Consider the following 130,769-nt stretch of genomic DNA (forward strand, 5'->3'; position numbering starts at 1 on the left):
GGCAATGGCGGCCGGCAGTGCTCTCTACTGGTGCTACCCCTCAAGCCGACCGATTCCCTGCTGCAGTGCGGAACGCGTCCGCTCCGTGCCGAGTACGTCGGCAAAACGAATGGCAGAATGATATGGCTTGGAAGTTCTCTCTGAAGACCATCTAGCCCACACCCCTGCTAAAGCAGGTTCCCAGGTGGTGGGCTACCCAGGAAAGCGTCCAGCCTGGTCCCCTCCTCTGATACCCTCAAGAAAGATTTCCTGATGTTCGTGTGGCATTTCCTGTGTTCCCGTGTGTACCCGATGCCCCTTAATTCTGTCACTGGGCACCAGCAAAAAGAGCCTGGCCCCACCCACTCGACTACTGCCCATTAGATATTTATAAGCATTGATAAGATCCCCTCTCAGCCTTCTCTTCTCCAGGCTGAACAGTCCCAGCTCTCTCAGCCTTTCCCCATAAGGAAGATGCTCCACAGGACACAGTACTCCAGATGTGGCCTCATTAGGGCAGCGGAGAGGGGGAGGATCACCTCCCTTGACCTGCTGGCCACGCTCTTTGGAAGGCAACCCAGGATCCCGTTTTCCTTCTTGGCCACAAGGGCGCATTGCATTGCTGGCTCACGGCCAACCTGTTGCCCACCGGGACAGCAAGCTCCTTCTATGCAGAGCTTCTCTCCAGCAGGTCAGCCCCTCACCTGTACTGATGCATGCAGTTATTCTTCTCCAGGTGTAGGACTCTACATTTGCCCTTATTGAACCTCATCAGGCGCCTCTCTGCCCCACTCTCCAGCCTGTTCAGATCTCTCTGTGCTGAATGGCAGCACAGCCTTCCGCTGTGTCAGCTACTTGTTCCATCTTTTCTCCCTCTTTAGCTCTTCTGAGCTCCCCTTTTCTCAAGGGTTATACTACTGCCTGCATCTTTGCTCAGCGTTGGAGTCGATAAACCCAGGGTGCACCTTGACTCAGAGCTGCCTGCTCTGTTTATACTTTTGCCTTCCTGTTAGGTACTTGAGGCACCTGAACCCTGCAGCCAGCATGTGGCAAACACCTGATTAAAGCAAAACATTCAACCTGACCAACCAAGAAGTGTTGTAGGACCCTGTTAGGCGCAGCTTAGCATCTTGTGATAAACCTGTATTTCTTGTAAAAACATCTGCTTTCATCTGCTTGAAAGGACGAGCAATTAGAGCAGAATGTCTTCAGGCTGTGAGTTTGCAAGATTAGTGTTGTACAAACTAATTTCTTTTGAGGTCTCAGATGTGACTACCCACAATATCTAATGAAAATCATATGGCTCTCGGACACAGTTGTGGTTATATTAGGTTTTCAAAACTTAATTAAAGGAACAAAGGCATAATATTTGAGATTACTGAGATTAATCCCAAATTATTAGGATATTCAAAGGACTATCTCTTTTCTCCAGCTGCTGTGAAGTTTCCAAGATGTCAGACAATCAATGACTGAGTCACCAAGCAATACACAAGCTGGTCACTGACAAACCAGATTAAAGAGTAACTAAATTAGCAGCGACTTAAGTCTGAAGTTGTCTATAGTTCAACTTACTTGGTGGGAAATGGCTCCTCTGGTGGTGGTCTTCTTTGTAGAAGAAAGGTACAAGGCTGAAGCAGCCATTTGGTTTTAAACACAATTTTATGCTTCTTTATGTGCATCAGGATGAAAGCGCTGCAGTTAAGGGCTGCCAAACACTGTTCTGATTTCAATTTACTCATAGGTTCAAATGCATTTGCAGTATTTTGCAAGGTGAACTTCATGCTAAAAGGTTTCATGTGGGTTCAGACATTGCCTGATCATGTCAGATACTGTCCGTTTCCTGTAACTAATGTAACACCAGCACAAACCTCCTATCAGGCACAACAATTATTTCAACTCCTAGCTGTTCCCATTTCTGACTCAGATGAATGTTATACTTGGGAGTGTTCTGATAGCACAGGTACCTGCTGAGGAAAACACCTCAGGCCAGATCTGCAGGCAGCATTTTGCACGTGCCACAGTTGTGGGTGGGTTGCACAAACATGCAGATGACAATACTGCTCTGCCATGGGGCAGACTTAGGAACACCTGTTTGCCATGATTCTATTTTTTTTATGCCATCCTCTTGTCTGTTCCAAACCTAATACATACTGAAATAACTTTCTTCAAACAAAAGGTTGTGAACAGCTTCTTTAGATACAGGACAAACCGAACACAGATATTTCCACAGAACATTGGAAACAGGCATCTTATTCTGTTTTTCTTTCAACTCCTCTTAGGAGATGTTTAATGATAACCCACCCCAAATAACCCAGAATTAAGACGAGATAAGTTGTGAACTCAGACACACCCAAGAGAAGACATTCATTCCAATATAAAATGAATAGCATTGTATTAACGTTTATTTCTAATTACAAGAAACAGAATATCAGTCCCTTATTTGTACAAAAATACCTGAAAGATTACAATTAGGTTCACAAGCCAAAAAGCTATTTACAGTATGAAGCAAAGCATATTGAATAAAGGTTTTGTCTCTTAAGTTAATACCTTTTGCATTCCCTGAAACTTTAAACTTTATTCCATTTTACAGTCACTAAATCTTGCATTGTGACAATATAATTTACGATAAGCAAGTCTTGCCACTGGAAAGGTGCATTGATTGGTCAAACTGTCAGGTATTTAGTGCAGAAAAGATAAGACAAAACATCTAAACTGAGGCACGTGTTTCTTCAAGATTAATTAACAAATAAAAAGTTTTTTTTGTACTTTTAACACCTATCGTAACATAACTTAACTAGTAACCTCATTACCAAAATGGTTTGGCATTTTCCTTCTCAACATATTCAAGATTGCTACATGAAGTATTTATTTAGAAAATAAAATCACAGGCAAAAAGATAAAAATTCAACAGGCTCCAAAACAACCCTGAGCATCCCCTTTACATTCATGTCATTTAAATACAAAAATAAGAGTCAAATGTCCTTCAGTCCTTGGTATTCTGAGCTGGCAGCCAGCTGAATCTGTTGGAAAACTAAGGTGGTATCGATTATTTTCCAGCAGAAAGAAGACAAAGCAGTGATCTGCTTAAGTAAGATTGTTGCCACTTTGAAGGTGGTCACTTTCTCAAAACAGCTCGCTTTAGCTGGGAAAAGTACAAAATACTAAGTCAACCATCTACATACAAAAATCATGATTCATAGTCAAACTTTTATTCTCAATTTAAATAAGATGCAAGTTTTTATTTTATTTTTTATAAATATGAAACACTGCAAGTACTATCTGCCTACTGGGGAAAATGCATGGCTGTCACTAAGCTATGTAAACAGAAAAACTTAAAACTACAGCATAAATGGTCTTATTAAACTGGTAATGTAGTCAATACAAGTATTGTTTTTCTCCTAATAGGGGCCAAATAGAAGCATGCAAAGTGAAGTCAGACTGAAGTTAGCTTAATTTCAAGGTTTTAAAATACATTGTCTAGAAAGCAGGAACACTCGTTTCACTATGTACAATTAAAAAAAAAAAAGGTTTCTACTAAAAACAAAATCAAGTTTCTTCATTTTTATATCTAGACATTAAATGGAAAAAAAAAATACTAAATGTGTTCTGTAAACTAAAATACAGTGTTTCTATACCATTGACATAAGCTGATATGGATGACTCAGGCAGGTTATGGTTTGTCTTAAGCTATTCTCAACACTACATGAAGACCTAAAGGTGTGGAATTTTCTTCCTTGTCTACCCTTTCCGATGGCTAGGATTTCAAACCCAGTGGCAAACATTAATAAGGATGAACGAGTCTGCATAAATCGTTCACCATCTCAAGAATGCTCCATTCTGCACTACGTTCTGAAAGTTCCTAGGGTGAAATATTTCACACTACGGATAACCGCATGAAGTGTTGGAAAGCTAATTCAGTAACAGTTCCTGCACGGACTGTGTTGTTCAAAGAATGCTACTTGCAATTAAGGGAGTAAAAGGGGAGTAAAAGGGAGTTGAATTTTAGTACTGATTTATCATCAGAAAGGATCATTGTGTAAACATTAAATAATTGATTTAAGCATTAACAATAAAGTAATTCTGATGACAAACCAGCATCAGAGCAGGATATATGCTTGTCTGCAGTAGGTACCGGTGTGCATTAGTGTGTACAACACAGGAATCACCAGTTAGCTCCGTGGATGGTATTGCCAGCAGCTGGCTTACAATTGCAAATCCCAATGGAATGAGTTTCCATTCTCAGTATGTTCTTTCTCACCATGCAAACTTCCATGGCTATACCAAAAAACAGAAGGGAGATACTTCTTCTATGCCCTATTCCCCAAGAGAGCTTTGTGTCACTGTATCTTTACAATACGGAAACAGCTCTTTGAAACAGTCCAAAAATTCAAGGAGCTATAAAGCTAAAAACACTGTTGTTTTTTTGTTTGTTTGTTTTTGTTTTCCCAAACTAAGACTACCTGCAGAAGAATCTTCTCACAAAAAAAATGGTAGTTTCAGATACAATTGTCATTCAGTCCTATTCTATTTAATAACAGTAGGTTTCCTCAGGAGAACAGTCAAAAGGCTGTAAAAAACAAATCACCACTTCAATAATAAAAGTTTGTGCATAGAATCTAATACAGTCTTCGCATGACTGGGTGCCACTAATATGCCACCAACATACTACAGCCATAATGCTACAAGTCAACAGTTTTGAGAGTACACGCATGGTGGTATGTTCTTTTAGAATTGTATCCTCATTGCTTCTTCAAAGACATCTGCAGATCATGGAACCTCAGGTCTCCAGAGAAGTTTTGAGATGCACACACGCACACACACACACAGACACACAACACGCACACTTCTTGATTTTCTTCTAGATCCGTTTAGGCTGAAGCATTCCATACATTTTAGGGTGCAGATTAATACCCAACTCCTGCATGAATTTTAAAAGCCACATCAGCTCCTAATATAGGCTGCATACAATATCCAAAACAAAGAAGGAGTGCAAAAAAAGTGATCAATACAAAAAGTAAACACACTAGTCTTAATTGTCAAGATTATTCCAGGGCAAGAGTTCTTTTCAAAGATTTCTCTTCACACTTGTTCCTGTTAAGTGGCCCAGCCAAGATAGCTTCCAGTTTTGTTTCAAATTTACTAATGGTTTTACATACCCTCCCCCCCCCATTTTTGGGATGCTGGGACACTCAGCAGCAATCACTCTTAGGTGTTAGACAAACCAGTAATGTCGGTCTGTTGGCACCTGTCGAATCCATCCCTTTCAGAGTCCCAAGGTGCATAATATTTTTATTTATTTTTACCAACTTACAAATCTGCCAATTCCCCAGTATCAACGTTCTCTTACAATTACTCTTCTAGCAAATCCAGTCTTCAACGAGAGTCAAATTTGAGGTCATAAGGCCACTCGGATGCAGTGGTGTTTGAGTTTGCAGGGCAAGACTCCTTTGTTTAGTTGATAGAATTCAACAAGCTGGATTAGATCACTGAATTTGGTGTTCCCATCATCCAGGCTGAAAAATATCTGTCCATCATCCTCACACTGGGGAAATAAAACATCCTTTTCAAGTTAGCACATGAGAAGATGCAAGCGTTGCAAAAACAGGACAAGTAAAAATGTGTGACGTGACATAAATGATAGGCACTGCACAGAAAACCTAGCATCTAGAGTTCTGCATGAAACCAGGCACAATGCTAGAAAAGAATTTATGCTAAGCCAACTGGAAATCTTTTCTGCACAAAAATGAAAGCTGGTGAGCAGAGTAATTCTAAGTTGTAGAGACAGCACTGGTTTCTTTTACGTAAAACAAAAATACCACAAAAATAACTGATGGCTGTTTCCAAAATTAGCAAGCAAGACAAGATAGGAGGGTTTGGACCAATAAGCAGGTCTACATTATCTTAAACTTTTGCTGCTCTTTCTGGCCGAGACTAAATCAACTAGTTCTCACTATCTCAATGTAACATTTTTAAAGCTCAACATTATGGGATAAAATTCCAAACAAAATTTTTTAAACTTCCTGTAACTTACTCTAAGTTTGCCTAAGTGATATGGAGACAGGTGCGGCTGTTGCTGCCAGTCACAGAGTACAAGTTATATTGCATTACTTCTATACCTTGGTGACTTAAATTAGTTTTCCAAGTAATGTTAAGATGGAATTTTATTCAGACATTTGACAATTCTAGAGAATTATATTTCTTAATGGAAATATGCCTGTTCATGCCATTAGTAAGTAAAAAGAGGCCTCTCTGCACAATGACAATACTGTCTGTTAAAATTCTATTTTTTTATGATCAGTTTCGAAAAAAAAAAGTTACTTACCGGCAAGATTTGAAAATGCTTTATTTTTTGATGATGGCAAAGTGTAAGTACAAATGCCTTTGGATTGCTTTGGCTGTCCCGGAGAAGAAATAGCCTAGGAGAGAATATTTTTAAGCACACAGTGAATACAATAATCCATTTCTACATTAATAATCAGAAGTAATAAGTAGTTTCGTACTACTGCCTAACTCTTTTTCAGTTGCTTTAACAGGCAATTTACTTCTCATTTTTATACCAGGCTTACGCAAGACCAACTGAAGAAGTGAAAAATGGATGTCATTATTTCTTCTCCTATGTATGAGGGCTGCTTCGAAAGTAATGCCTCCTATTTTATGATGTTGGCCCACGATGTCAGAGGCAGATGGTGGTGGTATGGCAGTAGAAGTTGAATGTTCCCAGCAATATTTCATTACATTTTGTTGCCGTGCGACAGATGGCGGCAGAGGGGCAGCCTGACAGAATGGCATCTGACGTGGAAGTGTGGATAAAGCCAAGCGATGAAGTCACTGAATTCCTCCATGCAAAAGAAACTGTACCTACTGACATTCACTGACGCTTGCTGAATGTTTATGGAGACAAAACAGTGGATGTGAGCACAGTGAGGTGGTAACTGGTGCATTTCAGCAGTGGCAGCAGTCATGTGAAAGATAATCTGAAATGAATCTCCAGAACATAACCACAGAACTGTGTATGGAGCTGAATATAAGCTTCACTACTTTGGAAACTATGGTGGGAAACCGGAATATTGTAAAGTTTACACCCCAAAGTGGGCCCCAAAAAACTCAAATACAGAGGCAGAGAGAACACGGTGTACAAGGCTATCAGGACACTGAAGCAATAAAAGGCTGAAGGTGTCAGCTTCCTGGATCGCATTGTTACCAGTGACAAGATGTAGTGTCACCACTACAAGCCAGAGTCAAAATGGCAGTTCATGGAGTGGCAACATGTGAATTCCTCATCAGAGAAAAAGTTCAAGGACACAGCCCTCAGTGGGTAAAGTGATGCGTATACTGTCTTTTGGAATAGGAAAGGGGCGATCCTTCTGGATTTCCTGGAATCCAAACAAACCATCAACTCTTGACTGCTGCATCATAATGCTGACTAAACTGAAGGCTCAAACTTTCAGACTCAGGCAAGAGAAGAAGATAACATTTCCCTTGCAAAGTGATTACACCAGGCCACATACCAGTTCGAAGATGGTGGAGCACATTTCCCATCTTGGCTGGACTGTCCTATCACATCCACCACAAAGTCCCAATTTGGCACACTCTGATTTCCATTTGTTTAGGCATAAGAAAGATGCCCTGTGTGGGCAACAACACTATCATAGCAGCTGTGAAGCTGTGGGTCGCTTCCACTGGCAGAGATTTTTATGAGTGCAGCATGCATGCTCTTGTTCATCACTGGTGAAAATGCTTAGCTAATAGCGGTATTTTGTAGCTGAGAATTTTCTCTATCAAATAGTTTTTATTGTGCTCTTTGTATCTGTGTTTTTGTTCCACAGAAATAAATAGAAACCATTACTTCTGGAGCAACCGATGTAGGAGGCATTACTTTCGGAGTGAACTATATATGCACGAAGCTTTTGTATTTTAATATACAAGAATTTGTTCCACTTCTCCAATATCTTGTATTAGTTTACAGAACTTCAGTGTTAGTAAATTACATTTAAGCTAAGTGGCTGCAATTCCACAGAAACAGATCATTACTTTCTTAAAATGATTTCTCAGTTAAGTAAGGTCCAGGATGGGGAAAACACACACTGATTTTCCTCCAAGAGACTATTTTTCTCTCAGCATCCTCAGAAAAGAATTTACTTTATGAAGTATAACTAGCAACAACACAAACCATGGGACTGTCACTTCTGAGTTGACCCACAAAGTCCTAATTCAAATAGTTAAATCTATACTTTAGCAAGGAAAAGTATACAGACATTTTAAGTCCTCAAAAACGTCTCCTTTCCTTAACATTTATGAGCTGAGGTAGGAGAACCTCTCCATGCTACAGGAAACAAGTATATCCCTTTGGCATAAGGCCCAGAATGCTAATCACAAGTGGACTTGTGAGATGGCCAAGTGTTGTAGTTGAGCAGGCCTCAAGCCCTCTTACTGGCTAACCACTAAGGCAGGAACATGCTCTTTCAAGGCTGAGTTGCAAGAACTGCTTGTACTTTACGGACCTGAAAGAACTTACCCTAGCTCCTCAGAGCCAATTGAGAAATGTCAATACCACAAAAATGCATCATCGTAACCAGGATCACTCCAATACCAAGAGATGGCATGTCTTGCCACTACTGGAAAACATGCTTCACTTTCCTTTTTCTTCCTAGTAAGACAAGATGTGTGGAAAAGGAACCTAAGACTTTACAAATTGGGATTCATCTCAGCAAGAAAGATCTTACCTGCCCTTGCCCTACAGTCACTTCAGATGGTCCTGCAGATATTTCTAAATTACCTTTCATCTATCTATTTCAGCTAATGCAAAGTATTATAAACTGGGTGTACAATGCAAAGCTCACCACAACTGACCCTGCAGGTGTTTATGCAACTTCTTTGGCAAAAAAACAGCCTGTCTGCAGTAACAATGACTGCATATACCCTCAACAATAGCTTCAAGAAACAAACAAAGCATAGAACCATCACCTGCATATTTACATCACTGGACATGTTAACGAGAGCCACTAGAAGCCTTCCCTATTCTTCCCCAGTGTTAACTTTCTAGCTTCCTAGAAAACACAAACAAGACTTTTTTTTGTTCTGAAAAGTGTCACCTACAGATCCCAGAACACACAGGTAATACAATTCCTTTGCTGTAATTGAATGATCTCACTACAACTGAATGCTAACCAATCTCAGCCTTCCATAGTGACTAAGTTGTCTGGAGTACAAACTGAACAGTCTCAAAGATGTCAATGATTGTATGAATACTCAAAAAAGCATGGGCTACTAGATTCTTAATGCATCATGTCAAATGGACCCAAGATAGCCAAGCAGTTCTGTTATGAGAGAGACCCAGAAACTCAACAAATCAGCTGTGCCCGTCTTCAAATCAGCAGTGCTCTTTTGCTTTCATTGGTCTGCTAGCTAAAATCTTTTTCATACAAATCTCAATAGCTTTTGGCCACCAACACTGATTAAAATAAAATAAAATAAAATAAAATAAAAACACTGTTTGATGAATGTGATGAATGTGCACGTGCACTATTGCCTCTAATGCGTTTCATCCTCTACAAGCTATGAATCAAAAAAATTTGTTATGCTCCCAAGTCAGAAAATGCTGTTGCAAGGTTTGACTCCTGAAAAGACAATATGGAAACTTCTACCTAAACCCTGTCAGCAGTGAAATCAATGAAATGAAGACAACTGTATCTTCTCATCCAACAAATAATTCATTGTTGAACTCCAATTTAAAGAATTTCCCTAGAATTACCATAGCTACATGCAACTAAGTGAAACAAAGATGCTGAGAAAATACTTAAATCTCAGCTATAGACAATCTACAGAAATGGAACAGAAATAACAGAAATAAGTAGTAAGAAATAATCATTAACCGCTCTAATACATGCAAAAAAGCACAAATAGCTGATTACAAATTTGTGTGCAAATGGATAATTACAGCTTTGCCTGAAAAAATACTTCCTCAATGCAGGTTAAAGTAATTAATTATTTTCAAATTCTAACATTCTCTAAAATTTGATTACCTGTATTGAAAAAAAAAACACCCAACAGAACAACAGGTTGTGTATTCTTAATGTTTTCCAGACTAAGTGTTAGAACCCACTCCTACAAATATATACTCAGGCTTTTGGAATTCCAGGCAAATTACAATGAGACTGCTTAGAGTCAGGTTACTCATTATGCTCACAAACCTGTAAGCCCTTACAGCAGAAGTTATGTTCTTGTCCATAGTACTTACCATGAAATCGTAAATAGCAAACAACAGGAATACCTACCCATCTACTAGCCCTTGCTGCTTAATAATCCTGTGAGATTCTTCTCTGGAGATTCTGCCATGAAACCAATGCTGTGTCCTATGAATAACTGGAGGTGAGAGGGAAAAGAGACAATGGTTAAAAAACAGTAAGGTGTACCAGTTACTTCCACATATATTCAAACATTTTAAAAGTGGGTATAGTTTTGTTGCAGAACATGGAATGTTTTTAATTGATTAGTATAAAAATGAATCAATATGAAGAAGATGCACCAGCTGTTGCATAACCGTGATAAACCAAGTGCACAGGCAGTATTTCCATGGACTGCAGGATTTGCAGAGATACAATCAGGTTAGTGACACATTGCCCTTTCACCATTTCTTGAAAATGCTGTGCCTGAACAATTCCTGGAATACAATATATGAGCTAACAAGGTAGAACCAAGTCCCTTTACCTCTAGAAGAATGAAAAGCACTTCAGATTGTGCTTTTGAGGGCGCAGTTATCCTCAGATATTTTTATTATTGCTTCATTGTTTTTCAAATGATATGTTTAAGTTCTATTCAGCAGAATAAAAACTCAGAATACCTATGTTCCCTCTTAAGGAATCCAGGACACTAATATTCAATTTCCTATTATTTTAATAAACTTACAATGTCAAAGAGACGTTCAGGGCTTACATTACAAGTATCTGTACTTTACATTATGTAATCATTACAGAATAAATGCTATTTTGAAGACTCTTACTTCAAAAATTATCAAATCACTTGTTGACCTTCCTTGTTTAAAATGAAGAACTGACTTTTGGATTTTTTTGTTTTTTTACTGGAAACATTATATAGTCTCAATTTTTGTAAAATCTGGGTTTCAAAAGATTAAAATTGAAGCAAATCTTAAGCGTGCCTTAAAAGAAAGCTAAATTTCTTCTATTGTGTCTTTACAGGTAGGCATACTAATGACAGAACTTACTCATAAACATAAAATGTAGTATTTCATATAAAGGCATTAACAGTATATGATTGCACTCAATCTTTGTAGGAAATGATCTTTTTTTTACTCATCAAAGCCTCTTACACTATGCTTACAAACAGCAGAATTTACCTGTACTCAGTGTGGAAGGGTGGAGTGGACTTTGGCTACCCAAGATGTTCATTCTTGTGCTACGTTTCTATAGAGAAAATGAATTACCATTAAATCCACACTAAAACCTCAACAGAAGAGAATTAGTGCACATGCAATTCAGATTTAATTTACAGGAAACTTGGGGCTCGGCAAGTTTAATGCAAGGATGAGAAAAAGAAATGCAACTTTGAAGGGGACTAATCTACAAGCAGCAGCTCAGTTCCGTTGGCTTAAAACGCAAGCCAGATGTTAATGGTGAAAGCTCAGTATCTTTAAAATAAAAAAAGGAAAAGAAAAAATATGACAGAAAAAAAGAAAAATCTGGTATGTTTCTGCTCAGGCAAAATACTGGGCACTCAGTAAATCAAGCAGTATTTCCCTCCCGTACATAAAGCACTAGCTAGTGCTTCAGTGATGACTCCTATTCCCTAAGGGACGAGCATGGGGGAAAACTTGTACTGCAGCTGTCTGTCCACAAGACACTATAAACAAATTACATCAGTTTTCATTGCAAGAGGTTCTGCCTCTTGTATATTCTGCAATTAAACTTACTGGGAGCAAGCCATTAGTCAGAGCCCCAGACTCTTCCATGTGGGGAAGCATTTAATTTGACATATTCCTCCTCAGAGACTGGTTTTGCAAACTGGCAGTAAAGTTCTGGTGAGTCTGCTTTCCCCCTCAACTTTCCTCTGGACACTAGGGGGACAGAGAAGCAGTGGTAGAAGGTTGTTGTGAATGTGACAGTTTTGCTAAAGATGGATATTGACTTTCAGATCTGCATGCTTGCAGTGTGATTGTTTCAGGTCGGATCTAAGCTATACTGTGACCAGCACTGCACTAGTATCATAGCACACTCTGTGTCTTGGCTCTCAACAGACACTGATGAAAAAAAAAAAATAGAAAAGAAGAGAAAATAGCTACCCTCCAAGCATGTCCTTCTTCCATGGCAGCACTCTGTGCTTCAACAGGATTTTCAATAACTCTTCCTATTTGCCCCGAAAAATCCATTGCTACTAGTGAGTTTTCAGATACACTTCTCTGAAAAGGAATTTTCACTTGTTTCAAAAAACAGGGAAAGAAAAAACCAACTTGAGAGAGTTTCATTTCAAAATGTTTTGCTTTCCAAAGCTATCCTTCAACAACATGGGAAACATAGCTATTTTTCTTTTCCTTGAAAAGCATTAACAGACACAAAAATACATGGTTTTTCTTTATAGGCCATATGGAAGGGAGAAGCTCCAAAGTCTCTGTTGTTCAGGTTGCCCACTTGCCCTATTACCATACCCCACTCATTTCCAGGGCCAGCTGGGATCCGTATATAGCATCTTCAATTTTAGATAGCTAACAGTCAGCTTTTGGCCCAACACTTTTTATGAGATTTAAGAGTGTGTTTTGCCAGACCTAAGCTGGCTTCTGCAGGGACAGCCAGATGTCTCTGTGCTGTACATCTCTTAAGTGCCTGGCATATCCAAGATTTTTCAATCACGTGGATAATGTAAACCTAAGATAAGTGGAGAGCCAGCTACATAAATTGTACTCATAGAAAATGTGAGCTTTGCACTGATTTGCTACATAATGCTGAATTTACATTTCTGAGTGTAAAATTTTCCACTTTTAAAATGCAAAAGTAAATACATCTTTTTAAGCACGATACGTTAGCGAAACAAAGTTCATTACTTACTACTGGAGTGGAAAAGTGTGGAAGCATGGCTTTTCTCTGCTGGGGAATTCTGTAATTCTGATACAACAGCATTCCATACTGTTAACAGAAAAGCAAATAAATTGTTATTCAAAGGTATGCCCTAGAAAAAAAAAATTGTAGTGATTCCACTTACACTAGAACAAGGTGCTGTCAGTTTATTTCCATGATCAGAAATTGTCCTAGAGCAATTTGCATTGAGGAATAGTGATTGGCAGGTGGGAACAGAGCAATAAGTATGCTCAATAACTTTATTTAAAAGATAGCACTTCTACAAGATTGAGCAAAATACACAGCTCATCTCTGCCACTCTCAGCTATTAACATATATTCCTTATGGAATACGAACTTTCACTCAAGGTCCAGATATCACCTCCTCCTCTTTTTACCTTCTAATAATTTGAGATTAAACATATATATATATATATATGCATAAGAAGTTTAGTAAAAGATAACACAAAGATGAACTCAGCTTTCATAATGTTATAATGCTTTCTAATTCACTCGATGTTTTAATAAATTTTGACAGAAAGTAACACTTCCAATATTTTTCTCATCCTTAAAAAGTGAGTGAACTACTCATGTCCCTCCTTCACTGAGATCAATTTTAGAAACACTAGTAGCTAGGACAGTAGGGAAACACCTACTCAGTGCCTTCCCAAGAGGGGCATAACTGAAGTATATCAACATTGCTTACAGAATGTTCTAATTGAAGTTGTATATGTAATTTTGTTAACAGGCAAAACTGTACGATTTCCAAAAGCTGAATCTGTATGTAAATAAAAAGGAGAGCCACAGCCATAGCCACGAGGCATAGCCTTAATTTTCCCTGACTACATGCCTTTAATCATTTTTCATTGTTTTGTCTTAATAACAAAATCTTTTTTTTCCTGGCATTAAGTGCTTAAGGGTCAATGTTAGATGCCAGTGCACAGAAACTGAATGCCATACTGCTTTTGCCACAGGTCGCACTGCAAAGAAAGACGCCTCTGAACACATAAGATGCATGTCTACACATTTGGTATGAATAGCTAACTCTACATTGGGAAGGTTCTTCCTTGCCATTCCAGGATTGTAGTGTGTTGACCAGTGTACCTAAACTCTTCATTCTTTTGAAGATACCATAAATGATAACCTCAAGGCACAATTCACTACAATTAACTGATCTACTCTTTCTGCAGTTCGCTCACAATGAAAAATTATGTATAAATCAGAAATAACAGTAAAAACAACCTCAAAGAAGCATCTGTATGTGACAAGGAAATAAAATACTGTATTAAATTTGAGCCAAGTCAACACAGTGAAGGTTAGATTATGAGGGCCAACAGTTACCAAGTTGTTAGAAAACAAATATGCAAATCGTACCTAGGATTGTTTCTTCAATCCTGGCCCATAACCAAAACACCTATAACCAGCACACCTTCTTTTTTTGTAAGAAGTTAAAATAGGGATGGGATTTCTGTACTGCAATTTCTAAAGAATTTCTTACAATTAACAAACTAGGTAATATTTGGAGATCATTCAGAGATGTGCTGGTTTGGAAGATGACTCAATGTAAATGGAGAACTGGCAGCAGACCAAAACTTTGTGGTTTCATACCTGCAGGCCTAGATGTCTAATTTGCTTTCCCTGCTTTTACAGGGTTTTGCATGATACACAGTCTACCCAAAGAAAGGCAGAGATAACTGTAGTAAACATTTGTCACATCTTAAGAACAGTCTAATAAGACAAAGTTTTGAAAGGTGCAAGGGGGGGAAATAAAAGACATTCATGCCAACACACTCCCATCCCAGGAAGCATTCAAGGCCAGACTGAATGGGGGGCCCTGGGCAGCCTGATAATTGGCAATCCTGACCATGGCAGGAGGGTTGGAACTAGATGATCTTTAATATCATTTCCAACCTACACAATTCTATGATTTAACGATTCCATGATCTCTGGAGCTCTTCTTCCACCAGGAAGCCACAAAACCACATATTCATTGACACACCTGCTCCCCATCAGCACCCTAGTCACAGTGTGGAAATGCACCTTCAGCAGGTGGTCCTGCAACACTGGTGGAGAAAAGGACATCTTGCTGGAGAATCTGGAGTGGAGCGGAAGACACAGGTTTTGCTGATGTGGCCTGCTGCTTACGCAGGAAAAGCAACTGTAGTCATTTGGGTGAGAGACCAAACAGATGGAGCCCACAGCGGCCTCGAGGAACATCCTGGCATAGCCTGGAAGCTGTGTCCCCATCCTAGCGGCTTCCTTGCAGCACTAATGATGACAAAACATCTTGGGCACAGCTTGGCAGACAGCAGTCACAGACAGCACACAGTGTCCAAGAAGGACCACGTCCTGGCCTCATTCCCACTGCAGTGTCTGGGGCCAGCCCTGCTCCCTGACATAAAGAAGAGGGATTTTGTGGTTGGCCCTTTCCAAGTATCTGGAATTATACTGTAGAGAGAGCCAAAGTTGACTGAGTTCAGTGTTTCCATTCCTGTTTTGGTGGATGTGTATCTAGTATGGGGTACCATACTACCAGTTTCTACATGCCCTTACTTTTTTAAATTACATTTCGTTGTTAGATTTTGAAACAGAATACTAGAGATAGGATAAATGCATGGAAGAGAAGTGGGATTTTCATGGGCAACCCATTAGGGAGAACTGGTACATATTTTCTATATATATATTTTTTTTTATAGGTGTATATTCCCTTTAACATGATGTAGGACTTAGGCAGAAAGAAGAAAGTAATAGTTGTTTTTGAGGCAGCATCTTCAGGAATAGATTTAAAAAGAAAAGAAAATAATTTCTGCTTCAAACAGCACAAAACAACCAACTTTTTCCTCAGTAGTTCCTACAGTGATTTTGTTTAAAAAGTACTGGGAAGCCTCTTTCCATATTATCAAAAAAATTAATTATTTAGTCTCAGATATGAATAACTTTAATATTGAGACAGAGTGGCTTATTTTTGTTATTTAACTTGTTTCTGAACCTTCAAAAAATTGAAAAAATAAGAAGAGTGTAGAAAGCACTCTGTTCTACGTGAGATATTCACTTACCATAATCAAAATGTTTTCTTTATGGTACTTGCAAATAAGTGTTACACAATTTTGTTGGTTCATTCACATACCTTTGCCTCAAACTCTGAAATTATACTGGATTCATATGCACAGAGTGCATATCTCAGATGCACAGAATGCACATCTCAGTGCAGTGCTTAAAAGTTCAGGAGGGACAGTTCTATCAGGCATGCTGTTCTTAGCCGTTATTTTGGAGGTAGATGATACTCAAGAACATGTAGGTATTTTTTAATGAGCAAAAAAATGGCAACTGCAACTTGACAACAGGTGTAGCTCTATTTACAGAAGAAATCTGATACCTTGAGGAGTCGAAAAGCAGTCATCCAGCATGTCCTACTTTGCTCATCTTCAGCACACAACAACCTCAGTTCCTTCGTTTCATTTCTTACTCTGTTGGGCTATAGAGGATTAGAAAGAATTCAGCTCCATTCAGTAAAAATCCAACACTGTAAATTTACTGTAAAGTAAAGGCAGATATAGTGTATGTCTACAAACTGGTCAGAGAAGGCTTACATTGCCCTGAATTCAACTTCATCAGAAGCTGAACAAGTTTTGAATGAAATTCCTTTCTATGCTTGATCCAGCAAGATAAACTTCAGAGCTCTGTAATACTCTGCAATTCTTGCAGTTTATAGGAACAAGGTACTCAAGTCATTTCAGAATGAGAAACAAAGAGCATACCTGTTTTTTGTTTGTTTGGAGACCCAAAGTTTCGGTAACTGATCCTAAGCCACTCAGAAGCCTTCAAGAATCAGATATGGAGACCAGATCCTTCCCTACTACACCCTTTTTGCTGTACCACCATCATTCCAATACAGTCATCATTCACTCTGGAAGTTCTCCTGCAGTTTAAAGCTTTTCCTGCTGTTTATGTTCAGATTTTTATGCATCTCCATCAGCAGTATTCTCGTCATCTCCACATGTGGGCCTCCATGTTGCAAGCATCACAGATCAGCCCCTCACAACTTTCCAACCTAATGCACTCAGTTCCTGATAGTGGCAACTTCTGAAGCTGACCATAAATTAAGTGCCCAGTATCTGTAGGGAATGACAGGCTTTGTCCTGAATGGACCAGAAATGCCTACATTGCCATGATGCTGTCCTGCAGAGAGCGCCTGGGCTCTTCCCGCTGAGTACCTTCCAAATGTCTGCTTCCATCAGTTCAGTACATATCCTTAGCCAGCCTCTACTAAATCAAACCAATACAGTCTAGCTCCAGAACAGTTGCTAGGAAGGAGATGACTTCATTTCTGTCAATAAAACCAGCTCCCATCCATATTTTCTTGACAGAAAATGAGATGGAGCTTTGAAGTACTTTTTACTGACATTTCAGTGGCAGTACATAAAAGGGACAACTCTGGATGCAATCTGATCAGGAAAAAGATAGCTTATGCTGCTATGCCTTACTCTTCTTCCTCTGTAAGTTGTACAAGTATATGCATGTGCTAGAGAATGAGTATCTCTAAAGAAAGCAATATTAATAATAATTCTAAATGTTAAGAACTCTTCTGAACTGCTTTAGTTATTCTTGCAAAAAATGCAATCCTATCCATCAGCACAACAGTTTTAAAATCCTTATGGGCTTATTTGTATTTCTATGTTCCATGACAATCTTTCACTTTAAATAAATGCAAACCTCTGGCCCATAGTTATGGTACAGTTACACAAGATCACAGTTTGATCTTTGCTGCTACACAACTTTGGTGCTCACTATCCAAAGAATCTTTCCTGTTTCATCAGAATACTAGAAAAAAATGATTTCATGTGTAAGGTGAACCAAGGCCACCTCACAGGCACACCATGCTTCAACACTGAGCTGATCCTGCACCGAAATTTCCTAATCCAAAGAAGCAACAGACAAAGTGTTAAAAATGTCACATAAAACGATGGCAAGATTCATAGGATGTCTGCCAAACAAAAGACTTTCAAGATCAGGTTTTCCTGACAGGAATACTTGCAGACTTTTACATACAAATTCCATTTAGCTGGCAGGGCTCTGAGCTACTGTCACCATCTTGTATTCCGAAAGAACTTTGTGAGATTTACCTTTATACAAAATCCATACTCTGCAGGCGCATTGTACAACTTCTTTCCTGCTATCAATGAGAAGATATTGCTGTCTTCTAGGTCAGCCAACAATTGCAAATGTCTTGGCTCCTGCAGAAGTAATGTGTTTTAGAACATGCAAGAATAAGCTTCTGGAACACTTTGCTGCAGGCTCTGCAATCTCGAAAGACCAACATCCAACAGAGGGCAGTATGTGAACGCTCTGCTCCTCTCAAGACAGCCTGAAGTGGACATTGCAAGCTGCAATTATCAGCCTACTAGCCTAAGGTGCTTTATAGAAAAAGTTGACAAAATACTTATTCAAATGCACTGAATTGAAAATGGCATAGCCTATCTCATTGCTTCTGGAAACTCTGAAAATTAGATAATGCAAAATGTTTTTTGAAGTATCATTTAAAATAAATTAATCAACAACATGTTTGAAGAGTAGGATTTTTCTTGCTAACCTTGTTAAGGTGACTTCAGCAACCACAATTCTGTTGTCTGGCTAGGTTGGTTTTGTTATATAACAAAGTTACAAAGCCACTGTCATAAACTGAGAGCCCAATACTTGTTTTCATTTGATCATGGTTTGCTTATCCTTTTCTATGCAATAAAAAGGGAAACACTTTGTGCAAATATTTTTTAAAAAGCAGCAAAAAAAAAAAAAATCCACTGTAAAAGAAGAAAATCCTTTCACATGCTAGTAGTGTGCAACTTTTTTAATCTTACCTTTGAAGTTCCTTTTGTAGAACAATAAAGTCCTGATCTCCTCAAACACACATACAATTTCTTCCATGATTTCCTACCCAGCTCTTTCACGTGCAAGAAACCTTGTATTTCAGGACAGCTACTGGAGTTCAGAAAGTTCTGTTGGAGAGGAAAATGTAAGTGATAACTGTCCTACACATTTATCATAAAATTGACATTTTTCTTTGCAGAAAAGACAGGCAAATTGCAAGTCACTTCACCAACTTTGGGCATAATTTCACTATATGCTTAAACTGACCTGCAGTTTAAACTGATTTACAGCCAAAATGGACATTCCTTCTCCCCCTATCACATCTACTTTGCTAACTTTCTGCCATTTCCTTTGTGCCATGTCTAGCAGCTTTAGTAATGCAAAGGCCAGTGAACTACTGTTCAAACCCTCCCCAGCCTAGAATAGTTAATGTCCTGACAGATAAATGAAACATGCCGAGACACCCAGTCTCCACACAATTTCAACTGGAAGTAATTTGGCTGCCCAGCTAGGGGCACAGAACAGCAACGACCATTGGCAGCTACAGTTGGACCGGTTTGAATGCAGATGTGAAGCAGGAGCCTTAATTAGGGTGTTTCTGAAGCAGAATCTCAGTGTTTATTATACAGCAGGTTTCTCTATAGTATGGTAAAAACAAGCAGATCAAGTTCATTACATTTTCCTGTTTTCTGTGTGAATACTTAAATCTCCAAAAAACTAAATCCTTCTCTGTATCCTCATTCTACTTGTGCTTGACCTGAGAGGACCCAAAGTAAGCATATTCATTATTTAAAGAAAGTAATACCTCGTTCCATACAATTCAGCCAACTAATCTAACTTGGAAACATTGGCCAAAATCTGCAATTTTATCCAAAGTTTTAGAGTGGGAACAGCCTATTGCAGAATTTCCCATGCCAAAGTCCTGTACAGCATACATGCACCTGTCCCAGGGCAAAAGGTATGACAGGCCTCAGGGGTTGGACACCATCACTTCCCGAGGCCCCTCCCAACCCCTGCAATTCTGTGATTCTGTGACAACAGAGTACATAACTCAAATAGAAACTCAGAGCTGTAAAATAAATGTCAGCAATGATACTACACCTCCAGATCCAGAAGTATTTAAGTTAAGTTCTTGGCATAATTAGAGGGACCACATATGGAATCATTTCATTTGCCGTATGTCAAAGGAAGGAAGTATTAACTATGGTTAGCCAGTTGATGGATTGTTCCTTTACTACAGTGGGCTAGATTTTTAAATGACAGAGAGCTTGATAAGTAATTTAAATGCCAAACTCTTAATAAATTCACGTAATAGGAAGAAAAATTCATAAAACCTGTGGTCTAGATTCCTCTGAAATGTTGTATTTTGGTGTTATTTGGTAGGCAATGCTCACAGAAACAAATCAAAAACCAGTGCCCTTTGTTAGAATTTTTAGTTGCATTAAAACGTACTTGTTTTTCATTTCCCTCCCCAACATCTTATCTAACAGACTAGAAAAGCATAGTCAAATTTCTTGCTATTTATACTATAAATCTATTTCTCAGCTCTGGAAATTAGAGACCAAAGGAATGTAATATTCTCTCCAAAGGCAGCTAAGCTATGGTCCAGATAGATAAAACCAAAAGTAAACTAAGATGCAAGATTTTTGTATATCTGAGCAAGCCTAACCAGAGAAAACAGATCCCACCATTATTAATGCTATTGTTAAGACTAGAAACAATAGCTCTTAAAGCTGCACATGATATTCTGACATGATACTTCATTTCTTTGCCATATTCTGTGTAACTAAAAAACCAGCACACACACTCGATGTTTGAGGTAGTCTTGGATGCAGCACATTTAATGACTACTAGATTGCAGGAAGTTTACCTTCAACAAATTACAACAGTCACTGAAATTATGAAAAACAGTTGCATGTTTATGTTTTTTTTTAACAAAGGGATATTTAATATAAATGGTTTAAGTAAGATTGATTTTTACAGTTATACAACAAACTAAGGAGAATGTATCCATGCTCTCTGCCCAACTCTCCTGCACTGTTAATCCCCATGAGTCAACGCTTTTCCGGGACTGCACCTAACTGAACCTTCACAGAATCAACTCTCCTATTTCACAATGTTGTACAGTTTTCCCATGAAATTGCATTAGGTTCCAAACTTTCCAACATTTCTTTCTCTTTTAGTCAGTCCTTCTTCTCACCATACCACGCAAACTTGATTCCACACTTAACACTGCTGAAAAGTCCAAGGTGTATTCACTTCTATTCCTACCAGTTTGGGTTCTTGATTACAACTGGAAAGAGTGCTTGCCCATTCAGAGTGCTTTCTCTCTGTCTGGCCCACATCCCTGCAGATTACCCAGACTGAGTAAGTAGGCCATGAAGTACTTGCGTGGTGACATGAAGGAGAAGTTCCTGCTCTAGAAGTATTTAGCGCGCCATGAAAAGCGGGGTCCTAATTAGAGAAGTACGAGTGCAAAGTTGACCCAAGGACATTTGACTTTGTTGCATGTGACTTTCATTTTTAATTACAGGAACTGTCCTTTTGTTTCCTTCCAAAAATGCATGCTAGTGCATTAAGCTCTTTTTGGTGAAAATGGAACCAGTATTTAATAGATTTTAAAGTGGTTAGAAGTCAAAACGAGCAAACTAGTTCAAAAGTGACTGGAAAATTCAATTTTACCAAGTGGTCAATGTGAATTTGCACATGTGCAAAATGACAGAAATCAGTACAGTTATTTGTACTTTCTTCATATACTTCAGCCTTCTGCTTTATAATTCTCCTATGTTATTCATGGTACATGTTATTCACGTCTTCCAGGCACCACTGCCTTACACACTGAATATGGTATTATTTAACAGTGTATTTTAATTTGGCCTCAATGCACCTGTGAGTTAAATGTCTCCTGTTTGAGAAAATGACTTAAGATGAAGAAGATTTGACTAGAGGTTTAGAATGGCGTGCTTAAATGTAAGGTTTAAGTGAACAAGCTACAGGTCAGAGTGGTAGCCCTTCTGCATTGTTCTCAAAGATTAACTGACTGCACCACAGCTCCTTCATGAGCAAGCAAGAAACTATACAGTGACATCAAAACTTCAGTAAAAACTCAGGGCACATACAAGTCACTGCCACCCAGATTACAGCACTCTAACAACACACATGCACAGGGTACACACACCTGTAATTTGGGCTGGAAAGCTTTATGTGGTTTAACTCTGCAAATAATACACCTTGTTTTCTGTAACTATCTGCATGCATTTACTTTGGTTACTTTAAAAAATACTTGGTGTGTTAGGATTAGGAACCCAAAGCATAATCTAGAACTTCTATCTGAACTACTGACAGAAGTCAGCAAGGGGGGTAGCAGCTACTAGCACAAAAACGCTAGAGGAGAGAAAGTAAGTCCTTTTGTGACAGTAATACACACAGGTGGCTGTCTCTGGGTACCCACAGAGCACTTACCTGAGAAAGCTCAATAACCATGGAACAAATACATATGAATACAGCTACGAATACTTTATGTTTGTACCTTACATTTCAAAGCCAATGAGTTAGCTCTTTGTCAGGTTCAACATTAATAATACATGCTAACTAACCAGTCTTTCCCCAACCAGCCATTTCTAGACCTTTGAATTCCTCCTCCCCTTTCCCCTAACCTCTCCCCTACAGTTCCAAAACCTTGTGCACACAGATAACTTACAGTACCTGCAAAAGTTGTGACTGTGGAATACTGCCATTTGTTTGTTGGCACCAGGCAACCATTTGCTCTGGAAAGAAATTCTAAACACAAGAAAACAAATGTAAGTCATACTATATTTGAACACTTTTATATAGAATCAGTGAAATTTTGTTGCAGTCATAATTTTATCAAACTATCATTCTTAAATCAACTTGGAGATCTGTTTTCAGACAAAGTAATACTAGGGCTTTTAAGTGCCATTCTTTCCTCCCTTCTGGTCACCAAAGCTGTAAGCCATGAGGCCATGCAGCCAGAATCTGGATTTTTAAACATCTTGTACACAGTACTTCCTAAGTTCATTTTCCCAATGCTTCCTCTTCTACTGAGGGCTTTCTGGGTCTTTAAAGGCCTCTGCTTTCTAGGGAGGGACAGGAAAAGTGGTCCTGCTCTTATTTATTGCACATTTTGCCACTGAATTTCAGTGTTTACCAATGTTATCCAGGAAGGCTATCACAAACTCTCTGTAACTCCACTTGCCTGCAGAACAGGAGAAATAAAAGGATATCTCTAACTTGCAGAGCCAAACAGGATGAAAATGCATTAAAAGAAATGTCATGTGGAAATGCTGCAGAATCTCCATTAAGTACTTTTACCTTCGATTGTACTCTTCTTTTATTCAAAATATAGATCTTCGGTGTTGCATCTGTTGAACCTAAAATTTGCTCAGTTCCATCAGAACACTCCACATGAATTACCATTCACAGATTTTAAGCATGAGAAAAGGCTTATGTGTGACTGTTGGTGCTTTCAGTTGTTGTTCAGTGAGTTTACACTCAGGACTTCAAACTTTTCAATCCATCTTTTGTAAAATCTACCCCTATATCTATTTGCAGTTCAGGATGATATAACACAGTCCAATATTTTTTCTTGTAATGACCAGTCAGCTGTGTGTTCTAGGAAATGAAATACTAAAAACTTAAAAAGGACAAGTGCAACGATTCTGACTGATGTCACATTCCCTGCTTCACATGCTACATTTGAATAATGTCAAAGTAAGCATCTATTCTCTTCTCCCCCATCCTGTCATCACAAAGCAAATATTGCCTACCACAAAACAAGGTGCTTCTGCAGACATTTTAATTTTCAGCCCTTCTTCACAATATCTCATTCATGCTGAATCTTTACATCACAAAAGTCAAACAGCTCCTTGCTAAACAGATTACTTGATTTACATTTTTTTCCTTCAGTTCTCCTTTTACCACGTTTAAAAATGCTCATGTAATTCAGTACAATTCCATTAAATCAGTCTTGAAATATTTCAACATTATTTCAAGCATGTGAAGACATGCAGAAATGACTGAAATAAAACAATGGCTACAACACGATGAATAACAACAAAAAATGTTCTAGCTGAAAACATTACCACTCTTCAGGCAATATAGATTTCAGTCCTTAAGGCATAAAGAGAAGCACTGAAGAGAAATCACTCTTCTGCCAGGTAGGTTGCACAATGAATTACGAAAGCTAACATTTACCAGCTTCTTTGAGAAGAAACAGTGCCATATGGCAATAGCTAATGCAATGGATAGGAAGCGTTTGCATTCTTAAACGAAAAGAATGATTTATTCTCAGACTGCAAGAGTCTGGGACTGAATGCCAAGCATTCTGCGTCTTACTCCCCTACTCTGTTATTAATTAATGCATACCACATTAATCTATGTGCTAGCTCTTATGATACCAAACACTCTGTAAAACACTCAGGTGTTCATTGGTTATCAGATGGGAAGTTCAACAGAAGCGCAAAATTACATTTTGTGTGCAAGAAGGTTTCAAGCAGTAAATCAAGGCATGAATTCCAAAGCAAGCACTAAGAAATGACAAACGTGTGTGGAGGAACATATGTGAGGATGCAACAGTTGTGCCTGACTGTCCATGAGGAAGGAAATTAATTTCTCACCTGCAATAACTTCTGAAATGACTTTTCATGTGACCTCAGGTATCTTTTTGCTTCTGGCATCAGGAATGCCAGACTGACACAAAATCTGTTCTAATCTAAACCTTCTTTAGATTGTCCTCCCTTCAACTCTTTAGATGGGTTGCACCAACTGACATAGGTTCATGTCACTTGCCTGCTCCCACTTAACTGTTCAGATAAAATCTGAGAAGTAATTCCCAAATAAGCAACTACACTGCAGACAGTTGAAAATTACATCATTCTAAGGGCATGATAAGAGTAGTGTTACACACAGTTATGATATATCACTTACTTTTCTAACATGGATAAGCATGAGGGCATGGAGAGGGTCAGTTTCAATGAGTAGCAAAGGCAGAGCACACTTGTAAAGCACAGCCATATGGGAGACAACGTTCAACATATATATATAATGAAGAACTGTAAATTCCTTGTACATAACAAGGGGTTACAAGGAAATTTTTTTAGTACTACTCTCAGAAATTAACAATTTGATACTGTATACTATTTGATCAACTTGCATCAAATCAAGGAACTTTGGGAAAGAATGAGAAAATTTCACTTTTGCTTGTTTTTCTTGAATCAATAAAGATTTTTCTGTGTTGGTCACACTCCAACGCAGCAATGGTGATTTTTGAACGAGTATATAAACAAGTATGTAAAGCCTCAACATAGAAAAACAGTTGAGGCTTTCAGTTTGGGAATAGAGTACAAGGAATATAAACATGACTTACAATTTCTTTGGAAAGATTTCTGTTTGGTTTTGTTGTGCTTTTTTCTTTTTTTAATAGATCTTCTAAGACCTAGCAGTGCCCATCACTGTTACTGCAACCCATCCTCCTCTGTGGTACAAACAATGAAGTAGAAAGACTCACCATGGGATTTTTGAAAAATTCATATTTTGCGTAGTTCTTCCTGAACAAAAATTTACTTTCACTTCCCATTGTGGACTCAACTTGAACTATGAGCTCATGATCTTCCAAGCATCTCTCTGTGGAAAAAGAACATAATGTTAGCACACAACCAACTAGAAGAAGCAGCAAAACCAACTTCCAGAGAATATTAGTGAAAGCAACCTAGTATAATTCCATTATCTTTATTGAAGTTAACAAAGCATTTTGTAGCTCTCAAATCATAGTGTCATGAGGTTTTAAAGGAACTAGGGCTTAGCATTACAAAGTTTAATGTTACATGGCAGAGTTTGTTAAAAATATCCTATGCTGGAGATACACAAGAATGGACTTCTGAGAAAAGAAGAAACAAGATTTTTTAGCGTGCCTCACTGTCTGTCAGTAGCTTAAATAATACACACTAATCTTTGCCTTGGATTTTTTCTATTTCCTGTGGAACTGGAAACGTTGAAAGATTTAAGGGGGAAAAATTGTGAAAAGGCCACTGTTAGGTCTTGAACTACAGTGGAAATACAGTGTCTTATTTCACTACGCTCTATTAAAATAGTTCATTTCAAGGTGAACTTCAGGCCTTTATTGTAGATGCTAGACAATGGGGTTTATTATGAAAAAGGTCACAGGATCTACTTTACAAGAATACTGACAGAGACAAATGTTTTGTACACATGACAGGGCAATTTTCTGCTCTACATTTGGTTACAAGGTAACTCCCTATAACCACTACTTCTTTGGTCAAAAGAATGACACATCAAAGCATGATCAGATAGCTTAACAAATCCAATTCACTGAAAGCAGTAACTTAAAAGAGGGCAACTGGCCTAAGTGTACACTACTAAATGAAATCATTATCTTGGCAAATCTTCAAAAGTTTCTAAGAAAATATGTAATGTTCTTCAAAAGTCTTGTAGCCAGTACTTTCCTCTTATATATAATAGGGAATAAAAAGTGAGGTCAAACAAAAAATGACTTTCATGTAGCTCTATCCAAATCATGTGACTGGCTGACCAAAAAAGTTTGGATAGCCCCTTCCCCACTTCATATTCCTGCATCCCTGCATTCTCACAATTAGAAATGCCAGGCAGCTACTCAGGTTCTCTTGGGGAATATTCTGGATATAAAGCAACTGGTATCTCAAAAAGCAGCACGTTCTTGAATGTTACTTGAATTATCCGAGTTGGCATAATGACATTAAGTTCTTTGAAAATTTAACTCCTCTCTGAATGATCCCACTGTCTTTCATCTGCACTTAGACTGTCAGTCATCACCATCTCAATGATGAACTCAGAATTTGCCATGCTTTTGCGATGTCCAGCTTTGCTACAGATTGCATTCCAACAAGTTAATGCTGAGAATTTTCCACATTTGGTGGCTTTTACATTAAGAGCTGCTTCCTAATGCATTAGCCATAACACCACTTTTAGGGATAGTTTTTTGACTAATGTACACTGGAACACTACCACTGATATAACTTAACGACATTTCATACTACCAGAGTCCTCATCACCTGAATCCCTCTACATTATCTAGAGGCTTCACAGGTGAAGTTTCAAATATTGCCACTGATTTATTGCTACTGTCATGGTTTGAGGAAACTGCTTAGGTCAAATCTCCTCTTTTCACACCATGAGGAAAATGGTAGGACTTTGAGGGTGGATGGTCTTTCTGTTTTTTGTTTTTTCTTTTTTTCTTTTTTTGCTACAAAAAAATTCACTAAGTTATATTGATAGTAATCTTCATCACAGTATGAACCCTGAAAGAAATGTTCTACTGCTGGATGCTTCTGTTACCTCACAAAGTTGTGATCTTTGCTTTCCTAACACACTGTAGACTTGCCTAAAGGCAAGGACAAACCATGTCTCCTTTCTTCTGCAGTACAGAAGAACAGTTGTCAGTTTGGCATTCACAGGTCAAGTGTGTAAAAGGAAGTTAGTCTTGGTTGGCTTGCCACTATTCCATTATGGCTGAACGCTTGGAAAGGCCTGGGCAATTTGGTTAGTACAAGTGGTCTGGACTAAACTTCAGCCCTGCTTTGAGCTTTCTTCTACAAAACCAGAAGCACAGATGTCAGCCTGTTAAGTTCAATTGAAGCCTGAAAAGGTCAGTTTGTCTTCAAGCAGCAAAAGTGACCAGAAATATCTCTTTCCTTATCAGATAGGATTGACTCAGTCTCCTCTAAGCAGGTGCTGGAGGGACAGAACATACTTCTTTTTTCCTCCAAACTGCCCTCCATTACCAACTAGACATATACAGAAGTGTGGAACTGACACAAGGTGGGAAAATTAGTCAGATTCCATACTGAACAACACACAGGCATGTCCCATAATTAGTGTGAAAAAAAAAGCCCACCCTGTTTTTGTATTTTAGCAAGCAGTGTGGGTTACACTTTTAATTTGTTCATATTAAAGCAAATCAAATTCAATACACGTGTAAACAAAAAATATATGCATGAAACTCTGCGTTATTATTTCTATTAATTTCTAATACAGATATCTCATTCCCTTCCTAAATTAATGATAGTTAAGATTGGCGTAGCACGAGGAGAACAGCACGTTTTAAGAAGAGCTTAGGTGTATTTCCAAATACAAATGAAATAACATGATAAAGTTTCACACTGCTTACATCTTGACCACAAAGCATTTTAGATAGATACTAGTTGCAAAGTGCAGCAGCAATCATTTACACACGTCAAACCTAAACAAGTCTCATGATAGATTGCCACCATTGCCTCCAGTGAAAGCAAAAATAATCTGTGCAATCTAATAGCTATTATTTGCAAACATGCATGTTGTTTGGAAGACAACTGAGTATGTGTGGAAGGTAACCAGTTAGAGGAAGGCTTCTTAAAAACTGGGACCTAGATGATCACCATAGTGATAACTACACAGTAGCGTTGAAGATTTACTCTTGTCCTCAGTCTGCCCAGTACTAAAAGATGAACTGGTTCTGCAAACAGAAATCTTCTGAAACCAACGTTAGGCAAGCCCAAGAAAAAGATGTTAAATGAAAGCAATTTGCTTCTTTTGGTGGGTTTCTGGATTACCACCTACAGCATCAAGTCAGCAAAGATATCTCAATATGTCTTCTATAGAAACACAGGATCACAGGATTCTCGCTGCTCTGAAAACATTTTTCTTTCCACACGGCTAAGTTTCTATCCATCATTGCTTCATACTTCTGCTACATCAGATGTGCTATCTTAATTTTAGAGGGAAAAATATGGAACTTCGGTCAGCTACTGGTATCTTCACCTGAGCTGAGGAGATTCGAACCTAAATCTAACGGTATTTCACATACATAGGGAGGCACTTAGGTCACCAAGAACCTGAAAGTATGCAGCCACATAGCAGAACTCAAACTGCAACCACAAGAGGGTGAACGCCTAGAAGCTGGTGTTTGAAATTCATTGCGTATGTCGCAATGAATGCTTTGGTCCCCAAAAGATGAATTTTTATCCCCTTCTCTGCCCACATCCCTTCAAACACTAAACATGTAAATTCTGTATCGTGTCTTTTCGACACTTGAAACGTTTGCCTTACGCCCTCAAACAATGTGCTGCTTTGCGCGGCCTTCAGCTATGGAGCCTGGGGACAAAGTCTGGTGGCTGCTGGCGTCATCGCCTACACCCCTACTTCTGTGGGACAGCCTTTGTGCTCCGCTGAGAGCGAGAGCCCCGAGACAGGCAGGCTCTAATGTATATAAAAGCAGCTGATAAGTATCTTGCTCTTTTCCCATCATTGTTAATTACCAAGTTATTTGTGTGTAAACAGAAGCTTTTGATTTCCTAATCAGCCTCCTGCCCGTTTCATTCAGAGATGTCACACACCAGAGTTTGACAGCACAATTAGTCACCATGGAAGCTATTGTGATGTCACAAACACTGAATTGTGGCATCATTGAATGAATCTGGCAGGAGAAGGATGTTGGTTACAAAGGAGAAGGCTTCTGTTTACACAATACCTTGGTAATCAGCAATGATGGGAAAGGGAATACAGCAAAAGGGAGCCTGGTAGTTTAATGAGCATTGATAAAACTCAACATTTGTAAAGGCTGCTACAAGTGTGCATATGGCACAAGAAGCAAAGGACATAAAGATTCTGTAATTTATACCTTAATTCTTCACCTCATCCTATGTCCTCAAAACTGAAAGTATACCGCAGCTATATATAAATGCTTCCTGTTAATTTTTTCATAAATTTGTATATTAGGAGAGATACTCAATTAAAATCCCTGAATAATTAGAATATCCAATGATTCCTCTTTTCTTTTTTTCTTTTTTTTTTTCTTTCTTTTTTTGAGTGCTATTCTGTGGAGCAGTGAATCTGTGTTAACCAGTGTCAATGTGGGGCACTACATTTCCAGCAAATTCTTTTTTATTCATAAGGATTCTGAATTGCGTTTTTAGAACTAAAGAACTCTATTAGCTACAGACAGAAGTCACAGTCCTAGTGCTGTTGACCGCAGCTTACAGTTTGTCTTCCTTTATTTTCTAGAAAAGATTCACCTTTAAGCATATCGACTAATACTCCAAATGCTACACTTTCTAAAGCGTTATTCTATGGCAGAATTTTAGACAGCACATCTGAGCAATATGTAGTTGCATGCTGTGCATCAGAGCCTCACAACTCATCAGAGCCACAAAATAACAGGAAAAGCAAGACTGAATAACACAAGATTCTTTCGAGTAGTGCAATTAAACCGATTTGCGGTGTTATTTAACTCTCCACAGTTTTTCTTCTTGCTGCCTTCTTGGAACTGTAACCATGACACCTTAATTCCAATCAGGTGAAGAATGCTGCCTGGGGAGCAGATGCCACCACTGGTCCGGGGTCTCCCCGTGTACCCGGTGATGCCACTGGTTTTCCTTCCCCAGGTCAAGTTTGGCCTCCTCCTGCTCCCCCCAACCCGCGCTCCAGCTTTCATAAGCACTGCTGAGGGCATGCGAAACCGAGTGTGCTCGTCCAGGGCTCCGACTGGTGATGAGCTGAGCTGTTCACAGGACCAGCTCCATGGATCAGGCTTAATTTGCCTAAGCTGTTTATGTGCAATAGCTTCAGACGCAGCAAGGTAGCAACAGAGCTCTAGCATGAGGATTAGACAGTTACTGTTATTTTTTAAAATAAAAATAGAAGATGGGAAACAAGAGAAAGGCTTAACACAACAAATTGCAATACACAAAGGCACGTATGTAGCTTCAGCTAATGTCACAAATAAAAGCAGCATAAAGGAAACGATCCAGCTGAAAGCACATTCACATGAACCACCCGTCACGTCCCCAGGTAACCACACCACCCCTTTAACCATTCCCTACCTAATCCTAGGTGAGGGTGATGCTCCACTAGAGTCCAGCTGTTATCATCCACACAATGACTTTTGTAAACCAGCAGCTGGCAGAGGTCCCTGGCTGTCATGTCTGCTAGAATCTCGACCACTTTGCTCGTTCCATCTTCACTAAAGACTTTTACATCCTGCAACATAAAGGGTACACTTACAGATCAGCAGCTCTGGAAAGAGGCAAACCGCACAGCCGCTGCCGGACAGAGCGAGTCCTCGTCGTGCCTGGGCTCGGGGAGCGGCAGCAGGGGCACGTCAGGCGGGCGTGTGGCACTGGGTGGCACTGGGCAGCACTGGTGGTGAGGCCTTGGCCTCCTGCCCCTCCCCCAGTGCCTCCCTGCACCAGACAAAGATGAAGCAGCGTTAACAGGACCACATAGACAGGAACAAGCCGGCAGTAGGTTCTTTATCAGGCTGTGCAAGGAAAGCAAATGTGAAACAGAATGAAGGGAGTGAGCGCTCCTGCAGGGTACTGGGGTGCAGGAAGGCAGATGTGGTGGGCACCCGCTGTTCTCCCATCGGTGCGGTTGGAGGCCTCTGGATGTTGGCAGAGCGGCAGGCCAGGACCCTGGGGAGAAAATGGCTCGTGGAGCCCCGCTAACTTTGGGCTGCCGTGCTGGGGAAGTGCCACGCGCAGCTCAGCACATGCAGTGTTCTCCCTGCCGACTTCTCCATCCCGGATTCCGAGTGCTTCAGAACCAAACCTGACTGACCCACACATCCCAGATAATAAAAGAGAGAAAGAGCAAGTCAGGAACCTTCTCCCCACCTCCTGGATGACACAGATGCTCTCCTCTTGGCATTGTTCTGCTCAGACACGACACAGACACACTTGCTGGGGAATTATGTCCCCCACCAGCCCACAGCTTGACGCTGGAGAGGAACTCCCCGCTTCCAACGCCGCATTCTGGCCGGAGAAGACAAACCTAACAAAAACCCGGAGGGTAATCCGAGACGGAAAATCTTACCTCAGCAGCACGTAAGAGGCAGCAGTCGGAAGAACAAGATGGCATTTTAAACACCGATCGCCTCTTGGCAGAGAGTTTGCTCTGCTGCCAGCCTCGGGGCTGGGCCGGGCCCTGCCCGCTCCGCACCTGTCGCCTCCCTGCCCGGGCTGCGGAGCAAAGCGGCCCCGCCGAGCTCCGCTCAAAGGGTTACACGCAACCTTTGCGGTAGTGAATCAAACCACACCGCGCAGACCAATCCTAGCCCTCCCTCCGACTGATGTAATCGTTTCCCACACACTATCAGACTTCCAAATTATTCCGCCCCCCACCCCCCACCCCTCCCATACAACAACAACAAAAAACTTACAAAGGAAACCCGCTTTCGCGCTCGCCGGCCTGTGGGCACCCCTCCGGCAGCCCGAAGGGGAAGCCCCGTGGGCCGCTGCAGCCCGGAGGGAGGAGTCAGCCCGGACAGCAAAAAGTTGTCTTTAAAAAAAGAGCGCTCTGATCAGGCCGGCAAACTGCAAACCCAACAGCGAGTGAGACGGAAAGTTGTTGCTCCAGTTTGCGGGGAAAGAGGAGGCGATAATACCCATTTAATTCAATTTCTTTATTGACTGCTTTCCCATTACAATCGACTGAAAAGGAATGGTATGAGTGAAAAGAATTCCCTGCTACTTTCTGCTGGACACCAGCGAGTGCTGTCCCTCACAAGCAGCCCAAACAGCTCCCCACTAGGCCTTGCTGAGCCTGGGGGGCTGAGGCTGCACCCAGTGCCTGCTGCTGACCGGTTCCAGGCAGGAGGAAAGCTCTTCTATCAAGGGTGCCTCTCTCATACCAGAGTAAGCTGTACAACCACCCTGCTCCTACGAATGGCAAGACTTGGTGGGGTACGGCCATTGGAAGAAACCTGCACTGCCTTTTAGACCCACTCAGGTCATGCTTCCTCATGCTCCTAGCCATCCCTCCTCGCCCTGCATGTGGCCTGACACCAGCTCTGGGGAAGCACGCTGGCATCTCACTGCACAGACATGAGCAGAGCTGTGTCAAAAACCCTACCACGCTTATGGCCACGGCTGGTCGCAGCGGTGCTCCGTCATGGTGCCTTTAAAGCCAAGGGACAGGCTGCACGCAGGAATTAAGAAGTTAACATCACTGACTATTAATAGTGCTGTGTTTGCCATCAAGGACAGCGCAAGGCCGCGTATCGCCACTGACATCAGGGATATAAAAGACTCCATCAGCAGCAGACGGAACGGCCTGAGCTGAACCTCACAACAGAGGACGGGAGAGAGGAGCGAGGTGAAACCCCATCCCTCTGCAGAGGCGAGACCGCCAAGGTCCCAGAGAAGCTGATGCAAAGTGTAAGAGGATGCCTTGCTCTGCAGAGTGCTGCGGAGCACGACCTATAGCCACAGCAGAGCCACTGACTCACAGTAAGGATTCGGCTCAAAACTTTCAGACACTTCCAGCAACAAAAGAGGCAGATAACAATATTTCACTAGCAGAGGGGTCTTGAAGTGAGTTGGTTCAACCCAATCCTCACACACTCCTTATCATATCTCCCTCCCTCCCCCCTCCCTTTTTTTTAACCACTTAAAGACGTGAAGGGGTCCCCAATCAAACTTCTTCCCTCAGAAATATTATTTCACTTGCAAAATTTATTTGGAAATTAATATTCGCAAAAGAAAATGAAGCAGAAATCATTCTGAAGAAAGCACTGCAATAATGAAATCGTTTAGCTTGCAGTGGGGTTCAGAAAGTTAGCCTGACACTTTTGCCCTGCGTCCCTCAGAGAAATGCAGTGAGATACAACAGCACTGCCTGCAACAGTGATTTACAAAAGGCCCCAATTACGTCAGCAGCACAAGGCACCTTCTATTCAAAATTAAGGTTAAGAATGCTAAGCCAACCAGAGCATTATATTGGCTGAACATTCAGTGCTTTACAGCGCAGAGGAGCAGATAACAGACTGTGCCATTGTTCTGCGAGGAATTCTTCCCTCCAGCTTTCTTCTCTTTTTTCTTTTTTTTTTTTTTAAAGTGACAAAGGCTTAAAAATTAAAAATTTAAAAGAAGATTAATATTCACCACTTCACTAGTTACATATAATGGGTTGTGTATCAGGAGTGCCCTCATGGCTATTTCATCTCCCAGCCTCAGCTCCTCAACCTCATAGTACCAAGCGGAGCATTTTGCGTGCATCAAGTAATGCAAACAGCATGCACTACAAGAGAGGATAAAAAAAAGTAAGCCCAGTTGTGTCACGATCACATTACTTTCCTCCTCCTTCTCCACTTAAATATTTGTGCTATTTTCTTTCCTTTCGGTGCAAAAGAAAACTTAAAAGCGTATATAATCATCACAAAAAACAAACAAACAAAAAAAACCCCTCAGGCTTTGAAGAGAAGTTATGCTGACATCTTCGGAGCAAATGGATCAGCTTTTGCATTGTACAATCTGAAACAGATTACAATGTAATTGATGCCAGTGCCAACCAACCTCTGCTGTCCTGGGCTCTGACTCCCAGCTGAGTCTAAGGAGAGAGCACTTACGACGAGAGACCATCTGATGGCAACCTAGCTGAGGAAAGGCTTCTGTATGTTAGTTCTTCACACGTTTTCCTTTGTAACAGCCAAACATCACAGGAAGCCATTAAAATACACCAAAGAATCATTTCAGCTTTCTGTTGTACCAAAAGCCACACAAACTCAATATCAATCCAGCAAGTTTCGATATTCATCCTCAAATGTCACTTGTTTGTTCAGACTTGAGAAGCATACCATCAATGATGTTAACAAAAAAGAAAAGTGAACTGAAATACATGTACCTTGTACAAGCAGAAAGAGTGACTTATTCCTTATGGCACTTATGTCACAGGCAAGTACACCAAGATTGTACTGTTTTGATGTGATCATTTTTCTGAAAGCTCTCCGTGTTCATGGGCTTATAGGAGTAGAATCAAAGTTGCTGGAAGTGCAGGAGGTGTTTGGTCAATCCAAAGCTTCTGAAGACTGTAGCTTTGCATGCACGTTACCCTTGAACTGCTAATTGCCTAGCTGAATTGTAACAGAAAGCTAGTTGGGGCATGCTTCCTGGAGCTGTAACCTTTGGTGAAGAAAAGCCCCTTAAGCACACTCTGTGCACATCTGCAAAGCAAGCAGCAGCTCAACCAACCCCAGCCCTGGAGTACCACCCAGTTCCCCCACTCAGTGCCCAGCAGCACTGAGACAGCTTTGTGAAGTGAGGGAATTTCAAGCGCTGCAATGAAATAAATATATAGGTCAACGTTGTGGCTCTTTTTGCCTCCTTTGTTGCACAGCTCATGCAGGAAAGAAAGCACTTCAAACAAACTGCAGCAGTAATAGCAATAATTTGTGGATAGCACCACTTGTACACAAGTCATTAGACAGCACTTATTAAAAAAAAAAGTGAGTTATTTGATCACTGCTTTTTTGCTCTCCACATACAAACATAAAACCCTAGGAAATGCTGAGGTTAAGGTTCTCATAGCAACATTAACTCTCTCATCTGGCATATACTATATTTAGGTACACATTTAGCAGCCTATGAACAACAAAGGAGAACAATTGTTGTAAGATCAAGATCTTACTCTTTGACTTTCATATTCAGAGTAGCAATGAAAAGCAAAGGAAAAAAAAAAAAAAAGACTTGTCAATGTTATAAAATCCCTGTTCTGTCCCTCTTTGCTGGGGTATCAAATTTTATATCCATTTCCAAGAGCTAAAAGAACAACTTGACATGAAGGTGATTGTCACATGATCAACAGTCATCAAACACTGATATTAAAGCCATCAAATTTCTGACGGTCATGGCAGCAAGACTGGTTTTGGGAACCACAGCAAGATGGGCAGAGAAGGACATGGCGGGATTAACACTCCATTCGAGTAAGAATCTATATTTGTATGCCAGCGCTTCAGAACTGCTCATGTACAAACACTCCGGCCCAGATTCACCCCAGGTAATTTTAGAGAGTTAAATTCTTCTTCAAGCTCGGGGACAGAGACAGGGTAACTTAAGAGCTAAAGCACATGATAAAGGCATTTGTCTCTGCTCACCGCAGAGAGAAACCAGGCTCCTATCTTGGGACCTCAGTTGGATGCCTTAAGCTATACTGGCTGGATTCAGGCCTTGGTGACTAATCAAGCAAACACGTCTCCCTACACGACTGGCATCACTATAGACTGCAATTGTTGACATTTGAGCTTAAAAAAATTATCCGGTGTGTGATGTTGCATATACAGAAAGCACATTTAAAAGAACTCACAGGATGAGAACATTTGGTGTCCGATTAAAGTTTAAAACTAGAACACTGTGAAAACAAACCAAAGCTTTCTCTCTTCTCATTCAAAACCACGTGTAAAAATGGCCATTTGTTATAGATACACCTGACAAAACCTATTCTTACAGTTTCCATCTTCTCAAAACTTCAGGTTCTAATACCCTCTGTATAAGCTTAGCCTTGCACCATAATTGTGCCAAGGCTTCAAAAACCTCAGCTGTTTACATGGAAAGGTGTGAACTTCACCATGTGCTTTAAAGAAAAAAAATGCACCGTGCACATTTTCATGACACAGGCACTGCCTGTGCAACAAAAGATTTATTCCAGCATGTACTCAACATATTTGAAGGCTGAAGGTTTGAAAACTGCAAGTTGCTACCCTGTAATTTCCATATTTTACAAATAAATAGCAGAATGCAGATTTAAGTGCTACATGCCTACATACAGACAACACACTGATTTTCTGTCAGTATCTTCTAAAGCTATTTCTCTCTTTCCCACTTTGGTTTAATGCTCACATGCTCAGTTAAGTCATTTGACCTATTTGACATTTTTCTGTCTTCCCACTCGATTCCTCCTTTGCCAGTGGTAATTTACAGGTAAAAGAAAAGAGAAAGGCTGATTTTCAATCCCTGCAACAGAATAACAATAGGCCTTTATGAATTTTGCTGAAGCTTCTGGGTATCTGCAGTATACTAGTGGTGAAAAAAACTGAGGAAGGAATTCAGACAGGCCTTGAAAAAGTTATCAGCTGTAGAGGGGGGAAGGCACCCCATCCGCCAACTCACCAGTCCTGATTTGAGGCCCAGACTGGTGGTCACAGCACCAACACATTGCGTTTTCCTCTTTGCCTGCACCCTCCCCCACCCAGCACTTACCATTACTTTTGATCATCAGCCTGCAAATGAGTTCTCTTCGCTCTACACAGCTCCTCCCAACTGCAATTGCTTTTCATGCAAAAATGCTTTCTAGTTTCTAGATCCTTTATGTAAGTAAAAAAAATAGTTACACTGTTACTCTCCTTTGATTATGTAATGAAGACATTAAGTGGCGGTGATGGCATTAACCTTTATCTGCCATATTACTTTTCTGTGCAATTTATCCCTAGATAGTTTGCAATCTTCCTCAGCTGTGCTTACAGAATGCATTATTTATTGCCTGAGTTTGCTCCAAGAGAAAGGTTTAGTAAAAAAGTTCTTGCAAACACAATTTAAGTTCCTAACAATTCTAGAAAGGGTAATATAAAAAAAAACTAATAATTTCTTGATTAAAATTCTTAAGTAACCAAGCTAGTTACCGAGTATTTAAAATTGTTTTGTCAATATAAATTACTCTTTAGAAAAACAATTATTACCACATCTTCCTTGCTATACAGGCTTTCAACCACAAGAACCACATTAATTTGAAGCTTGGCAGGCAGCGTAACAAGGCTCCAGGGAGCAGCCTTCCGTAGGATTCAGAAAAATGGTGCAGGCCCTGTCGGCTTGGACCGCTGCTTCCTTCCCAGTTGGACACTGCAGCAACAGCAGCTGCAGCACTTGCCAACTGAGAGCCCTGGCCATGCTCTGAGCCAAAGAGCCACCTCAGTATAGGGTCTGGCAACGAACATTTAGCTTCTCACTATGACCTACTGCAGTCCAAGAACAACTTCCACATGGGCAGCCTGCAAAATCCCCTTTCCCTTTCAGGCTTGTCTGAGGAAAAAGGAGCAGGGAGCTTACACAGCAGAGCACAGGAACATCATGAAGAGCAGTACATACAATCAGACACAGCACCAGCCCTCAATCACCAGTCTCATGAGGTTGGTAAGGAAACCAGAAGCCACTTTTTAAGATGCCTTTGGAAACTTAAGATGAGTATTAGAAAACAGATTCATTTTTAGTGCATAGGAAAATCTTTAGGGTAGTTCCCTGTTACGTAGTATAGTAAGAACCCAGGTTTATGACTGTGGTAGGCACAGTAGCAGAAATAAAACCCAATCCAACATCCATGGACGATGCCAAATAATCTATAATGGGAACGTCCAGACATGACAAAACAAATACATTATTTTAAGAACTGGTAGTTATGAAACTGGCTTTGAACTACTGTGATTCAATTTATACAGACTGGTAACAAACAAATGTAAGCAAGTACCATGTTTTGAGACCCAGAAGATGTAGAGATGGTCAGAAACTACAAATGCAATACAAAGACGACAAAGGCAGACCCTTTTTCCTGTCCTGTATATCTCTGGGCAGCCTGGTCTAGTGGTTGGCAACCCTGCACATAGCAGGGGGGTTGAAACTAGATGATCACTGTGGTCCTTTTCAACCCAGACCATTCTATGATTCTGTCATTCCTCCCCTCCACTCCCACCCTCTCCGCTCTGTCCTTCCAAGAAAAAAAAGAAAAAGCGGAGAAACAAAGGGCATCTGAGCCTGCTTCCTGGTACAGGCAGCTGTAGAGTTCCTAAGTTTTTTCCTGCAGCTCTGGGGAGTAAAAGAAACTAAAAAAAATAATTAAGCCAAGTCCTCAGCTGAAGCCCCAGATCCTGAATCCAACATTTCCTGCCAGTATTAACAGTACCAGGATAAAGAAGAGTGTTCACAACAAGTACAGAGGTGTACTGAATTACAAGAAGCAATTATCTGTCTTTCCAAGAGTCACTTTACTACTCTCCACATCCAAATGAAATGATGCTGATGTCTCAGTTCAGGAAGCTACAAGTCAGCTGCAAGGAGAGAGGGAGAAGCTGGAAACTAAAACAAAAAATGAAACTTTTTAAGAAGTCCATGAGCTTGAAAACATGAAGATGAAAGCAACTTAGGGCAATGAAAAAGGTAACACCAGCTAAAGGAAGAAAAGGCGAAAACTGTAGAAAGACCTCTAGCGAAGGCTGGACAAGATCTCTGAGCACACAAGTAGCAACGACTGTTTAACAGTGTTGATCTGAAGAGTACTGGAAATACTGAAAGTCACAAGCTAATGGCCTCTGTGTGCTCTGCGTTCCAGTGTACCTTGGAAACACAAGTTTCCTGAACATTGATAGCCTCAGCTGAAATTCACAACAGATTTTCCCAACAGGGCTGAGTTTGCACTGCTAAACAAAATTGGGGTGCTTTGCAGTCAGCTTAGCTGGGGCAGCAGGCAAAGCATCACTGATGCCTGGCCACCAATTCCTTCCTCACTGTCTTCCACACTATTGGTAACTTTGAGCCATGAGCATTGGCTGATTGTTGCTACCTCAACATTCAGGATGTTTTATAGGTTGGTTCGTCGCACACAATAATGCCTCTTCCAAAGCTGCTCACATTTGGATGATGTTTTTGTGCAATTACGTATGCATCAATTGTGTGGGTAGAATGAACCCCTTACAGATAAGAGCCTGAGAAAGCTTGTGTCAATGGGAGAAGAGGACTTGTATCATCCTCTCCCCAGTACACGTACAATTCTCATTTTCAACAACTGCTTTCATCATACACTGCTCCATAAAACTGTTCGCTCCACTGTTTAATTTGTAGTAAATTTAGACACTGGAGCAAAATAATAGTTTTCCACAAATTCAAGAATGAAATATTGAAAATTTCCAGGACTGATGCAAAATCTGGGGATATGTCATCATGACTAAACTCGAAATTTTCTCTTGAATGCAGCAAGCCCCATGCAAATCTCATTCCCTTCCAACCCAACTGGAGAAAAAAACAAAAACAACTATTTGAGAGATTGATTAATTTCGTCAAAGCACCCAGTGCAGGGAGAGACATCAGCAAGACACTCTGACATCTCCCCTTAGGCTGTCCCACTGCTGTACTGGCGGGACTGACTCATGGATAGTTCTGGGAGGCTTCACACCACTCATCTCTGTGCACCTGTCCCAAGGGCCCTCTAAAGGGCTCACTCCAGGCCCATCTGTAACCCTCTTCCTCCTAGCGGGAGCACTGCAAACAAAAAAACAACAACAACAACAAAAAAACCCACACAAGCCAACCCTTTGCCGAGCTCCCAGGGACAAATTCCCTGCTGCCATGGTTACCACTCCAACTTGTCTGGTGGAACTAGAAATAAAAAACTTCCTTGAGAACAGAAGGCTATATAATGTTAGCTCTTCCTCCCTCCCCTTGCTCATCATTGTTAGCCACTAAATCAGCTACATCTGGCATATTTAATTTGGGCTAAATAAAATGTCACTAATTAAAAAGATGCCGAACAAGCAATACATGACATTATAGAAATGAAGAGCTCAGTATCTGAACACAGCCTTTTAGGAACTGGAAAGATTCAGCTAGTTTTTACCAAAAGCTGTAAAGCAAAGGCAACTAAATGGCCCTCTGTGCAATCATACTCATGGCAGCATCCCCCAGCAACTCTCCCTTATCACCTAGGTGTACTGAGGTTTCCAAACTTTTCTTGCTGGAGCAATGGCAAAGCAGCTAGCTCATCACATACCGTAACAATAGGCTACAAGTCTGCAGCTTTAATTCTAACTTTTGAAAAGAAGATTACTTTGCTAAAGCTACAAAGACTAAGCCGTTTGGCAGACCTGCATGTGAGCTGCATGAAAGCACCTATGGCCATGGAACAGATTCTGAGCAGCAGCCTCCCCCCTCCTCTGAGAACAGATCTGCTAAGTGCTTTGGACCAGATTCCCAGCATTTATACATTAGACCACTGGTTTCTCTCTGGTTTTGCTGGTCTTTGGTTATACTTTCAATACCATTGCTTAGTTTCACTCCTATTGATAGTCAAGTGAGATTCAAATATACAGCACAGAAATCCCTCACCAATAAAGTAAATTTTAACAGAATTCTCCCAAGATGATTAAGTGAATCGCATTGATAATGCATCCATACATAAGGCTGTTGATGTGTGCTAAGTAAAAGGATTATTCTTTTCAGAGTAATCAGTATTCATAACTTGGTATTCATAAATAACTTAACAGTGGCCTTTATCGTCACCATTCCAAACCTTAATGTTAGGCATAACAGGAAAGTGATACATTTCAAAACCATCATATCTTCCCCTGCTTTCTGTTATAAAAGCCTAAGAACAATCACAGAATGGCTCCACCAGAGAAACTCAGAACAAAGTGCCCAGACCCGTGCCCAGGTGGCTTTTGGAGATTTCCAAGGAGGAGACAGCACAGCCTCTCTGGGTGAGCCTGTGCTGGTGCTCAGTCATCTGCACAAAACAGAAGTGCAGCGTGATGTTCAGAAGGAATCGCGTGTTTCTCTTTGTGCTGAGTCATGCTATAGTGGCTCAGAGTGGTACAGAAATACTTAAAAGTCCATTCATCCAAGGCCAATGAATATCTCTTTAAGTTAAAATACAAGGCAGCATGCTGAAACCAACGTCACAATTTAAAAAAAAATGCTTCCTGATAAAAAACTAGATAACATAACGCTAAGAGATTTGATGCCAGATCTTGCATGAAACAAAATGCCACTTCTTCATTCAACATCTGCCTCAGATTATTTTACATGGAAACTGCTGCTGCTCTGAAGCTGTTAAGACACTCAGCTTGCAATTAAGCCATCTCATCTTTGAAGCTGATGGAAGTAAAGCTTTCTACTCCCTATAGACATTTCCCTAAAATAAGATAATCTGAGACAAATTCCAAATGCATTTATTCTGTGTTGTCCACTCAATTAAACATCTTGCTCAAATGCAATCAATGAGTCTTCTCTCTAATTGAAAAGCTTATCCAACAATTTTCATGAGACTTCCATTAAACATTTAAAATAATTAGCTGCATTAGAAAGACATTTATATTCAAATAGCTCACACGCCTAGTTTCTTTGTTTAGCATAGGCAAATGAATATGAAAAAGATCCCTAGAGAAAAAGAACAAATATTGGGTGAATCTTTTCTTTAAGACAATAGACACTCCCTAGAAACCAATTCTGCATGGTATTAAATGGGAAATCTGTGAACAAGGGCTTTATTACTGTAATTGATGGCAGAGAAACCAACCATTCGCAAAACTGAGACAATGACAAGAGATTTTACTCTGTATTTTTGTATTTTACAGATAATATAAGTCAATATGTTCAAGCATGCTTTGTTCTTACCCCTCCCCCTCCACTATTATTAAGAAGTGGAAGAAATTCACAATGCAAAGCCATCAGTAACTTTACTTCCATCCTGACACAAACAACTGGCTTCACATTTACATCATAGATCTTCTTTACAAATTATGCTGAGAAAAATCTAGGTCATTGAAACCTTCTTGAAATGAACTGTGTAGAAACTAAGAGCACTGATGTCAAATTTATTTTGCCTTTCACAAGCTCATTTTCTTTTTTTTCCAGATTGGCAGAAGGTAGATCAACCTTTGGACATCTTTCTGATTCTGAAGTTTCTATGAGTGAATTAATTTCATTTCCATCCAACAAAAACCATTCTGAGCACGTAGCATATATAAGAACAACTTTAAGGCAGCTAGACTTAAATTGCCAAAGTACACCTTACATCAACATAGAAGATAAGCAAATATCCCAGTTTAGAATTCTTGACAACATACTACATTTAATATTCTTTTTCACTCAAAACTTTATTATCTAAATAAATAAACATATATGAATGAAAATAGCGTTTTGCTTCTTTCCGTTTTTTTTTTTTTAACAATAGGCTGTTTTTGGCATGAATTTGAATTATTAACCAAATTCTATTTCTTTAGAATATATTGTTACTGTTGATTTCCATTTACATAAACTAGTAATTTCATTCTACAGATTTCAACTTAAAACATCTATCACTTAGGCTCCATCATCATGTTTAATTTTTTTGCTTAATTACATAGCTGTACACATTTCAAAACTATTTTATTTCAAAGTGTCCATTAAAACAGCTACTGTGTTAATCACTAACTGTCAAACACAAATCTACCTGACTTTAGCCAATATATCAAATTCTGACTTATCACTCTTTGTTCACTCATTTGGAGACAATGTCATTTGTGGGAAAAACATCATTGCTTCTTCCAGCTTTAGAAAACTGTGCCTTTGAATGGTGGTTTAGCATAACAATATATCTTACTACTTGTACAGGTAGAAAAATGAGATAGCATTTGCTTCTTCCACAATTTTCCCATCCTACTACACAAGATTACACACTGAAGAAAAAAAAAAAAAAGGCTAGCTGCAGAGTATTAACAAAAAATACTCTGTACTGAAGCTAATTTCTGTTCAACTGTTTCTTGTACTCCTATGAACAAAACAGACATTGGTCAGACACAAAGTGTAACTTATAAGTGTTTTTATAGGTTTCTTGCTAGATTTCTGCACTATTTCTTTCATCCCCACAGAAAACAACCCAAGTTTCACTGCTTTACTTCCATCAGCTGAGGCTCTGTCAACATACATAGTAAGAATTTCTAAGGTTGCCAGCATCTCTCCTGATACACAAATGGTGCTGTTTCTGCCATGTGGAGTAACTGATGAGGGGGCCAGTCAATAAGGTGAACGAGCAACATAAATCTCCCACTTACAAACACAGCAAGACTTGCTCCTTATAAAAAAGTTCGGTAACTTAAGGGAAGGAAAGAAGGTCTTACATCACAGATCACTGTCTAGTTGAAGATCTTTTTTTTGCACTCCATCCAAACCGCAAAGGTGGTATCCATTTAAGTTGTCACTATCTACCTCAATCTAAGCACATAGTCTTCACTTATCATTAAGGTTCTAAAGTCAATGGACAGAGAAAAAGGCCCTTCAATACAGTTTATCTTTTACAGTTTTGCTACCATAAAATGTCATGAATATTCTTGAAAGATACTCTTCTATATCAACTAGTAGGAGAAAACCAGACAAGCAACTCAAATTACCTATTTAATCACAGAAATAAATCCCACCAAAAGACTATTCTATTTCTTGACACTGTGAAAAACTACAATAAATGGTTTAATAATATTACATTTCTTTATCTTTCTATTCTTAAGAGTAAAGAAATATTACTTAAGATTAGCTCTGTAGAGGTATTTGTTAGAAAGTTATATTTTACATTTTGTACAGAATAAATTCAAAGGGAAAGATAAAATTTTGTAAATAAGTTTTTGTTCCCACACGGAACAACAGAATTTTGAGCGGAGCATACACAAGGGACCTTTGGCCAAACGTGAGGCTATGAGTGAAAACATGGAAAGCAATACCTTCTTGAAATAGCATTTAAGTGTTGTTTTTAAAATGAATGGGTGTTTGAGCAGAAGGACAGTAAAAGACTGGGGCTATCATACCTACCCTGAAGGAATCTGACAGCAGGAGTCTGATAACTGAAGGGTGAATAAACCCAACTCTTGTTAGAATTTATGTGCCACTTTGTACACTGAGTCCCAGTCAAACACTGACACAAGCTTTCACAATATGAGGTCAGATACAGAAAGGTGAAGATCACCCACAGCAAGAAACTCCAGTGTCTTTCTCCAGATATAGAGCAAGTCTTGCAAGCAGAGATTCAAGAAAGGACTGTCCACAGTTGGAATAACCAGATATGTTCATTCACCTACATACCACTTTCCAGCAACAACAAAAAAATGCCAGCACACAATATGAAAAACAAGACATTCCTACTGCTCGCTCAATGTACATAACGACTCTGAGTAAGTCTTGCATTAATGTACACCTTTTATAATTCAGTATCTAAGCAAAGTACTAATTCCAGATACTAGTACTTTAGCTGCAGCATAGAAACCTAATTTGTAGTCACATTATGAGAAGTCAAATATGTCCTTTCCAAGTACTGCTAGTGCTCAGAATAACCCAAAATATGGTTATAGTGAAAAAAGAGAATCTCTCAGCCTCCCAAAGGACCTATTAAGTCAGTAAAACTGACCTTGTGAAAGTTTGCACCAACAGATTTTTTTTTACTCAAAAATAATGGACAAAGCCCTTTTATATCAGGAACCAAGTTTGCCACTGAAACGTACAGCTGTGCTATGTAAGTAAGTTGCACTCAACTCAGAATTTAAATACTTACTTCTCAAATTTTTCCACTGATATATTTATTGAACTCAGTGAGACTTTACTGGTTTGAAATTCCTTTTAAATACTGTCACATTTTGAGGGAAAAAAAATTAGTTTCTACTTCCCTACAATCATAGACTTTAAAGGGGAGTAACAAAGCACCTCATGGAGAGAAGTAAGCATTTCCCCCACACTCTCCTTCAATGCCCTTACCCAGATATTGTTTTTAAGCAGTATCTCCTGATATAAATGTACATTCAGAAGACACATGATTGGTAGAAGAGATTAAATAAATGACATAGAAAGCAGAGGTTACTGCAAGCTCATAAAGGAATGCAGTCACTGTGAACGATGTCTGGTACTGCAAACATTTTTTATATTATTTTTGCTAGAATTTTATTAGTCTCCCTTTCCTTAGTGGCTGCTGAATGTAGGAGATTGGCACTTGTAAGGTTCTGGCTTAGAGGAAAAACAAGTCCTTTGCATCTACAGCATCCTCAACCATCTTGCTAGACAGGAATCAGTTAACAATCATAGTTTTTACAGCTGTGTGTTAGAGAAGGCTCGAGAAAGAGGTAAAGAAGAAAAATTGATGTGAGCATATTTACAGTGCCATAAAATGTATTTAATCATCTGCAGAACTACTAGATTGTTTATTTATTTAAGGGATGCAAGTAATACATAGAAAGCTTTCTACAGAAACTTCATAAAGTTCATTCAGCTCTTTCATTTTAATGGTTATTCCCCAACATAGCAAAGTCTTTCAGCTTAGACCCGTTTGGGCATGTGTTCGATGGATGAACTGCTAGAGATATTCAAAGCCAGCAGCTACCATGCAAGAAATTTCCTGACCCACTCACAGAGCCCATCGTGCCCATATCACCTCTTGCAGAATTTCCTGCTTCAGTTAAAAATCCTAAAATTTCTCCTAGACCAAGTGTGTGATTGCTCAAGTGCTATTCCAAGCAAATAAGAGAGAGCAATCAGAATGAAGCCTACACACAGGGCAACTAGAGCAACCTTACGAAGTTCTCTAAGTTAATTTCTCATTAGCTAGATTGACTTTAAGTTCCTCTGTATTGCTTTAAGTGTTGCAATTAAGTACTGCTCTAAGCTATGCTTAATTAGCTTGTAAGCAAATGCTCTTTTGTAACTTGCAGTGTAACGGAGAACTAAATGTTCACTGAGAGTAAAGGGAAATCACACTGAAGGTACATTTGCAAAAATATAGCTGGTTGCCTCCTGACAGACTTTGCTGTCTTATTAATATCTTAGAAAATATTAAGAAATGTGTCACACTGTACAAATAGTTTGAAATATACATTCCCCAGTCTTGGAACTGAAAGCAGTGCTTTAGCTCAAAAGCACTCAACTCCTCTCAGAAGATGAAAGATTACGTTTTTCATCTGTTTAGTTAAAAAAAAAGGGTGGGGGGGAGGAGAGACAAGGATGCAAATTATGAAATGTACAGATACTCAAAATAAACAAGAAGTATAAATTATCTTCACTAAAGCACAATTAGCCCATTAGTCAGAGTAAAACCCAACATTCAGGAATAAAGCTGAACTTCAGCACCTCCTGTGAAATGCACAGAAAATGAAATTAGTATTAGGTTCCTAAGTACATTTAGTATCTTTCTAATATCACAAGCAAAATGACATTAGCTTTGAGCATACCTCGAAGTCTGAAATTGAGTCTGCCTATCAGAGGATTTGACAAGGCTGTAACACAAGAGCCAAGGCTCAGTCTCACTTGAACAAGCTTTACGGTGCTTTGCCAAACTACTTAGCATGTAAGAAAAAGGTGCAGAGGTCATCTATGAAAATCATTCATAGAATAAAACTGTATTTAACACAGAGAAATATTTTGAGTAAAGCAAATACAAGGTTTTATTGTATGATTAATTGTTGCTATTCCCGTAATGTCAGCTTTCAAGTCTGTCTAATGAAGAGGAGGGTAATCTGTATGCTTGTTTCTTTTCAAATTGTTCCACAGATCATTTAGAAGGTGTGAGACAGTACTGCAAGCCATCTATCCTCCTGTACATATATATAGGTGTATGTTTTTAAATGTTAAGTGTATACATGTGTATATGAGGATGTGTACACTTAACATCTAAAAACACTTCAAAATAACTAATCAGGAGTTTGGGACTACTTAGTGAAGAACATTCTTAAGTTAAAGCACGATAGGCATCCTTCTGTACTAAAATTGTGTACCCGATAGTTGTCACTTACTATAGACTACGTGTCCAGTTTGTAACACTTAACTGAGTGTTTGGGAATGAGAGTGGTTGCAAATATGTGTAGAGGTATTTAAAAGGTCTGGAAATACTGTGGTTTGCTTGTTTTCAGTGGATTTTAGAAAGCAATAGGGAGAAGTGTGACCTCCAGCAGTATGGCAGATTACTTAGGAGTAATCAGCTGTTTGTAACAGCTTGCAGGCAAGGACAAGCTCAAAAATGACTGAAAAATTAAAACTTGCTGTTCTACTACTAGAATGTTGTTTTTTAGCTTAGAATATTATTTTCTGTAATCTTTTTGCACCTCGTGTTATTTTATTTTTACTTTCTCAAGTAATATTTTTTCTTTAGGGATGGATGGCTTCTATTCCTATTATCTACTCTGTCAGGAATGGTGGGAAACATGTTTTGGAAAGGTGAATGACAAGGTGAGTAGAGGAACACATGCAAGACTACACACAATAACTTAAGCTTCCCTTGCAACTGCAGAACACAGACACTGAAGGCACCTGAAACCATTTCTTCATGCCCAGCCCCTGCGTGACAGCTGAGCATTCTTCAGTATGCCTGACAATACCTTCCGAAACATTCTAAGCCTGCTCCTGAGGCATGAAGCAAGCAAAAGGTGCAGGAGTTGATGATAATAAACTTAGATTTCTGGAAACACAGCACACACTGAGGAAATTGCATGTGCAGTAGAAAGTAGTGTTGAAACCATTCCTTGAGAATGGGCAAGTATCATACCTACGTATCCCCAAAAAGCAGAGCAGTTTCTCAGTCTGGCCTGCTGGTGTATCTAGGCTGATAAAGGGGGTGGCTGGAAAGATGAGGATGCTTTGGCATCTGTTTGGTAAGAAACTAACAAAGCTCTAAAAGCTCTTGCCAGCCTTCATCTTCCTCCCATCACACAAACTCATGGAAGATTTTTTTTGTTTTGCTGTTAATGAAATTTGACTTATTATAAGCCTGCTGGGATAAAATTACTTTTTCCACCCTACCCAGAAACACTCTGTGCTCAGCACAGGCTCACATCCCAACTCCCAGCTGATGGTTAATTCACTTTACTTCCAAATGCTAATCATTTCCCCCTCAACAACAGAGAAGAAATGAACACTTGTTCTTCATGTCATCATGAAGACATTTTCAACTCTTGCTTCCTGAAATACAGCAGGAGAAACAGGCTCCAGTAACCCTTGCAGCAGCAGGATCTATCCCTGGATGGAATAAGCAATCCTAATGCCAATGGAGAAATATGACGCGTAGCTTTTATGAACTGGTGATGGCTTGCCTTTTAACAAGTTCAGATTGAACTTACTTTTATGTACACTTTGTGAATGATGTTCAGATTAAAGTCAGTCAGGCTAAAGCAAAAACTGAAGGTACTTACATAAATTAAACAAAATCACTTTTTAGAACAGTAATTCTGCACCGTAAGGAGAAAGAATAATAAAATAAGAATTTGATTATAATAAGGAGACTATATATCAAGAGAACAAAGAACTGAAACTTGTCCCATGATGATTTAATCAACTCAGCTGTACTCTTCCAATGCAAAAACGTTATTAAATTCCATCTAACATTCCTTCCATTTTAGGAAATGGAACAAAAACATACATGTAAGTTTTAGAGGAACGCATAAACATCCAATTACCACACCAATGAACTTGGAAGTTCATTCTTCCTCTCTGCAACCACACACAATCATCGCCTAAGCAAAGACAGAAATTTCAAACAGATTTCCTTTTTTTAAGTGTGGGCACACTTCACTGCTACGGGTAATTATTGCACGTCTAAAAAAACTTTCTTCCTGCTGAGAATGAAAAGCATTAATCCCAACACTTGTGCAGCCACTATTCTGAGAGTTTGGAAGTGAACACTGGACACCGGCTCTGCCCATTGTCCCTAGAAGTGGATGCCAACCATTAAGCTAAAAGTTGGGCACCTTCCCAGTCCCACACTGTGCACATCCACAGCACCCACCAGGAGATTGCATGCAGCTCAGCAGCAGGTGCCAGCCCTGTTCTCTAAAGGGCTGCCTTGGATCACCTCAGGTTTCGAAGCAGCCTCATGACCAACTCACCTGCTGGTCACTGGAAACAGCATGGTGCTGCATGATCACATAGGATACATAGGGGCAAAGTTCCCTGTTTCAAGCTGGTGCTTTCTTGCATCTGTACTACTTGGGTAGCAGAAGTCCAAAAGGTTTTTATTCAGAATGCTTAAGTAAGATCAGAATCTGCACCTTGAGCCCAGACAGCACGAAGGGCAAGGGGAGCTTAGACTTAATGTAGCAATGCTCATGATGTTGGGTGGCTCCTTAAAGGCTATCAGTATAAAGTTATGACATCTCTAATTCATCTCAGACATTCACTTACAGTGTAATTAGAATCACTCAATAAAGTTGTGGGCTTTTTTAATTCCCTACTGCATTGATATTTATATTAAAACCCACTTCTGTCTGCCTCATTAAGAATTACAGTTTCTCACATCTTCTCATTTTTCCCGACACCTTCAGCCTGGTAGCTTCTCAATTCTATCAACTCCTGATCAAAGTAGAGGATAGCTAAATTTTATTTTCACTGTACTATTATCAAAAGAAACCAAGAACACTGTTACACACGACAAAAAATATGCAAGACCACTCCTAAGCTGTGCAGACAAAAGCACAGTGTGAACACACCAGTGCACAGCTACTACAGCTTATGCTACAGCCCGCTCACTATTTACACAAGGCAGTCCTAAAGGCTAATTGCAACAGTGCTGCTACTGCACAGGGGCTGTTAAGGCAGCTGCAGGCCATGCTGCACGGCAGCAGTCCCGTGGGGCTGCCAGTGCAGGCGGTAGGCCAGGCCTAGCGGAGCATCCCCCCACAGCGCAGCCACACTCCTCAGCACACAGCCCGCCTGCAGCGTGCTCGCCTCTGGGTAGAGAGCCAGAAGCGACTGGGAGCAAGGCCAGGTTTGCGTCATTAAAAACAAAACCAGAAAAACCTCCAGCAAAAAACATACTTTTTGGTTTGAAAGCGAGACACTCTTCATATTTCCAGTAATCAATGTTGGGACTACAGCTACTGTTCTGGCACTTCCCAAGATCAAGTATGTGAAGAGACTTGACTCTTCCTACCAAGCCTCATGATGTAACAAGCACGAGGAAGAAGAAATAGTGGCTTTGAATACATCCTGGCCCTGGGCCCCAACAGCCTCCAATGCTCTATCCAAAAAGCCTCCAAACACCCATGGACCGTGCATGCACCATCAGCACTTAAGGCTGGCTGCAGGGTCCAGTGAACTCATTACTACTTCCTTCATTAGTCTCATCTCCAGTAATGAGCTACTGAGATTTTCAAAACCACATGAGCTCACTCCCTAATTTCTTCAAGAGTAATTGGACAACACATCCGCGTGATACAGGTCACAAGATGACAAGAAATGAGATGCCTTTCCAACATGTCATCTTAGTATTTGTCGACTGCATTTAGTTCATCTGGTTTGGGAAAGTGTTGCTTCTCCAAGTAAGAGGTACCCAGGGCAAATACAAGATCCAGTTTTACACAGATAGATTACAGCCCCACCACAGAGGTGTGATCTTTCCCAATCACAACTTTCTTAAAAAAATAAAAATAAAAATAAAAATAAAAATAAAAATAAAGAAGTTGAATATGCTACAGACTGATCTATGTATCATTTAATTATATAGCTTAAGAGTCTTCATTCAAAGGAAGATTTGAGGAAGACAAGATGATGCATCACGGCTATGGAAACACATTGGAAAGCCAAAGGGAGAGCCCTTGAGCTGGACCTAAGGAATAGCCTCAGTTAATCTAGGTGCAGGACTTGGCCTGTTTAGAGAAAGTAAAGACTTGTTCTCAACAAGTCTTGTTAGTAAATGTTATTCCATTTAAATATTAAATACAAAATTTGCTATCTTTCACACATGTAAAATTTAACTTGGTACATGGAGTTTTCATTATTAAAAAGTTCATACTTTTATACAGCTTCTCTTTTCAAAATCAACATCCTTGTCTTCGAAAGAGTCAATATAAAAGCTCTGCACAAAGAAAAAACAAACTACAACAACAACAAAATTATTGTAACATGGAATTAAAACAAAACTAAAAAGTCTGTTCATATGAATTCCCTTGAAGGGTTACTAAATCTGGAAAAAAGAATAACATAAATTCATACCCATTTGTGAATTTAATTTGCTAGAAAAGAGTAAGCAATTTTGGTGCATCAAACTGCTATTTGGAAGTTTGCCTGGGCTGTATAGAGGGGGGATGTGAGAAATTTGCCCTATTTTTACAGTTGAAAGCTTCATTGACTCACACAAGATACTTTAGACTAATATCCTGTGGCATCACAGTGACCTACATGTAATTATTGCATACTTTTTCCAAAATATTTGTACGCAACCAAAAATTATAACCTAAGTTACCAACCAGTTCTTAGTTTATACCAGCAACACAAAGATAGACTTCAATTAGTGGTAACCTTGCTGTCTGATGCTTTTAGCAATTTTTTAGATGAATGTTTGGTCTTGATTTGGTGTAATTTTCTGGTCACTGTTTTTCCTACACAAACATATTTATCCGGTTAAGTAGATGATGTTTAAAAACTTGCAGCTGTCCTTCCTCCATACCCGCAATCAGTGCCCCCTCAGATGTGCAGTGATTTCATGTTTGTAGGTGTGCATACTTCTCACAAAGACAGACGTGGGAAAAAGGGTCCTGCAGTGCCCCTCGAGCAGGACTTCCTTCCTGCTCCTGCCTTCACCTGTCCTTCCCAGGGCAGAACGCAGGGGCACTGAGGCAGTTGAGAGATCTGCTGGAGTTTTGCTTGGCTGGTGGCCAGGCGTTGTGGGGAAGGCGGATGGGTGGTGCTTGAAGGACATGATAGGAACACTTAGTCCTGCAGTCTCTCCAGTCAGAGCTCGCCTGCCAAAGCTCATGGACAAAACTTACTCAGTTCAGACGTTTAGTTCGTACTTTATGTTTAGGAAAAAAACATAAAAGCTTTCGGGCAGTTATTGCTTGAAGGGTCATCATTTTTCCAAACGTGAGACATCTGAAGTATCTTGCTCACCATATCAGTAGCTGATGAAATTACAACCATTTGCAGTGGTGTTTTTTCTTAAGTAGCTATTGATTCAGCAGCCCAGGTAGTCAGTTTTTCCCACCCCTGTGCTCACAACTTTGTTGACTTCAGTGGTGCTAATTTATACAGAACTGCCTGGGTTGACATCTAAAACTTCTCAGAATAAAACTTAACATAAAATGGGCTTTTTCTACCTGCAGAATTGTAAGAAAGGATAATAACATTAATCCTCCTAGGAGCACTTGTCTGTTTAACTACAACACTTTTTTTAACCTCTCATGCTAGGAAGCGTTTGGTCACACAGTTGTATTAGCTCAGACCTGCCCCAGACTATGGATGATGGTCAGTGCAGCCAGCAAACAATATATCCACTTCATTCTGCAGCCCAAGATGACTTGGGGACCTCTAGAGTGACCTCTATCTATTTCGCTAGATAGAAGCTGACCAAAGGCAACATTTTGCCCATGCCACCCACATGCTTTGACATAACTTATGATTAGAGCTTCTGGGGCTCAGCAGTACAGGCTGCAACTGCTCTTTGCCTATTTGTCCCCAAAGGCTCAGCAGGCTGCAGGGAATCCCTTTTCATTAACACATCACATAACCCATATAAGCAGAACAGCTCATTCCAATCTCCAATTTTAATCCTTGTTTATAACGTGCAAGCAGAGAACCTTACATAAAGCATCATTATGTTTGACTGTGGTTTGCATTCAGCATTCTAAATCTATAGCTTTAGTGTGTATATATATATATATATGTATATATATATATAGTATTTAGTATTCAAGTTTTTTGTCGTTGGTGGGTTTTTTGTTTGTTTGTTTTTTTGATATGGCTCATTTTCACGAAATGCTGGCCATTAAAATGTGCTTTTACAATCCTCCTTTAACTTAACTTGTCATTTTCTCTGTTAACCAGTAGCTTGTAACCCACTTATCTAAACAAAAGTGTATCCTAAAATATATCTAAATTCCCAAAGTTTACTACCTTCTTTTTTTTTTTTAATTGGATGAAGGTACAAAAATTTGTAACATTTCTCAATAATTTTTTTTAAACCAATTATGTTTCCAGATTCTGATGAAGGGCACTACAACTAGATTAAATATACTTACGGTATAAGCTCTGGGGAGGCTGAATAGGCAGGTTTTTTTGTTATCCTGCAATACTTCACATTTATCTGAGATATCTGAGATATTAAATAAAATGTTTCTCTTCATGAAGAAACAATTCACCAATTCACTTTTTTTTAATTATATCAATATTCTAAAGCTAGAGGATTTTTTCAGTTCTGTTTCTACTATTTCATAGAAGAAAATGATGACTTCCTGCCCTTCCTTTGGTCTAAGCGAGAGCTTCTTATTTGCCTCCAATCAGCTGATAAACTGAAATGAGCAGTACCATCTATAATTATAGAAGTCATTACTACCTAAATGTTTCGGCTCCTCCTCTTACAGCCTACAACTTTCACAATTACAATGCTTTGTCTTTGATTAAAAATTTGAGCAGCATGCACAGCTACACAATGTAAGTATGTATTTTATTTTAGGCCTTGGAATGGCTTGTCACAATTTATCATTCTAAGATTAAGTATATTTTTAACAGAAAATTATGAAGTAGAATTTAGAAAAAATGCTATTATTCAGTCTTTATAGCCACTTTCTTACACATGCCTAGGGTATGTTTACTTTTATTCTTAGACACCGTTAAACCTCTAGTCTCTAAATATCACCAAAAAATGACACACAGATATTTAGGATTCTTAGGGTTTTGTAGAGCAGTTTTTTTGGTGGCATGATAAGATCTAGTGAAACAAAAATAAAAAGCAAAGAATCCCTGAAACTGAGAAATATTTAGAAAGATAAATGCAGGTTCATCTTTAACTTTAGCTTGCCTCCAAAAGCTGCCATGCTGTTGGCAGCAGCCAGCACACACAAGAGAATTGCCCATTATTTTCTCTCCCCAGAGTCAGATTACCACTCCCTTGGCAGAACAGCCTCTCTGCTTAGCAGTTACTGAGGACTCACACAAGACCACATTAAATTTATAACTGCATGACTCAGTTTTCTCTTCAGGCATTATTTGGTTACCTATCTCAATTTTTATATGTGTAAGAAATACTGCAAAACCAAAGAAGATGCACTGTATCTATCAAGAAAGCTGACAGCTGTTTATGGAGATATAAAATAATGCAGAATATACAGGACTATATGTTATGGTCTACTGCTTGTAGCTGAACCACCTCCCCAAACCCTTTTATCAGCCATACCAATCATAGGAGCTACTTACAAACTAAACCAGCAGCAATACAGAACAACATCACGTTTGTGGGTACTCAAGCGCAAACCCATTCTAAGACAGTATTCAGTATAAGCAACACTTGTTGTTTTTGTGTTGTTGCTTTTTGTTTGTTTCTTTTTTAAATCCCTGTGCAAGACAGCATAGTTTACAAAATTGTAAAGAACTTCACTGTAATCGACTTGCGAGGCTACTCAACCATGGGACAGTTCTGCTCATCAGTCCCATTAGAAGGAGCTGTGCCTAGTTACATGCTCTAAGAAGTGTATTTTGCTTCCTGAAGAACAGCAAAACAATGAGGCACCATGTCCTTAAAGAAACAGACAGCTACTTATAGAGGCAATGAATTTTAAATGGAAACAGGCTGTTAAATGGCTTTGAGGCAACTAGACTATGTTGTGTAACATTCACAGATGCTGCTCCAATCCTAACCTGACATCTCAATTAATAAGTCATTACCTTGGATAATGAAATTCCAAAGATATTAGGCATTACTGCTTCATTGACAACATGCATATGCTTGAAAAAAACTTGCTTTACTCTTACGAACCTTTAACAAAAAACAAAAACTTTGAAGCCTCTCTGAAGATGTTCTCTTGCCCTACTCACAGACAAAGCCTACAGACATCTCTAGGTATCTGGAAACCTAGTTTCTGCCTTCAAAATGAAACTGTTCACTGTGGGTTTGAACGCTAACATATGACACAAAGTTTTGTTCCATACTCACATGCTTATTAGCAGGTTGACTCTGAGGTAAAGATCCAGGGGCCAGCACGGGTGAACTTGCGGGACTACAGAGCTCTGGAAATGGATTGGGTATGGCTGGCAACGACGATGTTCTGAATTGCTGTTCTTCTTCTTGAAGACGCCTGCAGAAAGAGAAGCATTAAGAGGAGCAAACTGGCATGACAGGCCTGTATCTCCTGCTCCACCATTCAGTGTACTAACATTAAAAAAAGAGAAAAAAAATGACACCTCTATAGCTACAACAACAGCAAGCCCAATTTAGGTAACCGTATGTGAAAAAACAACACATCTAGTTTGTTTTGTTGTTTATAACTCGATCACTTGGGTGAATAAATAAGGTAATCGTGCACAGAAAGTAAACAGAAATATCAGTCTGTACCCTCTGTTGTAAGCACTAACTTACAGGCTTAAGCTCCGTGTGTCAGAAAGTCAGTTAAGATCTTCAAACTGACCTAAAACAGGAGGAGGACATAACTGCAGTAATTTGGAGCCATATTCCACATGGATCTGCAAACAAACATGTCTCCCAGTACAGCAGGTAGGCTGAGGCTGAAGTCAATACTGTCACTTCATTACAATATGGCATTCTATTTCTAAGCAATTCAGCTTGAGCAATAAACTGCAATTACACTATCCTAGCTTACGCTACTTGTAAGATTACTGTTCATACAAGTTTTATATGCATCTCAGGAGAGATGCATATAAAGTCATTAAGTCTAACTAGACCAATTTCAAGTTCCAGTTTGCAGTACACCTGTACTGTTCACACTAACTGAAGGTCTACTAGTTAGCACAATAATGGTAAAAAAGATGTAACACCTGTTCATAGCCATGACTGCTTTAAGTTTCCTACTGGTCCTGATACTAGGTGACTGCATCAGGTTTGCCTCTAACTCCTTTGCAGAATGCACCACCTAGTGGCAACTGTAAAAGTTTTCAAAGGCAATCAACTAACTCTTGTATTTGAAATGCAAATCACTCAAAACTTAATTTGGCTACTTTTTTTTTCCTATACGTTCTTCAGCCTACTACCTTCAGAATGTTCTTATCAGAGCCCTCTTGGACACAACTGTTGGTTTTGCCTCTAATAACATGTCCCATTTTGAGTACACGTTTTCCATGCCTACACCAGAACTGCAGTGCTGATAAAATCACTAACATGGAATCTGTTCCACAGGTAATTGTATCCGCTAATTAAGTTGCCTTGGTGTTCCATGAATGACCCAATAGTTTTGTTTCTTGCTGCCAATAGCAGGTTCCAATTGTAACTATAGGCTACGGAAATGACTGCTTCCTTTTTTGTGCTACCTGTGTGCACGCTTCTGTAAAGCATGAAGTAATAATTGTGTAAGATCTCTTCAGCACAGTGGACTTAACATTTCAACAACTGCGTAATAGTTCTTTGTATCACAAATTTTGGACTACATGTTTGCAATGATCCCCATTGTAAGGACTGGAATTACAGATTACAGAAATTAGACGATGCTGCACACTCTGCTCTGCCTAGAATGCTGCCATGCATCATTTATTTTATAACTGAGCTAAACATAAAGCAGTACTTTCAAGAGTAATAACCATTCTGTTGTGGCTGAGGAGAAGACACAGCCACTGCCTGGTACTAGAAAGATGTCTATTAAATCTGAATAAAAGTTTTGCCATTATTTTCTTCCATGTTAAACACGTGATGCTCTGTAAGACTTACAGAAGTGCAGAGTTCAGAAAGCTGGAGTGTCTTTCAAAGAAAGCATCAAAGTTTAGAAACCAAAAACAATTAAAAGGAGTGTTTTCACTAAGATACTTAGAACAAAACATGGATTATACTATTTGTATATGAATTTGTATTTGAATTTGTTAATACAGCACTATTCAAGGTTAAATCTGAAACTTGTAAAAACAACTGCATCATTAACTGACTTGGCTGTAGTATACAGTAGCTGCATATTACATTTTCATATAGCAAATCTGCCTCCATCTTAAGAATATAATTCCTATAGGAAATACATCAGTGTAAAGGAGCAATCCGTATTAGGTCTTGGATTTTTCGTCTATTATTATTGCTCCCCACTTGTCTCAGAGAAGCTTTTGTCGGCTAGAAGGAAAAGAAAACTCCAAATATACCTGATTCAAGAAATGTACCCGCACATACCAACCTTTCTTAGAAAGATTTTAAGAATCTCAATGTTATCTACAGACTCTCCAGTTATCACCAGTCTGTGTTGTAGAGTATTCCACTTTAAGCTTGAATTAAAGTCCCCATTCTGACAACAGAGAGACAACCTAAACACTTCTTTTTCTGTAACGTCTACTGTAACACACTCGAGTGAAATAGAGTGCTTTAGGAAGAATGGTTAAAGAAGTACAATATGTTCATGTTGATTGTCTTGGACCTAACAGGAAGCCTCCACTAAGAGAGGTATTTTTATATATCAAAACCAGCTGAATGCAATCTCATCTAACTACTCATCATGATAATATAAAGTCAAAAAACCATTAATTGTTATTTTTCAAACATTTGGATTTGTTTCCAAACATGGACATTGCTTCTGAAAATTGATATCAATACTACGCTTCTATGCATGTCTGCTATCAAAGGCACAGCAGACGCTGATGAAAGTAGAAGCGTGGCACGTTTGCATTTTACAAAATACAAAATCTACATGTAAAATCTATATCCCCAACCTACCCAGTGAATCTGTTCTCCTACGCAGAAGACCACTGTGAACCTACAAGACCCCTACTGGAGTTTATCTCCTAATTCAAAACTTAGTTCCTTAAAAGCTACTTCAGGATGACTTGAAGCAAACAGGGTGCAGTCCTCTGGTCCTACCTGACTGCCATAATGCGCACAGGCTGAGACCTCTGCACTTTCTGCCTGGGAGATGTGGGCTGCAGGGCACTGGATCCTGAGGTGGGCAGCGGGCTGCGGTTAAGCTGGCCATTCTGAAGGAGTGGAGTGGTTTCTGACTGCATACTGCACGTCGAGTACAAACTTTCAAATGATGAATTCATGTCATTTACCAAAGCTTCTAGGTCCACGTCGTCATCTGAAAGACAAAGTAAAAGCAGCATAACATACGTGAAAGTCGCAGTTAAAATAAATTTGGGAAGATGATTAAATTTCAGCCAAGTTGTTACATACTTTATAGCTATACCTATACAATGCAAATTTTTATTTCTTTTACAGAAAAAAAATGCAGCTAGTAACTTACAAAAAAACCACTGGGGATCACGTCTGTCTTCTTCAGCAAAAAGCTGAATGAAATATTTCTACTATAATATTTACTGATCTTTTTAGTATACGTATGGTGTTTACTGAGAATTGGTGTGATTTTTAATACCAGTGCTGATGTGAAGCACCACTTAAACTGACCGACATCCATCTCCAAGAGCGTATCACAAATATCTCAGTTCAGCGTATCAAGCTCAGACCGTTAAACAGCATGATAAATAACATTTGGAAGATCCAGTACCCTAAAGACAAAAAAAGGATAACATTGCACAAGTCAAAAGGTGAAAGATGAACACCTCCATTGTATTAAGTGGGAAAATCTATTGTTATAGTTTCCTGAAAACCTCTCATCTGCACACCTGCCTATTTTTGAGATACAGTACTTTGAAGGGTGATGATGAGTTTTTAACTGTCATTCCATTTATAAGAAGTTTTGTAAGCTTATTCCTGTAATGCACTGAAGAGACTACTGCCCTAAGGAGCTTAAAGTAAATCAACCAGGGATGTAGTATGCATGGTTGGAGGAACATCATTAGTCCCTAAGAAGTGCACCAACCCTTCTGTACATGCCGATTTACCTTCAAGGAAGTAACTCATGTTCATTTGTTCCTCTTTAACAATAATTACTCTGCCAGACAACAAAACCGGGAGCCTTTTGAACTAACCACTCTCTGAACTTCAATCTTAGTCTAATTACTCCCTAGCCACAAGTTACTCTGTATCAGAAGTTCAACACACCGAGGAACACACACATAGATACCTGCTTTTGTTCAGACGCTCACTGTGAAGTAATCAATCACTTCAGACCAAAATCAACTTGGTTTCCAAGAATTTGCCCTTTCTTCCAACTATATTAGCTGGCCTAGTAAAACATACCGCAGCTGCCTCTAGTTTCTCAAAACTGTTCATGACAGAGATCGCAGAGACAACCAAAAGAGCTAGCTAACATTTACAAAGCACTAGGAGCTAAAATACGATTCTTGCCTGAATTAAGTACTTACATTGATACTCTGGCCATGTTTTCTAGAAACTGTAGAATATCCTGAGCTGGAAGGGACCCGTAAGGATCACCGAGTCCAACTTGAACCAACAGGAATTATTTTTCACCTTATGACCCACTACCAGATTTTTTTATTTTTATTTTTTTTGAGATTACATAAGTTATCTTGCATCAATGTCAACTTTCTGTAGGCATCATTAGAAACAGTATCACTGCACTGACACTTCGTTTGTTTTGAACACTGACGACCATAGTTCTTGGCACTGGATGAACTGAAAATCTGCTCCACATACTGAAAATCTCATGTACATACATCTGAGCTCCATTTCATTACTAGAAATATTACATTCCTCAGTGAAAGTTAGGAGAACCAGTAGTAAAGTAAGAACCACTTGGCCTTCACTGAAAATGTACTCATAGCATTTCTAAATTTGAACATCTATTTAAAAAACAAAACAAAACAAACAAACAAACAAAAAACCCACAAAACAAACAAACAAAAGAACAGTCCCAAAACCCACCACCACCCACTAAGGTTTCTTCTTTTTTATTTCTTCATGGCTATTTCCCTCATACTCTGTACTTAATAGGTACTATCCAACTATTTAGATACCTTTGCTAGGTTGCACCATCTTCTGTGTTTGCCAGTTCACACATTTTTTAACAGTCTAGTCCTTGCTTTGCTTGGATAAAGTCAACAATAATTTTCAGGCTATTTTGAGGGATCTTGAGACTGAGTTGCAATTTAAATGTCATTCCATCCTCCACATTCTTATCCTGTTTAGAGAACACATATCTAAAACACTTCTTGAGCAATCAGAAGGGAACCACAAGAGTAGGAGTATAGAAAGGGAGAGGCTGGATTACGGGGCTTTTGAATTTTATCATTCATCTTTAGTACCAGAGGACTAAGCTATAGGGTTTCAGATGTCTGTCAAGTAAAAGCTTAGAGATTGGTGAAGGAGGTGCAGAATAAAGACCCTGACCACAGAGTCAATGAGTGAATTACAGCTGCTAACAACTGTTTAGCAGGAAGGGAAGAAAGTCTAGGCATACATTCTGAGAAGTCTTTACAGCTCTGTCCCTGAGGGTGCTAGTTTATTAATAACCTAGAGAAGGCTATGAGTGTGCAAGATCATTAAGTTTTCATTCAGATGATTGTAACTCTTGAGGAACAATTAAGACTGAGCTCAAGCCACCTAACTACCCAAACAGACACAAAGGTGTAAGAGGTGTAAGTTTTAATAAAGCACAAAATGATGCACTTCATGCAAAACAGTAAGCAAACAGTAAGCACACCTCTTAAAGCACTGAATAGCCATTAACAGGCTTTTAAGCATATCAATTACACACCTAAATTCAATTTCCAACAAGACAGGTGAATATAGAGCTTTCTTAATAATATGTTGCAGTGAAGTCCAGAATCTGGTTCCAATCCTCTAGTCAGTTCCTTTTCTTGAGGGATGAAGCACTGCTAATTAAAGCCTTCAACTATACTACAAAACTTTTGCAGGAGTGCAGATCCTAAAGCTTTGTGAGATAAAGCCTTCAATCCTGAATTTCATGCAGTTTCATCTTCATACAATGGCATTTACTATTAAGTACCATTATGTTCTGGAGAGATTTCAGCACATTGCAATAGGGAAACCTCACTGCTGCAGCCTGCCTCAGAAGTGCCAGCAGATGTCTCAGCTGCCAAGCAATACAGTGCTATTTGTGATACTTCTCTACAGAGTCCAGTTAAATAAAAATAAAACTGGCGATCCACAAGATTTCTGAGATAAGCTTTAATCATTTGCAGGTATAGTATCCAAAAGGAAATTTCAGATACAGTGCAATCCTTCAGAGTATTCTTCCCTACCAACCAGCGAGATTCAATCTCTATCAAGATCACACGTGGAATAAAATGCTGACTGAGCTGGATTTTGAGGAGACTTACTAGCTAATAACAAAATTTAAAAATCATAAGCCTCTGAGTCAGTGTGTTATCATGCTGGGCCTCCAAGTACACGCACACACAAATACTGCAACTGACCTGGAAGGATTATCTTTGTTGGTTATAGCAGGCAGAACTGCAGGTAGCCAAGGAAGCTCTTTCTTTCTCCAGCTATCTCTCAGAGGTACGCTTCCAGGGATGCTAATGACTATTTTCCTTAATCCGCATTACATTCTGCACTGAAAGGGGAAATTCAACGTCTGCTTTTTTTCTCTGAATTGAACTGCATAGAGGCTAGCTTATCTCTTCCATGCACAAGCATTTTTTGTGAGTTGTTTTTCAAGGAAAACATTGGCAAAATCTAGCTCTGACAAACTCCCACAATTTTTTATTTTTATTTTTTTAAATAAAAGAACTTTCAATGTTTATTTTATTTTTTCAGTGTAAGTTTTTGGTGGGGGAGAAGATACTGGTAGTTCTGGAGACTTCCCATACCCTAAGAAAATATACTTGGCATGGCAGTGAGCAATACTGGCATGCTTTTCCTCTCCCCAAGTAGAACTAAAGTGCGCTCTTTGGCAGCAGTATGAACGTAATTTTGCTTTTTTGCCTAGAGTTTGTTAAACTTTGGCTTTGTTCACAAACCAGCTCCACTGGATGTTGCAAGTAATATTTTTGATAAATTAGATCATGATTTCAATTACAAGAAAGAATAAAAAAAAAATCAGTCCAAGGCAAGAAACAACTCTGTTATAAAAATAAAACCACTATTGAGTTAGTAAGCTACGCTCTCATGCTCCATAAAAATTAAAGCACTTTGAATACCATTTGATTGTTTTTGAGCACACCATAGTGGGATGACAGCCACTCAATTAGGTCTGAGTAAACTTCAGTCCATGCCTAACCAAAGGACTTCCAAATCCCATTTATCTTTCTGCTTTCTAGCCCTCCCCTGTCTCCTAGATCCTAATTTATTTACTTATTTTGGTCCTTGTTGGCCTTGATGTGTCAGCTCAGTAATGGGAACAAGCAGGATCCCACTTACTCTGAAGCAGGATAATGCTGAAGTGAGTTCTGCTCAGCTTCATCTGTGGCAGCCTCCTGAATTAAGCAGGTATTTCCACGGCTGTCAAGGGGCTCGTTACACTGCAGAGCTTCTGTTTACTGAAAAAGAGCTGAACATGGAAAGAATCCTGGCTCTGGACTGGAGACCAGGTTACATTTTATTTCTCTAAATGGCAGCCCAGCAAACACCCTTCCTTTTCACATACAATCTGGGCAGCTCATAGGGAATACTCTGAAAAACACTGCAGGAATTAAGTGAGCTGTGATAAAACACTGTATACTTATATACATAATTTCCTTCTTCTTTGCTCATTTCAGAATTTATTTCTTCAGCCTTACTCCTCATATCATTTCACAGAAAAGACCAATGTGAGTGCTACTAGGAATTCAGCAGAAGATTTACGAGAAGGCTATACTACCTCTCCATCTCCATGGAAGTGTATTTGATACTATAGGTAACGTAACAGTGTGTATAAACAAGTGCTTGATATTACAGTAGGACAGCTGCTGATTTTGATCCTCTGTCCCCATCTGACAGGCTGTGGTAAATCAGTTTGCCCAAACCAGTTTCAGTGCTGAATATTCAGTGCTCAGGTTAGATACTAAAAACAATTTATTCTCAGAAAGGGTGGCAGTGCATCGAACAGACTGCTCAGGGCAGTGGTGGCATCACTGTACCTGGAGGTTTGCAAGAAATGTATCTAGGTGGCACTTAAGAACATGGTTTAATGGGCATGGTGATGATGGATCAATAGCTGGACTAGATTATCTTAGCAGCCTTTTCCAATGTTAATGATTCTATGATATTCAAGAACCTACTTGGCAAAGCTAACGTGGAACTAAAGCAAGATTTAACCCAAGTTAAGCTGAAGGATGATGTTTCCAATGCACTTTGAACACACATTAATTGATCCTCAAGGAGTCAGAAGGAAACACTGAAAGAAGAGGAACACACACAGTTGCTTTGATTATGCAGTGAAATGCTATATAAATTGTAGGTAATACAGAAAAATATTCTTATTTTAAAATGAACAGAAGGTCTCAAACAGAAGTTAACAGGGAAAAAGACATCTAAAATATCTGCAGTATCTACCTCAACAGAAAGGGTGGGTGACGGAAAGCAATTTCCTACATTTTTCTTTGACTCTTCCTCCATGACCTCGACAGAGATGCCACAGCTTAGTGACACATCTCAGCTTCCAGTACCAACTCCACTTTCACACAACCACTCCTTCCAACATTAAGAATCACAGATAGGCAGATTTACACAAGAAACAAAAAGACCAGTAATTTAAAACATCTGCAAATTGCAAATCCTATGCATTCATTCTGTTTTCCAGGTCCACTGCTGTACCCAACTATAACAGTATCCAAAGACTAAATTTGTTCAACATTAGAACCCTGGAGGTTAGTATGTTTGTGTGAAGACATGAGCTCAGGTTTGTCTCCCACAGTCATCGTCAAATTCAAAGCGATCTAAGCTGATTTAAAAAATGCCAATCCTGCACCTCTGAACTCCCCATCTCTGTGTACCCTTTGAGTGCCCTCATGGGACTCCGCACTGAAGAACTCTCTACTTTCTAAGTAACATCCACCACCTTAAATGAAATCCTCTACTTCACACTGTAACTATGGTTGCTGGCTTACAGAATGTCACATCAGTGTATGTGCAGCTTCCCAAAAGCTAAACAGATCATGCCATGGAGAGAAAGAAGCGGAAATGATGGTCTGTAAATGAGCATGACAGTGAGACGGGCATCTGCAACCCTTGAACTCACAGAAGTGCCACACAGAGAAATCATCAGGGAATTCATAGCCACTCCGTATTTTCCAGGTAATTTTTTAAATTCCATGTGCATCTAATTCAATTCCTGTCAAAAAGGCTGGAAATGTTAATGCAAAAGGCAGGCACGTTAATTAGCAATGGTGGGGAGAATTCACTTTATAAACATCTTACTAAAGGTTTATGGTTAGACTCCAGTAATGTTCTTACAACATGCTTTAAAAACTTCTTGACACAGAAGACAAACTAAATTGAACAAAATTAATGTTGCTAGGTAACAACTACAGGAATTATGTATGTATGAAGGGTATTTGTCAAAATCAGAGCAGTAGTGATAACAGGAGCAACTAGTTACAGGTGTACTATGGAAGAAAATAATCATAGAATCACCAAGGTTGAAAACGATCTCCAAGATCACCCAGCCCAACCATCCACCTACCACCAATATTTCCTCACTAAACCACATCCCTCAGTACAACATCTGAACATTTCTTGAACACCTCCAGGGACGATGACTCCACCGTCACCCTGTGCAGCCTGTTCCAATGCCTCACCACACCTCTGAAGAAATTTTTCCTAACATTCAACCTGAACCTTTCCTGGAACAACTTGAGGGCCATTCCCTCTAATCCTAGTGCAACTTACATGAGAGAAGGGGCTGATTACCACCTCACCACGACCTCCTTTCATGTCGTTGTAGAGACCAACAAGGTCTCCCTTGAGCCTCTTCTTCTTCACATTAAACAACCCCAGTTTCCTCATCTGCTCCACATAAAATTTCTGCTCCAGTTTTAATTCAGTTGCATCCTCTCAGACTAGTCTTGCTTGCATAAAACTACTTCTGGGAATTCTGATGGAGAAAAAATGCAGGGTTTAATGATGAAAAATTCAGCTCTTGCCTAATTCTCACACCTAACAAGTAGTTGTCATAAAGAGTGAAGATGACAAAAGATGACAACCTAAGGGATAGAGGGCATGGATAAGGAGGCTCTGTTTAATTTCAGAGACAAATGAAGGTAAAGTATATCTCTAATAAAGGTTTTTAATGGTTTTGTCCTGCTGTTATTCACAGACAACTTTGAGAAGCATTTCCCAGTGTGCACCTTCCCATTTGTAACCTAGGAACTGTCAAATCATGCTGGCCCTTTATTGCAAAGCACTTATGTTTGTCATCTCAACTGAAGGCTGTTTGCAGTGGATTCCAACATCACCTCTGAGACGTCACTTGGTTCTAAGACACAGCTGCTGAAGCACTAATGACTTTGCTATAAGACAGAGTAACTTAGAAAAAACTAAGAAAACATCTGGAACACCTAGAACAGTGATCATACACACACCTATGAGCTTTATTACAATTACAAGAGAGAAGATAAAAGAGCTCTATCATGGCCAGTTCCTTTTATGTACCCAAACACTCCAGTTAGGGAACGCAAAGCTGGGATTCAGCCTTTCCAGCATGCATTTTCTAGGAAGACACAGCTTAAAAAGAAAAAAAAACGAGGGGAAAAAAACACATTCTTAAAAAAAGCATCAGGTCAACATTTGAACCAAATCCCAAATACATACACCAGTGGATTTAGTGTTACTGTGCAGGCAGTAGGAATGACCAACTGCTGGTCAGCAAAGTACCACACCCTGGTTCCAGCAGCCACTGATGGCAGAGCTCCTGTCAGCAGCAACCGCTAGCCTTTCAAAAGGCTTTTTGCACAGCCCATGTTTGCAGAGGCAATGCTGTATAGTAAATAGTGAGTAAACAGATCACTTAAGGCAGTCTGAAGTTAAGTAGACCTCTGGGAGATTATCATTCCTGGGACAGTTACAAAATCCAGTCACGATTAATTTTCAAGAGACTGGTAACATCTGCAATTTTCTTCTATGAATGTTAGTTTCAGTGGTTTCCCTGACCCATTTTATCGTGTCACCTGAATTTAACATACTAGTTAAAGAAAAAGTCTGAGAAAGCCCTTAAACAGAAAGTATGTGTTTGGTTGAGCTTGTAAAGACGGGAAAAAATAACCTAAAACCCAAAATGCTTCAGTTACACATGGGATAGAAAATAACACTGATGAGAGAAGTGACCCCTGTGAGAACCACACAGGACACTGGGGTACTATTTCCAAGGCCAAACCTGGAGCTGGAAGAGAGCAGTCCTCAGGAAGCCCTACAGAAGAATATAGTGGTTCCATCAGAGAAAACCTTCATATGCCATGAGGTGTGCAGACCTCAGAGGAGACACTTCAAAGAGGCAACTGTGAAGTTTAAGTCATGATCACGTTGTAGCCCTTTACGTACACAGGTGGAAAAAAATTAGAAAGCAAGTGAATGAGTGCATGAGGCAATTAGACCTATCAAACAAATAGCTCAGGGATCCTCAGCTCATATCCCATCTTACTGGTAAGGTGAATTGGATACCTCAGCCTTGGTGCATCATCTCTACAGCAAAATCAGGAAAGAGAGCTGTGCTGTTGCATTTCGAAGTCACAACTGTAAGAAGGCTGTCATTCATCCTTCCAAAGAACACAGCTGGGTAATGCTTGGCATGCCTAACATAGCAGCAGAACTGCTGCTAGGCTGTGTAGGCCACACAAAAATTAACAGAAAATCCAGTTCGGCTTTTCAGAGAAAGGGGAAAACAGCATTAACCTACTGACCTGTTACAAGGTACTTCCAGTCCAAACTCAGGAAGCACAACACCGGATAGCAACAGATTGATGAATTGAAATACTGTCTGCTGGCCACACAGTAAACGCTTGGCAGACTGCATCTTACATTAGAAAGTCATATTTATGGGTGAGCAAGTTTAAGAGGATATCCTGTATCGGCAAGAGCTGCAATTTGACACAGCAAAGGCCAGATTTACTTGAATGTTTATTAATACTGCATATTTTTACACTGAGGAAACCAAAGAAATGTTTTAAAAATAGTGTGTTCTCCTTATGCTTGCATGAATGAAAATGATTGTCTTTTCAAGTTTATTCTATCATTTCCTCATGTACGTATTTATATTTGTGACACTAGTTTAAGATATCTTTTTCTTATTACTCATCCCAGAAAAAAAAAATAGAGCACAAATCAAATATACTCAAATAAATAACACTCTGAAAGACAAGTTAGAGTTCAAAAAGTAGTTAAAAATTGAGACAGATGAAGAAGCAACCACATGTCTTGCAAGTCCTAAACCCTTAAAGGAAAGTAAAAAATGCAGTCAAAGCATCTATCGCTTTCCTTCAGGGAATCTCTGCTCTCTCCCTGATTAATGTCGTAATGCCTAGCCACATAATCCCAGCTGAACACTACTTACGACCTGATATAAATACTCCTGCCAGGATTAGTCACTCCCACTCCGCCAAGAAAGCCCAAGCTTCACCCCAACTCCAGGGTGCAACAACACATAGCCCTGTACAGAGCTGCTTCTCACCCACAGCCAGAGCCCCAAATACCTCACTCAGAGCTGCAGGGCAGGCTGGGGATGGGGGCTGTGTGCCTGGAGCAGCAGCATCATTTTGCTTCAACAGTGCCATGCTGCAAGCTGAGTAAAGCTTCCATGTGATATAAGCTGGGGGTTCCACTAATGCATCCCTTCATGCAGGGGCAAAGCCTGAGAGCCAGCACTGGAATATCATCATCATTAAATAAGGCAGCTACCTCCTCACGCCAGATGATCAAACTTTTGGTCTTTGGCTCATTAAACCAAAAGCTTTTAGGATTTCCTTGGAACAATTTTATTGTTGGCTTAGGGAGCACTTTGAAGAGGATGTAACGCAAATTCCAGAAGTTGCACGTGGCAATTAATGAATCAGCTAGGGTAATTAAAGATTGCCATTTCAGAGCATAATAGTTACCTAGCTGTGATCCACATATCAGCAATACAGACAACAGGAACACATCATATTTTAAGGTACTTCTAGTCAAAGTTTAGCTAACAGAACCGAAGTCATGTAAAAATACAGTTCTTTAATACTGGGGTAATTTGGGGTTCTTTTACCAGCTGCTTTAATAGTTTACTATTAACTCCAGCTGTAACTTCAGTAAATCATCTACAAGAAACTGAGCTGCAGGAGTGTCGTTTGTAATTTCAACATCAAAAAAGTCTCCCAAGAGCCTCTAATTGGTGACTCTCTAAATTCGCAAATGAAGTAACAGCGAGTGAGCTGTCACTTTATTATAGAAAAAGGCGGCTGCTGTCAGATATTCTCTTGTTTCCTCAGCATAACCTGCTATCAGCTTTCCTTCCATTTCTGTGTCCTCTATGGACAAAGAGAATTTGGGGGTATTCATCTAATTCCATATGCACATGGATACCTTGCCCTTGGGTCAGAAGCCTATTTCAACTTTCTTTCTTCCCATCAGTCTAGCTCAGGAGTCAGCAAACCAAACAGTTCTTTCAGGTGCAAAACTGGCTCTGCCAGTAGAGGAAGCCAAGCAACAGGGGTGGATAATTTCAGAATTACAACTGTAATAAAGTACGAACCTCTCTGCTGCTTTAGAAGGGAACACCACAGCCCTCTCGCACAGATTCACAGATGGCACAGCATATTGCTGTGTTCGCATCCCAAATGGCTGCCTGGAGACACTGCCGCATGCACCCCAAGCCAGGACGTGGGAGCTGGGCTTGGAAAGAGGAATGGCCATTGCCAAATGGCACCTTTCCCCCTGGTCTCAAGAGCTCCTATTGGAGAACTTACTAGTTTTATTTTAAGTATAAATGGAGGCTAAAAACAGGTCAATGAAAATGAAGAACACACAAAAACAGCACTGATAAGGAAAAACCAGAGATGCTGAGATGACACAGAACAGTAAAGAAGTTTCCTCCACCGTCCAAAAATCTCCCTACTCCTGTGTCACACTACATAACCTCACATTACCATTCTAACTGATATTAACTCTTTGCAGTCAGTCTTCTGAGACTTTTTTTGAGCCACGCTGCAAAAGAAAAAACAATCAATTTACTAATATATCTAGGCCCAAGAAAAACATGCTATTTGCTTCTTCTAGAATCAGAGAATTCTAGATACACCAAATCAAGTTTTCTTTTTAGATCAGCTACTCAAAAACTTGGTCCTTCATTGTTTCCCAGCCTGCAGGCAAGCTGCACCACTTAAAGTAAGTTAGGATCAGGTTAACCCAAAAGCGAAAGCCACAGACATGCTACAAAGAAAACCCACCATAACTCTATATGACTCAGATCCTAGTGGCCAGTTATGCTCCTTATCCTTAGGAGACCCATACATTCAATTTTACAAGGTGCACACATTCTCAGTTTGGTACTCAGGACGTCATGTGAATCCTAAGGACCAGTTTGATGCTCTTCTCCACCCCATCCTGTTTCTCAGAGTTGTGGGCAGAGACCTGGGGCTACCTCCATGCATATCCACAAAACAATACTGCTAACTGGACAGAGAACGTGTATTTTCTCTTGCCAGTATTCTGCTAATAAATGAGCCCTTTTGCAAGGCATCCTCCATTTTCTTCACTCCAACAGCAACCAAGCTCTGTAAGCTAGAGGCAGCAGCATCCATGACAAAGGACACTCAGGGCCCCAGGGGCATCAGCACTGGCCATAGGAGAGACAGCCTGCTCACCCCACTGTGTTTCATATGTGAAACAAAGCCCAGAAAGTCAGTAAAAACTGGTTCTTCCACCAAATACATGCCCACAAACCACAGACCAAGGCCTAAAAAGAGGCCACGCATGAACAGGACACAGTTTAAGGTAGGCAAAATGTGTAATCATAGAGCTGTAAAGCACTGGTGTTCAGATGAACTTCCACTGATGGCTTTTTAACAGCAGCAGCAAGCTCAGATTAACTGCTACAGTAGCAGTACCCATCATCATCCAAGCAGCAAGCTACTCCTTCAGTCACCTGAATGGAGATACCTGCAGACAAACAGTGCTGCCACAGCACCTTGGAGAGAGACCTGCATTTGCACCTTGTTATAGATCCTAGATTGACTCTCTGATGTGCGTTTTTCTTCTACCCAGTCTATAATACTCATCATTATCTGCTGAGGAATATTTTAACGGTTATTCATGAGGGTAGAAGCTATCCACCTGCACATCTTGCTGTGTTCACTGGGCACATCATTCACTTGCCATTCATCTGCAAACTTCCTGGGTTAAAAACTCTTCACCTTGAGAACTATTTAAGTAGGCCTGAGCTCTCCAGGATTTTCCAACCATGTAAACACAAACCACGAAAACCCATGCAAAAAGAACAACTTGGGTGTTTTGTTGTTGTTGTTGTTTTATATAAATAAGAGCAAGCTCATAACTGAATTGCAAAGACAAACTCAAAAAAATTAGCAGTCCCATGATGCCTTTTTAATATACAAGCTTACAAACATGCAAGCTTATCAATGTATGTGTGCATGTAAGCTTGCGAGCAATAGAGGCGCTAACAAGATGCAGTCAGTGTAGAACGTCCTTGCGCAGTAACAGATCCACTCAGACAGTGGTGCTATAGCATACCATAACCGTGCGTGGCTTCCAGCCTCACTCTGTGCATGTCACAAACTGCCCACAGTCTTGATTTGGACAGAAAGACTCAAATGTTGTTACTGCAATTCTAGCTTCATTAATGAAATTACATACTAATTGCTTTGGTCAATAGCACCTTAAACACTTTAATTACTTAAGAACTGCTTGCTGTCAAAAACAACAAATGTAGCTGTACCTTCCATCCTATATTTTGGTTTCTTATGGTTTTTTTTGCCCCACTTTAAATTTGCTGTGTTTTTATTTATTTATTTATTTAGCTAAAAGCATTATTAGTTTAACAGAAGCTTATCCATTTTAACAGGTAAAAAGAGATTTAAGTCAATTAATGAACTCAGATTGATCTTCCCTTGAAATCTCCTGGCTTTAGGAAAAGTGCTGCAATCTTCTGCATCCCGAATGCAAGAATGTCAGCTGCTTGGGAATTATGCATTTCTCAAGTATCCTCACGTGACACAGCTCACCATCCCACTTGCAGCACTGTGTTTACATAAAGGCAGAAATAAATACTCTCCAGTGCTTTATCACAGTCAGGTAAGTTCGAAGACGGTGATGAGTGAGGTTTATTGCTAGAATGCTACACTCTGGGGATAAATATCACTGCACAACTGATATCAAATTACAGCAGTTCTTCTACACATTTCCTCTAGTTTATCAAACTAGGAAATTTGTCAATTTTCCTCTTTTATCATGTGAGCTTAAAAGAAATGCTGGCTTGTTATGTTTGCTTTATAAACGATAAAGAAATCGCAGAAGGATACTGCCCTAGTTCATTTTGGAACAGATTTTATACCACAAGAAGGCACCATAAATAATGCAAAACACTGCAATATCTTCAGAACGATTTTCTTTGGAGCAATAATGTGTTTCTACTGATGATACACAATTTTTTGTTAGATCCTTAATGAACCTGTAGACCATCTACATTCAAAACAGAGCAAAACAAAAAAGCAAGGAGGTTGTCTTCTTATTTGGCAAAAACACAGCGGAAAGCATAAACCACAGCACTGGCAGTGTTACATCAAAACATACAGTTATCTACAAGTATTATAAAGTTTTAGGAGAAAAAAGTAAATGAAGTTTGTTTCTGTTTTCTCATGTGCTTATACAACCATGAATTCTTAACTAAGATCATAAAATTGATGAAACTCCAACACAGTTTGAAAAAAGACATGTATGAGAATTTCTACACTACAGAAAGTGCTAGAACTAGCTTCATAGTTTTATCCATCTGCAACAACCCTCCAGTGTGGATTCTCCATTCTTCCTCCACAATCTCTGGGAACTGATTTTGCAATTTACCTTGCATGAACTGAAGGGCAGCACTTCCTTTTGTACCTGACTTAAGTAAAATTCAGATTCTTATCATCTTACTATTCCATCATGGAGGCACTTTGTCAATTACAGCCAATTACTTGCTTGCTCTTTGCTATCACATTAACTTCTATAGTGTCCCCTCTACCAACAATCCTAATTTTGTCCCTCCTAGCTAACTCTTCTCCTGATACTCCTGCCACAAACTGAGGTTGTGCTAGACCACTCTGCCTTCCCACAAGCCCTCAATAAAGAGCATACTGAAGTAACCTAGACAAGGCACATCACGTGTTTTGACTGATGCTTTTTGGGCAGATGTTCAACATACACAAGAAGTACTCAATGGCAGTTGTATCGGGTCAGTGAATAAAACACAGTCTGCTACATAGTAGTATCGTTCCAGGTCAACTTAATCCATATACAAGGACCTACCACAAGTATAAAATACTGTAAATGGACTGCAAACCTATAATGATAATATTATACACATAGAAGTTTGAGATTAGGTTCCTTCCAAGCCTATTTAAAATCTATTTAACTCATGCCACTAAAAATCTCTTTCACCTCATATACTTCAAGACACCAAGGTAGTATTTAGATAACAGCACAAAAACATTTTTCCTCTGCCCCTTCTGTGACAGATTTGTGCTCACAATGAATATAGATCTAACACCGCCTTTTAGGGATGAGCCGCCTTTTGCATTTGTACAGTAACAACATCAGAAGGACTGATTTCAGGCTGGACCTGGGACACATGCAATAGTCAAAGTTAACCTCTTGAATTTACTCAGTATAGGGCTCTACATTTGCCTGAAATACACAAACAAGTACTCATTTCCACATTCATTGAAAACAAACGTACACAAACTATTCTTCTTGCTAAATTATCTGTATTTCTAGCCCAATATGAATGTCTACAAATGCTTCTACTGCAGCATTTCATCTCACTTGTTAAATCAGCATAAACTTTCCTTCAGAAAAAGTGTTGGTTTTTTTGCCATTACCAGCTGTACCACCAAACCTCTGGGAGACACAAGACCCTGTGGAATGCAAACGGTCTGAGAACAGCTTTTTTCAGGGAAAAGTCATCAGCGCTGTGATCACGAAGTGCTCCTGCTCAAACAGTCACTGTAAGAAAGAAGGCTTTCACCCAAGCAGTGTCTTTAACAAATTTCTCCACAACAGTCTCAATTTGCCTCAGAGCCAACAATCTGCCAAATTCATCTCTGAACTTGTTCTTCAGTGAGAGATCTCTCTGTTCTATGTTTCACCAGCCTAGCGCAGCAGGAGACATGTAGCCTGGCCCCAACTGCTATGCACTATTGCCATACAGAGAGAGGGTTGAGAGGCTTTTTGTTTTGCTTTGTTTGGCTGTTTTTTTAAACAGAAGGTTTACAAAGATACACAATGGTGGAAAGATATTACTACAAACATAAATACTGTATTAGTAGACATCTTGGCTCCTGCGGTAATGAAAATGAATTATATCTCATTCAATAGTTACACTCCAGCTAAATGCTAAAATCATCTTAAGGAAACTCTATGGCTTTTCACCATGCTTTATGCCTCAAGTGGTTTTCCCTTATCTCATCCCACATTTATTCCAGTTTTTTTTCTTTTAATAAACATTCCAAGGTCAGTTTGCAAGGCTGCTCATGACTCCCAATTTCAACTTCATACCCCCACACACATACACATGAAGAGAAAGCTTCAACTATCCTTCAGCTTAATTCACATCCCTACTGTGAGTTCAGAAATATATACCTTCAATCCCTCTTAAAAAAGGACATTTAAAGCACTTAAATCTGCATTATCTTTCACCACTTCCAAGTCATATGCCGCATACAAACAAGTCACTCTATAGAATGGCTGCGCATCACATCAAATTAACAGTCTACACTTTCCCTTATATAAGAAGAAATAATCTCAAGTATGTTAATGTGTTTTGCGTTCTTTCCAAGCCTTTAATAATTACAGAAAGAATATATCACAATGGGAATGAAACAGTTTGCTTCCCTCCCTATCTATGAGTGAAGCCCCATCCACTACTGAAAATATACTATTTAGGACAGGACAAAACTGTTTTATATTTCTGCATAGACTTCTACATGACACTTCGTGTATGAAGGCTGCCTCAGAAGTAATGCCTCCTGTTTTATTATATTGATCCATGACATCAGAGGTGGATGTTGGTGGTATGACAATAGAAGATGAACCTTCCCACCAACATTCCATCGCATTTTGTTGCTAAGTGACAGATGGCATCAGAGGGGCAGTCTGACAAACAGAGTCTGACATGGAAGTACGTATGAAGCAGAAGTATGTCTCTGAATTCCTGCATGCAGAAGAAGTGGCACCCACTGACATTCATTGATGCTTCCTGCATGTTTCTGGAGATCAAATAGTTAAGGCGGTGGCTGATGCAATTCGGCAGTGGCCACACTCATATGAAAGAAAGACAAACTATGTTCTGGACAGTCATGCAGGCTTGGGTTTTCTTTCTTTTTTCTTTCTTTCTTTTTTTTTTTTTTTTTGTGTGCGTGTGTGTGTTTGGGGGGGAGGGTATTTATTTACTTTACATGAACATGGCATGCAGACTCTCGTTCACTGCTGGTGCAAATGCATAGCTAACGGTGATGATAATGTTGAAAAATAGTGTTTTGTAGCTGAGAATTTGCTCTATCAAATACTGTTACTGTACTTTTTGTATATGCTGTAGTTTCCATGGAAATAAATAGGAGACACTACTTTCAGAGCGATCTACATAATATCCAAGCCTCAAAACTGAATCGTTGATCTTCAAAATAGATGTTGAGGCCAGGAGGTTTTCCATGGAAAGGCACACATGACTCAGAAGAGTTGCAGTGGAAACACTTCAGTTTTGATTATGTCTCTCCAGGATTGCTTCCTAACTTAATGCCATAAACAAAACAAGAATTCATCTGTGAAAACAGCACGCACCCTATGAAGCACATCTTAACCACATACTTGACAGAAACTTTGCAACAACAATATCCTCATTTTGCTAATGGGAAAAACTTAGGTAGACAACCAAGAGTGATTTGTTTCATCCCACGTAAGAGGTAGTTTGTTGAACAAATACTTTTAGCTCCTTGCCCAGCTGTCAACACCAGCAAGTACTGCTCTCATCCAATGAGGATGTAAGGACATAGGTCTTACCAGCACGTTCCTGTCATCAGAACTTGTGTCATTTTACACAGTTCTTGCTATCTTAAGTCTGACTTCAGTCATGAAGTTAGAAACATTTTTTTAAACACAGAAAATCATTTGGTACTTATATAAATACAACTTTGCCAGCATGAAAGACTGCTTTCATGTTCACCCAACAACAACAAAAAAAATTAGCCAGGCATTTTAGTGATATCCATTTTCTTGAATAGACCATGGTATATACTCATCTTGACATAACTGAGTAGAGTTATAATTGCTGATACAGACCATGAACACATTCCAATGCAACTTGGCTGAATCAGCTAGAGGAAATACATTTCCATGCTGGAAAAACCTGGAAATCTGCAGTTCTGAGCTTCGCAGTCATCTAGCAGAACCATTGTTTTTTATGGTTTAAATGGATTAGAAAATTCATTTTTAAGAAAGATGTTGCTTAAAGCTTTATCTTGTATTGGGCATTTTCCTCTCAGCTACAAGATGTGTTCTGTGTTGATTTGATGATTCCCATTTTCTAGTACATAAGTTCCTGCAATTTATCATACCATACAGAAAATGATACTAAAATCTTAAACTAGTTCTATGCTTGTTCAGACTGCTTAACCTAAATTTGATGTAATTGTGCCTGCTAAGTCTTAAAACCTTTTTTATTTTCAAGTACCATGCAAACTTTTGTTTAATACTCGTAATTCCTCCTCTATCTTAGACCTGCAAACAAGTAAAAAGGAAGCCCAGTAAGCTGCTGACTCCTAAGGAATTCTGAAGCCTTTGCTGAGAGAACTGCCATGTCTCAAATATGGGTCCATTTCCCTCTTGCACACAAATCTTACCTTCCCCCCGTTCTGTTTCTTAACTCTGAAAATGTTTGTGATTTAAACATTGCTTGATTTTATGTATTGACTTGTTTTTTTAAGGGGATCAAAGTGAATTTCTGTATTCATTCATTAGATAAAAGCCTTGCTTAGAAGATGAAGCTCATAGAAAGAGAAAATAATATATATTTTGCTTCACCTGAGGCAGTGGAAATAAGAGACAGAAACCAAATGTTAAGACACTTTATCATCAGGACAAACAATGGAAGGAAATAAAGAGCTGCACTGTCTCTTCCCCATCCTCTCAGCACTCTGATAGAGATCAAAAATACAACCTCAAAGGTCAGGGAAAATAAAATCCTAAAAACTGAATACACGTCTCACAGCACTGTTTGCAGACAAGAGGGCTGCATTGTGTCAGCTATTAGAAATTATCTGCCATCACTAGAGAGATCAAAAGTACATGGCTGATCAGAGGCAGAACACAAATCAGTTCAGTGTTCTTTAAATGGGGGTGGGAGTAACTCCGGTCTTTATCTGAAGAAGTTAAATGGATTTTATTCTGGGAAAAAATGATATCTAGTCCCAGAATTGCTAAATTGTACTAGTGTTCTAAGGCTGTTAAAAGGACTCTTGCCAAGCTTAAGTCTAGCTGGTTTCAAGAATTCAGGGAGAAAGTAGTTTCTGGCATAACAACTTCCTCCACTTTGCCACACCACTGTTACGACGTTCTTAGAAATAAGTTTTGCAGGAAAGTGGGAGAGGAGCTGTACGACAGCACAGAGGCACTGTGCTCTGCATATTGATTTCTCTAAAGTAGGCAGAGATTTAAAAAAGAAAACAGTTCTCTTTTTGGTCATAGTAATTTCAAGGTTTGCGTGTATTGTGAATTTGATTGCAATTTATCTGCATTTATTCATATGAATAGAATATCTTTATTTTAGACTCAAAACTGAGGAGTGATGAAACGAGATTAACACCTTCAAGTTTTCCATGCAATGAAATACTGAACGGCAGTGAAAATGATTGTTTCCATCTTCAAATATAACCCTCTCCTTTACGTGTCAAATCAGCTTTGAAACTTCAGATTTGATTTTGGGTACAGTGCTAGAATTTGAAGTTATTATGATACCAGAGAGACACTGTTTTTACTGAACAACTGCTTTTGTTATGGTGTGATGAAAAACTAGGCTACCTAATAAATCAACTTTTCTAGCTGGAAAGTTCATTATGCTGAGACAATTTAAGTGCTCACAGACATGTTTTGACATTTGGCTATGACAACTTCACTGAAAGGTTCAAAAAGTTCTTATATAAAGCAAAATACACTTGAAGACACCTCCTAAGAGGGAAAAAATAAGCAGAACCCATGGACATACAGGAAGATGGTAGAGTAGCACTGGCAAGAACCCAGCTCAGCCATGTTAAAAACATCGTTCCTAAGGTACCAGAAGAGCTTTTCCTGCTAGTATTACTTCCTAACCTTCTTCTCTCAACATCTTGGCAGTACAAATTTAGTCAGATTACAAAAGAAAACATAAGCATAAATAAAGGCAATAAAATTATTCCAGAAAACATATGAGCTCATCTCAAGGTTTTACAGTCAGCTTACATTGATTAAATTAGAAGAGGGCATTTCAAATCACTCAGCTCAATTATGGACCATTAACTTAAATGGAAGAAATAAGCCACCTAGGAAGCAGAGGACAACTTGAGACTGCAAGTCTCCCCATACCTGTTGGACAGTAAATACATCAGCACATAAAACAATAAAAAATATTGAAATCTATTACACTTGGCTGCTTTAGTAATCTGCTTACAGAAAGGATGACGTAAGTAGTTAAGAACATGGATTTACACAGGAGAGAGCACACTAAAAGTAGGATTTGGGGCTCGTTTACTCAAAAAAAAAACAACAACCCAAAAAACAAAACACAAAAACAAACAAACAAAAACAACAACAGCAACAACAACAAAAAAGGCAACCATGAGGTGAGAGCTTAAGAAATGAGCTCAGCCTAAATACATGGGAGAAGTGCCTCATCAGAACCAGATCTTGAGACCTTGTTTTCTATCTAGTATCTAAGATTCCTCAAGCATATCATTTCCAACTGGACACATGAGTTCGAGCTCCACATGACCAGCTGAACAGCAGCACTGTTCCACAAAGATACTGGCTGTCGTGGTTTCCTGCCCATTGCTAAAGCAGACTGCTGGTTTCTTAGGCTCAAGCTTTATAACCTGCAAGACCACATCCTCAGTCAATATTCCACACTGACAATAGAACTTAACCTTGCTCAAGTTCAATTATCAGCCACAAAAGCGACTTCTTAGCACAATGAAGACTCCTGATGAACTATTATTGCTTGGGAGACTGGAACAGACAGACCAGACAAATGCAAAAAGGAAAACTTCCCAATAGCTTTTCTCCGGATGCCTGCCAGCTTGTGCAAGGTACTGTTACCCACTCCCTCAGCAGCCAGCCCAGCCTTGCATCAGCCTACCAGCAGACAAGCGCTCGGCAGCCAGCCAGCCCTGCAAGCACAACTGGAGGAACACAGGAGCTATTTGTGATGGCAATGACATCACCTCTCCGAGCTCATAGACCTCTGGGAAAGCGTGCCAACAGTCAACAACTACATTGTTTGAGCATTTACCTCTGCCAACAGAACAAGTTCCTGTACAGAGAAACACATCTACGCACCTAGTAGCACCTCAACCCCTTCCTGACCACCTCACCTTATGCTTGTGCTGGCAATAGCTGGATCACTACCAAAATTTTCCACAAGTTGCCCAGAAGTTGCCCAGAAGTGCACTCCTTCCTTCTCCATGAGAAGAGGATAACTGTGCACCGATCCTCTGCATTACCCCAGCTGAAAGCTGGCCCAAGAGTGCAGAAGTACAACCACTCCAACATTTAGTCTTAGCTCCACTTGAGTGGCAGCAGGAAATACACATAACTTAGATTAGGACAAAAAAAAAAGTTTTAAGAGGGAGACATTGTTAAATAAATTATAACCCTTGTGGGCATTTTCTTACAGTCATCAAACACATATTTCAGGCTTTTATTAGTATTATGCCAACTTGTTTTCAAGTAAATCTGTATAAGGGGTGAGGGAAGAAAATGCCCTCTTGCACAGAGAGACGTTTAGAAAGCAGTACCAGATGCTACCCAGATGACCAATTCAGTCCTTCCCCTCCCAAAGCCTTAGGCAAGAATTTAGCAAGAATGACGAGAAATGAACTTCTAATCACCCTAAATTCACACCTGATGAATCTCCTCCAGCAATAACTGGAATCAGAAATCTTGAAAGAGATAGTGTAGGAACACCATCCTTCCATTTTCAGTATGACAAAAAGACTTAATCACCATAAAACCTAAACAGCTTCAGTCCCTAGGGATGGTGTTATGTCCTTTGAGTAGGGAGCCTAACTCTTCAGCCCAGCTCCTATGCAGCTAGCTACTCTTCCCTAGAAACTCTTTTCTCTAATACATCAAGATCATTGCTTATGTAATAACTTTACATTTTTTTTCCATAAATCACAATAGAAAGTAGGCTTAAAATTTACTTTGACGATCAACATGAATAGCAAGCATGCATTTATAATACCGTAATACTCATTTTACACTTACTTTAAAAATCTCACTTGTAGAACATCCAATGAGCAAGGGCACCTAAAGGATATCACACTATGTACTATGAAATCCAGATAGAGGGGTCCTTCATTACCACACCACCCCACAAGAGAATATGAGACAACTGGGATACCTGAGTGTTTTTTTAATCCAAACTCATCCTGGATAGCTCCAGGAGAATACATTCAATTTTTAAAAATCTTGATACTTATTTAAACTCCTACAAGTTAATGTATAGTCTTTTTCTTCCTTATTTTACTGACTATCCCCTAGTTAATGAAAAATAAAAGGAAATCTGTCACCTGCAAATATGTTTATGTGAACACATAAACATTTTAAACTGTTCTTAGTCTTTATTCCCATTTCACTGATTCCATTCAATCATTATTAGCAGCTTTTGTATATGCAAAGTTTTCCTGACACTCCATCAGCTAGCTTATTCTGTCATCTTGTAGCTTGATACAGATCTCTGAAGTTATCTGTATTAAAAACCAACCTTTGTCTTCTTTTCATTTTTAAATTTGTTTCAATTCTGTGTGTTCATAGGTTTGGGAACTAATATAATTAGGGAAGTTAAACTTCCACAGAGCTATTATGGATGCCCTCCTAGTAACAGTGCTAACAAAATTCATTACAAAGTACAATAGAAGCCTTCTCTAAAATAAGACAAAGGTACTGTAATGAGCAAGGCAGGAAGCGGGAGCTCAGTTCTGAGCGTAATGGTAGTTAGTGTAAATCCTTTTGGCACTAATGGTGTTTTTTTCTAAGGCTGGACAATGACAACAACGTTTATACAATACATGAGAATTCATGAATGTCTGGCAGCTTTTGGTATTGTCTGTAATACAAACAAACAATCTGTATTTCACTCTATTTTCCATTCAGTACCAGTTGGATTCTGAAAAAAAAAAAAAGGGTTAGTTCTGATGCACCAAATAATTGATTCGTCCTAGTGGTATCCCATAACTGAAGCATATCAGAGGTAGCACTGGTACTTACTGAACACATTCTTTAGCTACAGAACTAATAACAAAACCATCACAATTTCACACGCCTATCGCCAGACAGATGCAAGAGGAAATACATTTAAAGCAAGTAATAATAGTAATGCTTGAGAAAGAGGCCTATGCAAGATCATTTCTCTAGGTTAAAGGAGGAACCATACTGCTTCATCTATGCCCATAGTCATTCAAAAATCCTTATTTATTTACATAGGCTCATTTTTTTTTCTTTAAGAAGCATGTTAGAAAGGTAGACTCCACCATCACTGCCTGGTATCCTTTTACAGAAGCTCCTGTATTGGTTTCTAATTATCAATTGGAAGCCAAATGTAACACTGACCAATTGCAACATGCTCACCGTCTTGCTATAGGCAAGATTTCTACCACAGCCAGCCAAAAAAGACTAAAGGGTGAGCCGACTGTTGACCCTAACAACTCATCTCATTGCTGTCAAAGCCAGAAGCATGGCAGCATTCGGCTCAGCTCTCTCTGGGAACTCCCGGGACAAAAAGCATCAAATCCAATAACAGTTGAAACAGCTACTAAGAGAGCAAATGCAGAACTAAAAGGAAGATGAATCTCTCACTGCAGACCCATGGCAAAATGCATTTGTACAGATACTGGCAATCATCTCTACAAGAAAATACAAAGAAAGCACCAGAACTGCATGATTAATACTTCAATTAAAAGCTCAGGTGACAGAATGCATCTTATTTATGCCTAACTTCAAAATCCTGAATTATAATTAGGTACAGTATCTCAAAAGTACGTCAAGTATTAATAAAAGGCACTGCCCATAAACTTCACTGCTGAGACTGGAGTTGGCATAAATTACTGCTTGTTAGAAAACCAAACAGAAATATGAGCTCTGAAATGCCTCAATGAAGAAAAGCTCAGAAGTATGAAGTGAGAAGAGAAACAAGAAGTGGCATAGCAAGCAGGTTAAGCTTACCCCCTGAAGACTAAGGGAAATAAATGTAGTTGTTTTTCCAGTTTTCTGTAGTATTCTGTATTTTGCTATCATATTTCATGTGGCAAGGCCACTGCTAGCTAGCACAGGGAAATCAATTAAGTAACTTTATCTTGCTAATAAAGCACATTGAAGAACAAGTCCTGTGGCACCCAATCGGGGGTGCACTCAACCAAGGGGAATAAGGCTGAGCTACCAGACGTTTGGAGAGAAAGTAGAACCCTTGGGATGGGGCAGGGAGAATGAGTGCTGGAGCTGGTAGGCCCTAATAAGGACTTCAGAACTGTCTCAGTGTTATGAACTCTTGAATGCAAGAATTCAGACTAAAATAATCATGACAGTTTTCAGCTCTGTCCTGTACTACTGGACAGGGCACAAATTCAGCAAGCATCCCTGTCACTGTGAAATATGAAGGATACGCAACTACTAAAAGAACTGAGACATGGCTAAGTCCAAACTCCTTGGAAAAAAATGAAATCATTGCTTCCCTCCCCCACCAAGCATGCTTTTACTTCCCCTTTCTCTCTGTGGGTTTAGAGATGGTAAATAATCATTCTGACCACTTCCATGCCTCTTTCCTTAATTCCTCAGGATATGCCACATAGTTTAGACATTTTTCTTCTCCATGCTCTAGTCTTTACTACACCTTCTGAGTGACTGCTTGAGAAGTATTTGACTTGCTGTCTATTCACTGTTAAATATTGGCTGTTGGACTTTCTCTGGTGGACAAAAAGGCCTGTTGGACTTCCTACAGCTTTCAGTCAGTAGCTGAAGTGTATCTGCTTCTTTACTTCACTGAATGTTAATGCTGTTCCACAAGATGAAGTTCTGTTTTTATTTATGAAGTAGCTTTTGGGAATATAGGTAAGAAATTCTAGAGCCTGTTCCCTGGGTTTAGTACCTTTATTAGACTTACTTGCAGAATTGTTGGAAAGTGAATACTACATAATGGTTATAGATAAAAAATGTATTTATTAGCTTTTCTATATGTAAGTAGTTATTAACCTATTCATAGGAAAAATACCACTCCATCTGCACTCAACTTCCGACATTTGTTTTACCTGAGTATTTTAAGACTCCTTGCTTTACATAAAGCATTCTCTGCTACCAAATCAGCATCTGCTTGAGTAAAAGAATGATTCAGCAGGAAACACGTACTTGAAATACCCTTCACAAGAAAGAGCTTATTCATGCAGGGACAGTTGGCAGGGATATCTCAGTCTCCAACTTGCATGCTCTTTTTCCAGTTTGTGTAGAAAAGATTCAGATGCCTCAGAGGAAGCTAATCACCATTTTTATAGGCTGTGGAAAGCAGGGTCTGGTTCAGAATTGTAAGTGCTTGTACCAAAGCTGCCTGAGTAAAAAGCAAAGGGCTGTAAGTTAATGTTCAAAAGAAACTGGCAAATCTGCTGTCCTGACTGAGCAAGGTGACCAGATATGAATTACAAGTATATACACTAGAAACAAACATAAAAATTAACTTCAGAAACTAGTGGGAATAACAACTGTGTCCTGACTTAGAAACAGGCCTTTAACAACCAGTACCTTCCATTAAAAGCATTCAGTGTAAAGATACCCGTTTTGGAAATTAGTTTGGACCATTTTGCACAGACACTTGACTCCAAGCAGCACAAGCAGAGCCACACTCCAGGTGACCCCATATGGATGACCCCATTAATTTAAGTGGGATATTCACAAATAGCTTCAGAAGAAATCACCTACGTAAATCTGCTCCAGAATTTGCACATCTCAAGGTAGGTGAAATTAATGCTATGTCCAAGAAGGGAATTGTGCTGCATGAAAGCGTGCTACAATGCACTGCTTCTGCTACTAAGTTTTGGATTTTTCTTTGGGCAACCTGTTATTTCCTATTTTCAATGGAAAGTAAAGTTTTAAACCAAAAAATCTAAGATGAGAGAATCTCAATATGTTTGAAACCCAGATAGTATTGAGGACCTCCAAGTCATGAAATTCCAGTCTTGCTGCCCTTGGCAAATCAAATAAACTGGATTTTTAAAGGAAAAGTTAAGCATATAGCTTTTAGAAGACTAGGATCAAGGACTTGATACCAAGTTAGCCATCAGGAACCCTAAAGATAAGAGCGCTCACTGATTAAGACAGTACTTTCCATTATTCATTATTTCTAAGCCAAAAACTGAAGGTGTGCTAAATAGTCCCCACTATGACAGTAAATGTCCTTTTTTTTTTTTTTAAGGTGTCTGGAGTTTTTAAAGTATTTTTTTTTAAACACTGCAAATGCTGAATTAAATTTCAGTATTCCCTAAAAACAGGAGAACACTCCTTCTGCTCAGGCTAGTAAACTTAGCTTGAGCTACAAGACTTCAGATTCTTCTAAGTAGGTGCTTAGTGAACTTCATCCACATCTCACAGCACAGTTGTGATGAAAAACCCCACATCTCCAGCTCTTCTACTCCAACCACCCAGAGCTTAATTTCATAAATGAGAAGGAAAAAACGCAAAATGGACACAAAACTTTCTCTTCATACTCAGCACTTTTCCTTCAAGAAGACTGATTCCCACTCATCATTCCTTACCTTGGTGATTTAAGGACATGCGATTAGATGGTTCCTGGAAACCTGGTTCCACCAGATCCCGCCGACCATGAGCTGAAGTCTGATCTACATTGTCCTAAAAAGAAAAGAATAGAAAAATCTCAATGAAAACAGGCACAGCGCTCTCTGTAAGCTACACTGCATAGAGCAAATAACACTGACACAAGAAAAATCTCTGCTTTATCTCTCAAAGGAGAAATCAGTATTGGAGAATGGGGAAAAGAATAGGTTAGTGCACAGAGAGGGGATACTGGTCAGCTACAATAATACAGGCAGCACAAATCCAGAATAAATGACTATGCTGATGGCTCATTTGGATGTCAATTTCACATTTCAAAATGGGAAATAGCAATGTAAATGCATTTCCCAGTTCAACAGAAGTTTCTTCTTGAATCAAATTATGCGGAGGTTTGGGGTTTTGTTTTCTTTAATTCCAGCTCTGTGGCTTAGGGGTTAGTAACTAATTAACTGGACTGAAACAGATTCAGTAGTGAACTACCAAACCTCGAGAGGAATCAGAAGTTCAGTTTAGAAAAACATCCATGGTTCTGGATGCCAACCTGAATTTTTTTCATACTAGAAGTCTCACAAGATCAGGTTTCACAAAGTTTAACACAGGCTGAATTTGGCTAAGTCTAAAATACCATGGTTTCTCACAGGGCTTGCCAAAAATGAAGACTAAGAAAAAGCAGGAAAATTGGAATATAAACAACAACAAAAAAAAAGAAAAGCAAGATAAGTCACAATGGGTTTCAAAAATGTAAGTAGGAAATTTAGAGCTGGTACACAGTTTTACAAAGCTCGTTTATCTTTGTATATACCAGTTCAATGTTACAAAGAAAAACAAAAACATGTACCTGGAGTTGATTGCACAAATACATAACTACCCATGATATACCCAGTGGTACTTATGTCAAAGCACAGGAACCACCTTCATGGCAAATTATGTAGTTACAGCAGACTAAGGACATGGACTCTGAGCAGCACTTCTGTGAGCTAAACTCAACAGTTCTAGCTTACGGAATATAAGCTAATGCTCAAAATCAGAACGTACGCAGTGTTTGAGGATAAGACCGTAAATAGTTAGATAGGATATTAAATAAATTATATTATCTATTCTTCAGAGAGATTGCCTCAAACAGCATATTTGAGCTTTGCTTAAAGAACTGATTGATACCTAAAAGGAGAGCCTTTAGAGCCAGCACCACTGGGAACCAATTCAGGAATCCATAGGCGCTCATAAGACAGGAACTGTCATCACTGGCATGACTAAGTGAGGCTTTTATAAATAAATAATGTATGATAAGATACACATAATACCTATCTATGCCAGATAAAATAGACCACTCAGGATGTTGGCTACCTCCTCCCTTCAGATCTCACATTCCATAGTTCTCTTTTCCTCTGGGGAACACACAGTCAGCACTGACCTGGACCAGAACAAACCAATTTCAAATTTCAGGCAGGAGAGTTGGGACTAACCAGTATGAGAAGATAACTACAGGAAGCAGAATTCACACAGAAAACAAAGAGCCTGTTCACCAAGAAGTTCAGCTTAAATCCTTCAAAGGCTCTAAGGGCAAAAGTGGGCAAGTTTATATAGGAAAAGTTTCAGTCAAAACTCACAGCTGAAGCTGATTTGCTCCTCAGTTACTTCAAACCCAGTACATAGTCTGAGCTGAACTTCGCAGGCACTGAGAATAAAGCAAAGCATCTTTCCTCTCAACACAGAGCTCATCTTCGTACATTTCCATCTGTGAAACTCAGTATCATGTATGTTTGTCATGTAGATAAAACCCACAGATGCAGTTGAGCAGCCTTAATTCCCCTCCTGGAAACAAGTGTGGACAACTTACTCATGGATGCAGCTGTATACTGCCCCACAGCTAGAGGAGAGGAACAGGTCACACCAACAGAAATTAAAAGAGGAACAAGAAAAACAGTTGTAAGCTATCTGTTGCAAGTATAAGGTGCTTTCAGCTGTCCCAACACATAAAAGGCCTTACTGAAAGGCAAAGTCCTTGCTTCTAGAGAGTAATGGCGGTAAGATGTGGTTGGAATGCATCTGTTTACTTTGGGGTTTTCACAGCACTACACACAATGGTTAATGGAGAAGACATTATTTCAGAGATGAAAGCTCACAGCTGGCTGCAAGCACATAACTCCTCAATTAAAACAGATTTTTAACTAGCAATTGCTAGTAACTTAGAGGAACAGTATATCCCTTCTCTGGTATAACCTCACAGTTGCACCAGAAGATGCTGAAAACCATAGGCCTTATTCACAAAATTTAATCCAAGATCACAGTACAATAAATAAATCAGTGTTTTCAGAAGCAGAAGTTTCAGTGCCTAGGCCAGCGATTGGATGCCCCCGCCTGTTTCAGAAGGTGCAACCCTCGCTCAGGTCTTCAGAGTTTGCCCAATGGTTGAGCCAAGCACAGAGCAAAAGGTTTCCTCAGGGCGCTCAGGGCCACCACAACCCTGTTGCTAACATAAAGCAGCAGGCCTGCATAAACAAAACCACACCTGCTAATGCAATGCGGGCAGCCGAGGAAAGGTAAGCACCGGGCAATTTTTAAAAGCTCATGATAGTTTCACATGACCCTCCAGAATCTATTTATGTCAGTTTTTTTAAAGACAAATAATGGCAACTCGCCAGCTGCAGTAGAGATCAGACAGACACGGGAACGAGGTTAAAGGAAAGAAATGAAGGAAAAAAAAAGTTATAGTTGCTCTGTGCCAAGGTGCTGTGGCACAGCCCCAACATAACCTCGTCAGGAGCACAGTCATAGCCCAGGCCCCTAAGCACACGGGCACCTGCTTTGGCCCATCACTGCCCCACTGCTGAAAACCAGACTCCCCATAAGTCATGTGTTCTACCATGTTTTAATCCTCAGATCCCTCTTCTCTTCCAATAAACACTCTCAATATGAAATTAATGCATGTTACTTAACTTACTGTACCATCCAGCTATTACTGTATTTTTAGAAGCTAGTTGAGGCATTAGCCCTCACTAACTTGTTTGCACATACTATTTTCTCTGTCAGTCAGCATCTGTGACCAAGGATGATTAAATCAAGTGACTAGCAAGAGTGTGAGAAGGATCTGAAGCATGGTTTATTTTTATAGAGTCTCTTAAAGCAGTTAGCATTTTATATAGCCAAACACTGGCATTATAGGTTAGATTTCAATGTCCTTTTGTAAACTGCAATGCAGAATGTTCCATGTTGGCATCATACCAAGAGCCAAAGTCCATTCATAGAGAGTGTTATCTCTATGTATCAGTAACCCAGACAAGTTTTTTCAATCTATAACCAAGCCTTTCAAGGTACACTCCTTCAAGTTCAATACACTGTGTCTGCTGCTATTTGTGCTAGCATAAGTATTTCAGTTATCAAAGAAAACACTGGATCTGATATTTAAATCAGAGAATCAGTCAGCTGCATACTACAGTAGCTCTGCTGTCTGCACAAGTGTTCTCCAATCACTGCCTTGGCTCCCCATGCTACTGTTCCTGCCTGCAGTTTAGCTCAGTGTTTGCTTGGAACAACATCTATCAGCATGAGACGTTATTCAGCTGACCACTGTATTGCTGCTACTCTCATCCTGGTTCCTCCAGAGAAGGTCATCTAGTCAGTCAGGCTAATCTTAAATAGGGCTTAGATAGGAGGAAGTACATCCAAAAGTACGAATAATAAAGCACTGCCCACACTTCCCTTCTCCCCCACTTCTTTGCACAGAAGGGACCTGAATTCAGCTGAGACAGAGTAGCTTTCTCTCAAGGTCTGGAAATCCCCTTTTCTTGAACACTTCAGCTTTTTCTAACTTAAGCAGTCACTAGAAGTTTAAGAGATTAAGGAAGGCTACCAGCAACAGCAGAGCTTCTCGGAAGCTTCTGGGACTGTGCCCAAACCATGGATGTCCAGACCACCAAGATGACAGTCCCTGGTTTTAGATTTACTGTAGCTGTTTGCAAGCCCATACAGCCGTGCCCCTGAACAAAAGGTTCAATTGAGCAAGAGTCACGCATACTCATGCCAGCCATCCCACAGTGACAAATTAAGATCATGACATACTTCTGATGTTTGTACACTGTCCAGCACAACAGAGTCAAGTCAGACATGCTGACGGGTTCCACTGCAGTTTGAGACATCAACACAGATACGCCTCAGTTTACACACAAGCAGTCCTACGGCAACAGTAGCTCCCTACCTGGCGATGTGACTTAATCATACCAAGTAGATGGTTTCAAAACTAGTCGAGCATAAACAGAAGATAAGCCAGGTCATTACCTGAATCACCTTAGCTTTCTTTATCCTGTTTAGGCTACTTGTGTGAAGCAGAATTAAGTATTCTTTTAGTACAGGTTGAAAAAAATATTGCAAAGCACAAGTCATTATTAAAATTAATTCAGGAAGAATCTACCAAAGGCAGCTGGAGAGTAGACAACTCCTGGCCCAGAAGGCAGTCCAGAAGGAGAGAAAGGACAAATACCTGCAACTTGCTACTCCGAATCAAAGGACATAGAAATGTTCACCTGCCTCTGCATCTGACCCAGTGTTTCTGCTCTTTGTATGCTTCTGTAATTTCATTAGGCAATAAACAGATCAAGAAGCATTTCTCCTGAGGACCATATCATGCAATTCTTTACAAATGAAACACTATTTGCACGAAAATGAAAGAACTCTGCATTTTTTTTTGTAAGCTAGGCTTCTTTTTTCACACCACAGTTTTGCAGCTTTGGTAAAGCATTAGATGTACAGAGTCTATTATGGTAAGAACCAAGTAGTCAACTATTCACTAAGTTCACTTTCCTATAGCTTCCTGGTACATGCAGCCATCAACACAATTTTTGTTCTATTATAGACCCTTAGTATACACATATGCCTTCACAGGACTATTACAGGAAGAAATCCACCCAACAGAGCCAACTCAATGTTCAGGTTCTAATCTAAACTTGACAGTTGAGATCAACTGGTAACACACACAATGCTTTCTTAAAAGATGCATGTTGTCGAGCTTTTCTGCAGCTAAATACAGCAGCACAGTTCCCCAGCAGATAGCTGTTTGGTAGTATGTGCTTTCAGCCTACCTTATCACTGATACCCCAGACCTTGAGGACGTTTTTCTCAAGTACAATTGTGAGGGAAAAGCCAAGCTCTCAGGTTTGACCAATGTCACAGCTTTGCATATGATTTCAAATTTACTCAAAAAATATTTCTTGCTGCCTTTTCTTAGAGCATCAATCATATCTTTCCCTGGGCCAGTACTTAATATACAGCAGAAACAAGGAGAAAAATAAAAAGGCTTTACACACCAGGAAAAAACTTTACAGCAGAGACAACCCACATATTACATAATTAAAGAACTGTAACTAGGTTTCCTGCCTCTAAACTACAGTCATTTGACTAAGTAAGAGCCAAGTGAAAGGCTCAGTAAGTCAACAGTGAAACTGTGAACCTAAAATTTTAACATTCCCATTGCTAAGAGAGCTTGTACAAACAAGGGCTTAAAATACAGCCACTTAGCTCTGTCAAAAGTCAGGCTCTGTCCTGAACTAGTAAAATCACTAACTGCTGGAATTATTATTTTACAAGACTTCTGTTAAGACTGCCAGTGATAACCCTAGGGGCCAGCAACAAATAAACCCAGTTTGGGATTATCTGAGCAGCAAAGCTTGCAGTGTGCTCTGTCCTGTACTCCACCTGACAACCACAGCACCTCTGAGCACAGAGGCTGAGAATCACAGAAAGCATGCAGTAACCTGGCAGGGTGCACAGAACGATCACTATCCTCATATTCACACAACTCTCAACAGATTTAACAGCTCGCTATATACATATGCAAAAGTTACAAGAAACACAACATATCAGGAATTACTAAAGATAGGAAGAAAATGAGAGACTGACAGACAGACCTGCGTCCATGGTTTACGTCTCTGCAGTGGCAGGGAATTTGTTAAAGTTGTGATCACAGGAATTATATTACATCTCATGATACACAGAAGGCAGAAATGCTTGCCAATTTGCCCTTGGAAGAACTTCTCTCCTGACCCCCTTCTGGGTTTTAATACCCCACTGTCCAGAAAGTCCTTCAAGTCAGCAAAAACTGGGGCTCTGGAGACTGTCAACACCTAAACCCCATAGTGTGCACGCCCCCAATCAGCAAAGCATTTCTTCTCCTACATCAAGGAGAACAGCTTTCTTAAATACATGGACTGATACAGTTATACAACATGTTGGTATAGCTGAGCCAGAAAGTTATTTTCTGAGGGTGTTTCAGATTTATTTTAAGGAGCATTTCTAGTTATGGGACTTGTCATTACCTGCACTACAGCTGCTACCCTGGCAGTATTGCTTCTTACCGGAAGATACCACTAGCTACTGGTCAGTTTCACCATTTAAAAAAAAAAGAAAAAAAAAAGTAGGCTCTTCAGTCCCAAATCCCAGAAAAAAGAACTACTACTGTTGCAAGAGCTGGAGCATGATTAGCATCCTCCCAACAGATTTGGCAACAGCATTCTATTTGTAAAAGACTTTTCTCTGTATATTGGAGTTAGCTGACAACTTCAGCAATGCAACCTTCAGCATGCATACATGCTAGCTTTGCAGATGCCACTTCTGTAAGATAGTCTTGGTTAAACTCGTATTAGCAGGGCTTGCAACCCTACTGTACAAATAATTTGGCAAGAGTTACTTCAAACTAAATTTGTTTCATTAGAACAGTTCTCTTTTAGTATAAATTAACCACTTCTGCAAGAATTTAGCTGTCTCCCAGATTCTCCTCACAGAGAAAATGAGTAGTATATTCCACAGTGTGGACTCTTTGGACCATAGTGTCATTTATTATGGTAGAAGAAATCCAGTGCATCATGATTGTTGCCTTTTAATCAGCTAGCAAGAAGCAAATCCAACTGACAGGCTTAGAAATGCTAAAAGCTTTGTTCTATTTTTAATGAGTCTAAAACCACTCCAGCTGTTAAGAGACAGTTTACATAGTTTACAGCTAAAATAAAGTCTTGAAATATAGAGAAGAAACAAGCATAAGATTCTCAATGAACACAATAACTTCTCAAAGCTGTCTTATGCTAGAAAGCATTTACAAAAATGAAGCATTTACTTTCTTATGTGTGTTCTTTTTTGATACATACACTAAGTTCCTTTCCGCTTCTACCTCTAAGTTTAGTATTACAAAACAGCAATGGCCTGAGATCTTTACAGTAGATAATTAGATGCTAATATGGAAAATGTGTTTCTTCAACTGGTGCCCATAGAACCTGAGAATGAATCTTTACCCTGTACTTGTCCATAAATTTTCCTGACCTCCAAGGCAAGGTCCTGCCACTGACAAGGCTACCAAAATTCTTTTTTACTGCATGTTCCAAACTTTTTGTTTTTGGTCAATATTGACTCCACCAACAGTCTCTGGAAGATCTATTTTCTGTGAAAGAACTGTATCTACCAACAGAAATTATGCAGACTAATTGAGTTTTGTTACTCAAAGCACAAAAATCAACTTGAGTAAGAAATCATATTCCTCTGGTTTTTTAAAGAGGCCTTTTAGTAAGTACAGCATTATTCTATTATTGAAGAACTGGTATTTAACAGACTAAATTATGTCATCCATGACAGTGTTGCTACTTTCTAACATACAGAAAGATCGTATAGGACAATCATTTCCAACCTGCTGCTCTCCCCACGCTCATCAGATCTGTGAAATATAAGGTAGTTTGTCTGTTCTATTTGGCATCGCCTCCTTTAGAGCTCTGATTATAGCAGTGCTGCTTCTAAGAACGCTGGCTTTGGGAGCCAGGTCTGGAAAGCAGCCTTGCACGAAGTGGACAGGAGATGTTCTACGAACCGCCTCGGACAGTCTGTCCCAGGCTGAGGCTGACGCCGCCCTGCATTAACCTTGGGCGGCTCAGTGCTTGGAGAGATGACCCGACCCGGTGGCCTCTGAGATTTGGCAACAAAGCAAGGCACTAGGATGTCTCAGGCCAGGGGAGCGGGGGAGGGAGGAGAGAAAGGAAGATTCTATCTAGGTTGTAGGTATTAACATTTCTACGTAAGCACATGCTCTTTAAGGATAAGACATTCAAGCCTGTACACTCTGGGAAGCAGCAGCTACAGCCAGATAACCTAAATGATATTGAAGCGTAGTCACTCATAGGTCATTTTCTCTGAAAACTCAAAAGTGATGAAATACTAACAGTGAAATGGCAGTAGCATAAAACACACAACAAAGGAATTTATGTCACTCAAATATCTGTCTGTTTGCTTACAGGCAACAGTACTGTCCTTTTTTGTCTTCTTGTTGGCTCAGGTGTGCAGAGGATTCGAGCCCTTTGGGGCAGGTGAAAGCAATTCCTTACAGCCGTTGGCAGAGCTGGTGAAGCAATAAATCTCCCAAAGGTAAGTGCTACCACGCTCACAGAGACCTCAAAAGCTCACCTGACACTAGCTAACAAAGTAACCCTCAAAGTGCTAACGAGATTACTCTTAGGAACTTCAGATTTGAAACAATACCGACAGTTGAACAATATTTCCAATAGAAATTATGCTGCTACATACAAGTTCTCAGTTCGCACACACATATATCTCAATGCAGTGACTGCCACATTTCCCCTTTCTTAAGGAAAGTGTGCTCTACCAGTTATCTTGCATGAAGATGACTTCATCACAAAACCTTCAGTGACTTAACTCCAAACAAGTATCTCAAAGCACTTCTGAACCTTCACTGCAACACTTCAACATTGTTAGCAAGAGCTGCTTTAATTCTGCATAAATCCTCTGAGTATGTTAATGTGTATTAAAAGCCTTGACAGATCTAAGAGTTTTCATAATTGCCAGTGTGATACTGAATGAAGGACCAGTGTGCCAAAAACTACAAAACAAGGTAACCAACCCAAACAAGACAAGCACAGGTACACGACCTCCAACTGGGGATGCATTTCAACAAACATTGCAAAGCTGGTCAATTGAAAAGCTTAAGAAACCCCCTAGTAATAAGACTATTTGACTGCACCATTTTCAGCAGTGCTACAGCTACTAACCATAAGAATGTTTCTGTCAAATGGCTTTATAACGTTCCTTCCATGGAAGGTAGGGTACAACCTCCTCTTTTCCCTGAAAGCGTTGCTGAAGATATTGGAGGAAATGACTTTGCAGGTCACGGGGTAGGTGCTTCCATACAAGAAGTTACCTGGCTCCAGCTAAGCTACTGATCAGCTGTGGGGTTCAGGCTGGAAACTTAAAGCAGTGCCATCAGTATTTATGATACTGCTCTCTCTGATTTTCAGCACTTTTTTTTCCCAACCGAAAAATGCAGATCTACAGAATAAAGGTAGGAAAATATCCTCGCTGAGATTAAATACAAATTAGAGATTAAAAAATCCCCAAAATCTACAAAACTTGTAGGATTAAGAAGAAAAGAAATACTTTGAATTTGGCTTCAGAAGCAAACTGTGAGTGAAAGAAGCCACCTCTGGATACAGTTGTCCTGAGGACAACTAGCTAAAATATTAAAGTTAATAGTGACAAATTTCTTAGGAGTTCATTAATACACCACCACAATACAGACAGCATGCATGTAATCTTGCATCCTAGAAATGCGTATTATTGTGTCAATATTCCTGTTTCAGAATTTGCTAGTGGGATAGTTTGATGAAAAGTTTCTGGTCTTGTGGGTTTGAGTTTATTTTAATCTACAGGGCAAGCCGTACTCTAAAAGACATGGTGTAAGAAAACTATTTTTCCAACGTGCTCTCATCCAGCATAGCAGTTATGGTTTGTGACTAAACTATCCAGCCAATTCACATTCAACTACCAGCAGTTTATCACAATTTTGAGGACATAAAGAACTCCAGAAAAACAAAAACACAAAAGATGTCTTTTTCAGAAAATGCTTAGCGCTCTTTGGTAACCATTTGCTCATGCCAGAAAAAAAAATCCTTCATGGAGAATTTTCATCAGCATGCATGCAGGAAAGTATTCCTCTTAGTGAACTTACAATATACTAGCCTATACTTACTTCCATACGGTCAGAAGTAGAGAAATGGGCACTTCAAAGTCATAATTCACATTCATCTTAGAGAGCAAGCTCTGCAAGTGCCTCCAGCTACAAAACGTATGAAGTGACGATGTCATATGTTGAAGACAGTACTCAGTTTGAAAAATCCCAAGTTCATAAGGAGTTCTAACTTATTATTATTTCTTTATTTCAAATCTCAGAACCTTGAGTGCGAAAGCTCACAAACCACTTAGCAAGGGACAGCTTCCCCACGCTGCCCCAAGGCTGTCAGGAGAGATGTGGCTGGCAGTACGTCCTCAGAAAAGGCAATGTGGCAGAGAGCCTGCTTCAATCTAACCTTTGGGAAAGAAGCTACCCACCAAAGAAGGCAGCAGTGTGCTGTGATAGGCGACTGAGTACCAAAACAAGGACAAGGAAGAATGGTTTTAAGCTAAAAGAAGGGACATTCAGATTAGATGTTATGAGGAAATTCTTTACTCAGAAGGCAGTGGCACTGGCATAGAAAAGCTGTGGGTGCCCCAACCCTGGAGGCACTCAAGGCCAGGTTGGATGGGGCTCCCAGTAGCTGGATCTGGTGGGTGGCTGCTCTGCCCATGGGAGGGCTGGGTGAAACTAGGTGATCCCCTTCAATTCAAGCCACTCTACGAAATGCTTGGCTGGGAAGCCACAAAGGATATCAGAGGGCAAGGAGGCACCTAGGCCATGGCCCCTTATGTTCTCTTTTGCTTCTGTCACATTTTTGTTTCCCATCTCAATGGTTGCTTCCCAGAGGCCTCCACCATCTTGGGGAAGTTGAAAGATGAGAGTACCTACCTTGCCCAGGCCAAAACAAGTTTATTTTTGCAGACAGATACAAGGGATGATGAGAAACTGGAGACAGGTCAGCGAAATCACATTACTGACCCACTTACAAGTAAACAGTGCAGTTCCACATGCAGCCAGCACTGCACACTGGAAAGATTTTTGAAGTGGGCTGAAAATAACTTCACTGCATAAGTGATCATTAAGGCAACCAGAGAAGCACTCTGCTGTACCAACAAGCTAACAAAGCTGACTCATGGGCAGAGAACAACCACTTGGAGGAAGAAGCTGATGGTAGCCCAATACCATCCTCAGATGAAGGGAATAAGAATACTAGCAGAATTTCAGTGCTGGACTGCAAGAGAGCAGTTTTTGGCTTGCTCAAGGACCTGCTTGCCAGGTTCCCATGGGAGACTGCCCCGAATGTCCACAGGTCCCAAGAGAACAAGCTGATCTCTAAGAACAGCCTTCTCAAAGCACAAGAACGGCATGCAGAAAGTTACAGGGGAACAGCAGAAAGCCAGAGTTAATGGACAGGGAACTCCTGCCACAACTCAAATGCTGAAATGCAAAGATTGAAGCATAAGGAATATCAAGAGATTGTCCAAGCAGAAGAGCTGGAGCTAGCAAAGGATGCCAGTAACAACAAGGAATGTTTCTATAAGTAAGCAAGAACAAAAGGATGGCTAGAGTTAGCCTGGTTAGTGCTCAGTTATGGATTGGACACAGCACTGAGGACACAAGAGATCTACGGTTTCTTTGTCTTACATTTTCCTACTGAGGTTTGCCCTCATATCTCCTAGATCTTCAAGCACAGTCAGCATCTGAGGGAGTGAACATTCACACCAAAGGTGGCACAAGCTAACTGGACCAAGTCCAGATGCATTGGAAGGTGCTAAGCAAGTGGCCCAATATCACTGTGAGGATGGTCTCTCATCTTAAACAAATAAACAAATACAATTTAAACCACTGTGAGAAATCTGATGACTGCAGAGGCAAACCACACATTGTACTACGTCTCGAGTTCCTTGTGTTATTGTACTTGCTAGGTTCTTCACATACATAGCAAAAATGTCACAAGATTGGTCAGTCTTGAAGAATATCTCATTACTCTGATTAGAGACGTAAGCATCTCATTCGTACTTTTCAAAGCAATATAGCCTAAGCTATAGCTGAAGACTGTAGAAAAGTTAACTGTGAACTTGAGAAGGATCCACTGCAATGGTTTAAGATTAAACAAACACTTCTTTGCCTCCACTAAAGTATCAGTTTTACAGAAACCCCCATGAGCCGAAATAACAATCTGTCACACTTTTACACTAATGGCTTCAAGAACTTCTCCAAGAAAGGTGCCAATGCCACTTTGCTAGAAACCCCCTCCTGAACTGGGCAAAAGTATTTGGTATTCTGGGGAACTTGCCAGAATGACAGTATTTACCGTATGACTAATATGCATTAATGAAGCACAAATGGACAACTATTTACTTGTGCTAATAACTAAAGCGCTTTATTAGAGCCTAGGCTACTAGCAGGAAGGATTGCCAGGCTCTCCCTACTTGCCAAAATTATGTCAAAAAAATGGAACCAGTGTGTAAGACATCAAGAGCTACAGCCAGTGTGTAGTGGAGTCTTAAGCCATTGTTTAACACTCAATTTGCAAAGGACAAGTACACTCCAAAACAACTGGCTGTTTCTGAGGGCTTGTCTTTCCATTGTAGAGGCTAGAATTTCAAACATGCACACTGGTCTTACCAATAGTACACAAGCCAAAGCTATCTTAAAATAGCAGTAAAGCTTGACAGCTTTGCTAACATTTGTGATCTACATTTGATTGCTTGCTGTTCTTTCAATAGAAGAAAGAGAGCACTGTATCATAAGGTGTCAGATTAAAATATCAATATTATCTATCATGAAAGGCCATTAATACCAATAATTTGCCACTTTCTACATGAAAGTTTCCTAAAGCCAATTAATTTGGTTAAAATTCCATCTTGGAAATGCAAAGCCAATTCCTCTAGAACAAGAATGAAGTCCTCGTTCAACTATGTGTTCTCAATGTAAGGAACATACCTGTAATGCCAGAAATGAAAGGAATCTGTTAGAATGGCAGTTTTGTAGGAATTAAGAGTTAACTATAAGGTGGTCTGCAAGCACAGATTCAAAATGAGCTCTGCCATAAGACACTGCATTAACAATAACATTAGGAAATGTAATTCATTGTTTCATTTTAGAAATAGAAAAATTCTGCTCTCAAAGTTGTTACACTTCATGCAGAATTAAGGGTTTCTGTTTGCTTGGTTTTTGTTGTTGTTGTTTAGTTAGTTTTGTTTTAGGTTGAAAAACATCATTGCATAAGTGCTTATGAAATAATATCCTTCCTTTGATCAGTTTCCCTTTAGACTGTGTAAAGCAAGAAAAATCTGTTGGGTATAACTTTTAGCAAGGTCTGCATCTAGATATATTTCTTAGAAATACTTGTGTATAACACAACATTATATCTGTTCTTTACCAAGGACAAAAAATGGCTAGTCAGAGCCAACTGGCATGGACAGTAACACTAAGAATTATCTGAGCCACAGCATTTTCTTGAAAAGTGACAGCTCCAAATGCACAGGAATCTGATATTTCTCTTAAAAAAATAAATTCGTCTCCAGCAGTTATTGTTTCCTCATAAGTACAGAACATCTGCAGAAGAAAAGTTCATTAAAAACAACTCTCCCCAAATATCACTCAAGTAATTCCAGTTGACTACAGTAAAGCCAATTTTAAATATTTCAATTATTCTATATTTACACAGTTTTTTGAAGTATGAAGCCATCTTACATCAACTTCTCTCTCGTATTTTGAGTTGATAATAACCTATATACGCTTTTACAGTAAATATCTTATATAGCTAGATTAGGTATCTCCTCTTTCAAAAAGAGTATTGCTCCTCTCCAGGCGCAGGACTTTGCTCTTCCCCTTGCTAAATCTCCTGAGGTTCTGTCAGCCCATCTCTCCAGCCTGCCCAGGTCCCTCTGAATGGCAGCATGGCCCTCTGGTGAATCAGCCACACCTCATAGCTTTGTGTCATCAAACCTGCTTAAGGTATGCTTTGCCCCACAATCCAGATCACTAGCAAAGACGTTGAACTGCACTGGGCTCAGTGGTGACCCCTGGGTTACTTCACTCATTACTGTTCTCCAGCAAGACTTCATGCCACTGACCACTACCTTCTGCGGCCAGCCTTTCAGACATTTTTCAGTCTGCCTCATTGCATACTCACCTGGCTCATACATCAACAAATACTAAATGAATAGCTTTCAGGAGAGAGCGCTGAAAGCTTTACTGAGTAAATTATATTAACTGTTCTCCCCACAAACACCAGTCCAGTCATTTTATCATATACTTGGATTAACTAAGTATGACTTTCCCTTTGTAAATCCGTGCTGACATGTTCTGATGATTTTCTTGTCATTCACGTACCTGGAAATTTTCTTGCCAAGTAGTCTTGCAAAGAATCTGAATAAATTCCATTAAGTTTTCCCTGTAAGTTATGTCATCAATTTTTGACTGCAGCTATGAGACTTACTAAAAATAAAGAAAACAAGCATTACATGCATTTGAATGGAAAAGAATGGCATAAAGGAGACACATCTTTCAACTCTGTAGTCAGTTGTGAATGCGCTTTAAATCTGACTTACTGTACCAGGAGCCTGATCAAAGGACTGCTGAGAGAAGCACTGGACACCAAAGATTGAAACACTAGAGCTTAATCTAGAGATAAATCTAGGAGGCCGCTCATATAAAAGTGATGAAACAAGATTTCAAAGATAGATTCTATTTACTACTGTCCAAGCATAAGCATAAAACCATTAATATAAAGATGCAAAATTAAGCTTCTTTACTTGTAATTTCCTCACATGATTTCCAATATCTAGACTGTTTCCTTACTGCTGTAAGTAGTAATGTAAGCAGTAAATAGGAGGGATGCTTGGCCATTAGGATGCTTTGGGCCTTTTTTTGTGAGTTGAAAACAATATATAACAAAATCTGGATCCAGCATGCTGAACTTTCTTGTTAACATTTAACTTTTTTAAAAAAGTCTGGCTTTGCTGAGCAACTTCAGTATAAATTAGTAGAAAAAAGTAGAAATGCAGTTACATACAGTTTTTTTTTTCAATTGAAATTGCTGAAGGAGACTAAAAAAATAACTGATGGGTATATAAGAATAAAAACTACCTAGTTTTATAAAAGCTTCAAAGGATAATACAAATTTCTTTAACTTTCTTTTGCCTCGTATAAAATATTCTGATCACATGTGTACCACACTTGAATTTCCACATCAGTGGAAAAAAGTGCTTCTGGGACAATTCTTTTAACAGATCTTTTCGACAAAAATGTAGACCAAGGCTAGAAATCCAGCTCCAGTTGCTCTTCAACAAAATCTACTAAGTAGCTTCAACTCTATCTGTAAAAGACATTTGCAATCTGCACTTGGCGAGACAGATTTCATAACTTCATATTGGAGGCAACACATCCTGTTAAAACATTCACTAATGTTCTCACTGCTTTGTACTTTACGTCTGCTGCAGTCCGTCAACCCTATACACCACATACACCATGTAAACTGTTAAAACAAGAGCATCGTCAACAAAAGAACTGTTGACTGACACCATATTTCAGATATCTGATGACTTTTTGCATTGGCAGAAGCAACATTTCAGCTTTATTTCTTCATACTATAAGTAGAATGATGCAATTCAATAATGCCACTGGTGTTTTTTCACTCAGCTATGACCAAGTACTTTGAGGCTTTGTTTGTACGCTCAGGTTGATCTATACTGCCCTGTTGAGACACAAAAATATTCTGGATCAAACTCTTGTACATTTAAGCCCAAAGAGGGTAAGTTAATCCACTATTTTGAATCTTAAAAATCATAAGAAAGAATATCTGCATACTCTCTCCAGGCACTTGACACTAAATAAATGAAGGTGTTTCCAACAGTGTCAGGCAGACATGGGGGCAAAACATTCTTCTTGACAACTCTGCCCACAAAGGTTTTCAGGCCACATGGACACAAATTCTGCAAGTGATTTTTCATGCTTTCTAACAAAGCAATGAAGACATTTTATTCACATAAAAATAGTGCATATAGAATCACATACACCTACACTGATCCTGAATATCAGACTATTCTATCCTAAAGTAGCAGAGATGAAACTAAGTCACATATGAACTAGTTTTCTGACATCTACCAAGGCAATTCTGAGGTACACATGTACATCACGTGGGAAGAATACAGGGATGCTGTTCGGACTTGCAGAGATAGGATTAGGAAAATCAAGGCACAGATGGAATTAAACTTGGTGAGGGATGTTAAAAACGACAAGAAGGAATGCTACACATACATATGTCAGAAGAGATAAGCCAAAGAGAGCATGTCTCCCCTACTAAATGGGAAAGAAGAACTGACTACAACAGATATAGAGAAGGCTTAGGTACTAAATGAGTTCTTTCCTCAGTCTTCACTGGCAGCCAGGCTTCTCACAATGCTGAATGTCACATCCCTGAAGTTCTAGGTGGGAATTGAGGAAGCAAACTACCCCCTTCTCCCTCACACACAATGTAAGGGCAAGAGCAAGTTTGAGACCAACTCAAGAGACTGAATGTTTACAAGTCCAAGAGGCCAGATGACACGCATTCCATGGTCCTAAGGGAGCAAGCTGATGTGGTCGCTGAGACGCTCTCCATCATATTTGAAAAGTCACGGCAGTCAGACAAAGTCCCTGGGGACTGGAAAAAGGGAAACATCACACGCATTAACATGAAAGGGAGGAAGGAGGACCCAGCGAACTACAAGCTGGTGAGCTTCCTCTGTGCCTGGGAAGATCATATAACAGATCCTTCTGGAAGACATACAAAAGCACATGAGGGACGAGTGGTGACCCAAGACAGTCAGCATGGCTTCACTAAAGACAGGTCATGCCTAACCAATTCAGCAGCCTTCTATGATGGAGTGACAGCATCAATGGACAAAGGAAAGGCAACTGATGTTATCTACCCGGAGTTCTGCAAGGCCTTTGGCGTCATCCCTCACCACATCCTTACCTCTAAATTGGGCGTATATGAATTTAAAGGATAGACTACTTGGTGGATAAGGAATTGGTTGGAAGGTCACAGCCAAGGGTAGTGGTCAATGGCTCTATGTCCAAGTGGAGGCCAGTAACGAGTGGTAACCCCAGACACGTATACAAACTGGAAGAACTCCTTGAGAGTAGCCATGCTGAGAAAGACTTAGGGGTCCTGGTTCATGATAAGTTTAACATGAGCCAGCAATGCGTGCTTGCAGTGGAGAAGGCCAATGGTATCCTGGACTCCCTCAGAAAAGGGGTGGCCAGCAGGGACAGGGAGGTGATTGTCCCTCTCTTCTTTGCCCTCATGAGGCCCCAGCTGAAGTACCATGTCTAAGTCTGGGCCCCCAAAAGAGGAAAAATGCGAAGCTTTTGGAGAGGGTCCAGAGGAGGGCCATGAAGATGATCCAAGGACTGGAGCACTTCTCCTATGAAGACTGTGGGGAGAACTCATTGTGGCCTTCCAATATTTAAAGGCAGTATATGAACATGAGAGAAATCAACTTTTTACATGGGTAGATAGTGACAGGACAAAAGGGGAAGGTTTTAAACTAAAGGAAGGCAGATCCAGATTAGGTGTCAGGGGGAAGTTTTTTTACTGAGAGAGTGGTGAGGTGCTGGAACAGGTTGCTGAGAGAGGCCATGGATGCCCCATCACTGGAGATGTTTGAGGCCAGGTTGGATGGGGCCCTGGGCAATCTGATCTAGTACGTGATCTAGCAGATGGCAAACCTGCCTGTGGCAGGGGATTTGGAACTTGATAATCCTTGAAGTCCCTTCCAATCCAAGCCATTCTATGATTATATGATTATCTTTCTTTCTGCTAAAACGGATACCCTCTTCAAACACCCAATCAAAGCAAATAACTTCCAAACCCCACAATTCACAGAGATGAAGCAGCCTTGCAAAACAGATATAACCTCAAGATGCTGTAGACTTTGATCGTATAATCTCCAAAGACACCTTTCAATTCAGTGTACGATTTTACAGAAAACAAGAATCAAAATTGCCATTCTAAAACAAGAAAACTTCACTGCATATACCCAGCTCAAGGCAAAGTGTAACTACTTCTGTTGTATTAAAAGCAATCAATTTTCTTCACAACTAGAATTCTAACATCATTTAGGAGGAAGCTTTTATTTCACTAGCTAGACTCTGCTTACTTCTATTAAGTGTTTATTTCCCTGATCTTGAAGGGCACAAAACTTCTCAAGTATAACATGCAATACTATGCCGTCTCACCTAGTCAACAGGACCAACCCTGAAATGCATCAGGCTATAAATGTGAGGAAAAAAAATTTCCATTCTTTTCCATTTTGCGATCAAGTGCTTGTAGTGCATTTTATGCAAAGCTAGCCGTAGAGTACGATGTGAACAAGTCTTTTCTCTAGTAAGAATCCAGCTCTCAAAAACCAAACTCTATGAAGCTTAATTATTCAGAAAGTCATTCCAGCATCATGGTTATGAGAAAATAAACAGAAGGGAGAAAATAGAAGATGAACAGAACACCTAATTCCCACTTGCCTAGAATTTTATCTTTAGAAGCTAAGAAAAACATCATTTTGCTATTTATGTCACTAAGACTTGTACAATTAATACATCAAAGGGTTAAAGAACTAAATCTTCCCCAAGAGTTCAAGTCACTGCACATAAATACTGTTGTGACTACAGATTGCAAAAGAACGGAAACACAGTAAATCATCCCATTTTTTTCTGAGAAATTCTGGGACTATGTTCTGAATTTCCAGGAACAGAAGACAAACACTGCCAATTCTCACTGCCGGATTTTTATTGAAGAGTTAGAGAATTTGGAAAGGGCTCCTGAAAGCCACTAAAAGGTAGTATTGATTTTTTCCACAAAGATAGAGATTGTTTCTAGGAGAATACACACAGTAAAACTGGTTTATGTGCTAATTCCTAAGAAAACTAAAATAAATAAATAAATGAATAAATAAATAAAATAAAATAAGCTCTTAAAGAAGACCTCAAAGCTTCTAAAAGCAAGAAACATTGCAAATGAAGAGCCCAATACAGAAGTCAAGAGATGCATATCCTTCTTCTCTCCCCAAAAATGAGAAGATAGAGGTAGCTCAGCAACAGGCCATCCTAAAGGGCATTCTGTAGTGCATATTCACCTAGCCAGGCTCTCAGTTCTTTTGCCTTATGTTTTAAATGTAATCTCAAACTCGAATGTGTCAATTTATTCTAAATATTGAAGTTGCTGCTGTAAGATTCCAGCCTCAGGGACTCTGGAGAAGTGTTTCGTACGGGCCTCCATTCTGGAGTCAGAAAACGTACTCCAAAAAAATAGAATACTCTTCACACTCTAACCTAAAGCATATGTACTTTAACCTTCTTTCAGCCCTTTACCAACACAAAATCAGCACTGTAGCCAAAACTGAAAGATAAGTTGAAAGTTTTTAAGTCAGGTCTAGTAGGAGTGGAAAACAGATGTCCATTTTTTTTCACGTGAACTTAACTTCTGACAGAAGGCGCAATAGTTGTCAATAGACCTCCAAAGCTCATCTTTAAACCTGTTACAAGCACTCACGATAGCTAACACAAAATAAGCTATGACCAAAAATACTAACTAACAGGGAGTCACTTTCCCACCGTCTTAAGTAGCCCGTAGTACTTTGAGAATTCCAGTCTCTAGATTGCCCTAGACTAAAGCTGATTATCTATAGGGTTTGGAAAAGCAAGGGAAATTCACATTCTTAATTATCATGAACCAACAGCCCTTTGATGTACCTCAAGGCTGTTGAACAGAGGTACTAAACATACTGTTTTCACGAGAAAGTTTAACATCCAGTAAGAAATTTGCAGCTCAAAAACAACTGCCTACACTGCCTACAAATGTCGCATTTCTCTCACAAAGTTCTTTCCCTCAGCCTAGAATCACAACTCTGGTGATGCTCCAGATGAATTGGCAGCATAATTTCAAAGAGCATCACGTTTATGAAGTCCATCTATTCATGTAGCCTTTTAAAATTACACCTAAATATATAACAACAGATTTGCAGAACACCTGATTTCTTGAACTGCATTCTAGCGGTTATAAAGGAATTGTTATATTTCTCATGTTATCAGGAAAAGTCTTCAGGTAATTCAGCTGGCAACTCAGCATATACCAACATTAGTATAATTAGCGACTAATAGTAATTAGTTAATAAATTTGAAGTTTCCTGTTGGGAAAAAATTGTTAGCTGGCATATTATGAAACAGATGAGTACCCTGTTGAGGATTTTTTTTTTTTTCCTAAGATATGCAGCATGTCTAGTAATTACTATTAGTAATGTTTCTTTTGGGACAAAAGGAAAAAAGTTTCTATATTGTAGTATATTCTGTTTAATCATTTATGTATCTGCAGGGCCCAAATTCATAATTGAATCCTTAGGGTAGTAAGTACTGTATGATAACAAGAGAAAAAAGGGCAGAAAACAGGTCATGCCTGAAATAACAGATTTGCAGTTCCATAAAAATTACAAAGCATGCATTGTACCAACAACAACTGCCTGGAGAAAACACACACACAAAAAAACAACATGAGAACTTGCATGCATTTTGGCCTAGGACCTTTAATTTAAAGTGTTTTTTGTTTGTTCATTTTAAATCTAATATTCTTTGTAATATGCCATATTGGCTGCTTAGATAGAGCACAAACTTAAGACATGACCAAGTAGAAAAATCTCTACCATTGTTTCTACAAATGCAGCATTAAGCAAATGAATCCTTTTTGGTGCAAGACATTTTACCAGTACTGCAGCTTGTCATTTTTTTGGTGTGGGCTTTTTTTTTTTTTTTTTGAGGAGGGTGGGGGAGGGGAGAGAAGGGAGGCGCAGAGGAGATGGTGAAGACCAAGTGCCTTCTTTCAAATATGAACCGACTATTTTGAGGACAAGTATCAAGTCTTAACCAGTGACCCAAATTATTATGTGTTAGTGACCCAATTTTTTCAGCAGGACTAAAATACAGGATGGTAACAGAGGCTCTGCTACTAAATCTTAGCAAAATCCAGAGAACTGCCAGACAGCTATTAGCAGTTCGATGAAAAGTTTGAATGCACAATCAATCACTGGCACATAGCAATATGATGCTACAAGCTGACATGCACATGCAATTTCGTAACTTACTATCCGATAAGGAAGATGTAAAAAGGAGTCTGGGCAGCCAGCTAAAGCCATTTGTTCCTTCAAATTTTCTTCAAATTACATCTAGTGCTTCACAGGACCTGCAGAGTACAAACAAACTGTCAGAAACCATACTGAAGACATCACATCAACTTATTATTGAAAACAGTTGGAGGGGGGAGACCGAGAAGAGCAAGATGAGGTGACAAGGATTTGCATCAACTTGAAGTAGCAAATCTGCAAGTTTGCTGTCTGTAGCCTAGAATACATATTCAGATTGATACTTCTTTATAGGAGAAAGAGCCTACAACACTCTTCCCAGGCTGGGTGGATCCTCTATTTTCATGATCCAGACAACAGAGAAAGCCATACATCTCACATAGACCGGAAGTGCCCCGGAGTCTGGCACTTAACAGCCAATGCAACATTCTCAATTGTGGGGGGAAAAAAAAAAAAAGGTTGAAATCTGGTAGCTAATGTAACAACCACCTTCAATAGCCTTCAATATCTACCTATACAACCTCTCCCCTTTACCCTCTCCAGCATGTCTTTTCCCATGCAGCTTCATTCTCATGTTGTACATCAGTCAGGTTTCCCATGCAAATTTGCATTCAAGTCTTGCATTTCCTTCTCCAAGTGATTATTAACAGTAACTTGGTAAGCTAAGCAGTATTTCTTTTAAGCACCTCTACTCTCAGAAACAATTTGAATTCTACATATTTAAAGGTGCATCTGGCTAAAGAAATAAAAACTAATTTAAAACAACAACAGTAATAAAATAAATAAGGCCACCGCATGTGAAGAAAGGAAAAAAGCTGAACAAAAGCATATATGTTGAACAGTATTTGCTACTCCCAATGTTTCTCCCAACCAGTTGCATCCAGCGTAAGATATCCCTGCAGCGTTAGCTAAGCTACTTCACTTCTGAGCAGATAAAAGAATGGATGGGTGGAAGCAAGAGAGGAGACTGCAAAGCAGCTACAGAACTTTTGCTTCTACCACAAGCACTCTCTTGTCTAGTTAACTATTACAATTATCAACTACGTTCTCAGAACAACAGACTAAGTTTACAGCTCTCCAGTAGATATGAACTATTACTAAACCAAAGCTCTTGGGGAGATTTATGTGACAGTGAAGTCATGAACAAAGGTGAAAGACCTTGGGAAAACTGCTCCAAGAGGAGGTGCAGCCTATGGCCCAAGGAAACCATTCCCTCACTGAGGCAGCTCTATTCTATCTAGCTCCAGGACAGATTTGGCTAAGATATGGCAGCCTCCCTGCCCTTTAGAAAGGCAGATGCACTTCAGGGAGCTTCTTTCCAGGAAGAAGCTACTGTGCTTCTGAGGCACTAACTTTCTAGGGTCAATTCCTATATTGCCTTGACAGAAAACAGTTTCTGGCAATAGCAAAAAATTCAATATGGATAAATCAAGTTGTTTGTTCAAGATACTTTGTCCATACCATTTACTTAAATTTAAGACTAAAATCTTACTGAATTCATTTATGTGGTTGTTTTTTTGTTTTTTGGTTTTGTTTTTTTTGGGGGGGGGTAGGGGGTAGGGTCGGAGGGGAGGCAGGGGGAAGGGGAAAGACTACCTCAACCATGTAATTCTGTAGAGATGAGGCCAACTTGTTGCTAAGACCTTTCATCATAGAAACCTCTAAACACAGTGGCCTACAGCTCTCTAGCTCCCATTCCACACCTCTTAAACGGGAACTGAAGACTTCATTTTCAGAGCAAGATTTCCCATTCTTCTAGTAAGTTCTGGAAAACTTAAACAGAGATTCACAAAAACCCTTTAAATCTTGGCTGATCATAAAAACACAAACATACAAACAAAAAAGAACAATTAGAAAAACCTTTTAACGTTGGGAGCACAGTTTTCTAAGTACCTCTAAAGTGAAATTAGGCAAGCCACTGGACCAACTGTTCCGTAGTTGGTACAGTACAATAAGAACAGAGAATTGTATTACTAGCCTCCGAAACCAAAAAGATTGAAGAAACTTTAGCTAAAGCGATATAGGAAAAGAATTCAGCCTTGCATTGCAATAATTTTACATTTACTGATTACTTCAGATTTAGAGAACAGGAAATCAGGACTGCTGTAAATTCAACTGTAGGTTTTTTTGACCTGAGTATCAAAATGATGGCCTTTATCTTGATGTTTCAGCAAAAGCCACTGATTCACTTACAGCAAGAGAGATTAAATACGTTCCTAAACAATACCAAACCAATTTGTCTGCTCTAGGGTGTGCTGCAGTTTATGCTACAGCTCCATTACAGCAGTGGAAGATCATCAATTACCTCAAACAATAGCTCTAGTCAAGACTGCATAATTTATCAAGACCTATTTGCTTCACTGCTACATTCTTCAGTATTCACTTGTTAACACCGCAGAAACAGAGGAAAGCAATAATCTTTAGATGATATCATTCCTTGTCATTCATACATTAACACTGATTTAAGGTCGCATCTCTTTTGTCTGTCTAAAAGCAGTTTATCAAAGTAGTCTTGCCCTAATAATACAAAAAGCCTTTGCTCACCTTTGAGATATAAGGCCTTATGTAGCACAACACTAATATGTGATATTTTATGGGAACAGAACTCTGTATCAATTCACATGTTCAGTTGGTAAGAGGATTAAAAAATAATCAACTTTTTCTTTCCTATTGTCTTTTAACATGATTTTTAGCCTGTACACAGATTCATATGCTCTCCCATGCACGTTAAACATCACAAAAAGGAAGAAAGACATTCAAGTGCCAGTTTTCTGCCCTTTAGATGCAGTAGATTGGGGAGGGAAATTCCAAAGGCTTTTAAGTAGAAAACCAGCTTTGCAGTCAATTACTGTCACAAAACTCAGTACATTCATGGACGTAGAACAACAGTTATGCAGCATAAACCCAGACAATTTGGGCACACTGAAAACCAAGTGACTTCACATGCTTTCAATGGCCAAGGAGGTTCTCCATGGACAGCAGCCCTGAACAACGTACAGTCAGGATAAACCCAATTTCAAAGGTTGAAGGAAGATTCACTTTCAGTATGATATCCACAAGTCTAAAGAACAGTCTATTGTGAGGCATGACATCTCAGTCTCTCAAAAGTATTAAACCAACTCGCATAATCTAAACAAACATTGATATTCACACAGGTATGTATCCTGGAGATTAATGCTGGTCTCAATGAGTTGCTTCTACTTGCATTGAAATTACTTGGCAAACCAGTAGATTAAGTTACCTATTAACTAGAAATTTCGCTTGTCACTATGCTATGCTTTCTGATCTATCACTTGCTCCTTACATACCCTCAGCAAAGGGAATGGCACCTCTGGAAGCACAGAGCCCACACACCTACTGCCGCACAACAGGGAGATGGCAACAGTATGGTGGTCACTGCCAGCCCAGGAAGGTTTCCAGATTCTACTTGTGCCATCTGTCAAAGTCTTTAAATTCAAGAGAAAAATAATAAAAAAAAAAACAAAACAAAACAAAAAAACAACACAAACAACTAATCTGTAAGTGATTGTTAGGAACAGGAGGAGGGTAAGGAAAAAAAAAAAAGAATTTCAACCTGGCAGAGTTGCAAGACAAGCTCCAGAGCTCTTCAAAATCAGAAGTTAGGTTCTTTTATGAAAGGTAGCTTAACAAATCAACTGGATGATATTCTCTTTCAAGTCCTGAGTAATTTAGTGTTTGTCTTTTTTTCCCTGTCGCATTCTGCTTCCTTCAACTGAACTATTGTGGAAAAAAGAAAGGAAAAAAAGCTTCAGTACTGCCTTACATTTTTACCTACCTAGGCCTTTCTCCAAGTCCTCAGGTATAATATAAAGGTTAAGAATCTTTCTCTCTTTCCCTCTGTTATGCATCTTTCACTCTCTCAGATACTGTGTCACCATTTCTCCCCACACCATCCAGTCTGCACTGGAAATGCTATGTTTTGATGAGAAATTAGAACAAAATTTTAAAACCAAATTCGTGCACTATTCATCTCTAAGTCACCTTCAGAACCACCCACCTAGGTCAACTTTAAATTCAACCTCCTGAGAAGCAGGGAAAAGACGCTATGTTTTGTAAATCCACACAAAGAACACAATCTACAAGATCCCAGCTCCTTCCTCTCTGCTTCCAAGGTCCTCACTGCTTCATGCCATTTAGGAGAGGTTTTTGCTTTCTCTAAAGACTCAAGTCTTGAAGCCACGCTTCAGAAACACATGAAGGCATCTAATAAGCCCCAATGCCAATGCAAGGCATAAGGACTTAGACTCATTTGCCTTCTTATTAGACTACTTCTACTGCCACAGCTACAAATGGAAACAAGATTTGGCTAACGGCAGCACAAGGCACACCAGCACATTTTCTGCTATTGAGACTTGCAAGCTAACCAAGGCCCAGTTGCACTTCTCCACATGAAGAGATCATTATGACCCACATAGCTGCTCAGGAGGGAAGACGTGCACATTTGCCACCAGGCTTCAATGTCACTTTAGCAATAAGTACATGAAATGTAAGGATTTCTAAGTGACATTCCCTCTTTTGGTGGTGATTTCCATACAGACTGCCAATTTACAAGACTGAGGAACCCCCTAGTACCAGTTTGGTCAATAAGGACCCAAAGTTTCCTTAGTGTTAGCTGGCAAACAAATACACCCAAAAGCCTGACTTTCACTTACTACTGGTGATTTCCTGCACAAGTAACAGCACAGTGCAGCTCTGCTAGGTATATATTTAATAAGCATACTGCATGGCAAATGTAGAATAAAGGTGTCTCCCCACACCTTCTATGTTTCCATGGGCAACCCAACAGCATCTGAACAGATTTCTCAGAATTTATCTCCCCATCACTCCAAACACCTGCCTGCTTCTTTCCCAGCTCTCATGGTCCCTCCCTGTACTCAAGTCTCTCATTTTCCCATGCTGAAAACTGGTACTTGGGCAACTTCCACTTCAAAAAATCTCTTTTGCCTGATACTCCAAAATTACCTCATCAAATACTCCAGAATACTATCGCTCTGCAACAGCTAAGGATTCAATGACATTATCATTGACATCTGATGGCCTACTGAGATTAGTATTAAACAACATTTAAGAATACTTGCAAGTTTCCTAATTGCTTCCCATTTCACTTGCTCAAGGTGGCATGTGCGCACACATTTTGTTAAACGTAAGCACCCAAAGCACATTTGCAAGTCTATGATACAGAGCAGCTGCCTAGCTAGAGTAATACTTTGAATATGTCTTCAAAAACAACGCATTGTTCTAGTTAAAATTTCAAGTGAGTGTTGCACACTAAAATGAAAAGCACTGTTCAAAATATAAATCATCAATCAAAAGCACTTCAGTCAAGTCCAAATACACCCACGATTCCATACTAAAAAATCTGGTCTTATAAAAAAGGGGAATATAATTCTCTTTGCCATTCTTAATTGCAAAGCTGTTAGTCTAAATATTACACCTTGTAAAGGAAGCCATTTGCCATTGTAATTTTGCCAGAAAGTGAAGAATCTTGGCAACAGCAATTCAGGCTTTTGAAAGCCAAAACAGATACATACTTCAGAAGAAGCACAGAGGAATCGATGCCATCCCATTTTAAGTCTTGCCAAATAAAATTAAATAAAATTAAATAAAATATAGGCAGTTCAGCATTTTTGGGTTTCCTGAAAATTCTGAAAAGGCTCCTCAAGACTCAGAGTTCATGTTCGTCCCATCAGGACAGCTTTGCTGACATTAAAGATAAAAAGCGCTAGAAGAAAAACAGCTACTTTGCACCTTACCCATTTAAGCAAGGATTTTTCTCCCTGTCCCTGAAGAAAGTACTACAGCTTAAAATCAAACTTTGTTATGAGCCATGAAATATTTATGAAACTGCAGTTCTACCATCTCCCTTGATCACTTGAAATCCTGTTCTACCCTTTAATAGTTTAAACCTATAGCTTTGAAGCAGGAACTTTGATAAATAAACAGACTGCCTCCCAGTCTAAATGAAATGTTAATTAGACACAAAGTGAAGTAAAAAACTCTGCTGCAGCATACAGTACGCAGACCCATTAGCCATATGCAGAAGTAGGGCAGGTCCATAGATGCATGGTTAGGGCAAGAGACGCATAACAAGGCTGCCCAGGGACGTCAGCTGAAAATTCAGGGAATAATTCAGGTCTGTAATTTTGCATATACGCTTTCTCACTACCTTTTCTTCCACAAAACCAAGAAATTCAGTCTTACACACTACTAATTCTGTCCTCTATGTTGTAATTTGTCATTTTCCTTTCTTTTTTTTTTTTTTTTTTTCCTCCACAGTCCGTTCACATTTCTCATACTACACAAACCAAAGTTTTGTAAATTTGGGAAACAGCCTAAATAATTATTTCCTTCTGTTATTTTAGGCTTTTATTATCTAACCTGAAGACTTAGAATGAAGTTACACAACAGTTGGGATGATTTAATAGCTTATTACTGCCAAGAACAGGACAGGCATCCCACTCTTCATCATCCCTTGCTCTGCTTTCTTCCTCCACTTCCTCCCAGCAACTTTCTGGCATCCCTTCATCCCCTCTTTTTGCAACATGCACGGTCCTTAATGAGTTCAGTTTGCAAAATAAAATTTAAAAAAAGTTCTATGTTCTCTTAATTAGCTCATTGTTTTTGCTGGGTTATTTTTCTGTTAAGTTTATTAAACTTAGGTTTGACAAGCAGCTTGGCTGGCACAAAGCAAATGGCAGCAGAGGGTGTGCAGGAAGGGAAGGGAACAGGAACACTCCTTTCCAGTGGCAGCAAAATATAACTTTCATTTTCTTTGTTTACTGCCATTAGGAGCTGGCAAACCTTTCCTGTTGCATATCTGTGAGAATTATGGCTTTCCAAGCATCTCACGGAAGATAAACATTTATAGGTAAGTCTCCAAACAAAATATATAGTTGCATCTTCTCGAGTGCACTTAATTTCTGCTTTTCCTGAGTACTCACCAAAGCACTGGGCTTTAAATCCAGCACACTAATCGTCTGTTCTTTCAACCTTCCACTGGTGAGAATAGTCCTTCTCTCTGACATCGGCGTGGGAAAGCCAGTGGCTCTTGGCCCCCAACGCAGATCAAACTACAGAAAAGCCATTTTTCTACATAGCTGCTGTAGAAACAGAACAAGTGCATCAGCTTGCACGCTATGCATTTCGCAGTTGCTGAAGGAAATCGTATCATTGCAGATTCCAGCTGAAAACACAGCTTAAAACAACAGTGTATCACTAAGCGCTATGTCAAGATGTACTCAAGTATTCCTGCCACCTTACTAAGGTGACAAAAGGATAGGATGCTCCCCACTCCTGTGATCTTTGGAACCCCCTGACAACAAATGTTAGCAGAGCGAGTAGTTGAAATATACACAAGCATCTGGGGCAAAAGGGACACTCAAATTCACAAAGCAGTAATCTAAAGCACCTGCACCCTGTCTTCCCTCTGCTTCCTCATTTCTCTGCAATATTCTTCGATTCAGGAGGAAAATCTTCCAGAGCTTTACCTCCCCTCCTAACTAACGCAAAATAAAGAGCAAAGAAAAAACTAAGAACAAAACAATCTCTTACCACATGACAACACAACCAGCTTTCACCCAAGATCAATTCTACAATAATCACAGTTATTCACAGCTTGCATTTCTTTGCCTGGATGCTTTTTACATGGAAGCTTCCCTCTCAGTGAGGTTTACACAGAGGGTTTAGCAAAGCTTCTCACAGAACTCAGCAGTTTTTGTAACACAGGACTGGCTACAACACCTTAACCAACCTGCATACAGAGGAGTAGGTAAGTATCTGTCAACACCCCCACAATTCTTCCTCTTGTCTTTCCTGCCTTCTAAAATTTTCACGTGGGTCAAAATATTTCTCCTGGATTTAATCAAGCCAGAAAAGCATCAATGCAGAGCAAGGATGTTAGAGAGGTTTTTCATTTTGATGATTTACAGCACTTACTAATAACAGTTAACACAACAGTAAGCTTAAGCATACATGTGTCACTCACTGTTCTCTTTGTACAAGTTATCGGTTTTTTTTTGGGGGGGGGGGGGGGGAGGAGTTATTAACTAGGATTATCAGCTTATATTTAGACAGCGAGGCTCGTGTTTTTAGAGCAAATCAGCTGACTGAGGCTTTTACAGTTATCTATAATTTATTTTAGCAAATAAGCACTAGTTTATTTACATTGTCTAATATCATATAAATGGCTGAAGCTGTAGGGCAAGTTTAGACATTTCAATTCAAACAGAGAGCTTCTCACTATGATGGTATCTCTGAGTATCACAAGAGGTATACTTAAGCACAGAGGTTATTCTCACTATACTCCTCATTCACTTGGTTAGAATGCTCAAAACAAAGTCTTCCTGCATAATCTCTGCAAAAATTACACGCTGTAAGCAGAGATGCATTCCCTAATCTCAACAGCACATTAATTTGTTATCTGAAGAATTTTAGGGTGACGTATTCCCAAATATGGTTTATTCTAAAGAAGTCAGCTGTTCAAACAGCCACAAGCCAGCTGAAATGCAGCAAAGGAATAAGTAATAACAGTAACTATTAGCAGTGAAGAAGGAAACACATTCTACCTCGCAGGATAGGAATTACCATGGTAGAGCTGGTAAGTGATAACACATTGAAGCTACGAGTAGCTCAACAACATAACTGAGTCCTAGACTACATCAGCCCCAAGCAAGCAGATGACTGCTAGCTCAACTACTATTTGTAAAGAGCACAAGGAGGCAACTCCAGCAAATGCTATGTGGCTCTTATTCAAGAGAGATATAGTAAAGAAGTGCAAGAAATGCAAAAGATAACCCAGCCAAACAAAAGCAACAGGTACATTTTCAAGTGACTGGAACACACAAATTGCACTAGTCCATCTTGGTGGACATAACCAGGAGGCTTCATTGAAACGAATGAGTACAGTGAAACACTAGCTGTGCCAGAACATACTCAGCTGCAAAAAGTACTCTCACAGTGTTAAGATACTGATGTCATAGTTACCTCATGTGTATCTTAACACTGCCTTACCAACAAATTAGAGCAATCTATTATATCAGAGAGCATTTTGTAATCTCAGGTGCACTTGCTGGTAGTATACAACACAAATGCTGCAAATGCATAGGTGATTTACAATCCTGACTACCTGCTGGGAAGTGTAACACAACAACAAACGTAATGGTTGTTGGTGCTCTATTCTTGGACACAGACTGGGAATTTCTCCTTAAAATAAATAAATAAATAAATAAATGCCACAAAGGTAAGAAATGCAAAAGTCTTTATTATCCCCTTGATCTTTTCAGCCCTTGAAAAAGTTTCAATCTGATATTTTAAAGGCAAGTATGTTTGTCTACTAGCAAAAAATATCTCCCTCGGACAAACAGGTCACAGCTTTTCCAACTAAGAAAATACAAAACAGAAAATAAACTTACAGAATAAGTTAATATTTTATAGAAGGGTTAATGTGTTAATGTGCAAAGGAAAGCTGAAGTGTAGCCAGCGGATCACATGTTCCATGTCCATTCGTGTACACTTATTGTTATTAACCTGCACCTGCAGAAAGAGAAAGAAAGAATATTCCTTCCTTTAATGCTCAAGGTCATGAGGTGACTGAAATTCCAACTTAACAAAGACTCTGGAGAGGTTCTGTTCTAAGTGCCACAGTTTCCATCAACCTTTTCAAAACGCAGCTTTGGAAAGCACAGGAAAGAAAACCTGAAATAATACCACCCAGGCTTTACAGACTATGTCAACTTAATTAGAATGGTATTTTGGCAGCACCCAAAGATTACATATCGAAGGCTGGGTAGCAGGCCAAATACTTGACTTGACTAGAATATTTTGCCAAGCCACCTACATTAAGAGCTACTTCCCTGTTCTTTCAGGGTGCCATATAGGAAATGTGCTGTCTCAGGTCTTATAAGACTATTTAACACAGGCATGAAACAGTGAAAGTCACCAGCATCAAAGGCTAACTGGATACGCGTTAAACTAGAAGCATGCGTAGTTAACCTTCAAACCATAAAGCTGCTGAAGGGGAACATTTGTTCTCAGAGGGCGTAAGCTCCAAATGTGGTGAAAATACCTTCTGTAATTTCTCACTCTACATAACAATGTATTTTAACCCTCAGAACACTTCTACCCCAAGCTTGGAACCCATGCCCAGGTCCCACCCACATTCTTCCATTCCCAGTTGTCCATTTGGTACTGGAAGTAGCGAGCCATGTTGCTCACTGAAGTAAACCTATGTCCAGAACTGATTGTATCTCTACTACAGAATAAGAAAAAAAACTTTATTAAGACCCAGTGCTGCTTGAAGAGATGGCCTCATATAACTTCCTGCTTTAGACAAATACCTCCCAGAGGTTTTCATGCTGCTTTCTCATTAGAAGATACAGGTTTCCTTTACCTAAAGCTCTGCTACTTACGGATCTCACAGAGATCCCTTCCTTGCAATATCTTTTCCCCTTCACTTGAGCGTTAGTGCCAGTGCCTGATATTCTGTCCTCTTTATAGCTTTGTGGGTCTTAGATATATTCTGCTATAGTTTAGATGCCATCACACATTTGTTTTCTGCAACATCTTGCCTGTCTCTTCTAGTTCAGGAACTCATGTGAGTCAATAACATTTTCTTGAGAACTGTCTCATTTAACTAAATGTTAATCTCCTCATTAAGCGAAACAAAACAAAAAATGCTTCCCTACTTCAGAACTCAAGAGAGATGCAGCATTGAAGCTGGATGTCACTCAAATGCAATGCTTGAGAAAGCTACCTCATAGGGAAGTTTGTTTTTTTTTTTGTTTGTTTTTGTTTTTTTCTATGGTGTAGGAGATGCTGTGGTTCCCAGAAAAGCTTCAAGTTCTAAGTTATCTCAGTGCTGTCTCCTGAACTATAGTCGTGCCGTCATACTCCATTCCTGCTGAAGTGCAACCCTCTGTGTAACAGCATGTTGCCCAATAAAGTATTTTGGTAAATTGCAGTGTGACTACTCAGAATGGTGAGGTTAGTGGCAAGAATAACAAGGATATCATTTTTCCCATAATTGCAAGCAGAAGTACCAGCCAGAAAAAATCTTACAGCTCAAGAAGTTTAGGGTGGTAGAAAACCACTGACAACAGATGGAGAAGTAGGAACACTAAGCAAACAAAATTAAAAAAAAAAAAAAACAAAACACACCTGAATTTCAACCAGGGTCTGAGAAATGCAAAAGCATGATTGCTTTCTATCAGGCTTTAATGACAGAGCCCTCAATCTTTTGACACAGGCAAGTGCTCAGCAAGTGAAGCCTTTTAAACTTTTCAGATCTTATGAGATATATATCATATACATATAACATATATATATATTAAAGATACCTTGGAAAGAGTAGAATTGTTTCCCTTTTGTGCCATCTGAGAACACAAACCAGTTCCTCAGCAGAGATTACGTGTCTCAAGAGGGACTACACTCCTTCCACCTGCATGTGAGCATCACTGAGGTTTTCATTCTCTGGTAATGTGGAACAAGATGTCTATAGAGGAAATGAACAGCAAAACTAACAAGTGATCCTGTATGGTCAGGCAAAGTCAATATGGGGATTCTTACTTATTAGGCATCTTTTGAGGAATCACAGGAGGATATTTCTTCACATTTACATGGCTTCATTCGTATGAATGCTTCTGAGTGAAGCTCAGGACATTCTCTTTGTTTTGAGAGTTGCTTTTCTTGATAATTTTTCCCTAATGCATTAGCAGAAGTTCCACAAGCACTAGAAATCAGCTATTCACAGTGCAGCCTCAGCAACCACCTTAGAAACAGCCAGCCAGAACAACTGCAGGTGCTCCCTTGCCATCAGATTTCAAGAACAAATGGAAATAAGTCTGTCAGATGCAGCAAATTACCCCCTAACAAACCAATCCTGCTTCACATCATGAGAAAAGCCAGTTAGAGTTAATAGCAGTTTAGGAAAACTCATTTTATTTGATATCAAAAAGGACCAGGTTGTCCGTGCAGCCAGCAATGGGGTCTGAAGTGAGGAGCCAACTACAGAGCAAGGCCACGGTACTGCTGCAGGTTCCATTCACCATGCCTATGCACAATTCCCACTGCTCGGCATCAGCATGCAGCTCTTGGTCAAACCATGGCCTACACAGCTGGTGGTCACTCACACAGGGATGGCAAGGGAGCGGTTAAAAGCATGGATTTCACAAGCCCGCAGTTACAAAACAGATATGAGCAAGTACTGTGCTGGCAATTACAACTCTAGCTTTATTTTATTTTTTTCCTACCATAAGAGCAGATGTTGCAGTTATTTGAAGGTTTTCACAACCTTAATTGTTGACCTTAATTGTTGTTAATCTTTCCCATGCAGTGGAGACAGAGAGACGCCAGCCGTGTTTTCTGAAGAAGATAGTGTCCTACGGCGTATGAGTAATAAAAGACAGCATTGTCTGCTTTCTCCCTCCTGTATGAAATATGAGAGTATTAAGATTGGCCAGCAGCATGGAAGAGAAGGGACAAATGAGTGACTCAGCAATTTTATTTATTTTCTGGAGGACACATCTGCTGCAGAACAGTGCTGCGACACCGAGGCTGCTTTTCCTCTCTCTGCCCTGAGCATGGAAAAGCTTCCAAGCACCAGTGAAGTGCTGTATTTAGACTTCAAGACGCCTGAAACAGCTGATCCACAGAGCACTCTGTCCACCTCATTGAGCATCGTTGAGCTGTAGTATTAAGAAGCAAAGTGTTGAGTTTCATAGTGCAATATTAAGTTTCATAAACAAGTTCTCACACTAGGCAAGAAAGCAGTGTTCCAGCCTGCACTTAGGATTGTTGCAACAGATGCACAAAAATTTCCCTGGTCTTCCCCTGTGCTAATTGGAGGCTTGACAGAGACTTCTTGCTCATCAATGGAAGCTCATCTTTTTGCCGCAGACCATGGAGACCGTTTTCTAAGAAGTACATTCCTCCAAATTTGTTCTGCCAAGTGTACTTGAAGATGTTAACTCAGTGTCCCAGTAACCTGAGAACCGCCAACACTGAAGTGGGACACTGAAATTCATAAGTGAAACACAGGATGTACTGATGCTGCAAAAGGCACTCCTCCTAGCCTAAGACATAAGCTCCAGAACTCAGGATGGGGAAGATCAGTTTCATGTTTATGTTTAGCTTCAAACAAATGCCCAGAGTGAACTTGGATACAAGGCCAAACCCAAAGACCAGACTGCAGTGGCATGTGCTGTCTGTTTCAATGCAAAACACAAAAACTAAAGCTTTTCTTGCTCTCACCCTACAATTCACCTTATTTGCAAATGTTTTTAAGGTTCTTCAACAGGAAGAAAACAATAAACTGACATCTCCTAAGCACTTTTGTTCCTTTTGCTCGCTGAAAGAAAAACAGTATAAAATAAAAATTGCTAAGTCAAGCTCCAAAAGCTTACCAGGCACCATATATTAGGCCACTGTTCAGGATGTTTTAAAAGACAGAAGTTACTAGAATGGAAGGAATACAGACAATATTTTTGACTGAAAACATCAAACTGCCAAGCTATTAATTACAATTTAAGCTTCAGCATACCTCATTTGAGTTGGACATAAACACAGCAGATGGTAAGTTCAGATCAGTTTTCAGAAGCAAGTTCAAGACAAATCCAGATAACTGGATAAACACAGGAATTTACTCATAACAAAAGAACCAGTTAAAACTAGATAAAATAGGCATGAATAAATATGATAGATGAGGAAAAGTCAGTACAGCTTTTTCAGAAGTTTTGACTCAAATCTACTCAAGTTTTGCAACAGGGTAAAAGTAAAGACATTTGGATAGTATCACAATCTAAGAGCTCTCAAAAGAACCTGCACTGCTGCAGTTTGTAGCTGTAGTTCCCATCCCTTAACCATCATCTAAAGGATATGAAATACAGGTAGGAAAACACAGTGAGGTTTTTCTATGGAAGGAGTCTCGGGTATAATTGATGTTTCCATTCTTTTCAATGGACTTATATACAATCTAAAGGATGACAAAGAGTGAGGTGATAAAGTTGTTGACAAGGTGAACTGTTAAGTCGCCTTATCTAGAACATCATCCAAAGCATGGTGGAACAAACTCATGATCCTGAGCAACTGAAAGGCTAACTGTGACTTTCCATAAGCTGAAGCCAATGTATTAAAAAAAATTAATAAGCCCATCCTTGAATATCACTGCAATAGCTATCTTAAGGCTTATTTGAAAGCGTCAACTTGGTGTTCAGAAGACAGACAATACCTCACATGGAAATACAGCATTCAGGATTGAGAAACTGCTGCAAGCAAAGCAGAATCATGACAAGTCATTAAACTCAAGGCACACCCACTTCTCAAAACCTGTGGGCTGTTATGACACCAGAAGAGTAAAATAGAATTAGAAAAAGTACAGAGGAGAGGAATTCCGACAGCAGAAATTAACAGACCCAAATCTTTCAGCTTTGAGGAAAACAGAGGGAGAAGACAGACATCTAGTCAGTTATGAATGACACTAGCACAATGCCCAGAAAATTGACTATTCCTTCTCAAAAGGGAAAGGTAGATAGAAGACCTAAAGTGGATAAGGGATCAGAGAAAAAAAAAATAACTTCCATGGGATGATCTGGACATATCAGTATGTTAAAATAATTTAGGCTGAATACTAGAATCAGCTTGTCAAAAGCTCCTTTTCCCTTCTTTGGAAAAGGAACCCTGTAACAATTCAATTTTCCAAGAGAAACCAAGACAAGCATAAAAGATTTTGAGGCCACTAAACCGGCCCTGAGCACAAACAGCAGCAGAAGGCAGGTTCCTGAGCCACAGGCTCTGCAATTCAAGACATCGCTATCTCCAGCTACCAGCCCCAGCATCCCTCTGCTCAAGGTCGTGTCCTCCCCTAGAGGATAGAGGGCTATTTACCCTGGGCTCATTAACATAGCACTTCCACAGGTTGTGAGTGACAATGCAAGTTAACAGCACTAGATCTTTTTAGAGTTAATATTCCTGCTGTGAATGGTGGGTGCTAGACACAAACCTCACTGTGATGGCAAAGGAAAACTGGAGGGACAGCCAGTCCAGAGAGATCAAGAAGCACAGCCTCAGCACCACACACTGCATCCTCCAGAAGGTAATGCACCAAGTTAACAGATTCGTACCTTCAACAATTTGGCACAGACCTAAAAACTGCAGTTGCTAGGCATCTTCCAAATAGCATTCACTTTTAACAGCAAGTCCTGCTGAGTGCTGCAGTATGCAGAAGGTAGAATACATATAGCTTGTGAGTTGACAAGCACACGCCTAAACACTAGCTCTATACAACACAAAACACAGACTCCTTCACCAGAGTGTCTGTCCCACAATTTCTATAAGAATTTCCTGCACCCAGGATGTGCAGGAAAAGGTGTCACTTTCATGCTGGGCACCCAGGAAGACTCTTCCTTTGCATATCAGGACAGAACAAGAGCAAATCTAAACGTAGGATTTAAAAAAAAAAAAACATGAAACTTTGTACATCAGAATGAACTCCTCCAGAAATCACAAATCCAACACTGTACTGAAAGCTGTTAAGAGTCAGCAATTGAACAAGGCCTCAAGCTCCTCTTTCATCAGCTTTTATTTTGAATGAGATGAAAAATAAATCCAAAATAGCATGAGAGTCACAGCACCAAAAGATTCTGGCTTTTTCATGTTCCCAAAATAACATGCTAGAAAGATATCTACAGAAATACCTTTTTGGTGCATTCAGCTTTCATCTCAAGCATCGTCACGATTCTATCCAACGTGGTATTTGCATAAAGCTACATGAAGCACTACTTCATCAGCAGCCACATTCTGACAAGGAGAGAGAACTGGGACCAATGGCTTCAAAGCACCAGAGCATTCACATACCATCACCCCGTACACAGAGAAATTCAGATTCCACTAGCTTGCCTCACTGACATCAGAGTGATCTAAGAGATGGTGGCAGTAAGCAGTGTCATCAGAGGTAAAGCCATCAGGAAGAAAGTGCTGAAGTGGAAAATCATGCTTTGTTTCAGATGCTTAAAGGTGCAAATTATTTTCACTGTACTTTTTGACCGTGGAAAGTTTTAACAGGGGAAAGTGAGCAATAGCAGTATGCTTGGATAACCATACCCTGTTTCCTTTATCTCTCATAGGCAAATCAGGGAAAGATGTCTTCTTTGGACAAGTCTCTGGTCCTCAGCTCACCTCAGCACTCCACTCATGTGGAAGAACACGGCCTGCTACCTGTGGTGAGAGGGCACAGCGCAGCCACCATCACCTCCCACACTCAGCCTTCTAGGAATTTCCCAAGTGGCTGCTGCAGGATTAGGAGCCATAATGCTATCAAACACTACAATATCAAAACCTGAATCAAAGTATGCAGTCTCTCTTAAGAGAAGGATTTTTCTTTTTATTTTTAAATGTCTGGAAAGGCATCTGAGAAACATCATCAGGAAGCAAGGTCAGAACTGGCAGCTTCGCAAGCAAGACAGCAGGACTTACTTTCACGTTGTACTCTGCCTACTACTTTAGATTACTGATTGCAGAGCAACAAGTTATTCTCTCCCTAATTGGGTCCCAGTCTAAAATAGTCCTGTTATTTTTAGTACAGTGCTTAAGTATCTAACCGTGGCCTGTACTGCAAAAGCTGGCATGTGTCCCTGGCCATACCAGAAATTCCAATATTAAACAAGAATACACATGCCACGTATCTAGGCCGATTTTTGTTCTTCTTTGTTGTCTTTAGTGGGAGACTTTAAAGAGTGTAAATGCTAACAGCAGGCCAAAAATGGCACAGGCATATTTGCTAATGCTGCATTTAAAGCCTCTCTACCAGCTACTGTGTAACAGGAGAATCAACACACCAAGAAGAGAGCATAGGACAGGGTGGCAGTGGTGGGGAGTTCTATAGCACTGAATAGTTAAAGAAAAGACAGTCAACTTACAAGATAACGCATAGGTAGAAGAGAATGGGAGTATTTCACTCAGCTTTGCTTACTGCAAGTCTCACAAGTTCTTAGCCACTAGAAAACAGAAACTCTAACTGGAGCCTGTAACTCATCACTCCCCTGCTCCCTTTCATGCTGCACATACACAGTGATAAATTTAAACTAGAAGGCCTGTGTTAAACATGTTTACACACACACAGGATTATGTAAGCCATGTCTGACAAACAACATGGTACTGCAAAAGAAACAAGAGAAGATCAAAGCAAGATTTCAGCATTGCCAAGTCAGCCTTCCCGCCTTCCATCAGAGGAGTGACCACTGTCCTGCAACACACCAATTCTGAAGTATGAAAACTAGAACAGGATCAGAAGCATCATCAAGCTGTTCTAATGAGGTCTGTCTATCTCGTGAGATTACTTCCTCTTACCATGCACTGTCATTGTGAACACGTTTTTTGTTAGACAAGGAAGAACAGCTTTCTAAAAGGAATTTATTCTGCCCTTTTGACATACGTTTTGGAGAAAGGAAGTCAACTCCCTGGAACAGCTTTCAAGAGAAGATTCTAACCTGAAAGGAGACTGCCAGCCAACAAAAATTTGTTAGTGTCTATTACTACTAGACCATCTGTTCTTGAAACTGTATGTTCCTTTTCAGAAGGAACAGTTTTGTGAACAGTTTTATAATTGTTCTTTGTTTCCACTCCATAAGCATCCCCTTACCCAACATGTTTCTAGATCTGGTTATGACACATGGCCAAAACCGTAGTTTATCTAGTCATTTGGGAGTATATTGATATAGTTAAGTGCTTTTTAAACAATCATAGTCTCAGACAGCAGCAGAAGCACCACACAAAACCTCATAGAGCTTATGAGTTATAACTGAACTAACTGAAATATCAACTAAATAATATACTCAAGCCCAAATTTGACAAAACTAGCTAACATGAAGATTCAACCTTTTGGCATTTGTCCATTAATCATTTAAAAGGGCTGATTCTGGATGAACGAATTTGCCTTTGTATTTTAAGACCATTTTCTACTATTCTCTCTCTTATCTCCAATTTAATTGGCTTCCAGTTAATCCTCAAGTCCTGTACGTTTAAGTTTTAATACTACCTACATATAACCCAAAACAAGTAACAGTTGTTTCTTCCTCCCCACCAGCTACACACATCATGCATAGTCCCTTTACCTGCATTATAACACAGCAATGAAAAGATTATTTAAGTTCTTGCAAAAAGTGGAGGTGAAAGCAAGATACAATAACAATTAAATAAAAAAACCCTCATTCTATAATTCTACAGCAATAAAATAGTGATCAAGAAAAAGGATAGCTCACTCACTTTGTCAGAAAAAGCTGCAGGAAACAAGATGGCCAAAACAAAAACAAACAAACAAACAAAAATAATAAGAAGAATATAAAAATATCACAGATCAGACACCACTAAGGTGAAAATGTTCTCTCAAATTATCTGGTTTTGATTAAATTGAGTCATGAACATACTTATCAGTTAGAGCTTCTGTTAAAAATTTCAAGCCATTAGTAAACATTTTTCAGAATCCACAGAGGGCTGTGGAAGAAACAAAGGCTGGAAAAGAACAAACAGCAATATCTTACAGAAGTGAGAGGGGAAAGGAGTGGAAAGAACCTAAAGAATGATAATTGTCTCTTATTTACGCTTGGATTGTTATTAAATTTGTTAGCACTGAGAAGAAAATAGGAAATCAGAATAAATCAGATTGCTTATGGATAAGCCAGGTCAAACAAACTCAACTTCCAACTCCAGAAAAAACACAGCAGCAGTGAATACAGAATCCTGAAATTAGCAAAACCACGTCAAAAGATTCAACCCACATCCTTATGAAAAATTAGGAAAACTTTGTCCTACAGCAGACAGTGAACACAACCATCTTATGGTAGATTGGAAAGTGATTGGCAACTGAGCTTATTTGCTCACAGTCAAAAAAACCTGAAAAGTCTTAAAAAAAAAAGAAAAACAACCACCATGATACACCAAATAACTGCTGCAGAGACCTACCTAAAGATCTCCGATTCTATTCTAATAGAGATGCTTCAGGTAATGAAGGAAAGAATGAACTGTAAAACTTAGGAAAGCTGCTAACTTAGACAAACCTGTCAGCTTGCTGGAAGACTGAATTGAAAGTAAATTTTACAAACTAGAAAAATCTCTGTTAAGGAAAAGGCAAAATACCATATAAGAGTGTATAGGGAACATATGTGAGAATCAAGAAGTAGCAGTTCTGTTCTACTCATAGCTGATAAAGCTTCCAGCATGATGCTGTATCCAGTTTTCAGCAAATTTCAAAAAAGATCAATTGGAAAGAATCCAAGCAAAAGCAATAGGAACATCACGGAATTAGAAAAACATGACATCTGGGAGGGAAAGAAAAAAAAAAGATCTGGAATAAAAAAACAGAATGAACTGGAGTTTAGCCAAACAAAGAGAAAGTAAGGGTCACAACGATATCCTTCATACATATAAGCCTGCTGCAAAGAAAGAGGAAAGAGTTCTCTATGCCCACAACCTTCAGAACAAGAAACATAAGTTTAAAAATCAACAAAGAAGATTTAGGAAAACATCACTGGGTGGAGTGGCAGGGAGGGTGTGGTGTGAGGGCACTGAAGAAAGAGGAAAGAAAAACACCAAATCAAAATTGCTGAAAGGAAAAAAACAATGAGTCAACAAACCGACTGACTGGAGAGTACATGGAGTCTCCCCATCAATGTTACTAAACTTCTGACAAAAAAAAGTAACTACTTTTTATACCTCAGCTTTTCACTGACTAGTTGACCTCTCTAAGCTCTCCAGATCTAGGACTGGGCCGCAAGAGAAATAAAGCTTAAAACCAATGTGTTGCAATGAGAAAGTCAACGAGAGGCATGCTGGCTGTAACTTTCTAAGCTGAAATACTTTCAGAGAAAGATAACCTGTTACAAACTCTGTTAAAATATCTTTTAAAAAAAGCATCTAACCAATGCACTTGCCATTTGATACAGGGATCCAACTATGTCCCAGTACTACAAACAAACCAGAAATTAACAACAAAGAAACATGTGGCCAGTGCCTTGCAGAGAGCAGTGCGCAGAGAACTTTTCTGGAGGACAAAGAGAAGAAAGGCCACTTTGAGTCTACTGTCCTGAATATTTTTACGTGCTTAGCTATAGCCTATGAGTTGCTGATCAAAATCATAAGGTTTCACTGCCTGTCAGGTTTTTGACAGGTACAAAGAGTGGTGAAAGTTCTTCCAAAGGAGTGTGGAAGAGACTCATCTACATATGGTTTCTCCAGCACAATTAAGTGAAGCTAATTCTGTAAGATACAACCCTATCACACTGCAGCTTGGGGTCAACACTTACTAGGTACCAAGAGTGTCTGCAAGTTATTAAAAGAAGAACTATATCTCAGTCCTCTCAGTATTTTTAGCTCATAAACTGTGAGCACTGAGATGTACCCACCAGCAGACACCAAACCACATCTACATTTGTTCCGTGTAAAACCCTGGGGAATATTTACAGAGGAGAAAAAAAAAAAAAAAGACAACCACCACCAAACAACTCTCATTAGACATAGATGCAAACACTTTCATCTTACTCAACTCGTTTTCTCTCCCCAGCTCATCTCCACATACACAGCAGTTTGGCTTCTACCACTTACATCAACTGAAGTAGCCTGGGACGTGCAATTTACAAATCTCACAAATCCTCTGCTCCTGGGTACAACACTGAGCTTAGACTTTAGCCGTGCAACTGAAAGATATTTAAAGGAAGCCACAGAGGCTTAAGGGTGGCTTTTGCATTGCATCTGCTTTATAACATACATTGCCAAAAAATAGTTATCTGCCATCTTTTTGTGAGTATACCAGAGCAACATGCTGATTCAGAGAGAAATATTTATAAGGCTGTTTCATGCACTTTTTCTTAAATCTATCAACTAGACCTAACCATTTCTTAAGAAATAGGAATTTATGTAAATATCACAGCAACATCAAGGAGAATCTGTGAGTTAACATCAGGTTTCTATGCTTGGGAGGGGCTCGCTGTGGATTTACCAGATTAGCAGTGGTGCCCTTCCCTCACTATCAGGAATGACTTTCCACTCCCTGCTTTGCATCTTCACAACTGCAGATACTGGGATGTTGGAGTACTAGGCTGACAGTCCACAAAGGCAAATTACCAGTTCTTCCTAAAGAACGACAAAGCTGGAGGGAAAGAAAAACAAATAAAAATAGGTGTAGATGTTTTAAGTTAAGATAGATGAGCAATCATTACCATTTCATAGCATTTAGAGGTACCATCATTTGCATTCAAGCCAGAAGAATTTTTGCATAGCCACCTCACTGTGTGGTAAACCCTGAAATTCTTGGCTGTCCAAATTGCCACCAGACCACAGGACATGGCAAATAAACATCTACTCAAAAATGACAATTGTGGTTTAGAGTAACACTGAAGTCAGGCCAAATTTTAGATGTGCAATAGCTACCTGTATTCCACATAGGATGTTTATCACACACTGCGGTATAAATACTCAGTTCTCTCCTGCTTTTTTTCCCCCTTCTTCCTAACACTTCCTCCACATTTGAAAAGGCAATCATCTCACAAAATTTAATTTCCATAAACTGGGATTTAGAAGCCAACACAGAGCAACGTAGTGATCACACAGGCAAAACACTGCCCCTAGAAACAGAGGCTCAAGAGGAGCTCCAAAAAGCGGTACTTTCACTCTGAAGAGATCAGTTCTCAGCACTGTCAGAACCACGACTTGGCTACCCCATAAGCTAAGACTGTTCCCCATCCCAGCTCACATCTTCCACACCCTCTTCACCTGAAGGATAGGACAGAAGCTTGTTTTATCATCACACTAGAACTATCTACATAGATTGCTTCCTGGGTCTGATTCCTTCTTCTCTCACATTGCTGCGAAGTGAGGGCACTGGAAAAGTCAAGCCAATTAACAAGTTCAAAGCTACATCAATATTGCCTTCTTCACATCTTCCTTCATCCGCACTGACATACATGACCAGAGAGGTCACTTAGAGAAAAGGAAATCAAATCTTCAAAAGTAGACTAGAGTAGCACTTATTTCTTCTTTTACAGGGAAAAAAAAAAAAAACACTGTAAAGGAAAAGAAATATTTTTAGTTGATGCTTATTTGCACTCAAAAATTGGTTTTCCAGGAGTGTCATTTTATGCTGCAGTGGTACCAAGTGGAATAAGTTATCTGGTTACATCAGTACTTTTATAAGGATCCCAGAAGACAGTGGGAAGAATAAACTGAAGCTCTCTCCTCCAAACGTGTAGCTGCAGCAGTAACAAGCTTCCAAGGTATCACAGAACTTAAAGAAACCATGGCCTTATTAAAACCACATTCTTGATACCATTGGACAAGTCCTGTGCATGTGACATTACTGAAAGGCTTCCATATGAGATCCCAACAGTATCAATGATGCATTCCATGAGAGGAGGATGCAGACTGTTTAAAGGAACTATGAAGGAGACAGGCCTGCTTCCTGCTAAAGAGCATAACACTGGTGGAATACATACCCCGCTTACTAATCCAATACATTTCAATTAAAGACATGCCAATGATGCACTAATCTTTAATTGCAGAAGGATGCTTAGCACCCTACGAGAAGCAGTATATTCTTCCTTTCATTTTTCCTTGTGTTCTCACTTCCTACACCTTGTGAACTGCCAGCTTTACCTAGACATCAGCTGCAAGACCTGTATCAAACTTTACTGCACCACAAAACTACTTCAATATTCATTAAAGATCCCCCATGAGCAAGTCTCCAACTCCAATAAGGTATTCCAGAAGCTCCATGCAGATGTTTTCTGCATATAGAATCTGTACTTTCTGTGATATAACCTTGGTTTGACTTAGTGTCAGCATAGCACACAAATACAGTGCAAAGCACAAGGGTTAAACTCGTCTTACCCAAACATCATTTATTTTCAAGCATACCTCTAGCCTTTTCTAGACAGCTTGAACTTGCCTTGATTCAGTGAAAACTACCAGTGATTAGTTCCATTTCACCTTTAGGAGAGACTGCTGAGGAAAGATTATTAATCTTTCAGACATTTTTTCTCAGAAGTCCTCTTAGGTACTTCCTCCACAACACCGTTGCTTACCACCAACCCCAGCTTGCAGCAGTTAGTCATCACTGGGGACTTCCACCAGCTCTCCTGATGCAGATATACATATTACTCCTCCCAACCCTAGACCTGGACCTCAAGAGAGAAAGGGGGTATTTGGATAGCAGGGAGGAGGACAGCACAGTCACACAGATGCTCGGTGCAGGGCTGGAGGTATTGCTGAAGAGCTGCATGGAGATGACCCTGGCTGAAGAACAGAAGGGGGACCAGAAGGAACCATTTGGGAACCTCTACTCTGTACCTTCAGCAAACTAGGATTTATAAGAATTTGAAAACTCCTTAGTCAAAGTACACATTGCTTTGTTTGTGTTCGGACAATTAAGACTCAGAACTAGAGGATGCCTGCATACTTGTAAGAAGAGGAAAGAATAGCTACTGGATGAAAGCACTGCTGCCCACATAGCACAGTGATTTATGGCTCAAATATAGGTTTAGGCAAAAATTCACTCTGACCACAAAGCTTTAACGTAGATTCGTATTCAAACACTGACTTTAGACAAGCCACAGTCAAAAGAAAGAAGTCCCCATGGATGCTTCTGTCTGGTTAAGTCCTCCCCAAATCACTGCCAAAGCCATTATAGATGTGACATGGCTAAAGTCAAGCAGACAAGTCAGCTAGATCTCTTCTGAGAAGAGGAAGAAGCCTGGTTGAACTACACAACCATGTTAGCACCCCTATAATTACTTCTGTCATTCATTACTTCCTTCATTCCAATAGCCCTAAATCCAAATACTACTAAACACAGGGCCTGAAGCATTTATAGCAAATGTTGCTTATAAATTTGACCTTTATTCAGTAGCTGCTAAGCTATAGTACAGAGCTCTCAAAAGATGGAACAGTGAGACTATTTGATATATATTTTTTCCAAATGATTTTTCAAAAAAAAGACAGAACATTATTTTAGACCAAGGCAGACCCTTGTAAAGAAGGCCCAGGATAGATCTCTTCCTCAGAGCATTTGAAAGTTCACATGCTACAGAGTTGGTAGCTAGCCAGAAAGTCTGAGCTAGTCATGTAGCTCATTTTTAGCATTAGAATTACAGAAAAAAAAATGCTAATGGTGAATGTTTCTGAAGAGAAACAGCATTCACTACTGTGTAACCAAGAATCTAAAAACTCAAGAAACCAAATTTCAGCTCTTCACAAATCCTGGCCAGTAAAACAAGTAAAGCCATGATCTGTCGCCCCAACACCAAAAATGATTCTACATTTCCAAGGTAACCAAAGACAACTCTTCATTTTTACCACAGGCAAGGATAGTAACTGAAATTACTAAAGCAGCATCTTATTTTGCTGTTCCTTTGCTTCTCCATCTCCCACCTCAGGTTAACGAATATCAGGTTTAGCAAGGCTGAGAGATTTGCAGCTCTATCAAATGCAGCCCCTCGAGATTCACGGGAATTTGAGTGAGACCTGCTCAACAGAAATCAGTATCATCTCCTAGTAGACACAACAGCAGTCATCCCTAATGTTCTTTTTTTTTTTATTTCTGCTATAGAAATCACTTTTCAGAGCTGAGCAGAAATCTTTGGACTGTGAGACTCAAAAAAAAAAAAGTGAAGATGTTCCAGGAATAAACATTTTGACCCATGATTGGCCTGGAACAAGCATGTTTTACCATAATGGGCAATCTCCATTTTCCCCCACAGCACTGAGGTAAATATGAACATCTATTACACTCAGTATTTCTTGTTACATGAATAATGATGGATTTATTACCAGTTACTTCCTTGGTGTTTCTGGCTTATGGAGATCATATTGTAAGATACAGCTACACATTACTTGCATAATCACCTGAAACTGCAGATGTACTATTTGTGTTCTTCAAATGCTATAGAAACATTTGTGTTATGGCTGAGTTGCTCAATCAAAAAAATCTCCACCTCACACTGACACATTCTGCATTCATTTTAAGAAAACAACCAAATGATGTGCATCTAAAAAAGACTGAAATTGAGACACCATCACTCAGGATCACATTTCAGGGTAGTATGCAGATCAGATACATAGTTCTTCTCTCCAAATCCATACACACCCTGCAGAAAACTAAATACATAAATAAAAATTCCCTTCCACAGGTAACCCTTGCGAATTCAGCCAGCCACTGGAAATGCTATGCAAAACCAGGTCTAATCAGCAGCTTGTTTGCTTGCACAGCTCTGTAACATCTGTTTGGAAATTTGTAGGAATAAAAACTTATACTGGGGCTTCATTA

The 130,769-nt window shown here is 39.6% G+C and overlaps 1 protein-coding gene across 3 annotated transcripts; it reads right to left on the reverse strand.

The window, feature by feature from the left end:
* Window positions 1–2,354: 2,354 nt before the first annotated feature.
* On the reverse strand, window positions 2,355–105,576 carry GRB10 (growth factor receptor bound protein 10). 3 transcript variants are annotated; one of them, XM_003204850.4, is made up of 16 exons: window positions 105,452–105,576; window positions 84,355–84,448; window positions 58,196–58,412; window positions 55,349–55,490; window positions 30,778–30,934; window positions 25,434–25,549; window positions 22,613–22,687; window positions 18,898–19,035; window positions 18,166–18,276; window positions 16,419–16,517; window positions 13,035–13,112; window positions 12,275–12,391; window positions 11,333–11,399; window positions 10,254–10,341; window positions 6,302–6,395; window positions 2,355–5,521 (listed from the first exon to the last, which is right to left on the reverse strand). In XM_003204850.4, exons 1-16 carry the CDS (start codon window positions 105,500–105,502, stop codon window positions 5,375–5,377), a joined length of 1,791 nt encoding a protein of 596 aa, XP_003204898.1. In that variant the 5' UTR covers window positions 105,503–105,576; the 3' UTR covers window positions 2,355–5,374. The 3 variants fall into 3 exon arrangements, with proteins under 3 accessions (XP_003204898.1, XP_019469404.1, XP_010706866.1); XM_019613859.2 differs by lacking the exon at window positions 105,452–105,576 and adding an exon at window positions 82,958–83,153; XM_010708564.3 differs by lacking the exons at window positions 55,349–55,490; window positions 58,196–58,412; window positions 84,355–84,448; window positions 105,452–105,576 and adding an exon at window positions 31,769–32,018.
* Window positions 105,577–130,769: the final 25,193 nt, after the last annotated feature.

The sequence above is a fragment of the Meleagris gallopavo genome, chromosome 3, assembly GCF_000146605.3.
Source record: "Meleagris gallopavo isolate NT-WF06-2002-E0010 breed Aviagen turkey brand Nicholas breeding stock chromosome 3, Turkey_5.1, whole genome shotgun sequence".
In the NCBI taxonomy this organism is placed as follows: Eukaryota; Metazoa; Chordata; class Aves; order Galliformes; family Phasianidae; genus Meleagris; species Meleagris gallopavo.

What these genes read in the sequence shown, in the direction of transcription:
- GRB10 (XM_003204850.4), bottom strand. Translation starts at nt 105,502, where the DNA reads ATGGCTTTAGCTGGCTGCCCAGACTCCTTTTTACATCTTCCTTATCGG. An exon ending in CTACAAAAGGAACTTCAAAG is followed by an intron (nt 18,277 to 18,897) that starts GTAAGATTAAAA and finishes TTACTTCTGCAG; the next exon opens with GAGCCAAGACATTTGCAATT. An exon ending in AGTATGGATTTTGTATAAAG is followed by an intron (nt 16,518 to 18,165) that starts GTAAATCTCACA and finishes AATCCTCTATAG; the next exon opens with CCCAACAGAGTAAGAAATGA.